Source organism: Cuculus canorus, chromosome 3, assembly GCF_017976375.1.
Source record: "Cuculus canorus isolate bCucCan1 chromosome 3, bCucCan1.pri, whole genome shotgun sequence".
NCBI lineage: Eukaryota > Metazoa > Chordata > Aves > Cuculiformes > Cuculidae > Cuculus > Cuculus canorus.
Genome location: NC_071403.1, coordinates 45466696 through 45610874, shown reverse-complemented (window position 1 = coordinate 45610874; position 144179 = coordinate 45466696). Strand labels below are relative to the sequence as shown.

At 41.3% G+C, this 144179-nt stretch overlaps 3 protein-coding genes and 1 long non-coding RNA gene across 4 annotated transcripts in view; 2 read left to right on the top strand and 2 right to left on the bottom strand.

The window, feature by feature from the left end:
* Nucleotides 1–2358, bottom strand: part of LOC128851772 (uncharacterized) — an 11848-nt gene extending 9490 nt beyond the window's left edge. Inside the window, exon 1 of the long non-coding RNA XR_008449210.1 lies at nt 2247–2358. This is a non-coding gene — a long non-coding RNA (uncharacterized LOC128851772). The remainder of the gene's footprint in view (nt 1–2246) is intronic.
* Nucleotides 2359–46406: 44048 nt separating this feature from the next.
* On the top strand, nt 46407–49325 carry CITED2 (Cbp/p300 interacting transactivator with Glu/Asp rich carboxy-terminal domain 2). Its single transcript, XM_054063153.1, has 2 exons — nt 46407–46601; nt 47247–49325. Exon 2 carries the CDS (start codon nt 47254–47256, stop codon nt 47995–47997), a length of 744 nt encoding a protein of 247 aa, XP_053919128.1. The 5' UTR covers nt 46407–46601; nt 47247–47253; the 3' UTR covers nt 47998–49325.
* Nucleotides 49326–65631: 16306 nt separating this feature from the next.
* Nucleotides 65632–99131, top strand: TXLNB (taxilin beta). The gene is made up of 10 exons (XM_009557488.2): nt 65632–65824; nt 70990–71406; nt 73321–73412; nt 76815–76985; nt 83481–83675; nt 85112–85231; nt 90205–90279; nt 94827–94919; nt 96000–96095; nt 97180–99131. The coding sequence occupies exons 2-10, from the start codon at nt 71004–71006 to the stop codon at nt 97990–97992; spliced, it is 2058 nt and encodes a 685-aa protein (XP_009555783.2). The 5' UTR covers nt 65632–65824; nt 70990–71003; the 3' UTR covers nt 97993–99131.
* Nucleotides 99132–116852: 17721 nt separating this feature from the next.
* HECA (hdc homolog, cell cycle regulator) lies at nt 116853–141182 on the bottom strand. The gene is made up of 4 exons (XM_054063321.1): nt 140798–141182; nt 125029–126069; nt 121795–121949; nt 116853–119112 (listed from the first exon to the last, which is right to left on the bottom strand). Exons 1-4 carry the CDS (start codon nt 141039–141041, stop codon nt 118948–118950), a joined length of 1605 nt encoding a protein of 534 aa, XP_053919296.1. The 5' UTR covers nt 141042–141182; the 3' UTR covers nt 116853–118947.
* Between the last annotated feature and the right edge of the window lie 2997 nt (nt 141183–144179).

Here is a 144179-nt window from a genome sequence, read left to right as displayed (position 1 = left end):
CGATTTCAGTCCACATTTACCATATGTTGTGCTTTCATTTTAATTAAACATTTTAAAAGATTGAAGTTTCAAACAGTGAGTTACTCATTCATTCATCTTTTCACACAGAAATCTAGCAATCACTAAAACATCAATTTCAGACTATTATTTTTAATGAGAAAGGAAATACTTTTCCTGACACTGACAGTAAAATTCATCCACCCATTTTTATTTTTTACAAGATGATACTGCATGTACCACTGCCACATCTCTCACTAAGTGTATGTTTTAGTCTTCTTCCTTTATGTGTCTCTTTGCAAGTTAATGAGCAATCAAAGAATAGCCAAAGTATCCTTTGAGTCCTAAGGGGGTAGGAGAAGAGTTGAGATATCTGGATGCTACTGGTCTACCATTGACCAGATTATGATAATGTCCTTTTTCCTCTTGGGGCACTGGATAGAAAGCTTTTTACTTCTCCATCCCTGTTCTCATCCACCTTGTGTCTGTCATATCCATTGTATCTACAACATTGTGTTTGTAGCACTTCTATCATCAATGTCTGACTCCACTGTGACACAAGCTATGAAAAATAATCTAAGGAATACATATGTCTAGATTACACCTATTCACAAGCATACACGAATGTATATGCTTGCTCTCTGATACAAAAAAGATCAACTTTCTAGTGCTAGTGAATGACCAGTTAGAAAAAGGAATTCAGATAGGGCAGGGAGGCAAGGAACAAAAGCAAAAATCACATTCACATATGAAGGAAAATTATATTCACAGTAAGTCAGCAGTCATCCTGGCTTTCAGCTCTTTTTATGATTTTTCCCCCTTTTATTGCTTACTTTTAGTTCTTTTGCCCAAGACACTGAGTTTTTCACTCTTTTGTTGTCTTCCCTAGAAAAAAAGCACAGGACTTGGGGAAAAGGATCAGGGGAGGGGAAATTCCTATCCTGACATTTATTTCTTCAGTGACCTTGACAAAGTCACTTAATTTATTGTTTCCCTTGCTGTAACAAAATGGACGGGAATGAAAATTAAGCCTTTTTCTAACATTCACAACCGCTTTGTGATCCAACCCTATCTGATCAGTCTCCTTTGAACCCCCAGACTAAGTTAGCACAGATTTGAGTTGTAATTGTTATCAGTAATGCCTTGCCTCTCTTCTAGACACACTTTCTGCAGCAGTCAATACCTGTTCAGCAGCAGACCATGGTGGGAGAATAGCAATCACCAGAATAAATGCTATGCCCTTTCTCCCAAGTCTGTTGCATCTCAATAAACTCCGCAGTGTCTCCAGCAAAGGGGGAATTCAAAAGGGTGGTCCCAAATCAGGACTCTGAAGGGGTTTGTATTCAGAATAAGACACTATGGGAGTATCATGATGACAGCTGCACTTACATCACTGAAAATAATTATTCTGATCCATGAACACAAGCTAAACCATAAGAATGGTCTTGTAAGCAAGGTCTGTTTTAATAGAAACATAAGTATTACGCATTACAGTCTATTATAAATTGGTTGTAATTTTCTCCTGACACTCTGTGAATTAAACTAGTTAGGATACCAAAAAAAATAATAAATGCCACAAAGCAGAAAGCAAGCTCAGTGTCTGAAGGTTAATGATTGCTCATGAAAGCTACAGAAATAAATTATCTGCCTAGGGACACTGTCACATGATCGGCACAAAAGCTGCAACAGCCGAAAATGTTTATGTAGAGAAAAAAACACTGTCAGCATCACAGGGCCCTTCCCCCACCTGGAGTCCCGAGCCAAACAGCTGCTCCTGACTGCTTACATTAAACTAATTTGTGCTGCAACATTGCAGCTGCTTAATTTTTAGACCGAACTTTATCACCAATAAGTGTTACAATAACAAGTGATCCAGCCTTATATCTGAAGAAATAGCAAGTTCCTCAACAAGAAAAGCAGCTCAAGGTGCCAAAATTCAATAAATAAGTACGAAGACTGCATCCGAAACAATATATTAAATCATTATGACCTACTGCTGCCTTCGCTGGGAAAGGATTAAAAGGCGAGCTTGCTCCTAAATTAATTGGGAGTCAAACTGTGCTCCTAAGGTGTATGGGGGCTGCCCCACCCTGACATGGGGAAACAGTGGCTAAGAACCACAGCTTAGGCTGGTGGAGCAAGCTGGAAGGAAGGTGAGGTGCTGGGGCTCCAAGGGCTCTCCCACCCTCCCAGCTGGCCTTCCCTACACCAGTTGTTTTGGGATTGTGCTGCAGAGCCTTGTCACTCACGTCCTTCTCTGTAGCCTTGCCTCTTCCCTTCTCCAGGCTCCCACTGGAATCTGTGACTCCCTGTTTTGGGGTTTCGTGTCCCATAGCACTGCCTGCACATCCTTCTGGTCACAGATTCACTACTGTCTCCTTAAAGCATTTCTTGCACTCGACATTTAAAATGAAGGGTTTTTGTTTTTTTTTTTAAAAAAAAAGGGGGGGGGGAATAGCTCGTTCATATTCTAACAGCTTGAAAGCCCTGACCTCCTCCTCACCCCTCCTTCTGCTTCCCCCCCTGAAAAAAATGTGTTCAAAGGCAGTTGCATGGGAGGAAGTGTTTACAGAGCGGCAGCAGAGTAGTGCTCCTTGGGTAACAGAAGTGCTGCAATTTCAAAATGTCACATGTTGTTCCTCCCATTTTCCTCTGAATTATTTTCCTCTATTATTATGCAGGGCTTCATCTTTTGCTGAAACAGACACTGACCTGAACTGCTGGTGATTCCTGCCAAATATGCAGGCACTGTTTTGCTATATTTTGGAATTTGGTGAAGTCTATGTGTCAGGCATTTGCTTGTGTTCAGGAAACGCCAGTGCACAGACCAAAGACCTCCTCATCCCCTCCCACCCCCAGTGCTTGGAATGCTCAGAAACTTTTCAGTTTTTAATTAGTTTTAATATGATTAATGTTTTTAGCTGCATATCTTGTTACATCCAGTATGCTTGTTAAAAAAAAAAAGGGGGGACCATTTAATGTATTGGTCTTAGTTATTACGAAAACATATTGAGACGTGAAAAAAAAAACCACCGAGAGAGCAATTATACAGTTAAACAAAAAACTGTAGTTACTTGCAGTGGTAACAGGCTTGCAAATAGACTGTTGTTTGCCTATTTTCATGTGTGTACTCCAGGAGGAAGAGAAGCACAAGGAATTGATAAAGGGAAACAAGGGATCCTCCAGCAGTACACCCCACCTTTTCCAGTCTTCTAAAGATCAGCCAGAAGGAGGAGATGCTAAATGAAATGATGGGGTTTTTTTGTTAAATTTAAAAGCATAAAATAAATCCAGAATCCATTGAGGGGGCTTGGCTTTTTTTTTTTTTAAATCAAAATAACATTAGTTCGACTTTTGACCAACAGCAGGACCTGATGGTATCTGGATGCCATTTAATTCCACCCAAAATGTGTAAGAATAGGGGTGACTGGATAAACAGGCCCCAGGGGAATAGGGGTGACTGGATAAACAGGCCCCATGGGCTTCTGACTGCTATCCATAGAGCAAAGCTGCAAAAGGAAAAAAATATTTTAAGAAAAAAGTGGGGTAAAGGAGGGAACAGCAAAGTCCCTGGCACCCTTACCAGATCTTCCTCTCAAGTTTGGCCTTTAAACCTCTAAAACTTTATGGATTTCTTAAAAGAACACCTCTGAAAGAATAATACAAGGGATAAGACCCAGCTAGAAGACTTCAACTCTCATCTGTACAACACAGGAGAGCAGCATGAGGGAATAATTGCAAGCAAGGTGAAAGGAGAAAGAAGGAAAGACTGTGTTAAGGACTGGTTTGAATCAAGAGTTCTAGGGAAAACAAGGGTATTAGAAGAGAAGGCTACTTCAGGTCCAGAGGCCCTACGGCAGAAGACAGAAGTACGAGAAGAAAACTAAAAGAGGAATCAAAAGGAAGAATCACACTCAGGAACATAAGTGCAGACTTATTAAATAGGACTTCTCTTAAGTGAAGGAGTTTAAATATGCAATGGGACCAAAAGCAAATAGGGAGATTCAAAGAAAACTTCCAGGAAATCTGAATTTTTTTTTATCCCTGAAACTTCAGAGTCCCAGAATTTGTTTTTATATTAAAAAAAAAAAAAAAAGGCCGTTTAAAAAAGCCTTCTTTATAAAACTCATGCTGAGTGCAGTCTCCTTGTGTGGTGCCGGCAGGATGGGGAAAGGCATTATCCCAGGTGCAGAAGGGAAGTTCACTCCTGGGGCAAGGTGGGCAGATGGGCAGGTGCCTCTGCACTGTCTTGCCAACATCCACGCCAACTGCTTCGGACAGTGCATGATTCCGGGGGAAAGGTTTTGTTCTTCTGCCACCCAAACTCTCCTAACTCCTGAAAATATTCCTAGCCATCTACAGGTGTCAAACACAAAATATGTGCTATAAAAAGATTTGGTTTCACTGAATCAACATTTTCCAATATTCTTCAAGAAAATCCCGGGCCAGCATAATATTAATGAGAACAATGAATACTCAGTCAGGTCTGCAGAGCCTGAGCACACGTACACATTTATATGATTCAGTTATGATTATACCGACTGACCTCTAATTCATTCCTTTACCCTTTTTTCTCCAGATGCATTTGCACACTGACAAACCATTTTCTTTTTAAATCAATTGGCCAGGAAAAATGTTTCCTCCAGCTGCAGAAATTCCTACACTCACCATCCAATAAATTTACCCAGCTGCCATTGTGGAGTGACATGGTAAAATAGCACATTCAGTAAGAGCCATGTGAGAAATTAACTGTGTAAAAAATAACTTTATCAAGCATCTTTGACCTCTGCATATTAATCCCTCTCTCTGGGACCTAGTTTAATATTTCAGGGTCATAAGAAGTTCCAGAAATCTTTGTTTTTATTCCTCCCCAAATTATTCCTAAGGATAAAGACAGACAAAATCTATCCCAGAGAGATTTTGTATTAATAAAAATCATAACTTAAAGCCTGAAATTTTTCCAGCCTTGTAAAGGAGAAAAGGTAATTGAAAGGAGAAACCCTTCCTTTCCCAATAGGTCTTTGTGCTTGCATCTAGCTCTTAAAACTTCTTGAAATATCAACTTTCAAACTGCCAATATTTTAAAGTTATTTTAAGGATTTTTTTATGGCTCCCTCTGAGGCCTTAGATAGATATACAGGTGAAAAATACCAAAGTTTACGAGCAGAAAGCAAAAGTTTTTTTCCAACACAGTTTTTAAGCTAACTACTTTGAAAATCTTTTCCTCTTTTGGCACAATACATGCGTCATGTGTCATGTACAAAGTGCTTTGTTATAATGGTATATTGATATGGCATGAGATGACCCATGTTATTTTAGTCATTAATTATAAGGCTGTCCCAAGCTCACACTAAAAAAACATTTTATTGTGATATGACATATTCTCTCTATGTATGTCTATACAACTTTACTCTTCACCATCTAAAACCAATAAATTGTTCTTTCCATTTAGGTCTTGCACAAAATGCACCATATTTATTTTTGCTTTTAGCAAGAATATATGCCTTCTTATTTCTAATACATTTTCACATAAGTTGAGACAGTTAATAAGGTATGCAGTAATTTCTGCTTCAGAGCATTAATGCTCACCGTTGCAATAGTGACATTTGTTATTTTATAGAAAGATAAAAGAAGAACTAATGCATATGAAGATCTAACACTGTAAACTTATTTTATACAAAGCTGAACTTCAGCCATAAAATGTGTTCAAGCTATTTCAAAACACTTAGGGATAAGGGGATCCTAGGGTTTTAACCAGCTCTGGGTATTTGTTCTTCCTTTGTCTGTCAAAAGAAAAAAGTATGAAGGAATAAAATTCTCCACATTGACTTGTCAGTTTCAACCCTTTGGAGTTAGATGGAGCCTTTCAGACACAGCTAAGCCTCTCTAGCAGAATCGGATTTGCTTAATAGTCATAAATATTTCCTGGGTCATCTATTCAAGATACAAGTCTGGGGGAAGGATGGCTCATTTTGTTCATTCCATCACTGCCTCTCTACCCTAAGCCAGATCTATTCCCTGAGCAGACCGTATGGGACAACTGGAGGCCTTGCCACCTCATTTACATTACAGTCAAGACATTTAGGTCTAGATTCTTTCCTCTACATTTCTGTACTTCATCTAAGCTTATTTTCACAAGCTCCAAAATTACGTGGCTGTTGTATCTATCCTCTATTGTCAATGGAGAAAGAGTAATTTCTTCAGTGTGCAACCCAGCCGGCATAAACCAGAGTTGCAATACTTTTAGATTTGCCCATTTCTCTCCCTTGACTGCAGAGGGAATCTAATCTTTGCTCTAATCTTTGACAACTTAGTTAAGCACCTAAGTTTAGGCAGATCTAATCTCTGCCTCTACAAAAATTTCAATGGAAACAAACCTTAGATGAAAAATGGAGAAGAATTTTTATGAGACTTTTTGTTGAGATCCAGGTCAGCTCTACTTAAAACCCAAAACTTCATCTTTTAGTTAGAAGCTCTGAGCTCTCAGCAACAGGATGCCATAGGACTTCTCTAAGAAACCACTTCAACTATACAAGCAGCCTTGCTAAGCTTAACTTTGAGGTACTGCTTTATGGAGGAACATTACCATGGACCACTCAAAAGGTAAAAATGACACACCAAGTGTTGCAAGGTGGGCATCTGAAATATATGGGCATATTTGTCTTATCAGCAGGAAAAACACATATGAAGGGACATATGAAGGAACATGTGCCACAGCAGCTTTCTGACTAGACAGAACTGGGTGAGGTGTCTAACAAGGACCCTCCACCACAGACTATAACATCTCCCTAGACCCATTTTATTTTATACATTGGAGTTGAAGGATTTCTAAAGAGATTCTTAAAATTTCCAACAATGCCCTTTAGGATTTTCCAAGAAGGAAGGAATAGCACCTCAGGGCAATCATTTTTACATCTACTATACGCCCAGAGTGGTTCAGCTGGGTGAACCAGGTAGAGTTACACCTGAAACAATCACTGTTGAACAGGCCATTTACCTATACTCTATCAATAACCTCTAGCTGCAAAACTGAAAATGAGACGCGCTTGGACAGCTGGCAAGATTGTCAGAGTTGTGCCATCGATTCTGTAACAACATGAGCCCCCCATCATTGCCTCTGCAGTTAACAAAATACCTCTTCCTAGCAGTTCTTCATAGAGAATTATTAACTGCCTAAGTAATGCAATGAATCAGCAATAGCTTTCACTAGTTAAAAAAGAACAAGGTCCGAAATTACAGTGCCCGTCAAATGGCCCCTATAAGCCCAGAACCTTAGTGACAGCTAATGACCAAAACTGAAGTAGTGATGACACTGGATGTGACTTCTGAGATAGTTATATGTTAATGCTCCTTGCTGTTCTGAATGTAGTAATTGAAAATTACTAATTGCAGAGATGAACTGTCAGATATTTTCAAAGGTTTTTTTCATCACAGAATGCCAAGGCATTCTGAAAGATAACTTAAGACACATGAAAATTTCTTTGCTGAAGACAACTTCTGATTCAAAAAGGAGAGGAAGACTCAGTCTGGGATGAGGGGTGTTTTAAGAAAGGCAGAGAATGTTTCTCATATATGTGCAATCGCAATGCCCTGGAAGATCTCTTTAGAAGAATTTCAAGACAGAAAATCTATTAAAACTCCCATATTTTATATTTAGCACATGAGTGGCTACACGTTGAGGGGGAGCATAGTAAGGTCATGAAGCATAAACAATGAAGCAAATAAGAAAAATAAGGGATCTTCTATCTGTCTAAAAATCTAACAAATCACAATGAATCTTTAAAACAAAGAATACAAAAAGAGGAAATTAATTTCAGAACAGTCTCACACTGAATCTAAATTCTGTTTCACTTAGCTATTAATAAAGGGATAACGAAAATTGTTTTCTACAATATTTCGTGCTAATATTTTTGATCAAGAACTGAAGCTGATGCTCAAAATAACTGTAAAAACAATCTGAAAAAAACAACTATGTTAAACTTTAAGAGGATCCCTTTTTATGCTTATTTAAATTCAAAGGCATATATGTGTCCTAGGACTGGGAGAGGACAAATGGCATTTTTAGTTATATGTGTGTGAAAGTTAAAGTGGTTTAGGAGCTTCCTGGCAGAATGACGTATTTTCAGAAATGTTGACTCATCAAAACTGAAGTTAAGAAACTTTGGTTTGGTTACAAAGAAAGGGAAATGCTGGCAACTTTCCCAACTTGAAGAAGCTATAGAAAAAAAATGATTGAAAATCTCATTCCATATTTTTTAATTGGAAGACATATTTTATTGCTAAAATGACTTTTTATTAGAGATTTTAATTAGCATATATTACTTAAAAGTTCTTAAAATCAAAACTCCATGCTATCAGAATTTCCCTGCTATAGATTTTGGCACAAGCTCATTTATGTACAGGTCTGTCTAGTTCAAGGTATTATGGACACGTGACTTAAAGAGAATTTCAAAATTACATGTCTTCAGAAGATAGTTTGGAAAAAACCGAAGCATAATGAACAGATCTGAGCGCAGACAATGTGAGACGGTGAACAGGATGTAGAGAAAAGAAAGTACATTTCAACCTAGAAAAAAGTCACCTGAGTTTGAAGTCCTGTTTTCCAGCTACGTCCAGTCTCTCTCTTCCTGCCTCATCCTGCACCTGTTTTGCTATGTGCTCATACCTCCCCAAAACATGTATCATGAGAAATGAGCCTGCACACAAGCAACTGGTATCTAGAAACAGGGCATGGGTCTGTGCAGTCTATGGGGACATGGAGTCTACATGTGCCTTACATGACCCTTGCTTATAAAACCATATCAAACTCCCTCAGAAATCATGAGTACTGGCTAGGAAAATGCATTTTAGTACATCAGGCTAGACACTAAGAAAAGCAGAAATAAAAAAAACCCTAAAGCTGTATGATGTATGCTTTGAAAAAAAAAAATTAATGGCTCACTTCATTCAGTTTCTATAATCTCACAACTTTTTAAACAAAGTGTGAAGTGTATTCCAAATGAAGTGTTTTCTCTTTGGGTCATAATTTTTCATAAGCAGCACCTTCAAGAGTAGATTACTGATTTGATACCGCTAGTTGGAAGAAAATATCCTGCTTTGACAGAAACTGGCCTTCGCCATGAATTGCCACCATCACTAATGAAAGTGGCTAGCTGGATGGCTAACGAGACCTCTCATCAGGGAATGTTAATGGAGAGGAATCAACCTTATCCGCAGTAAGTGAACAATCAGGTAATGGAGTCAAGGAACCATATAGGCAAGGTGGAAAATAAATGCCAGGGACTTGAGAAATCTAATCAATGCCTGATTAAGCTAATTGAAGCCTGGCCACTGAAAATTAATGATTCGGAAAATTGCTCCCAGAACAGAAAAAAGCAAAGATTGCTAGATCTCACATATGAGACAGAAGGTTCAAATGTGAAAGCAGTTATCAGGAGATTAATACCTGGTGTACATAAAAGTTTGCTATCTCACCTTTTACCACATTAAGCATATTGTTTCCCTGCTGCTTCTCCAAGCCCGTGTACCCACCAAGACTCTGAAGTCTATTAGTTTGATTTTATTTTTAAAACCGTAAGAATAAAGTAAGCACTAAGACAGGCTGAAAAGAACAGTAATGTTCTAATTACTCCAGAATGTCTTCCTTTTCAACTTCAGTGAAAACAAAGGGCCTGTGTTCAAATTGAAAAACATAAAGTAGGGATGCTAAAAATAGCTATGGCACGAAATGCAAAATACACTTTAGCATGTCCTTGGGTACAATTGTTCTAATCCTAATCACCAAAGTTTTCAACTAAAAGTTCCTTGAAAAATCCTTATTGAAATTGAGGGCTTTTATTTTTTTACCTATCATCTATGGATTCCTGGATCTCCATGGACTACTCATGGGATCTGGAAGTGGTCATTATACAAAAGAGCAAGCCTAATATAAAAAAACTTGCACTTATTACACAGAAGACAACACCTTTCTCAAGAAATTTCTCAAGGTACTACAAATCAAATAAAATTGAAAATTACTAGACAGGCAGACCTTTGGCCGGAGCCCCTGGGTGGGTGGGCAGGCAGCCCAAGTGCAGCTCCAGGCACCAGTAATTCAGGCACTTTGCCGATAATGAGCTTGGGGTTTTAAAACCGTTAAGATGTAAAAATAGTTAAAATTGTACCTTTCAATATGTAGAGCTTTTCTTAGGCCAAGAGATCCCAAACCAAATTCTTGTGGTTTCCATGGAGTTCTGCTAAACCACGAAAAGTAGATCATGGACAGTCCACAGGAGCACATCAAAAAGTACTATAATTCATGCATTAAAAGTCTGATGAGAAGAAAGTGCATCCTTTCACCAGTAGTCATTTCATTCTTATTCTGAAATCTTGTGATTATATCATCTGCACCTTGTTACCTATTTAAGAAGTTCCCTTCATTGCACTTAACATTTTTAAAAGCCACCCATGACAAAATTGAAGGTGTGAGAGTAATCCTTTGGCATAAAATTCTTTAAGGATCAGATCTTTAAGGTAACACTGATTTTAACCCTCCACAGTGAAAACTTTGCTGCCAGCTCTGTTAGTTCCTGCTGAATGTCCACATTTCTTTGACCTTGATTACATGACTTTGGAGCATATTTACAATTTAATACCTCATTGGTCTTCCATTTTCCAAATCATTAATGAACAGACCAACTTCCACACATACGTGGGAACCTGAGATACCCCAATGGTTATTTTTTTTCCCCTGAGGAAAATTAACTTTTTTTTCTTATTCTGTTTTGTACTCCTTTATCCACACAGGATGTTACTTTCTAATAGTATTACTTTGCTCAGAACATCAAAGATACTAAAGTGTTACTATGCCTAATTCAGACATGCCCCAATGCCTAGTGGCATACTTGCATGCAATTAATATGCAGCTACAGAGATTTCCAAAGCTGGCTGAATGTGACACGGCTAAGCAACTCAGCAGTGAAACAGAGGAAATGGGTGGAGTTTAGGCATCAATTCAGCTGAGACAGGCATTCTGCCAGGGACTGTAAATCCTATCAGAACAAAGGGAGTGAAAATTTCACTCCGTAGGATCTTGGAAATCCACTGATTTGAACAGCTATTATTTTGAATACAGAGAATGTCAGATAAAATCTGTCTTCTGCACTGATTCAGAAGGAATACTTGAATCTCAGACTTCTACCTCTTCTTGCCACCTTTTTTGGGAAAGCTACATGCTTTTGTTTCCTCAGCTGCCACTCTAAGAAATATCAGTGATATCAGATATCACAAACATACTTTATCAACTGGTTTTCATTCATCTGCTGTACCATTTATACATTTAAAAAATAAGTGAGATGCAATATCCCTTTACAAAATTTGTGCAGTTTTTCTGAAGAGCTGAAGTAAGGCTTACCAGTCTGTAAGTCTCCAGGTTATTAATGGGGCTTTTTATAAATATAAGTACAACATTTGCTATCTCCCAATATAATCGCTGACTTAAGTAAGAGAATGCATACTTTAATTAGCAGCCACTTTACTCTTAAATTCATTAATATGCCTGCTTATGCTCCATCCAGCTTGTTGCTCTCCTTACCTCATTTCTTTGTTACATTTGGACTGTTCAGCAATTTAGACTGCCACCTTCTCGGCTAGGTAGAAAGAACTTCCAAGTCTCTGTTCCATTAAAGATTAAATTCTTTGACCTGTCAGTTATCAAAATACCATATTTTGAAAGGAGATCTTTTCTCCAGGATCTGCCTTGACTTAGTCTGTCATCTACCACTGGTCTCCTGGTTTGGGCCAATGTTTGTCATGGAAATAGAAACCATACATAGAAATCATGTGGGTAACCCTCACTTGCAGCAGTTTCTGCCATGTCCCTAACATTTTTTTGAACAGAGACTACTGGAGCAATGCTACACCAAAAACAAAGCAGAAGAGAGAATTAAATCAGCCTTCCCTCTATAGTGGGCAAAGTACTGTAATCTGCAGAAGCAGAGCTCACAAGTTGTTGAGGTAGCCTAGAAAGGGCTCTCCCCTCTATTTGCATCTGTTTATTTGCATTCTTCATTTCCCCTAAGTTACAGCCCCGAATCAGGATACCTTCTTTATTACCAGTGCATCAAATTTCTCTTATTTATCCGCCTGACCTTTACTGTTGATTTAAGAAGATACCAGGTCAAAAGCCAACTAAATGTACTGTTTTCAAAGTAAGTAAGAAAATCATTGTATGCTGAGCTGCTATCAATTCCTTCTTCTTCCAGACTGCGCAATCCTCTTTTCCATTCTGCCAAGTGCTGTTGCACAACAAACCCTTTCCTGAAAATATTTGTTATTTCGAGTAGATCAAGCAGATCCACGTCACTTTGTAACATTCCTACGGAAAGCTATCAGTATGGTAGCCTTCCCCAGCTGGTCTAAGGCTACTGAATTTAATCAAGAAAGGCCCTCTTCCAAAACATGTTCCATAGCAACCAGCTCTTTCTAAAGATAAGCATTATCCAATGCCATCACAAGGTTTATTACAAAAGGACCAAAGGAATCTCGCCCTGTTAGTACTATATTAATTGTTTGTTTTCATAAAATCTCCAGTCTGAAATATTCCTGGAATATTCTCAGCATCAAGAGTCAAGTTCCTACGTGTTCGAAAAGAGAAAGTATAAAAGGGCAGCAGACATGATTGAATTAAAATTTCCTCTTGCATTCAAATGAGTGCATACAATTTTTTCTCCATAATCCAGTCAACTCTAGTCAGATTTGACATTGATTTAGCAATCTATAGCAATGCGTATATTGTGTAGATACTTACTGGATGCAGCAGAGTGAGATGCTTATGTGGAATTTTCACATAGCATATGAAAAAAAGCTATCTATTCATTTCTATTCACCACACTCAAAAATCAAACACTGTATTAGAATTAAGCAGTGAATGCATACATAAATGCCATGTCATATAATAAAAGGAACCTTTTGTTGGATTACAATTAATTTCATTTAGTCTTTACCCACAACTACACTGAGTGGACAAGAGCAAGTTGAAGCTGGAGACCAGGAGTTAAAAAAAAATATATTATTATATATCTGTATTTTTATTCCATGCAACAATAGCAAAATGCCACTTATGAATTGCCATCTCGGAGCTCACTGATAAGATCATTTCCTTATCTCCCTTTTAGCTCTTGTTATTCCCCCTTGCCATACCAGTTACAAAAAAATAGGCCAAGAGGGGGTGGGGCTAAGTAATATTAAATAAATCTACTATAAAAAAGGCAAGTGTGTTTATATACATGTTAGAAAAATATATATCAGACTACATTTTTTTGCCTATCTTTGCCAGACATGCAAAAAACAATATCCATGTTTACCTGTAAACAAGTGAGTAGTTAAAATGAGACGGCTTTGCATATGTAAGCAGCCTTGTCAGGGTCCAGTGAGTTCAGCTTTGAGGGAGGGTCGTGTTTTCATGAGCTGGTATATCACATAGACGATGCTTTGGATAAAGAGTTTCAGGGATCTACTGGAACCTACAGAGGAAGTAAAATATAAATATTAAATATAAATATAAATAAGAATGCATTCTACCTGAATCAGTGAAAGATTAGTTTCCAGTCTGAATTCATGTTCTCCCAACAAAGAGACTTTCTGATTCTCTTAACAATTTCACAGTGTATCCCAATATTACCACAAGCCTTGAGAGATAAGGGTTTTCCTCTGTTAAGAAAATCAAGTTATTAAATTGGTCAAAAATGACTCTACCAGAAATGTATTCAAATCTTCTATATTAATTACCATAGGAATATAGTTTGAGAGTCACATATAAAATTTTGCTCACTTTTCAGAGATAAAATATATTATGTACAAAAATTCCTAGGATTTTAATTCAGTAAAACCCCAATAGTACTTAACGGAGCAAGTTATTCTCTGTACAGAGAAGAGCTCTGCAGGACTGATTCATTCTTTTACAGCACATTAGTTTAATCACCTCGGAGATTTCTAACAGATGATGAAATCTAAACAGGAGCAGGAACGTCAGTTATCTTTAGATGAACATATTTAGTTTCACATTCTATCCTAGCAGCAAGCAAAATAAATCAGTCTAAATACACTTTTGTTCCATCCACACAATTTATTTCACTTTTGTTGGATTTAAAGAGGCAGAAACAGATACTGTTTAGTAATATTGCGGTTAAGTTCATGTTCTATTAATAACTCACTTGAAAGTGAAGCCTATATGATTTTTTTTCATTACTATTTTTTGACATACACTAAATGCAATAAGATGGTAAAATTTATTTAAAGTAGACAATTAAGTCAAAGTAACAAGTACAACAAATTATAGAGCAATCTTCTGTTATATGCTATACCTATACTTTTTTTAAATAATTTCTTGCATTGTATAGTGTCCCAATTATCAAGAAATTATTCAGAGAGATACAGTGACAGACTCTTAACAGCTCAAGCAAAAGTGAACTCTAATGAGCAGACAAAATCAACAAATATAAGCACAAAATCATATTTTCACTACTCAAAGAATTTTCTTGCCTGATAAGAAGATACTGGACCAGGCCCAAACTGTATAAAAATAAGAGCAGATCTGGTAATAAAACAGGTATGATAACCCAAGTTAATAAAGGAAAAATGCGTAAAAAGTGAATGAATGTTGAATGTTACCTTCTCTATTCCCACTTTCTCAATGTCTCTAGCAGATGTAAAGGTATTTTGCTCTATAGAACCCCATATTTTAATAAAATATGCCAATGTTTTCATTTAAAAAATGAACCTTTTAAGTTTATTCCCTTATTTTCTTCATCCTTTGTGGTTTTGATTAATAATTGTAGAATTGTTCATTATCAAAGATCTCAGTGGTTAAAAATTATAAACCATGCACTATTTAAGTTATTACCATATATACCATGCACTATTTCTACCTCAGGGTAGAAATATATAAATGGGTAGTAACATGCAGAAGTATACCAAGAGGAGCTAACATGCAAACAAATTCAAATCATAAAAAAATTTTTGTGATATAAAGCTCAGAAAGTTCTTGACCCCTAGTGGAAGTATGTAGCAGCAGATCTATACCTCTTACACCTTCTTTCCAACTCTGCATTATGTTGACGGTGTCAGAAGAAACGCAGTCGAGGGTCTTCCCATCTACACCAGAAGGCCATGCCATGAAGGGATCATGCTTTTCACTGGAGTGAGGGTTTTCTCTGCGCAGAGGCTGGGAGGAAAGGAAAATCCTTTCCTATCTGGCTCCATGAAATGACTCACAAAAGGGATCCGAATCCAGAGAAAACAGGAGTTAAGCTAGTGGTGTGGAAGGTACACATACATTTTGTTGTTTTAATTCCTCGGATCAGTATATTTGGATTAATCATTGTCTACAACTTTGCTAACTTTAATCCAATATTACTTTCCTTGTTGACAAGGAAAGCTTTGCCATCAACTCATTATGTAAATCAACCTGTAACTATTAGTTATAGCGTTAGAGCAGCCCCTTCCCCTTGTAAAATCAAATGATCTATGCATGTAAAATACAAATAGGTCTGATCTACTCTATACTGTTGTTCTTTGTACATTTAAACAACAGCTGTGCATAGAAAAGTTTGAATTAAGGACATAATAGTAGCAACTAATATAGTAAAGAATCAATGGAATATTTATCGAGGTGGTCTGTGAGAAAAACAGGGAAGTCATAACCCTGTTTCAGTATACACATTTCTCAGAAATGTCTTCCAAGGTAACTGAAAAATAAAATGTTTGGTACTGAGTGCTTTCAGAATGGAACCTGCGCATCAGAATAAGAACATCCTGCAGAAAGGGAAGGAAGAACATATACTGCCACACATAATGTAACAGACACACTTCTAGTAAATAAACCTCCATCTGGAACTCCAGGTTTAGTAACCAGACATTGAACTTTGGAGGAATAAATTACATTTACTTTTAAATATTTTCATAGATGATTTTCACAATTAAATGAGAATTATGTAAACAGCTGCTAAAATAAAACATTGGTATTTAGAGTGTAACCTTTCTGTAGTATACACTGTCTTTAACTTTATGGTTGCAGAGCACCGCTGCCATGTACCCTGTCACATGCCTATCTTGTTATCTGTTTCCCCACAGCACTCTGGAAATGGGGATCTCAATGCACAAGCCCTTTAAAATGCTAACATACATTTTAAGAAATTAGACCTGTCAAATAACCTTGCATGCTAATTAAGCATAGCAAAGTGCAAGAGAAATTAAGACTCCCATTGTACAGTCAGAGAACTAATACTCCAGAGGCTAGTTTAATAATTAAGTCAAGGGTTCCTTGATCCTTGTCACAAAACCATTTATCCAAACAGAAATCTACATAAGCTTTGGTATTGTGATTTTCAGTATAAATTTTGATGGGGAACAAAAGATACTCTACTTTACTGCATCTGTAAAAAGTTTCTATTTTAGTTGAAAGGAAGTAATACTCAAAGATGACCACCAGGAAATGAATGCTCAGGCTGACTGGGGTTAGGTCCACAAGTTACCTACATACCTCTTTAGGTTTCTAAGCCCAACATTTAAGGCACCATTTGAATATTCCAGACTTCAAACATTTTCTTCTTCCACTGGTCAAGCCAACAAAGTGCTGTTAAGTAGATACACAACCATCTAAATCATGACCAGCCACAATTTGTGCTTAAAAAAATCACAAAGGTGCTGTACTTCCATCTCAGGAGCCCAGATCAGTAAATCAGAGCACATAAAGAACAATTCTGGCTTCTCTGCTTCAGAGATTTAATTCAACTGTTACATGACCATCATAATTTCCAAACCAAGGAGATCATATCTCCACCCTTCCTGCTGGGGCTTCTCTGTTTTATAAAAAATATGTGAACATTTTTCTGAGCATAAACTGGAATGCCACATTGTCATCTCCCAAGGTGAAGAAAATCCATGACTTGTCTCCCAGTGTTTGGGTTCTCACTTCAAGCGTACCACTGATGCTGAATGAAACAGGACATGTCACAGACGGATATATTTTAGCAGCTTCATTTACATCTAAGTGCCATCTAGAGAACAAGGCATTTGACAGACTCAGGGATGACTTAAAGGACCAAGATGAGGCATGAGGCAGAGAGCTGCCCAGAGACAGCCAAGAGAAAATATCAAGCATGGGAACTTTAGTGGAATTCACACCATTTGAATTTGACTCACAGTCTTTCTGTACCATCCAGCGTCTTTTAAGGCATGCCTGCATCTAGTCAGTACCTCCATAGAAAGCTGTATTGCACTATATGGATACATCAGCTCAGGTCCCAAGACAGTGTAACCAAATTAGTATAGAACACTGATCTAGCTATTAAGTCCTGCCCTTCAGCACGGTAAACATAATATCATATTAGCAGTGTTACACTTTGGGTATAAGACATTAACAGGTTATGTTATTTGGGTATCTCCACATGGCATCTCATTCTGAAATGTGGATGTGCCAACACATATCTGGCTTATTCTTTTAATTTTAATTTTATTTCAATACATCCAACCCTCCAGCAAACACTCACATCACAGCATCTACAGAACTTCAAGAACAAACAGTTTATTTTAAAATCTTGGGGCCCAACTTTAGGAAATTGTCTCAATCCGAATACACTTTGCTGAGTGCAAATTCAAAGCTTGGAGCAAGGCCCATTGGGTAATGAAGCTCAGAGGCTATTAATCCACAACCTACAATTTGTAAATGTGCAGGATACTGACTCAGTAGAAAAAAATAATTTTAAACATCTGTGGTATTCTTTCAATTCCACATTAATTACACTGCTCAGATTGTAATGTTAGCCAGAAATTTCAAGTCTTTCCACTGCTATGCTGAGAATGCTGTATTTTCCTTTGTGTTTATCACTGCTCTGCTAAAGTAGGAGGCTTCCTTCCCAACACAAGCTTACGTTCATTTCTGTGTCCTACATTTATTCCACAGCTCACCTTGACTGCCTTTTCTTTTTCTCTTTGTCTGAAGTCCTTCTGAAACTCTTTGTTACACAGCATTAATTACTATTATTACTTTTAAGACAAAGGCTGTGTACATACCCCCACATCACTCCATCAAAATGGTGATATAAATGAAAATCTAAACAGGCTGTTTAATCCTTTTGAGAAGCTAATAATTATTTTCAATCAGCAAAGACTATTCTGCCATTTAAAAGAATGATTAATGAGAGCAAATGTGTTTGTAATTTATTAGCAGCAGCTTGAGAGGGGGAGAACAACTTAGGAATGGCAGCCATAGCATCAACATCTGATGATGTGAAGGCACTTCTGCTCCATATTATAAAGTCAAACATGAGGCTGTTTTTTGATGATTTATACTCTGTACAGTGATATCAAGTATCTGGGTTTCATTCATGAATGGCTTTGCAGTTATTTTTGTAGAAGTGTCATGGAAAAAAGAAATCCACCAGTACGTCCCTCTTCCACAACAATTACTCACCCATCAGTATTCATCAACATATGCCTCTGTAAAAACAGAACTATATCACAATAAAACAGGAGAGAAAAAGGCAAACAGGCAGTAGGAAAGTAGAGGATTGGCTAGACTGAGGACCATTAAACCTCTCTGTCACAACACCTGGTGAAATAACTTTATAGCCCACATACAACATAGTGTCTGAGAACTCTGCAGACTTGAATATGTAATTTCATCTCCACAACATCCCTGCAAAAAGAGAATATGCCCATGTCACAAACAGAAAGCCAAGGCACAGCAGGGCTAAAAATTCTTTAAATCACATCATGTTCTTATCTATTCTCTTAGTTGCCTAAATACTTCTAAAATTTGGCTCTTAAGGTTGGGACTCACGAAAGAGGACTCTGATGATTAAAATAGGACTTCATGTGCCTAGATACCCCACCTGAAAACTGCCAGACGCAGTTGTCATTTTTTCTTGAAAGTGCACTTTATCTCCAGCACAGAGCTTTCCGCTAGTCTAAGCTGCAATGAAACCTAGAAACTAGAAAGACAATTCCAATGTCTGAATCATCTAAGCATTGCATTTCCCAAACAAATTAAAACATGCAGCATTTCCAAAGGTACCAAAGTCGAGCCTAAGGTATAGCACACAAATTCTACTTGTTATGGGGGCAGCAGACTGTCTGCAATATGGGCAAATATGGAAAAGCCTAAAATCCAAAACAATAACATTTTTGCATGCAAATAGAAATCTGTGGCAATAGTCAACTTGATACTAAATCATCCCTGAATGGATGACTTATCCCTCCCAAACAACTGACTAAGCTGGAACTGACTGAAGCCCCTATCCCTCACCTCCATTCCAAGGGGGACTTTCTTTGATAGCCAAGATCAGTAGCAGCACCATCTGCCCCTTCTTTTGAAGCTGTGTCACTATGCAGAAAGAAAAACAAAACTGAAAGAACCGGAAGGAAAAATTAAGCACAGCATCACAGCATCTCACTCTCATCTCTTTCAGTCCAAGAATCTTGTTTTATTACATTCCTTTTTATGTATTAGTTTATTTCATGTATTAATGTATTAATGTAGAGGGATAAGGGGAAAATCACTCATGACCCATTTTATAAATAAGCAATTATTTCCATCAATTTAGCACTTGAGGGACTCCATATGGAGCATTGCTGTAGTGTAGTCTGGGGCTTCCCAGGGAAAAAGAGACATTTAGAAATTGAAAAGTCCAATCAAGTTGGTGGAGCACATGAAATATGATGAGTTGAGGGAACTGGATTTGCTTAACCCACAGCAAAGGCTAAATGAGTCTAGTTTCTACTTTCAACTTCCTAAAGGGGGTAGAAGAGCCAGAGAGAAAACAGAGACGGCTTCTTCTCAGTAGTCCACAGCATAAGGACAAAAGGCAATCCTCAAACCTTACAGCATGGGAGATTTCAATTACTTATGAAGGGAAAGAGAGTCATAAGAATTGTGGTCAAGCAAAAGAACAGGCTCACAGAAAGGTCATGAAACTTTTGTCCTTGATAACAGTCGAAGTTTTCCTGGATAAGGCTCTGAGCGGTTTGACTGAAGTGCTCTGAGCAGGGAGGGAGAGAGAGGGGAGTTGACCAGGTGATGTCCAAAGATCCACAATAAAGTAGCCCATTCTATGATTCTGCTCAGACTCTCTGTAATATGGTAATCAGGAAGATGCATGTTTTGAACTGATGCAACTGATGCAAAATGGTGAAGGATATGACACACAGGTTGACACCCAACTCTAAATACTCATTTTGAGGAAGTAAATGCCTTAGCTGGTGAGCTGTGTTTTCCAGTTTGAGCAACACTTCCTGTACAAAGGAGAAATGAATGAAATATCATTAAAGAGCAATCAAAAAAATAAGATAAACCATTAGGAAGAAATCCACCTTGCAAACTTAGCAGTTTCTGTTCAAGGGCGACATAACCCATGTAGGCACTGGATTTGGCAGCATTACAGGGATAATATTTTCCTAAGACTTAACTAGTATTGTAGGATTTTGCCTGTATTTTAGATATAGATATGCTTCATTCGTCAACTATCAAGTGGTATGCATGGCTTCTTGTTCGACCTCATTCTTACATAACCAATCTATTTACAGTGAACAACGCAAGCAAAAATCTTTGAGGGGGATTTCTGTGTGGCACACTATGAATCACATTTTTTGGCCCTTCTTTTACATCACAGGTACTGGCCACAGCTGGAAGCAGAACACAGTCCTCCTCAGATCAATGGTCTGCTCTGATATGACAAATTCTGTGTTTTCATTCTGTTCCCTTTGATGTCTCTCACTCTTCTCAAGCCTCATCTTGTTTTTATTCTATACACTGTATTTGGCTAAATTAGACTACAAAGTCTTGCAGAAGACATTGGTTTGAACAAGTCTTCAAAAAATGGCTCAGTACATCTGGATAACTCAAGTTGAGTGACACTTTAATATAACTGGATTTTTACAAAATGACGGACACTTACTCTTTGAAAGTCAGGCCTCTCAATTTTTATGAATATAAGCACCACAGAGGTGATGCACCTGAAACTAATAGACACTTCTGAAAAATCCTGTGCCTTTACTATGATTGATAGAGGGCTGTGTGCATCATTTTAAGAAAGAGCCGTATGTCTGGCTCAAGGGTAACAGCATTGCCAGTTTCATATGCAACAACCACTATAATAATCTCTGCTGAAAAAATGAGAAAAGTGCTAAATTTTTAATGAACAGTGTTTCCTCCTCTCTAAAGATAATGAAAGAATGTAAAGCTGTTCTTAGAACTTTAGAGAAAGCAAGAGTAATTAGAGACTATCAGCACCTATAACCTTGGGCTGATCATACCACCACATTTTGTGCAGAAATGGAGAATTTTTTTTTTAATGAGTCTATTCTTTCTAAAAGAAAATAATCCCTTGCTTTTATTGCTCAGGGGAGCAGAACAAGGGAAAATAAAGCTCTATTCCACAGATCATTCCGTACTCGCACTGTTCCATAAAAATACTGAGGTCCCATGGGCAAGGGACAAGACCTACAAAAACCGTACGTGGGTTCTCACTCGCCTCCCACCTAAGAGAAAGCCTCTGCCAAAAAAAAAAAAAAAAAAGTGACCAGTTCTTGAATGTTCGAGCAATTACCACGTGAACTTCTCCATCTTATAATACAAAGATCTGGAGAGTTTTCTTTACCTCATTGCTGACATGTTGGCAGGGGAATGACAAATGATATTGAAGCAGGAGTCTCACGCCCATGTTGGCAAAATCAGACCATCCTTTACCAAGTCTCGTGTTCTGCCTTATCAGTCAAAACAACTTGTGTGCATTATGGATGAAATGGTATCTCTTTGCTAACAGATGAAGTATAGCATCCATTCTGTGACAGGACACTCAGATGCTCCTCTCATCAAGTCAAAATGGTATCAATTTTCTGTTGTTGGTATTTGAAATGCAATCTCCTACTCCAAGAATGTATGTGTGAACAATGATCATGTAACTCACACCGGATTGTGACACTAGGCTAGTGCAAGTTACATTTATGAGGCAGAATGAGTGTTCATCATCCTGCTGTCTAATGAAATCAAATACATGAATAAATCTCATACTAATGAAGAACACCAAAGTATGGATTATTAAAAAATAGTGTTTCTATTTCACTGAATTTGAGAAAAGAACTATCTGAAGGTGTCCTGAGACTGCTTAAATGATCCCACAGAATTGCTGTAGATGCTGAATTTCCAGGACCTGCTGGCAGCACCAGCACTGATCAGCTTGATGAGGTGCTCTGGTTGCTGGATAGGCCAGGAAGAGCTCCTCACATGTGAAGTAAAAGCAAAGATCTTAATCCACACACTCAAAATGCTTAACTGTGACTACAGTGCAATATTTTCCTAGTAGGGCAATAAAGGTATGAGGGGGCATAATGAATTTAGTTCTACTGATGGCTTAGAGCGGGTTTATCTTGATTTTTAAGAATGCAAGAAAGAACACAAAACACCTTAACACAGACATAAAAATTATGTTATCAAAAAAGAAAATATATTATAAAAAGTGGAACAGTAGTGAAAGAGAAGCGAGAAGACAAAACAGGGGTTACGTAGGGCATGTATAAGAATCACTGAAGACAAAATTTGTAAAGGGCATTGCAGTGCAAAATAATATGATGTAGGAATACTGAAAACTGAACTAGCAGTGAGACCTTGACAGCGGGCATCATAAAAACGTCTAAGGATCTGAATCAGGTTTTTACAAAGGCCAGCATTAAAATAAGTAGATAATGATTATGTCCTAAAATACAGTTTAAGCTTATTGGAGAATAAGAGACAAAGGTGGTGGTACAGTATCTGCTGCCATCAGGTTCAAACAATAGACATAACAGGGTCTAAATGGATAAGTGCTTGGAAAACTGTTGGTCTTAGATGGCTGATACCTGAAAATATTCAATGATCAAGAAAACAAAAGAAACACATGCTATCATAAGGTATGTATCAGAGTATGAAATAATTACTTCCAGTTTTGCCTGACCTGTAAAAAGCAATGATACTGTGAAAACGAGAAAAATCCAAGCAACATGGGGAGATAAATCTTTGGCTGTTGTAAAGAGACATTAAGGGGTTTTTTCCTCTTTTTTTTTTTCCCTTTTTTACAGTATTATAGGCATTCAGTGGTTACACACTGAAAAAAAATCCCTCATGTTTCAGCTGTCAGATTTTAAATATGAAAATTCAAGACACTCCTAGAGAGAAAAGTTATGCATGTTTTAACTGATTCAGAATTAAGTACTCTGCACATCAATCAACTATTCTAATAAATGAGGAATCAGACAAACTATACACAAGCAATTTCTATATACAGAAGTCTGCTTTTTCTGGATACCTATTGTGATGACTGCTCTGGGAAAAACAGAATTGAATATATATTTCACAGGACACTTGAGTTCGACTACATAATTCACCACAATTCGTATTATACAGGACAACTGTGGCAACACTAAGTAGGCATACTATCTTGGTGAAAAAGCAAGTACTACAAGTACAGTTTACTCTGAGGGTTAACTGCCTAGCTCTGTGCAGAACTAGAAGTCCACACTGCAGAGTAAATGTGACTGCAAATATATCAGTTCAAAACTCATTGCAAACAGAGCCTCAGTCAGTCCAAGATAAAACTGTGGATTCTTCCACAAAGGCAAAATGATAGGCAGGTTTATAAATAAAACAAGGACACATTGTTTTACAAAAATATACGATCCTGACTTGAAGAGGGGGATGGAATCAAACTACTACACAAGGAGACTAGAAACGTACACTGCTGTCTTACTAAAGCTTTTGTCAAACTATATTTTTCTTAAGCTTTAGACAAGACACATTACTTTTAAATCACACTAAATAAAATGTCTTAAAACCTAATGGAGAGCTTAGGCTCTACCAGGGTAGCATGGGTTAAAGTTGGTTGACATGCTAACATCACACCTTTAAGACTTTGTCTAGACAAAGCATTAGAATAGATAACTCGTTTGTAGGATGTAGGTATACAGAATTAGATAACAAACTCTTCCAGCAGGAGTAAACAAAAAGTCAATGTGCTGACAATGGATTGCAGAAGACACAGGTAACAAGCTGGGTTCCTTGGGGATGCCTGTCTAGCTCTCTGTTGCTTATTAATGACCTTGAAAGGTACTGTCTGAATGCAGCCAAATATATGTGGTAACTGGAAATATCATGAATGCCTCATATACTTAGCGAATGTTTCAGTTACCCACACTTAAGCTAAAGCAGCCACTCTACAAAACAGCATTCAAGCGCCTTCATTGACAAAGGTAATGCCATCATGTGATGCCTTAGAAGGACTTCTGGGAGCACACCACCTGCACCATGAGCCTGTATTCATCTCACACGTTTTGCACATTTTTCTCCAGTGCTCAGTGGACAACCAGTTTACCTAAGCATCTGTGGGAAAAGGTAGGGGGAGTGTACAAGACCCTGGAAGAATTAAAGGCACTTGGGTGTAGCTGACCTGGAGGGAAGGTCCATTTATAGATTTGATCTTCAGCCTTTCTCAACACTTTTCAACGTACCGAAGAGAATGTACCCCTAAATTAGGTTAACTAACCTTGCCTCGCCAATCCAAGCTTCCAGTCAAGGAAGCCTAAGTTTGGATGTTTTCTTTCCTGGCAACTTTAATGGGCAGAGATGTTCAGTGAAAAGTTGTTCTACGGCAATAAATATATTCTGACAATACGAAATCAATCACTACCCAATTTGCATATAAAAGTCAGTTTATCAATACAAAACCACATAGATATTTTTCTATTGTGAATTCCATCAGATTGCTACTGGTATTTCTACATGTGTAATGTTTTGATTAAAGTGACATCTAAACTCTGCTGCTCATGTCTCAGGCACAGAAACAAACTAATCAACAAGTCTGTCATCAGGAAGATATTTTCCTTGCACAAGGGTCCTGTGCTAACAGTGCAGCAAAAGCTAGACTTGCTTACTTTGCTTGCTTTGATCTCAGAATTGCAGTTTTCCTTTTACTAAAGCTTGTGGGGTTTATTATGCATCTCCTGAATCTTTCCATGTTTCTGCCATTTGGGTCCCAAGTAGTTTAGCCACCCCAAAACACATCAACACATCATAACAACATATTCCCCAGGCTTTCAAACCGTGGTCTGTCACTGTTGTGCAATGTAACAGAGAGGTGTTGACGGAGCCATTGCAGACAATAGGGTGATTACCTGTTAGTTCAGTGTCCTTAGGTCCAGCTGAAACAACACATGAGAGAAGGGATAAATGAATAGTGGAAGTTGATAGTCAGATTCACATCTTTTGTCCCTGGGAAAAAAATAAATGTATATAACCATAACAGATGAATTAATAGGGGCACAGGTACTTTCTCAAAAGCTAAAAGTTGCCTGTAGGATTCTCTGTGGTTATAAGAGCAGCAGGAAGCCAGAAGACTGTTAAAATATAAAGGGAGTTTCCCCCATTACAATCCACACTTGATATCTAGCTTATTAATTGCAGCATGTTTTATTTGATTGCACCTCCCTCTGCTTCTAAAAATAGGACTGTCAAAAGGCATTGCTGTATGAGCCAGTTCCTCTCTGCAAGTTAATCTATTATACAAGAAAAGGACTTTACAAATGGTTACATTAAGGACATCTAATGAAGTCAAAGCAGCTGTTTTTAAACATATTCAAACAAAATCTAGTCAATGAGATCTGGCCTCTCAATTTCATGTTGTACTATTAGGTATGTAAAAATTGAGCTTTTCAGAGGAATGAATTCTTTAAATTAAGTGAAAAGTCAGGCTATTTGAGCACCTCATTATACTCTGTATTGAAGATCTTTCTCATCCATATTATCCTATTAAGGATTGCAGTGATACCCACAACTGTATTCACTGGTGTAATAAAAGGACACACACAGAGCACTGAAACCAGTGCTTTCCATACTTCTGTCATTATTCAAACTCAATTCATATTTATCTCAACAGAAATTTTGTTACAGGATATGGAATTAAGCCATATGTTTTTAACCCAATAATATATTATATCCTGTAAAAATGTAATTTTCTGGGCCTTACAAAATATCAAAGCTTCAGATCATTATTAATTACTTATGCATGCATATTATTCCTCCTTCCTACTGACAGATCTTCTTTGAAGCAGAATGGGTGCATTTCCTTCAGGCTATTCTGCCTTAAAAGGGTCAGCTTGAAAACCACATTTTTGTTACGCCTATCAAATGTGGTATCCACAACAGTAAAAAAAACACTTAAGGCTACAGCAACTGAAAGAAACAGCAGAGAAATAGATATCTGCATCTCTGACATTCGATTATGTGCCCATCCTAAATAAGCTGGTACAGGCATGTTTTGCATGTTCAAGTTTTAATTTCTCCCTTACTCAATGATCTCATGCATTTCATCAGGGAATTAAAAACTTACATAATTTTTTAATAATTCAGAGGATATTAGTTAAGTGCACTTCACCAGAAAGTGTGTATTTCTTACCAGGAAGTTTTAAGGAGGGTCCCTTTAAGTAGCTCAGAATAAAAAAGCATTTACCAAGTTGGCCCTTGGTAAAATTTTACACTGGTATTTTAGAGATAAATGTGGGTATGTATATTCCATTCCCAGCCATGAAAAGGACGCCCATTGCATCGTATAGAAAATGTAATGCTTAGGAAAGCATGGCTTTCACATAGGGGCATAACCCTGCTTTAATTAAATTAATTTGAATGCTGATATTAATGTCAGCAGGACTAAATGCAAACCTTTATTTTGTCAGGAATCAGTTTAATTTGATGTGCTTCAACTAGCAATTCTGACTCCAATCTATCACAAACTACAAGGCTAACTTTGTTAAACCAGAAAATTAATAATGGCCAAAACACATATTTGTTTGTGTTGCAGAAGCAATCAATAATTCCTGGAATACATATACAAAAGTAGCTTTGCCATGATGCATATAAAATAAGCATATGGATATATATAATGGACACTTTTTAAACTGCGAGATACGACATCAATCAACACACTTTTGTTTAATATAGCTCTATGATCTCTTTCCATCACATTCTGCTTTTTCTCTTATACTCCTCCCATTTCCTTTTCCCCCCATTCCCAGCCTCTCATCATGACATTCCCTCCCCCATGTCAACTCTGTTTACCCTGTCCTGCCTCCTATGCGCTGAGCATAAACAGTGTCACCCCAGTACACCAAACATCTCATCCTTCAGCGTGGCCTCCAGAGCCTTTTATTCACTGCTGACTGGTGTCCATACACTGCAGAGAAGCATGTGGGTCCAAATACCAATTTGGTTGTCGGCATGCTGAGTTGGAGAATGTAAACAACCTTCCATGTAACCTCTTGGCAGAGTTATTCACCACCCTAAGTGCCTCGGATTCAGCAATATGGCCAAGTGGATTGCACATACAACCGGGAGCCCAGAAACTCCTGAGCACCAGTAGTAGCTTTAACTAATGATTCTTTCAATGGATACTGACAATTCATTAATCCTCTTTGTCTCAGATTATCTGCAGACTGGTATAATGCTTTGCTTGCCTTCCTCACAGGATTTTGTGAGAAACAGTCCAACATTAAAATTTTATTTTCTCTGTATACGTGCTTGAGTTTCATTTATTTCAATGGGAATTATGCTTTTTCGTCTGAAGGCAGACCTCAGCTCTTCTACATTCAAGATTATGTTGCTCTCTGAAGATGTAAAACTCAAATTCCTTTGTATTTCTATTAAGAGACATAGGCAAAATCAAAAGTTGAAGAGAAGGTTGTTGCTCCCATTAAGAAGAAATATAACATGAAAAAGCAAACAAGGAAAATTAAGAATGGTGTTCCCTTTAAATTAGAACAAATTTGTATCTTGAACAGAAGATGGAGCAAGAAGATGTCTGCTTTCACGGGAAAGTATGTTAAGTGCTGAAGACATTAACTAAATTGTTCAAGAACACTTCATGCCTACTTAATGACTGATTACTCAGTAATGTTCCCAAGGTCAGGAAAACCTTGGGTATCTGTCATCTGAATGCCAGTTCCACACGTTAAATTGACCAAGATTGCAGTAACTTTCATAAATTTGAAGGGCTGTGTCCTTTTGTGATCCTGTTCGTTTATTTAAAGTGTAGTCAAAATACTTATATTCTATCTATTCAAGACAAAGTCCCAACGGACAGCATTCATGTCGAAACACTTGGACCTTCCTACTTCACTCCTCAAAAAACTTTAGGAAAAGCAAATCTTCAAGAAACATGTCTTTTATCCTCTCCTTTCTCCTCCCCAGAGAAGATGTACTGGAAGAGATAGCGTGACCTAAAGGTCAACAGATTCATGCTTTGGTAGTATATGGAGGAAGCAAATTCCATGGTGGTAGATTCCTGACTTAGATGTGCCCAGTATCCAACCCCTCATCAGACTGTTAGCTCAAGCTTCACAGATATCTCCAATTCCATATTATCACACATGGAAAGGAGACGTTCTTTTTGTTAACTACGAAAAACATTTATGGATTTGGGATTTAAAGTTAAGTCTTTATCTTGCAATCCTAAATATACAAAAAGGCAGCACAGATCAGAGAGCAGGAGCATAGCACCCTGGCCTAGGGAACACAAGAGAACATAAACGTTCTGCTCCAGCCAGAGCTTTCAGTGGCCTCTAAGGTGTGGCTCCACGAAGCATTTTGCCATGAGCTAACAATGAGGTTTTAAAAGCATAAATCTACTGAAAGAAAAAGTTACAAATGCCAAGCCACTATTTTTCAGCTTGTTGGACATCTAGAATCATCGTAGGAAGGAATATGCAATAAAAGCTGCACGCGCTCCTTCAGCTGACTATAATTTTAAACAGTTCAGTAAAATGTAACAAGAAAAAAAACTGCTCATACCAAAAATGCTATTCCTAGAATTATATTTGAGTACCATGACTTTAGAATATAAATTATATCCTCACAAGAGTATTAGAAAAAGGGGTAATTAAAAATGCCAATTTCTACATACATGAAACACATTTTATTGCTAAAATTATGTGCTTAATATAGAAACCAATTATTAAGCTATATCACACTTTAGATTTTTATGAACTAAATCTACAAATTACTTGGGTGCGTAACTCCACCTTTAGGTGCCTGAAATGAGCATTTCAGCATTACCATAACCCACAGATCCTCTTCAATTGCTGTTTAAGTTTGAGGGCAAAGCAGATCAACAGGTAGGCACATGCCAGACTGTGAAGCTGCTCATAACGCTACCTCATGCCTAAATTTCTTCTGGAAATCTCACATTCAAAATTTTGGTGAGACGTAAGAGGGAGCAGCAGGGTCAGGGCACACATCTGTCAGGATTAAGGCACATGAATGTGTATTGGGAAACAAATTCTGAAGTCTCCTCTCTGCCTGATTCATTGAAAGAAGTTGAACTCATTCTCCTGTTTCTCTGGGAATGGCCAAATGTCAAAGCCATTCCATGATTTGAAAAGAAATTGTCCCGCTATAGCTTCTCCACTTTGCATAAACATTTGTACATTTTTTGGAACACACACATGAATCTGTCTCTTATCTGACCAGTTTGACTAGCAGGTTAGTCTCATAGGCTTCCTTTCTCAATGAAGCAGGACAGTTTCAATAAGAGATACTTGCTCAAAAATATGCAGTGGCCTTGGATATTGGAAACTTATGCTTGTATGCGTCTCAAATCAGACCAAACACAAAACTGGTCTGAATATTGACCTGCTATTTTGTAAACTCCTTCACAAAATTAAAATTAAAAAAAAAACCACTAAATTAAATTTCTCTATCATAACCTGTGACACGCTGGCTTTCAAGGAATTTCATATTGCTTCATAAGAAATTATATACTGGAGTGAACTCCACTAAATATCCTAGCAGAAAAAGCACATCATCCAAACAGTGTGGAACCACAGTCCCACCAACCCAATCAGGCACTAAACCAGGGCAGTGACTTCTTGGCCTGAGCACCAAAAGGCTGGGAGAAGAACAGGAAAAAGGAGCATTGGTTACATCCAGAGCAAGCTAGGCATGGGCAATTAGTTAGCTCCTCACAAAATGTTAGGCAGTAGTCAGTTCAGGACCCGGGTCAGATATCGACAAATATTCCCTGAGCACACCAACCAACATCCAGAATAATCTTGCTTCCTATCAGCCCCAACTCAGGAAACTCCCGTGATGGTAACCGGAAGAGATTATCCTATGATACATTGAACCATCACAGTCTTGAAAAGCTGCCCACTCAAGAAGTACTCGTCAGCAGCCTTGTACTAGCAATAATTTGGTTGTAAACAAGAAAATTTAACCCAAGCTTGTCCTGAGCAAAATAAGCCATTTCGTGACAAAACATTAGGTCCTGTGTGCTTATCCTTTCCTAAGATTAAGGGTTAGATGCATTTCGTCACATCTTTGGCCAACACAGCAATGCTGGCAAGTGTCTAGTAAAGCATACAAAACCTAATGCTGCACATACCAGGCAGCAGCAGTAAGAGATACTATTTTAGTGATGCACCCCAGTGTTCATGGGACTTGGTATTGTTCACAATGGTGTATGTGTGTGTACCTGGTAATGAAAAATTAAATCATTCTCAAATGTCTATTTGTTCCCTGCAAAAAGCGTTATTACACACATGGAAATGACAGGCAATTACTCATCTGCTCTCAGGTCTTTCTTGTGCAGAGCACCATTCTGTGACCACCCTCACATTAAATTTGGGCTTGTCTACACATGGAGTGGTTCCTGATTAATTGTTCTTGATTAATGTCATGTGTGGCCAGACCATCCACATGTGGCATTAATCAGAAATAGCTTTATGTGTAGACAACCCCTTATTCACAGCAGGAGCTCTAACAAGATCACGAGGAATGACCCATGCCTAGCACCTCTTGGGACAGATACTCCTTATGCAACACAGTGTAAGACATTCTTCAGTTGATGGCTCCAGCCACATAACATCTGCAGAATATACGCCTAAATATACATAAGGCGTACTCCCAGGTACTTTTCTTAGAGCCCATGCTGTGGACTGATGCTAAATTTGGAGTCAACCACGCAAATGTTCTCTACTAATTGCTCTCTCTTCTGATGGACACCCCTGCCCTCACAGAACTGGAGGGCTCATGTGAGTCAGTCCCAAACTTGTTGAAGCTTTGCTGATTTTGATCTGTCAGCAAAGAAAGGAGGTTTGAGCTCACTCAGCTGACTCTGCCTGACGCAGATTAGGGTGCGCTTTCCTCACTATCAGCCCCAAAACTCTCTTCTTCCTTGGTAGCCGCTGAATCTTGCAGACTCGTTCCATCTTTGCCCTGGTTTTAAGCTCTTATTCTCTCACCTTCTTTCTATCCACATATTTCTGATGCATGAAGACATCCTTCTTTCTCAGCAAGTTTGGCTTGTTGGCTTGGTGTTTGTTTTTTTTTTTCCCAAGCCAATTCAATTATATATTGTATTATAGAGAGTCAAACTGTTATTACTCCAAGTGCCACAATTCAGAAGTACTTTCTTGAACAATTATTTACTGTTTTGTTTTTGTTTTGTTTGCTGGGCACCTACACTGGGTTCTGGCAGTGAATAGAATTTAAGGAATAATTCTTAGCAGAAGTTATTAAACCAATGTCATCTGAGCCCTCCAGTTTTCTTATTTATATACACAAAACTGAAGTAGCACTTAAATTTACTAGCCAAGATAAAACATACTTATTTTGATAGAGACCCTATGTGGTGAATTTTTATTTTCCAAATTTATCTTAAAATGCTTCTATTTTTATGATTCAAAAACTGAAAATTTATTTATATAGCCATTGATTTAAAAAAAAAAAGGAACATGCTGTAAATATAAACAGGTGTGCTATCACCTACATTTTCTTAATTTAAAAAAATCTTACTTGAAAAGTTCTGAGCATTTAAGTTTTCTGGTTTCTGGGGAGGGTTGGGTGCAGATGGGGGTTTAACTGCCTGTTTATTTCATAGGGAAAATGATACCTCTGTGTGTTAGATGTGGATTTGGAATTCCCTTTTAACAGTGTATCACTTGTTTTAAACCAGGTGTTGACTGGTCAAATTACAGGAACATGAAGTATAATTTGTACTTGTCACGCAGGCAACCCTTTCTTAAAGGCATTAAGTACTATCTTTTTCACCTGATTCAGTGAAAAGAGATCTAAATGTGTGGTGGGCAGTTACACCCTCTCAATGTGCCTCCACCCGCATCACCCTGTGATGGTGCTTTGTTATCTGAGCACTGGAATCATGCTGGACCCAGCTGGAAAAGAGGCAAAGAAAGCAATGTGGGCGGAGCAGAGCTCTTAGAAACCGTTCCTGGTTTTGTAAATTGGAAAAAGCAATTATAATTCAAGATGATGTAGTTTCCAAGCGATTAAGCCAGAGAGAGATGACTAGTTCTTCCACTGGAATGGGAAGAGGCATAGAGGGAGTCCCTAATGCACATAAGGGTCCCAACTGCCAGAGAGAGGGGCCAAAAATTATATTCCTAAGATTTCATGCTAAGAAGTTTATCATTAGCCAGTAACTTGACATTATAGCCACAGATAAGTCAATCGAAGTTCTTGGTGCTGATGCCCCTATATCTGCAATTCAAGCAATCTGGGGTTACTTCACACTGTGCTTAGTCCAGTCTTCTGAACTGAGGGTATTTTCCCAACTCGATTCAAATTTGTTAAAGGGACTCGTTACAGGCTTGGGACCATCACCAGCTGTCAAAATGGTTTTGGTGTACAAGCAAAGCAAAGTTTCTAGTTTAGTTTCTCTGAAAGGCAACAAAATTTAGTTAGCACATAGCAAAAACACTTTGCAAACTAAACCTGAGCTCAGTAAATGGAGACAATTGGGCAATTAACTTCAAAACTGTATTGCTGCTCCAGCCTGGAACACCATGCACAGCCTCAGGCACCTGCAAAAAGAATCTTGATTTCCAAAGCAGCCAAGTGCCTACAGTACCCACTGACTGTTTAACTTCAGAAACAAAAATACAACATTAAGCTACATAACAACAGACAATTACTTTAAAAAACAAACAAACAAAAAAAAAAACACCAAACACAAAAGAAATATTGAAGCTGCATCTGTTCTTTCTAATGCCTCATATGACAAATTACCAAATTAGAAATCCTAAGCAGTCTTTACAGCAAGGATCTGGAGGCCAAATAGTCAGGCCAAAAGCTACAAAGGTCTGAGGCACCAAGCAGCTGTGTAGATGGCCACCTCACACTGAACTCACTCAAACTCAGTGAGGTACCTAAATACCATAGTGCCTCCTGTCTCCATCTTCATCAAATAAACCATTTCAAAATTTCTGGGGTTAGATTAATAGAGCTCTGCTTAAGCAGTTACATAATACTTTTGCGCTTCATCACTTCAAATGCAAAAAACGACTGAGAGACTTTCAGACTGTAGATAAACTAATAATACACTTCCTTTTTAGTTTGTTATTCAACGGACGTGACATAAAGTTGGTTTGATTTTGCAGCAATTGCACTTGAGCAGCTCCTTTTTGAGGCAATGGGTGCTTGTGTGGGAAAAACTGCTGTGAAAGTGGTCTCCATAATGCAGTTATTGACAAGATTAATCCTCAGTTTTCCTTCAAAGTGATTACAAGCTCCTTCAAAGTGATTACAAGCTGCATCACCACTCCAGTGTTCTTAGGTGGTTTCTGTGCATTTCCCCATATGGTATTAGGAAGACGTTTTTAAAACTTATATGGCAAAAGCTTGATTAAAAAAAAAGAAAATAAACTGGACCATATGTAGGACATTCCTCCTGGTAATCTCCCTGTATTATGGAACAGCTTCCCAATTTAAATAGAAGTCAACCCAATTTACAGAACTGGATTGGACAAAACACTAGAGAACATGTTACAGTGTGGGGAGTCAGCACGCATAGGCAGCACAAGATGCACTGCTGAATGACCCAACTTGTCCATTTGCATCCCTAATTTCTATGATATAATCTTCACTCCAGGCTGCAATTATTAGAAAAAGAAATTAATTTCTTGGTTTCAAGGAAGTTTGGAGAGGAATAGAGGGGTGAAAAGAGGAAATAAACTTTTGCAGAACCATGATACCAAAAATAATTCAGAAAAGAAAAATCCTATATGTGTAAGAGGGGGTAAAAGGTTATGTAAGAGAATTGACATTCAGCATGCAGTTAAAGGAAAAAGTCTGCATTGCTGTAATAGTGGCAACAAAGTCACTCCTCATTTCTATTGTATTCAAAGTGTTTTGTTCTCTTCTGTTATTCTTTGTCATTTGTTTTTATATTTACTGTTCCATATTCAATTAAGAATTCTTATCAAGTCTTCCAAGCAGTAGAAATTTAAATTAGATTACAAAAAGAACCTCAAAAGCAGACTGAGAATTTAAATGCATCACTGAAACCAAATGCAAAATTTCATCAGAAGGGGGGAAGGGTAATGCTTTTTAAGAGTGCCTTAAAATTAATCCACATTGAGTATCACTTATTTTCAGCGTGTCAGATTTGGCAGGTCTACTCTGAGGTTAAAGTGAACGTGAATGTAAAAATATTTTAAGCTTTTAATTCACCAAACTGGAATATCATGAACTGAAAGCTTTGGGTAACTAAGGTGGTATCAACAGTACCACCCACGGTGTATGTATAGTATACAATATATTCTATTATATGGTATATTCTATTGAAGAAACAGAATTGAGGTACAAGGCGCTCACAGTACAAGTATCTATTTCTCTTTCTACTACCTGTAACAGTGAAAAGGTTACTTGAAAGGATTTGTAGTCCTGCCATACAGTTGCTACACATTGTATAAGCAGCAAAATAGAAGATCCAACCTTCTGCACACACTACCAAACTCCCATCTTTGCCTCCTGCCCCATGCTAGTATGATAGTCAAGTCTTGACCAGAACCATAGTTGCACTTGCACATTTAAACCTAATTTTTCCTAGCAGAAGCCAACAAGTAGTGAACAGGATAACTTTCAAAAACTGCAATGTCTCAGCAGCTTTGTCTGCACCAGTGTTTTTTTCTGGAGTATCTCAGGACTGACAGGACCAGTCTAACCCCATCGGTATCAGCAATGCTCCACGCAGCTGAAGATGAAGCTCCCTTGTCATGCATACTTCAAACACTGCCATCGAGACTTCATGGACTAACACTGCAGTGCTGAATTTGCCAGAGACTGTCCTATCTCCACCTTAAAATTCCCTAGGGAAGAAAGGTTGTCCCTTTCCATGAAAGGCCCCTATTTCGGAGCAGCTCTGCTCTCTGTGCTGTGCCACTTCCCACACACCTCACAAGTCTAGCGCTTTGTACTATTATTTTTTGGCACCAGGTGGTACGAACGCACCTTTTCTTTTTTTTCTAAGTAATTTTCTGTTTCCTATACCCATGAAAAAGAGTTTAAAAAAGGTTACCCACCCAAAGCTAAACTGTAAGCCAAGTGACTTCTACATCTGTCAGTTTTGGGCAGTTCCCTGGGTCCAGTCAAGGGACCGACCACACAAGACTACAGTTCTTCATGTCGGCAGGTCCCAGGTCACTGGAACAGCAAGAAATGGCTGTAAAAGCAAGACCTGCCCCAAATGCCCAAAGCCAGAAGCCAGCCCCTTCCCCACCGTTAGGCAACAGCGGGAGAAGCCACAGGTCCAAGCATCTCCTCTCCCCTGCCCTGCCTGGCGGAAGGTTGGGAGCCACACAGGGCCATGTGCCCCCATGGCAGCCACAGCAAAGGGCACTGGACCCAGGCACCGACTGGGTGGAAGCTCCAGCCTAAGGCCTGGGATGAAAAGAGGGACCAGGGATGAGCGAGGCTGGACCAAGGCAGCTGTGGATTGGCAGGGAGAGAGGAGCCCTCAAGGGGAAGGGAAGTATGGACTGTCTCGGCTGACAAGGTTAGTGTCTGAGAGAAGCCTGTCCTGCAAGCAAAACAAAAACGTGAGAAATTCTCATGGGGTAGAAGCTGCTGACCAGCTTGTACCAAATTTAGGCACACAGAAACACTGGACACCAGAGTCAAAAGTGAACCCTCAGTCAGCCCTAAACTGAGATGTGGGTACCTGGATGTGTCCTTCCTGAGAAAGTATGATTTCTCAATTTTATTTTACTTCTGAAGCTCTCAAGTGGCTGAAAGAACTGCTTCTGAAGAGACTGTGACTCGTATAAAAGCCATCTGCCCACTGGATGGATTTCACTTATAAAGCAGCTCCGTCGCACAGCAGCACTGCTTGAAAACAGGTGTGAAGTTAACCTGCCTGGATGGGACACTGAAATAACAACACTACTGGCAACAAAAACTTCTGGGTCAACAAACAAAAGCTATGAAAAGAAAGAAGGCTTTGATGTCAGATCTTTGGATTTTGAGCAATTTTGTGAAGGGATAGCAAAATGCAGAGTAACGGGGAAGCAGAGCAAGTTATATGAACAGTCAAAGGGCTTTGAATAAAGATGGTTCACAAAGGGCTACTAAGGAAAGTCAGTTGCCAGAAGGAGAAGAGGTGGTAACATCCTGCCAGTCGTGGATGCAAATCCAGTTAGCAGAGAGCATGCAGGCGCAGAGCAGAAGTAATTACTCAATTCTCGTGGCAGCATTTAAGTAGTGGGGTGCCTCAAGGATCAGTACAAACAGCAGCATTGTTTAATATACTTATTGAGGACCTACTAGAAAGGATGGATACGTTAGAGTGGCAGGCAAGACAGTCTGGTGGATCACAAGGCACCTCGGTAAGCTTTGACAAGTAACTGAGTAATGCAGCAGCAGAGGGAATGAGGTGTTGATAAGTGCACAGTAATGCGCCTTGGAAGACATGATTTAAACTACTTGTATACACACATGGGTTCTGTAATTGTAACCTTTCAACAAAAAAATTGGAGCATCAGTGTGGACAGTTTAATGAAGATGTCTGCTCAGTGTGCTACAGTGGTCAAACCCAGAAAATAAGCTGTAATCAAAAAATGGATAACAGAAAATATTATAATATGATTGTATAAGACACTGATAGAAAGTTTCAGTTAGGCAGCCTTAGAGGAATGCAGAAAAGAAACGCGTGCCTACAGAATAAACTAGATGACCTTGTAGAGGTCAGTCCTGATAAGTGCTGAGTTTTCTCCCCTGTTACTGACTACAGCGCACCCTGAGCGGCTCTCAGCACCTTAACTGAGCAGAATGATGGCTTTTAAAGAAACAGTACAGGAAAGTTTGCACAATAAAGGATGGACCAGCCATGGCCTGTGGCATCCTTATGTACCTTGTTCAGTAATAAGGAAACATACAAAAGGACATAGCTTATCAATGCAGCATATAACTACTCTGTAGAAATCCTGTCATAAATTGTTACTCTGGTAAATAGCTTAGTTTACCACCAAAACAGAGGAGACCTAAACATAGAATTAGGAAAAAAAAAAAAGGAAACCCAGTCTTTCAGCTCATGTAAATACAGTCAGTCCATTAACCGCTCTAATCAGTAGAACTGATTATACAAGCCAGGAAGGTACCATTTCATCAGCTGTTGTACAGAAAATAAAAATGATGAAAGCCTTCAAGCAATGTTCAAGACCTGGCAGTGCTAAGAGATAAATCCCTCAGATTTATGTCTCCATCAGTGATGGTATGACTGGCAAGTAAGTTGTTTTGCATTAGAAGTTTGTCTTCTCAGTTGTACGGCCACGAGGGAGTCCTTCCCCACATACAGTGTTGTTGAATGCCTGATGCATTACGAGTTCTTTAGAAGACAGTAGTGTTGGCACTGCTAGTAGGCAGATACTGAACTTAGTGTACCAGCAGCTTTTTCTGTGCTATGAATACCTATCTTCAGGCAAAATAAGTGTGACTGAATTTCAGATATTCTTTTAGCTATTTTTTCTTTCTGAAATCAAGTTCCCTTGTGGTGTGCCAACAAAAATTGAGCCAGGGATAGCTAGCCATAATACATGAGCAGCAATGAACCTTATATTACAGTTAAAAATAGCATTATTCAGAGCTATACACTGAATTTAAGCCAGTATTAGTCACAGAGCTGTTTGTTTTATTCTGGAAGCACCATAAATATACTTGAGCAATCAACTAGCCTTGAGAATTTATAGACAAAAGACAATGAGTGAGATTTTCATGAGTGAAATGTTCATAAAATATTGCAAACTGCAAACGAGTTAATGAAAATGCAGAGTAGTAGGTATTACTCATCCTCTTGGAGGAGTAAAAGCTGCATGCACATGCCTATTAGTAGTAATAATCCTCTTCCTCCCCTGACATGGGACTAATAGGTGGAAGTGGAAAAGCATGCAGCCCCAGGAGGTAGAAGGGTAGGTTGGCCTCACACTTGGAGGGAATATTTTACTAAAGATCTTGAAGACAACTTCAGATGGATGTAAGAACCCTAACACACATTCTTGCTATTGCTGAACACCTTCCGTACCAGACTAAACTATAGGGTATTTGTTTTATTGTGCATGGGCATTACAGTAAGGAAAGCTGTTGGATTTAATATTTTCTGCGTGAATGGAAACTGGTTTATGAGGTGCCAGAGTCTGGAGGGAAGAAAGAAGTTTTGGATGCATTTATGCAAAGAAGTTGTTGTCGAAGAACATAATTCACTGTGATGGATAATAGGCTGTTGGATTCTCACCCAGTGAGAGATTTGGTGCAGGTGTTGCACGTAGCTGCAGGAAATGGGCTATCTGAAAGTAAAATTGCAGTGATGATCTTCCGGGACAAGAGCCTATGAGTTCGCAGGGATAATTCATCCTGGAGTAGAAAGGAAGCAAAAGCCTCCAAAGAGTCTTGCAGAGGTAATTGGTAAGAGGCACTGGGAATGGAGTATTTAGGACACAGGGAAGGCAGAGAAAAAAGAGGAGCATTTCATCATGTTGCTTTTGTGGAAGCTTGGCTCGTGCAAGGAGCAACTGCCAGAGGATTATTGGAAGGGACCTTTTGTGCCAGATTAAAAGTGTCAGGATGGATCTTGCCTCCACTGAAGTCTATGATAACAATAATGACTCTTCCTACTGACGCTGAGGTGGCCAGCGTCCCACTCGTGATCTGAAATAAAAGCAGAAAACTAGTATAGCTTTAAAATCTATTTGACATCAAACACCTATGGCCACAGTAAAGATGCTTAGACATTCACCCAAAAATATATCTGCTAGATGTTTTCTGGACTATTAGGGTTTTTTTTTTTCCATTTTACAGAAAGAGAAACTGAGTTCTGTGCGAGACTTTCACAAGGAGAAAGGAATTTGGGTGCCTAAGTCTGATTCTCATTACATTTCTGGAATTGGGAGAGGGGAGAGAACAAATACCTTGGCTTCTGGCCTGTTGATGAGACCACTACTTAGGCTGTTAAAGGACTTGTTTTCCTTTTCGATTACATATCCCCATCTAAACCCATCAGCTTCTCCTTTAAAAGGAAAAGAGTGGATGTTCAATTCTAGAGTAATTAGGTAATGTTGGTATTATGCTCTGAAGCTGTAAAGCGCTAATTTATGTAGAAGGCAAGTAGTAGCATTATTAGTGCTTGAGTATGATATCATCAGGCTGACACACAAGAACAGCGAAGTGTGAAAAATCACATACTTTTGCTGTGCCTTCCTAAAAACAACTTAAACTGAAATTAATCAATTGAAAAAATCAGTGTATCATAATTTTGCAGCACTCAAAAAGATATGCCCGATAAGATAACAGGGTTTATGTTCATGTTTCCAAATAAGGGGCTAAAAAACTTGAGTTTTAGCTAGTTTTAGGAAATACAAACTATTTTGAACTATTTACATTTACTTTGTTTGCATTTCATTATTTTTCAAAGGTCCGACTGACTTACGGTACACATTTCAGAGCTAAACTTCAAACATACTGAAATTGAGCCGTTGCTTCCAAATCCTGTGGCCTACAAAACAGCTACTTACACAAGTCGAAACAGCACTTGGCTGGTGCCAAACAAAATGAAAGGCTGAGGGAAAACAGGAAGATCTTGAGAGGGATAGCAGCAAGCCTCCTCTGCAGCAGCATTCAGGAAGGGGGAAGTACAGATAGGCATCTTCTACACTGAGAATGGTCTGTCTGAGCAAGATTAACCCTTGTCACAGAGAACAAACATAACATTGGTGTTCCGGAGAAAGACAGTGTAAAGTACTGGATTGAGATGATAGCCAACTCGAAATGTAAAGCCTCAAAACAAAGGTTTGCAGTAAAAAAGGTTACAGGTTCTCAACCAAATAAATGCAGCGAAGATCCACTGAAAAGATGAGTGAGACTGGAATGATTCCCAGATCCTTCATTCTTGTAAGAGGAAACCACACTGGATAAGGTGTATGTGAAGTAAGTTGCCTAAAATGCTGAAGAAGATGAGAAGGTTCATTGCTTGCAAATTCTCTTGAACCCACAGCATATTTGTGAAGGCCTGGAATGAATGCTGCTGCCATACCACACAGTACACACATCATAATTATTTAATTTACGAGAAAACCATAATCAAATCAAAGGAGAAAATATTAACTGAAACTGCAACTGTCTGCTGACAATGTGTGACACATGACCAACACCACAGCTGCTTGTAACCCTTTATCATCATGAGGAGGATTAAACTACTTCCCCATTTATTTAGATAAAGTTCAGAGTGACAAGGATGCTGGAGAAGCCTTAATGACCACAGTGATTACACTGAGGAACTACTTTCCTACATACTACAACACTGTTTTGGCACACACTTGTGTGCTGTACAGTGAACTCTCGTAGAGTCCCATGGAAGTCAGTATTTCTCATGTGATTTAGAAAGATTCTGCTGCACATGACACCATAAGGACCAATAAGTATGCCCAAAGTATGTGCTTACCCAAATCTAAAAGGATGTTCAGCACAGCAACAGAACATTTCTCTTAAATAACCACTACGTTAATATTACTAACATTTTCTTCATGTCAGAAATATTGGAACCACAAATAAAAAATGTGGACTTAATCAATGGAATAATAAAATTACATTTCAGATTGAGTATTTTTAAATTCCAGGCCAGACACTCACACTGATCAGTGTCTCAAGTGGACTGTTTTGCTGTAAAGATGCGACCACCTGGAAATTCAGTCCCAAGTGCAGACCACTGTGAGATTTAAGTTGTGTCAATTTTATCAGCTGGTGGTTTGAGAAGTTAAGATTTTGTCAACCTTACTCATACTGAGAAGTATCTTACTTCCTGCTAGCCTCACTGATTTAAAATAGAATATTTGTGTGCAGATACTACAAACTAGAGTACCATATGAAATGATCTGCCTGAAAAATGTGACTGTTAATTGAGCATATAAATGTATCCTGCATTGGAGCCTCTATTTGTAATCATAAATCTTTCACTTTTGGAGCATTCCAATTCATTCTAATAATAAGCTTCAATTATTCGGTGGACTTCAAATAAATTACTTGTCAACTACCAGCTCAATTAATTACAGAATATATACAATGAACACTTCGGGTGTAATCATCCAGGTCTAATACATACTTAGAAGTATGTACTCTGCTTTCTAATAATTTTGAATTAAATAAAACATTTCATTCTACCTGAATTTTTTACAAAGTCTTTGTTGACCCAAAACAGTATTATTATTGTTTGGTTTGATCCCTAAATGGAATAAAAATTTGTTCATGGAGCCTAGCTAGTGTCCGCTTTCCATCTGTGTGCTCAATTTGAATCTGCTTTTATTTGTTTTACTACAGAAGCTACTACCACTTTCTCAAAGGCACCTTCACGTTTTCCTTTTGCTATTTCTGGTTCCTGCTGATACCCAAAAGTGAAGAGTAGTGATAAGGTCCATCTATGCCAGAATACAAATGCAATGATAACTGATTAATGATTTACATATGTATGTGTTTACTTTTCTATATTTACGCCCTCTTAAATCTCTTCAAGAAATAATGTTCTTAGTAAGTATTCCCATTTTTACAGGGTTACTTTTCAAAAGAAAATGCCTTGCAGTGAAATTACACTAAAGGAAGATTCTCAGTTGTGATCCCACAGGCCTGAAGCACTGCGCTGAGAGGGAGAGGGTGTAACGGTAAGACAGTGGAGTTTGTCACTCTCCCCAAAACACTCTCACACAAATAAGATAATGCAGATGAAGGGTGCAAAGCCACATTCATTATTACCAATATAAAATATACCAGCATATTACTATCTTGAGCCATCTAAACACACAGGAAAAGGTGGGTGGGGAGACAGTAACACAATTTGCATGGCCCATGTTCCTTCATTTAGAACTGCACTTTGATGGGTACATTTTTGGTTCCTGGCACACCAACAAAAGTTGCAAACACATGAAACCCTCTAACATACCTCCTAAATGCTTCAGGAAGCTCCTTGCTCTGGGTAACTCTTTGCTTTCCATAAAGATTTGTTGCTAACAAATACTCTGGTAACTCCTGTTCTCAGCAAAGTAACCACTTCCAATGAATACTCAGATCAATTACCTTGTGAAACCTGGCAAAGAAAAAATGAGTCCTGTGCTGATTAGCGAAGACAGTGTATGCTCTGTCTCTCTCTGCATTTCCACCCACACTCCCACCCTAGCCAGCTGTGAAGAACACAGTACAAATTTGCTTCAACATGACTCCAGTAACTCCTTGTAACATATACCACCACTGAAAGAAATCCTGAGTACGTCATGTCTTCTGCACCTGGACTGACTGCCTGTATGTCAGGTGCACTACCTCACTGAACAGTGGTCTTCCCCAGCAGAGAAGACTGCTGAGATGGGAGGGCAGATGCTCAGCTCTGGGGAATGCCTGGCTGGTGTTTAGACTAGCAGAGAGGAGTTGAGATGGCCTTAGGAAGCTTGTGCCTAGTATTAAATTAAGTGAACTTAGTTAATCCTGTGTTTTCTGCCGTAGTCTGGACTTTGGTGCTGTTCAAACAGTCAAATTTGCCAAGGTAATGCTTTCCTACCTGGACACTCAGAGGATCTCATGCCCAGACCCATGGATAATATTTTGTCTACTCTCCCTCCTCCCATCATAGAAGAAGAATAGGTCTCAGTAAAGCGTATCAGAAAATGGAACTCCCTCCAGGTCGAAAACCCTGTGTTTCCATCCCACAGGCACAAAAACCTTACTGTATTTCTCACGAAGGGAATTCCAGGGGAAAAAAAGTGCATGTTGAGAGATCAAAACAGATTTCTCTGCTTCCTGGGTTCCCATCTGGAACAAACTTGTCATGTTCATTGTTTTTCCTCGGGGTGGGCAGTGAAACCAGCGGCAGCCATCCAGCTCAGTGCTGGTAAAGCAAAGAGCTGGGAAACTCCTGAGCCGCAGTTCCTTCTTCCCTTCCAAGGGCAAGGTGCCCTGGGGAAGGGTGGGATTCAAGGAAGCCGGGAGGAGGTTAAAAGCCAGAAAATCATGGCTTGTCTTCTCAATAGCAGAGCTTAATAATTTCTACAGAAAGGGCATTTCTTCCAGGATATCATTATAATATAAAATTTCCTATCAGATAACCTTAGCAGATGTCCTGAATTGGGTTTTCCTGACTGCTTTGTGTCCGCATGGGAGGGAACGCATACAAACTCACCTCTGCAGTGATCTGGGACAGACAAGTCACAGACAATTAGGGATTGTATTTTCAGAGTTGCAAAAAAATGACTTACACATCCAAGTCCCCCCGAAATCCATTGTCCCGTCTGTCTTGTTCAGGTAATATATCCCTGGAACTGCAAGTATTCAGCCAGTTTGAACATTTCCAGTAAATACCTGGAAAAACACCACATGGGATTTTCTTTTTTTATTTTCCTTTCCTTCCCTTCCTTTCACTGCACTCTGCAGACGTTCCCATATGGAAGAAGTGAGGAGAACACATCTGCATCCTAACTTCAGTGCCTGCTTGACCTTCCAATCCAAAATGTTAACATTCAACTGATGATCCATCTTTTCCCTTCTTTTCCATCGTTGTGTTTGATATTTCTCAGTGATTCTTCCTAGATGGGCATAGCACTCACATTCTGCTTTCAACTGTAGTCGGATTCTTCACTGAGGAGCAACTCTGTGAACACTGCTGCTTTCATTCCTGTCCCTGACCATCTCTGGCATTCTCCCGACACACAGTGTCCTGCTTTCTTGCTGTTTAACTGAAGAACCAACTCGGGTATGCAGAAGACTTTGAACAATATGAGTAAAAAGATTTCTTTAAATAACCATGGCTTCGATCAGGAGAGGCAAACAGATGAGATTTGGAGCTTCCTGCTAGCTCAGTGGTAATGGGCTCATGCTTTGTCCTGCATTCTCCTAGCTGCCCCTGACCAGTCTTCCAGCCATTTCCTGGAAAGCAACCAACTAATTGTGTTCCCACTTTGTGATGGACATGAACAATGACGAACTTGGCTTGTCTGGCACCACTCTGCTGAGCTTTATCTGGACCCCACTGCAACCCCTGACAAAGAAAGCTCTGTCCTGCCCAATTCTTTGCATGTGGGCTGTAAATACCTGAAGATACATTTTGTATGAGTGAGGTGCCACAGAGGCTGTGACTTCCCTACTATTGCTTCTGGCAGTCTCATGCCAATTCTCCATAACTCACTTCGGCAAGCTGGCCAGCATCTGAAAGCTGAAAATAGGAAAGGGTGTTTGCAGGACAGTGATATGATGTGTGCTTAGCTTTAAAAAGGATCACAAACTTACGGCAATGGAAAGCAAAAAGGCATACCAGTTTCACCATGGATATGTGACATTAAACAAACCACTTGTCATGATACACAGCTGCCTAGCTGCCAAACGGAACAAGATCTTACTATTATTCATTGTTTTGCCCTGCAAAATCTGAACAATCACAAGAAGGAAAAAAATCCAGAAAGGTACTGTCACTTTTCTGACCATCCCTGGCTGTGCTGGAGGTACTAGTTCAACAGCAACCCCCAGATGTCCCCCTACTAAGACCCAAAAGTGAAATCCTGGTGGACACCCTACTTAATTGCTGTCAGAATGGGAGCTGTAGAATGAGGTCACTTCCTCGAGGTAACTCCGACACTTGTAAAGTTTCCTGTCCTCCCAAGGCTTTGATTTCACCCCTGCTGTCCCTCACAGCTGGGGTGTTGGCCAAGTATTTTTCTGGTATCTCCTGTGTGCCTACCCACTGCCACCTGTCTATATGGCTTTGCTAAGGATTGCACCAGCCCCGCAGGGAATTACTCTTTGCCTCTCATCTGCCACACCTCACTACACCTGGGTACCCAGCTCCACCTCCACCCCAGAAGGAGACAAGTTAGACCTAACTCTGCTTTTGGTTTCACCTTCATAGTTCACTGTGGCCAGATAAAGAGCCTAATCTACCCAAAAGGGGGCAAGAGAGCTGCAGCATGGACAGTATCTTGAAGCATCCCATTTGCCCTCACCTGTGCCTCCCCAGGGAGGACCTCCTGCACCGCTGTGTCCTTGCGGAGGGCGTGGTGGATCACAAACCCTAGCTCAGCCTATGTGGTACCTGCTTTGACCTCAAAAGAGGAGCACACAATTCCTTCTGTCAAGGGAGGGTGTCCTGCCTACCGCTGCCTTCTCGGCGTGCCTTTGGGCCAGGATAAAAGCAGAATTTAAAACAGGCCACCATCCAGCGCTTCCCTGCAGTAAGCCTCTCCCTGCTACTTCAGCACACTGCCCTTCAGAGAGGAGCTGGGGGATCTGCAGCAAGAGAACCGAGCACCGGGCTCAGAGGAGGGGTATGGTGGGGCTGGTGCCCACGCGTGGGCTGCCGGGCTGGTGGGCAGCCATAGGTGCCCATCACCTTCGCAAAGCACCTACCCACCCTTGCTCTTCATGTTCTGTTTTGCTTTGCCATTCCAAGACAACCATCATAAATCGGGCTAATAAAGCCCACCAAACCGGCCAAGAGCACGACCGAGTGGGCACACTCGCTGCGGCCGTGGGGCAAACACAAGGAGTGGGAAGGAGGGTTAAGAAAGTGTGTTTGCCGGCATCCCCCTCCGCCCCCCCTTTACGCCCGTGTCTGTGGAAAAAGGTGGATGTCGGCTCCGGGCAAGGGGCCGCCGCCGAGGGCTCCCACGCGGGTGCGGAGGCCCCACGCCGGGCACCTGCAGCTACGGGGCGGGCAGCGAGCGCCACGCGTGCCCGCAGCGACACGGGCGACACGGAGCCCGGCGGTGCCGAGCGCGGCGGCGGGGGACGCGCAGCCCCGCTTTGTTCCCGCGGAGCGGGGCGCAAGCGGCCCCCGGGCACGCGCCTGGCCCGGCCGGCGGGGAGCGGGATGCTCGGCTGCCTTCCAGCTCCGCGCGGCCCCTTCCCGCGTGTCTCCCAGCGCGCGTGTGCCCCTGTGCGTGTGCGCGCTGGGGTGGCCTTTTTCTCTCTTTCCTTTTTTTTTTTTTTTCCTTTTTTTTTTTTCTTCCCCTTGCTTGCTCCAGGTTTTACTTCTGGTTGCCTGTAAGGGTTTTGCTCCTCCCTTCTGAAATCCTATATTAGCTGTGGCCAAAGCTGGGTAAGAAACACAGCTCATTGTTGGCAAGTGCCGATGAGCCTCGCAGAGGAGTGAAAAACAGCTCCGGGGCTGCGGCAGCGATCACAGCACCGTCACGTACGCGCCGAGGAGAGAGAGAGACGGGGAAGCCCTCTCTATGCTGGGTGACTTTTACTGACTGATTTCACCGCCACCTTTGAAGCACAAGAAAAAAGGAGCCGGGAGGTGAGTGCGGCGGTTCTCGTAGCTGGTGCCGGGTGTCCCTTTTGTGTGCAACAGCAAAAATGGGACTCTAAAAACACACGAGGAAAGGTGTTTCTCGGCTGCTTGGCTGTACCTCCTTATTCTGTGCCTTATTGTATTTTTTTCTAATTTTTTTTTTTTTTTTGCCAAAAGAATTGGGAGTTAATTCCAAAAGTTGCTGACAGCGGCTAGGTGGGACTTGCCAATTCTTTGCTCGTACCCCGCAAGTTAGCGACAGCGCCGTGGAAACCCGCTGCCTTCCCCGGCGAACCCGGGGGGTTCGGGCGCGTTTCGAACGTGCCGGAGGAGGCGGCTGTTGCCGTATGCAACACTTTCCGCTGATAGGTATGCACAACTTGGAGTGGGAAGGCGTGTTGCTCGCCGGATTAGCGGAGGGCACTGGGATTTTCGTATCGCAGGCTCCTCTTTTATTTTTCCCTTTGTACTCCACGGTGGAGCCGCGGTAGGAGATCTTTTTTTTTTTATTTTTTTTTTTCTTTCCTCCCGTGAAAGAGAGGACGGCGGGTCCGGCGAAATCGTTTCTCCCAGGGCGAGGCAGCTGCAGAGAGCGGCTGGATGTCCGAGGATGTGTTTTATTCCTAATATATTGACGCGCTAACTTTCCAGGTGGGAGATGGCAGAGCACATGATGGCCATGAACCACGGGCGATTCCCCGACGGCTCCGGCGGGCTCCACCACCACCCCGCGCATCGGATGGGCATGGGGCAGTTTCCCACCACCCCCCACCACCACCACCAGCAGCAGCAGCAGCAGGCGCAGCAGCAGCAGCAGCAGCAGCACGCCTTCAGCGCCCTGATGGGCGACCATATACATTACGGAGCCGGGAATATGAACGCGAGCGGCGGGGTGAGGCACGGCATGGGGCCGGGCGGCGTGAGCGCGGGGCACCCCGCGGGCAGCATGCCGCCCCCCGCCCGCTTCAGCGGCTCCCAGTTCATGCCCTCCCCCGTCGCCAGCCCGGCGGGGCAGCTGAGCGCCAGCATGCAGCTCCAGAAGCTCAACAACCAGTACTTCAGCCACCACCCCTACCCCCACAGCCACTACATGCCGGATTTGCACCCCGGCAGCCACCAGCTGAACGGCAGCAGCCAGCAGCAGCATTTCAGGGACTGCAACCCCAAGCACGGCGGCGGGGGCAGCGGTTTGCCGCCCGCCGTCCCCCACGTCCCCGCGGCGATGCTGCCGCCCAATGTCATAGACACTGACTTCATCGACGAGGAGGTCCTCATGTCCTTAGTCATCGAAATGGGGCTGGATCGCATCAAGGAGCTTCCCGAGCTGTGGTTGGGACAGAACGAGTTTGACTTCATGACAGACTTCGTTTGCAAACAGCAGCCCAGCAGGGTGAGCTGCTGATTCATTTAAAACAAACAAAGGACTTTCTATCGGTGCGAATGAAAACATTCCCCTAGACACGGTGTCTCACTTTTCAGGGCTTGAAAAGGTGAGAATCTGGAAAGCGAGAGTCAACTATGCGCTTGTATAAATTTTTGGTTTGGTTTTTTTTTTTTGGTTTTTAACCCCTTAAATCGCTGCTACTTTTTTTGTAGCTTCGACATTCACGTCCCCTCCCATAGTAATAATAATTTCTAGGGAACTACTCTGCCTCTTTATTTTGGTCACCTTCCTCGTCCCCTCCTGGCTCTCTCAGTTTCCTCTCAGTAACGCGCCCATCATTCCCACAGTGCTGAACTGTTAGATATTAATCTTGGCAAATTGCTTAATCTTGTGGATTTTGTAAACGATGATTTCCAGTGACTTGAACTGCATTCAAATTCTGAGTGAACAGGGGAAAAAAAAAATTGCATTAGTTGGTTGCATGAACTTTGAAGGGCAGATACTACTGCACAAATGCTGCCATCTTGCTTAATTTTTAACTATGCATTGCAGTGCAGACTAATTTTTTCTTTCTTTTCTTTTTTTTCTTTTTTTTTTTTTTAATACGCTAAACTGGAAGCTTAACAAATGTGGGCCAAACCTTTCCAGATCAGGAAAAGTAATACTGTTACTTAAAAAGTCTGCTACCCATTCCCCCTCCCCCATATGTACAGACAATAATATGGTGTGGATGGAATGTTGACTAGTGGCAAACATTTCACTTTTTTCTTTTTTTTTTTAAATTTTGTTTCTGTCTTCAACATTTTGACACTGTGCTAATATAGTTTATTCAGTACATGAAAAGATACTACTGTGTTGAAAGCTTTTCAGGAAATTTTGACAGTATTTTTGTACAAAACATTTTTTTGAGAAAATATTGTTAATTTATTCTATTTTAATTTGCCAATGTCAATAAAAAGTTAAGAAATGCTTTAGTTTTTCTAGAAGTCATTTACCAGTATTTTTCTTCAAAACTCTTTCCCACTGTCCCTGGTAAGTAGGACATCTATCTGTACAACCGTGTTGGTGTGCAAAAAGACATTCCAAAATAGAAGGTACACTACACCCATATATATGTCATGGTGAACTCGGTAGGTGAGCGGGATTTGAACATACTTACAGCATAAAGCCTCATACGTAACATTGTAATATGCCTGTCAGTGTGGTTTTATGAAAAATAAAGTTGCCAAGGTGCAACTTTTTTTGTGACTTGCCAACATACTTGCTTTAAATGTAGTTGTCCAGAATTATGATGCATAAAGTATTTATTATATTTATCTATTAAACTTGTAATTTTATAAATCTGCTTTCATTTATATAGTAGACTTTGTTCTTTTGTATATTTATTATCTCGCCTGGAAGAGCTATGTAGCAAGACCAAGCACTTAACATGCAAGTTATTTGTAACTTGGGAAGGGAGGGTGGTGGGTGTCGTCCTGTCTCTCCTCATTAACACAGGGGATTGCTGCATCAATCCAAACCTCCATCGAACTGATCCATGTTTCATTTGCAGTGACTTAGGAGAAAGGGCATATATCCTTAAACTATTCCGTCATGGGACATCTCTCACCCCTCTGTCTCGGAAAGTGCTACCAACTAAAGCTACTGAGACAAGTTCATACAGGTCTACTTTAAATACTATTGGGGAAAATGCCCATTATTATAAGGCAATTGACATCTTGCTCCTTTAGTGCCAACTGTTGCAGCCTTCTGCCCCCACTCGGCCTTTGGCAAAGCTCCTGCACAAGTTACTATTTCGGTGAGGACTGTGGGATCAGGATCCTAATAATACATGTAATTCTGCTTAGCCATGCTTCCCAAGTTTGATACAAGAGTGATACCACCACGCTTTCTTTTTGCTTACTTTTTCAGCCACGTCTTCTTAATTTATTGGCAAGGAAAGCAGCATGGTGGATGTAGTTAAATTTTAAACCTGGGCACGTCAACAGAGGAGGATATTGCCACATAAAGGGAGTGTAAATAGTTTCTTTGAATCGAGATGGGAAATTAAACTGATTACTATTGCTAAAATTACCCCAGGTGGTGAGAAAAGTGATACTTGGCCCTTTTTTGTCTTAAGAGACATGAAGCAACTAATATGTTTTATGAATGCAAATAAATAATAGTATTAAAGTATTAGCACAAGTGGAAAGTAGGGATTGTATACTTATGGGAAAACCTGACAACAAAACTCTCTGCAGGCTCTAACAGCCTGTTCTTAGACAGCTCTCAGCACCTAAGAATTTAAAGAAAACAACCTGGTTTCAGCTAGTGATTGCTAATGTTTTGTGACAGTAAATTTAACATCAAATGGCAGTGAATCATAACTTATCAACTCACCAATAGTGTAAAAGAGTGTTTAGAGGAATACAGCTGCAGTTTTAAGAGCCATCGCCCAACTTACCACTACATAAATTCTTTTTTAAGGCTGTTTGGTTTGCACACATTGCATTGCCCTCCTCTGCTGGAGTTTAGGAGGGGGATTTTTCTGATTCTAACCAACAACTTATAAAACAGACCATCAAATTTTGTGCATACCAAATTGCATAGATGTTTAAAGCCTCCACGATCTCCTAAAACAAAAGGGAGTTCTCTCGCTTTAATGATAAGCACTTTTGCTTCATAAAGTTGTTTAAAAAACAGATTCTTCACAGCTGAGACATCACTACTTAAGTCTGTCAACATTAAATCCTTCCATATAAGCTTTTCCAAGAATAGGCAGTTTCACGGGCATGCTGGTAGAGTCTATTTGCATATGACTCCTTACAAAACTCCTGAGAGCTGCTGCCTCTGATCAACAGCAGCTACTGAAAGCACTGGCTTTGGGCAAGGCATCATCAAGGAGTTTTACAATTTCTTAAAAGCAGACCCATGGGAAATTTGCAAAGCAATCCTGTTGCCTACCTTGTCCCCTTAATTTCTGATGAAGCATCAGACCCTAGTGGATACCCCAACAATGTATTTTCTTGTTCATAATATCATCCATCAAGCAATATCGGGGGCCTGGCCCTCATCTTCCTGACGTGAACCCCTCGACAACACTCCCACTGGTTGAAGCGGTAACAGGCCTTCAAGCTCTTTAGAAATACGCTGCGGGAATTGATTATTTGAACACAGCGATTAGTGAAAAATGCACAGTGACAGATCAGACTGGGTATCAGGAAAAAGTTTTTCACAGCAAGGGTCATCATGCACTGGCAGAGGCTGCCCGGGGAGGGGGTGGAGTCACCATCCCTGGAGGTGTTTAAAAGACAGGTGGATGAAGTGCTCAGGGACATGGTTTAGTGGCAGATAGGAATGGTTGGACTCGATGATCCAAGAGGTCTTTTCCAACCTGGTGATTCCATGATTCTGTGACACAGTTTTCCATCTACTGCCAGATCCTCACGAAGGACGTTGCCATCTACGCGTCCCATTAAAGTCGCTTTCGGCACAGGAAACTTGACCTCTGGACTCTGGCTGTTTTTCAAGAACTTGGGTACACGCGATCTGCTCCTCTCTAAGCCGCGGCCAGAAATAGACGCGCTGCTTTATTTGGACGGGAGATCAGCCCTAAGCCACGCAAGACGCGCTCGGCAGAAAATTAGGTGCCGATTAACGCAATCCTCCGCCTGTTTCCCCGGGAATAACGAACCCACGGGCGGGCGCTGGAGCGGGGCAGCTGCCCCTCTCCCCGCCGGGGCTCCGCACGCCTGGAGCGGGGGGCGCTGCGGCTGGGCAGGGCGGCGACACGGCGCCCCCGTGTGGGCACCCGCGCTCCCTGCTGGGCGCCGGGGGGGATGGGAGGGATGGAGGGAGGGCGAGGGGAGCGGCGGTGGCGAAGAGCCGCCCCCGAGCCTCGGAGCTCCCGCCCCGCCGCGGGATGCGGCACGGCCGGGGCACGCTCGGCAGTGGCCCTGTGGTCGCCTCAGCCCTGCGGTGCCCTCAGCTCCGCCCGAGCCGCCTCGGGAGCCCGCACGGAGCAGGGGGTGCGGGTCCTCCCCGCCTGTCTCGGCGTGGGCTTAGAGGAGCAGCAAATAAATATGAGCTGAAAAGATGCCTGCTTGTCTCAGGTTATTTAAAAAAAAAAAAAGTTATATAAACAGGATTATCCCCTGCTTATCTTGTCTTGCTAGGGAGATTGGAAAATTCCAACATCTGGATTTGCAGAGTTCCGTTTATTTCTTTCTTGTTTGGTTTTTTTTTTTTTTTTTACTTTCTTTTTTTACTCCCTTGTTTGGTTGGTTGGTTTTTACTTACTTCCTTTTCTTTACTTACTTTCTTATTTTTACTCTCTTTCTTTTACTTACTTGCTGGTTTTTACTCATTTGCTTTTCTTTTTTTTTTAAAATCTTACTTGCTGTTTTTTACTTGCTTTTTTAACTTCCTTTTTTTACTTTACTTTCTTTTTACTTAATTGCTTTTTTTACTTTTTTTTTTACTTTACTTTACTTTACTTTACTTTACTTTACTTTACTTTCTTTCTTTTTGCTTACTTGCTTTTTTTGTTTTTACTTACTTTCTTTTTTTACTTACTACCCCCCCCCCCTCCAGGAGGTGTTTGCCACACTCCAGAGAAGTTGGATGCAAAGCCGCATGGATCACCGGTGTTGGGCCAAAGGCTATGGCATGTGTCTGTGGAGCCACAACGTGATACTTATTCAGGGCATAGGTGGCTTCTGCGTCAATGTCTTGCTGTAGAAGCTGCTCTGTTCCTCCTCTCCTCTGATTCCATTCCGTCCCGGCTGTTCAGCACAGCAGGGCTTAATGTGGGAGCTGGTACCCAAAGGAGCAATACCCCATCGTATTAGTAATCTCAGCGAAATTGAGGTGGGCATAGGCATGAAGAGGAGGGAAATGAAGTCACAGAAAGTAGTTCTTGTCCCTGATCCTACAGCTATCCTTTTTGAAGCCTTCATATCCTCTGAAATATACACACTGCGGGGCTGCTGCAGGCAGGAATAAGACATGCTGCTGTCACAGATCTGGGCTACACACACCAACCTTCACCTGAGCTATTTCTGTATCATCTCTCATAGGGATAGCAATGTGAACAAGGACTAAGCAACATTGACAGGAGCTGTTTAAGTGATAAAGACAAAGTATTTCTTAAATGGTCAGGTAAATGTATTTGTCATATAACTATATTTGTCATATAACTGCATGTGTGATAAAATGAAGAATCAAAGGAATTTGGAACCCAAGGCAGCAGCATTTTCTCTGGGTTTCATGTATTCTAAGTGCATCATTTTGTCAGTACAGAGGAGGTGTTTTACATATTTTCTGAAAATATATTTACACATTTCAATACGGTGCCACTATTGTGCTCACACACAAGATAAACCTGAGGCTCAGTAACTGCAACGATAATGAGATACATCAAATGACTGAACAGATGAGCCGCTGTTATGATCGGTTCTCCGTTGTTCTCTTTGCCTCATTTAAAAAAAAAATTTGCAACACCAGGTTTTTAATAGAGATGGTTCAGGTATTGCAGTCCCTCTCCATCTGCTGTGCCCTTCCCCTTCTTAAAAATTTACAGAGGGACAATTTGATCGCAAGCCTGAAACAGATTTTGAAAGGCACATTTTTGCCATATTAAAAATAAAGAAAATATTTTTCAGCTTATCAGGTTTTGTAAACTGCGGACCACTCTTCTCAACTTTTTCTTTCAGTGGGCCATTTTGTTATCTTTATCTATTGGCATTTTCATTTGGCAACGTGTTCTGTATTTTATCAGCAAAAAAGTAAAATAAAAAAAAACTTTCAGAACTGTCAAGCTCCTACAAGTTACTAGTGTGAGTACACAGCATTTCTTAAGCTCAAAGGCTAAATATTTAGCAGGTGCTCCTCCCAGTAAGATGATAAGAGGTGGGTGCACTTTTGCCCAAGAGCCGGCGGGATGAATTGCAAGGTATGAACACAGATATGGAGGTGAATGTAAAGACTTTCTAAGTAGTAGGCACAAAAGGAATTAATTATTATCATCACTAAGAAGGTTGCAGGGGATATGTCTGAAAACCAGCCAGCCCTAACCCACGAACTATAAAGAGGAGCCCCTCTGTGGAGGGATGGGGACAGCTTGGTTTTGCTTGTCGTGTCTCATGGGGCACAACATTGTATGCTGGAGAAGCAGAAAATTCAAGAAAGTGTGACAACTTTCTTCACAGACCATTATTTACAATTTAAACCTGGATTTGCTCTGACAGTGGTGAGTGAGCAAAGCTGCTGATGGATGAAGCCTGCAGTCCTGTGTGCTGGCTACTCTTCTCTTGAGCATGGACACAGGATCCGTGTACTTGCTTCTGGAAGACCAGCAGGGAGCACTCACTTTCCTAATCAGCCCACAAGATGGAAATCATTGTACCCAAAACATGAACTTGAGGCCTGTCTCAGTCCTGCTTCTAAAAACCTCCTTCTTTCTTTTAAAATCCCCTGTAATACAGTGCCTCAGCCTCATCTGGCAGGTTTCTTTATGGTGGCCAGGAAGCACCACAGGCCCTGTGCTTTCTTTTGCCCACACTTCAGTTTAATCAGAGTGTAAATAAGCTCTTGAAAGCGTGTTGAGCTGGTGTGTGTGTTTGCTTTGGGATGCACAGTCAGCCAGTGCGAAGGTTTGTTGCAGCCATGCCCTAGGATGGTAGGGGAGGGCGACAGCTGCTCTGTCACAAGTCACCTTGTGTGTGACTTTGCCCTATAAGGACAACAGCAACCTCTGACCAGTGTCGTGCTCCGTCCCAGGCTTCACATATAGGGACCTGCTGCAGGGCAGCCCTCTGTCCTATCCTGTGACTTCTTTTACACCTTCTTAGCTCTAACCTTTTGGGATTGGGTCGTCTTGCCCAACCTTTTAACCAAGCACTTTACGTGAAAGACAGCAGTGCAGAGATAATCACACAGATTTTTGAAAGGAGCTGTTTAAATTGTTGATACTTACCTGGAGGTGCTTAGTTTCAGTTCACAGTGTTTATATTGAAACAGAGCAGGAGTCATTTAACGTGACAGATAAAACCACTTTATCCGGGTGGCTGCAGGAAGGCTGCAGTACTCTGAGCTCGTCCACTAGGTGTAGCTAAAGCCCTGCCTTTGTTATTGATTAAAGTCCTTAAAAGAGCAGCCTTTTAATTTGATTTATTGTATACATTTTACCTAAATTAAATGTAGTCAGAGTGAATAGCGATAGATGCTTATGGAGCAGGGCCTTTACCTACTGCAAGAGGTACATCCTGGCAATTCCTCAATGCCGTCACACAAAAAAAAGGTTACTATGCAAAGGGACTCTTTAGTCTGGTTCCTCTAGTCCAGGAGTCTTCTTGACATGGTTCATTTTACAAGTAAATATCACAAGCAATTAGGTCCTCTATTAGAGGACCTGGGTTTGGTCATGGTTTTCCCTCTGGCTCTGTTACCAAGGGCTGTGTTTAAAAGGGGAGGTTGGCTTTACAGAAACCAGTGAAGCAGAGCACTTCTAAATTCCGAAGTTGAACTCTAGGTTAGTACTTTGGCCTGAGGAAGAAAGGGAGAATACTTAACTTCCTTACCTCTCCTTCAGATTTCTCTGCCTTTTGCTGTACATAGCCTCATTGCCTTGAATAGTATCCTCATAACTTTGAAGATGAGGTAAACCAAGAAAAGACTTGGTGCCTAAGTCAAGTTCAGCCAAGTCCATACCCCATGTTTTATGGTTAGCTTTCAAAAGACAGTGTTCTTAATTTATGAATTGTGAAGATTAACAGGAATGAATATTATGTTTCACCTGTCATTTTTCCAGATAAGCTACATCACCAAAACTAAGATCAGTGATACTTTGGGTCTAGTTCTGACCTAGGTAATGTCAGAACTAAACCAGTGGTGTCCAAGTCAAAAATCAAGGCTTGACTGATGTCTTTACCCAGTGTAGCCATACACTTGGCTTACTTCTGGAGTGCAGGCAATACTTTATGCTGAAACTGTGTTGTGTATCCTATCCTATCCTATCTGAGGCAGTTATTTCTATTTCCCCTGAGTCACTCCACCAGTGTCAGTAGGCCTAAAGATGCCCTGAACACAGTATTCATTTTAATAGGACTACTTCTTGCTTAGCCAGAGTACTCCACAGTGGTGTAAATCATGCTTATGTCTTCCGAGTCCTTCTTAAGATGCTGGAGTGGTGTTGCTGAAGTCTCTGTTTGGCCAAGTTAAAGCATTGGCTGAGCATGGCACTGTAGGTGCAGACATCAACCGTCCTCCATTACTTCAACACTTCATGTTATGATGATTTCTGATTGCATTGAGTCAGGATTCACAATCACTGTGATGACCAGGAGCCTGTCTGAGCTCCTTATTAATTTAATTCAAGTATGCCCACCTATTTGAGTATATTCTTAGTGTGGTGTTTAGGCCAGGGATGGATTAGGGCATTTTTTGATCCATATTTTCCTCTGGCATTAGCTTATTGTTACTGTTATAATAATTCTAATAATTATTTAGTGGGACTTTCTGATGACTTTTTAACCTCAGTAGAAGGTGAAATAACCTGAAAATGTCTTCTTTCTTAATTTGTGGGAATTTTTTTTTCATTACCCTGGTAGCGGGTGGCCTGGTAACAGGCATGACTCTCGTAGCAGATTAACTACTGAAAAGGAAAGGAAGGTAGATGGAAAACTAAGTTAGATGTTTTCTGCTACATCTGATTGAATAACATTTTCTTATTATTTTTTTCCTCTCCCACAAAAATGAAAAGCTCCGAACTGCTTTTGGGCAGTGGCTTCTGCCAGTCTCTTTCATTGTGAGGAAATTGTATGTTACTTTTTAAGGAAACCTAAGTAGACACATGCTGGGTTCTTCACTTTCATGTATGTCACATCTTAGGGTTATAGACACTACACTTTTCTCTTTCTGGTTGTTCTCCTAAACCAGTGAAGAAATAGATGTATATAACATTTAATAACCCAATCAATTCAGATTACCACTAATGCAACCATTGTTATTAGGGGGTTTTCGTACTTGCCTTTAGAAAGACAAGTTGCCAACTAATACCTGCTTGTGCCAGCAGTTACTGAGTTCATTATTCCTCAGCGTTTGTTGCCCGAGATGGATGATCATGCTGAAGTGATGCATTTCTCTCTTCTTCAGCTCTTGCTCAAGGTTTCCTGGAAGATTGATGACCCGAGGGTATCCTCAACACCTGACAGTGTAGGAAGGAAGAGGATGACAGAACAGCATTTTGAAATTGATTGAAGCATCCAGCTAGTCAATCATTATTTGGTGACATAAAAAGAAAAAGAAGACAGCAAGTCAGACTTAAAGGAAATGTATCTTCTCATTTGCTGTTGGTTGGCACATAGGAGGTTTCTGGGGACATACTCTTCAGTGAGCCCTCCAGTAGCTTTTCTTTTGTGACTGGCAAATAAGCAAGAAAGAATAGGACTAAAGACTATACTTCTTGTCTGCTCCGCCAGCTGAATTTTTAGTGAGAAAATATTATGGCACAGAAGCTAACACTAAAGAGCTTGGAGGTGTAACCAGAGAGCAGGAACCTGCTGTGCCAGGAGAGTACAAGCGTGCAACACAAAAGTTACTCAGGGGGACTTATCCACTGACCATCTTGCCAGACAGGGAAGGAAGGTGGGAGACCAAATTATGAGAAAAAATGAAAACAAACTGAGAGAAGCTAATATTTTAGTTATTAGAATAACAATATGACAGCCCTGGGATTTTATTTACATTGTTCCATGTGGGTTGTTGTGGTCACAACCTTAGAAACAGGTCAGAGATCTCACAGTTGTCTTATGAATTTAATGAAAATCAGAATTTCAGTTTTCCATGGTCATGTGAAGTACAGTTCCTTTGTATAGGGAAGATTCCAGTCCTATAATTTACGTAACTTAACCCTCCGTTGTGCAAAGCATTGTGCTTTTTAGACCATCTTTATTCAAGCTGACTAGACAGGTCCTATGAATTTCACAAACCAGTAAACCCTTTGCAGAAAGTGAAGATACTTTAGAGCACTTAAATACACTGAACATTTTTGTGAGGTGAACCTCCCCTTCACTCTAAGCATGCAACTCTGGTCCTCATGTATAAACCACGCCACAATTAAAGTAGAAAAGAATCTGAGCACATCTTGTTCCCATCTGCATGACCTTGGGCAAGGCATTATTTATTGTGTATTAACATGTAGCACTTTATGGTTCAGTTTATCCTTTCAAACAATGAGTACAATGTGGGTTTTTGCAGTTCATTACTGCTTGATGTTGAACTTGCTTAACAGATAGATCCTTGCATGCAAGCTACTACATGAAATGAAATCTGGAAATCACTGCCACAGAAATTTGTTCCTACATCCTTAATTCTAAAACTTTGATTTAAATATTTTAACCACAGATAAACATGATTTGTGATACAATACATTTTGGGCTCAAAAAACCGGAACTAATAGCTAAAGAATAAAAATTAGTAAGGTAAACAGTAGCTAGTGATGTATCTCATAATGAGACAAGAATACAGACAATACTACAGATTGGATTATGATTTCAGAGTATGCAAGTGAACTAGAATTGTTCTCTCATTCCAAGATGAGGAGGGAGCTAAAAAGTTGATTTTTCTCAGATTCAGCAATTCCCTATACTCCAACTGGTTTGGGAGTCTCCAAATTACATAATTGCTCTGACACTATTGTGAAGCAGTGTGATCTAATCCCATTTTGGAGTGCCATTAGAAGAAAAGCACTTATAAAATTCATGTTAATAGTAGTAGAGTTTTAAAGACACATCTGAAGATACCTAAGACTAAATATTATGCATGTATCTATCCATATGCTCCATATTCAAGTCCAAGCTCTAAATTAGAGACCAACTGGCCTTTCACAACAAAAACAACTTGCATAGGCTTTTTATGTACAGAAAATGAAGATTTGCTATATTTTAACAAATTGGTGTCACCTTTTGTATTTTTCTTTCAGCTTAGTAAAATATGGAAGTCACTCTCACCTGATCTTTTCTCTATTCATCCCTTCATCTCTTGGGTTTTATTTTCTTCTTTAAGAAGAACATAATCAGTTAGAAAACCCTTATAAAAAATCCTATTAACACCTTTTCACAGTTTTGATCTCTTAATGTCAATATACGTTTTGCACCCTTTTGAGTTTTCATCTAGTGATTCTCTTTCCACATGTCTTAAAATAGGTCATTGGTGTTTACATCAGCAGAGGGTTTAGACATCACAAAGTAATGCTGCCAGGTCTGCAGGTTGCTGCATGGTTCCTTTGGAACTAACGTTTCATCAGGCACCATTATCCTATAAAATAAGATCCTCACTAAGACTTATTTCACTATCACTGTCTCTGTTATTTTCCCCGCTTCTTTCTACATGTCTTTGTCTTTCAGCAGGAATGTTCCCCTCATTTCCAAGTGCTGTTTAAGTGTTATCTCAGTCTGTGTCTTTCTCATTGTGTCAGTTCTTATTCTGTCTTCCTGTTGTCTTAGACAGGTTAGTCACAACCTCAGTGTTGCTCAGTCCCCCACCCTCCTCAGCTTATTTATGACTGTCAGCAGAATTTGGACCTTCTTCTTTCCAGAGGAAGATGTTTGGCTACGATTATGAGATGCTTTACTACCCATGCACAGCTGAGAGAACTAGCCTTCAATTTCTAATTTGCTTTATTCTCTATGCTGCTCACCAGCAGGTGCTGCTTGGGAAATCAATGATAATTCCACATGCAGAGCAGCTGCAGGACTGAGTGTTTAACAAGTCTTTTCCATTTCTAATTTTTACAAGCCAGCTCTTGCAGCAAACTAAAAACAGAAAAGTTGCGTATTGATATTGAAACAAATGTAAATGAACATTACTAGCAAAGGGGCTACAAAAAGGAAGGAAAGACAAAAAGCTACCTCATACAAAGCAAGTCAGTTTAAATTATCCTACTAGAATGGATAATTTCTTCTCTACAACTCACCTTTGACCAAGGTACCGCTGGCATTTAAAAGACTTCCAAATGATGCCCGATATACGACTTACAGTGTGATCACATCTGAATTGGGCCCAGAGATTTCCCCTGGAAGGCTCACAAAATGTCCAAGCTTGACTTGGCCCAACTCTGTTCCCGTGGTCTGTTGATAGAAGGTCGTTTCTAGCTACAGGGGCATAATTTTAAAATTAAATTAGATAAAAACTAGACAGTTTCAGGACTCAGTACTCTTTTGAAGTTTCATACTAGAATACATGTTAGCTTATAATGATGTAAATCAGCACTAACTTCACTGCAGTACAACAGTAACTGGAAACAGCTAATACCACTACTCTTTTTCTCAATACATTACCTGTATATATTGGAAAGGAGTTGTTTCCAAACTGCAGAAATGCATTCAGATGTGACTGCATGCCTCACCTGAGGGATTCTTTTACCTTATACATGAATTTTCAAGTGAAGCTCTTCTCCACTTTGCTGAATTCTTCAAATAGCACATAACATAAAGTATTGATGGAGAGTCTGTCTCTTGGGCAACCTGAAGCAGTTGAAATTGCCTGGAGAAAATTGAAACCCTGATAATTGATTTTGCTTGCTCTTAAGGTTTCAAAAGACTTAAATCTTTCCAAGAATAAATCAAAAACTGTTCAGTAGCAAACCATGGGGAATTCCTCCAGATTCTTAGAGTGGTTTCCTTGCTAAATTTCAGAATTTATATTCTTACTGATGTAGATTAAGAATTAAATTATTTGCTTAAAATAGTTAAGTCTCTCACCTACTGGGATTTTCTGTGTCAGCTGATTTGGCTGTTCTATTAACTGCCAGGATCTTTGAGCTGTAGAAGAAAAAACTTGGCAAACCTTACGTATATGACAAAGCCTTCAGGCCATAAAACCTTATTAGAAGGCAAATCATAATCTCCCAACCCTTTTGAGGTTGATTTGGAGCTAGTAAATCTGTAGAAAATTGATGCAGTGTAGAACACCTGCTTTGTGTATGCAAATAAATGCAAATATGGGGGTTTTTTTCTTTCTTTTTAAATTGACACAAGATTAAGAAAGAGAGAAATGATTCCCAAGAGTTCACCATGCACAATGTCTAGATGTTTATGACATTTATATAGAAGTAAATCAAACCTGGTGGAGATGAGTCTTGACAGACTTTGCATTGAGACCTCATAGGACTCTCCCAACACTGATTCAGTTGTAGCTGCCCACAGCAGGGAAACACTATCAGTCTCAGCAGGTTTCTGACTTCTAGACCACTGCTCACATATCACTGTGCTTCTGTGTCTCAATATCTTTATGAGGTCTCTTTCTAAACTCTAATTATATATTGCACGTTATAGGCATTTCTAAATCCTTTATACATGATATACTTTCATTATGTATCTTACTCGCCTGTTTGTTAATATACATTATCATGTTATAAGTATATTATATAATTATGTAATGTCATGAATGTATTATAGTACGTATTTAAACAAAATGGATCAATTTTGTTTCCAATATAATTAACTGAAGTAGTGGTATTACACAAATTGTTTCTTCCCAGGTACAGTATTATCTGAAAGACTTGTATCTTTAAAAAAATAAACAAAAAACTGTTCAGGAAAGCTGTGAAGAATTCCTCTAACGGAGTTGCCTTACTAGAGTCCAAAAATTATGCTCTCAATGATACAGATTTGGTTCTGAAGTGGTAGGCCATGGAAGTCCACTGCAGTCTGCATCCCTCTGGTATGTGACGTGATCGAGAATGTTTTCTTCACGGAATCACAGATTCATTTAGGTTGGAAAAGACCTTTAAGATCATCAAGTTCAACTATAAACCTAACGCTGCCAAGCTCACCACTAAACCATGTCCCTAAGCACCACATCTTTCTCGTGCTGCAGGTAAGTGGGATCTTATGGAGCAGAGAAGCTACCATTTGCAGAGAGGTGCAGACAGTTCTTTCCTGGCCAGTGCAGAAGGCAGATGACCCTCCCCAGCCTCTTCACCTTCTGTCAAGAGGCTGGCGTGCGGGCCAAATCAGTCTGTATGGCTTCTGTAGAAATTAAACTTTCTTTTAGGTGGAAAAAGAAATAAAGGTTTGCCATTGCAACAAACAAAACTTTTCTTTAAGTGTCTTCAGACAGAGTATGCAGGTTTTAAATTCCTTGAACTTTTAGAGGGAGACTCTAGATTTGAACTATTCGTCTTTCACCTAAACCTTCCCATGGCACACGAAAAGAATACATAAAACCCCCCAAATAACTTTTTTTAGTGCCACTGACATTAGCACTGGAGGGAGGAGAGCATCAGCAGGTGAAATATGAATGTTGCAGTTGAGAAAAATGCCCTGGGGAAAGAAAGGAAAAGATATGAAGAAAACCCTAAAGTTTCAATAGCATTGACTTAATGATAAATTTGTCCTTCATTTGGTAAGGCTGAATGCATAGACTATCATACAGAGCAAATGATAAAAATAGGTAGTAATTTACTATTTAGAGATTTTTTTTTTTCCCTGGGAAGCCTATGTCTTCAGTAGATTTATGTGATGATGATTATGTTTAATCCAGAAACAGCAATTAATGTGTAACATTACCATTACATCAGTGGAAATTCCACTGCACAACAAAGAGAATGCAAGGTTATGGATATGCAATCCATCTCACAACTGAACATAGCTGAAAAAGAAATTCAGTCTTGTTACAGCAAATTCTGAAGGAGGGGTCTAGCATTCATGTGGGCAAGGTACATTTCTCCTCTTTCTCATGGATTAGAGACAGCCTTTCTTTCTCTTCCCCTAAACAGAGACATGAAATGCCCAAAGCGTTGCAAAAGCAGAAAGCTCAGCAGCAGTGCAGGTTTCACAGAGAGGGTTTTCAGCCAGCTCTCACCCCAGCTCTCCAGATGCAACTCTCCCATCACACAGAATCTGTATGCTGATCATCCTCCGCATGTTAATTGCCTACATGGCAGTTTCAACACACTCCTCTAAATTCCTCTGTCTGAGTTTTCCTTTCTGTTCTTAAGGTGGTTGTGTCAACTCAAGCCAAAATGCAGCAGACCCCCTTTAATTTTCTGCAGCTACACACACATACTCTACATACACTTAGGAACACTGATTTTATCTGCCCCTTTCTATTCCCTCACTGTACCAGAGACTGTTTTCTTTACTTGCATGTTTAGGGACAAATCAGAACATGTAGCTTTGGATTTCTTGTAGCTAATTTTTATAATGATGACACCAACTAATTTCCTGTTATCCGTATGCTCTGATATCTTAAGGACATGACCAAATTCCCACCACCCTGTGAATCCTTGCATGCCATTTGAGCTGTGATAAGGGTCTGTGGGCATGCTGACAGGCTGTTCCAAAATGAGCTACAACATAATAGCTTTAACCCCAGTGAAAGAAAGTGAAGCTGAACATGTCTTGCCTTGTGTTTGCCAAGGAGTGAGGATATGCCAGAGTAACTTTGTGCAGCTCAGCTGTTGCTTAGCTCCTTGGTAGCATTTTGTTGTTGTGCATTTTGATCTCAGAAACCCTGGAGCTGATTTTATTTCAAAAGAAAAATGAGCAGGGAACTGGAATAAGAGAAATCTCCAGTTGAAACAGAAGGAGCACAGGGAGCCTGCACAAACACTCTTATCTTCACTGGTATTCTGCTCACTGCCACTGCCCTGTCACAAACAATCCCAGAGCTTTATCTTCTCTCAAAACATGCCCAGCTGGTTTCCAACTCCCTCTGAAAGATTTGCAGCAGAAGTCCCCGACCTTTCATTGTCCTTGAATCTAGGTCTTCCTTAGGAGCCCTACCAAGCCATCACCAGTGTCTGAAGAAGATTTGAAGAACTGATTCTGCCTTAAGCCATAATGCCCACGCATTCACAGATAATATGAGCTGCAGATAAATAAGACTAATGAGAAAACCACCCTAATTATGTTCTTTCCATCCGAAAGACAATGTCTCCACAAATATAGCAAGACCTTTAGTCCTCTCCAGTGAAAGTCTGAGAAGCTTGTGGACTAATTCTATCAATGACTATGAACTAAAGAGGGGATGATTTAGACTAGACATAAGGAGGAAATTCTTCACAATGTGGGTGGTGAGGAACTGGAACAGGTTGCCCAGGAAAGTTATGGATGCCCCATTCCTGGAAGTGTTCAAGACCAGGTTGGATGAGGCCTTGAGCAGCCTGATCTAGGGGAGTTGGAACTAGATGGTCTTTAAGGTCCCTTCCAACCCAAACTATTCTATGATTCTATGATTCTATGACTCTATGATTCTATGATTCTGTGATTTCTGAGCCAGTACTTCTTGATGCTGAGCTGCCCCGTACTATTTTCTCTTATACCCCTCGTAAATCAAGTGCAAAAGGTTTCTGGTTTTGTTTGAAGAATGACTCCAAACCACTGTGGCACATGTGGTTTTCCTCCTGTTGTTGTTCTGAGCTTTATTATTTTTCACTGGAGCCAAAGTCCCATCTCTCCTCTCATAGCCCTAGTGGCCACTTCCAGTACCAGCCTACCACTTCTCAGTTGTTTGCATATTTGTGCATTAAGCTGACCTACATCTCTCTCTAGGGAGTGGGCAGCAGATGGTCCTCAGGCCATCTGGCATCTCGAGATGCTGCCTGAATGGCTTGTGGGTCACCGAAGTGGGAGATGCTGGTTGCTAAATAAATAGCACGCAGCTGAGCTCCCTGGGGAGCGCTCTGCTTGTTTGTATAAACAACTTTGGGCCAGCGTGAGCCAGTAGGGCAACACGTAGAAAGTAGGTCAGGCAGGTTAACTTGGCAGCAACAAGAACATTTGGGAACTACTGAGATCAGGGGACAGCTATACCAGCCATCTCTATTAGCACTCATGCCCCAATGGGAGAAGCTGGTCGATTCACTGGAGGGGAACCTCAGTGGCTGGGCCTGGAGCACTTGTCCCATCAGGACAGGCTGAGGGAAGTGGGATGTTCAGCCTGAAGAAGAGACAGCTTTGAGGCGCCAGAAGTGCAGCCCCACAGTTCTTGTGAAGAGACCATCCAGAAGACAGAGACAGGTTCTTCATAGGAGTGGGAGGTGGGAGGACAAGAGGCAATGAGCACAAGCTGAAACAAAGGAAATTCAGGCTAGGTATAAGGAGAACTTTCTATGCCACAAAGACAGTCAAGCAGGAGAACAGGCTTCCCAGAGAGGTCATGCATTCTCCATCCTCACAGACTTTTAAGACTATCATAAAGCCCTGAGAGACCTGATCTAAACTCACAGCTGAGCTCGTTTTGAGCAAGAGGTTGAACTAAAGACCTCCTGTAGTCTCTTCCAGCCAGTGAATCTATGATTAAGAATCAGTCTGGTTTTTTTACAAATCCTGCCCAAATCCCAGGTTGCAAAGGGCAGTCACAGCTCTGAGATCACATCATAGAAAGCCGTTCTGGTCTTTCTGGTGCAGACAGAAGATTTTGACCAATCCATAGTTAATACAGACAAATTTCACGCAGCGTAACATGTCAAGTCATTGAAGGATTAAGAAATAATTTTCAAGGATAGCAGCTGAGTATGTACCCTTTGTTTATTTTCTTTTTCTGAGAGCCCAAGTCTCTAATCGTCTCTCATTCTGTGTCAGAGCCGGGAATAGCCAACATAGCTGGTTTACACTGCCAGCTAGCAGGCAGCCTCCCTGCTTGCCTATCAGAGCCAGTCCCCTGCAAAGCACGCATTCAATCTCCACAGTGTTTGCTCCTGCTGTGTCATTCTGTCCATCCCCCCTTGCCTAGTCCTCCCGTCCCTCGTCCCTCTTCTTTCAGTGGCAGTATTACAGTACCAGTGTCCAGCTGCTGGCATGCCCTTGTCTGAGCTTTCTGCCTGACTTTTTTCCTCCACTGAACTCTTCTCTTTGCTCTGGTAAGTCTGATGAACAGTTTCGCTGCTGTCAGTACTTGGTGGCATGGTGCAAAGGGTTTAATCTAAGTACTTCTCTTTGGGACTGTTAGCCCATGTTTTCTAGGAATAACCTTAAAATCTGTGCACTATGTGATGTGTGAGGAAAACAGGCAGGGCTGTTTGTGAAAATAAGAAATGTTTCTCTAAGAATGATCAAAAAAATTTAAGCTTAACTTATGTTGGTAGAACTTGTCTTTAAGAGACATGAGGCCGTGGCTGGTTTGCCACAACAAGTGAGTGATCAAGAATCAGGTGCCACATGAGACTTCAGAAAGCCTCTTTCCATGCTGGTATGGAAATCTGCTATGAAGCCTCCAAACTTTTGTTCATTTTTTTACTAGAAGATTGGGCATAAATCATAAAGCTATTCAAATGTACCGTGTAGTTGTTAAAGGTGGTTTTATCACCACTTTCTGAAGTAAAACATAGGACAGTGTCTAGGCTATATCAAAGCACTTGTATTCTTCTGGAGGGTAATTTGAACTACAGTAGTGTGGGCCATTCCAGAGTTTAATATGTGCTGCTTTGAGGTGTTACTGTAGTTCAGTTTGGTGTTATGTTGAGGTAAAAATTCAGATTTTATCAGCATATACTGGCTGGTGTAATTATATGGAACACGCTGTTTTAGAGAATTGTGTGTGTGTGTGAATTTTGAGTATAAAGTGCTAAATATCATTACCCATTTTAGCAGTGCTTAAAATAACTCCTGGCTGCGTAGCAGGTGCCATATGTCCTTCTGCTGGATACATGGGGAGGCAAGAGCTAAATATAGACCAGTTTGCAAACTTTCCAGAAGTTCAATCTGCAAGAAGGGAAGGAGGAAGAAATTCCCATGAGAAGCAAGGGGAAGCACTCTGTTTAAGAAAGATAAGCAAAACTCTGCAACAGTATGAAAGGCAGTCTGCAAGAGAAACTAAGAAGAGGACGTCTATTTTGTGCTTTGTTAGTGCCAGGTTGGTTCCTCGGCAGCAGTGGCTGCTCCAGCAGGACTAGAGGCAGGCTGATGCCATCTGGCATAGGGGACAGAGGGATGAGTACTGCAGGTCCACTAAATCAGGCACTGACTCTTGCCGACTGACCTTTTAATTCAGAAATACTGGTTGATTTTTAAGCACAGAGAAGGATAGATAACTGTGAAATGTTAAGGGATATGTCCAGAGACAAACAAACCAGACTGAACTTAGCAGCACAACTTTTCCTGTATTAAACAGAAGAGAGAGGAGGATGGAGAAGAGGGTCTTCCATCGTGGGGAGGCAGGAGCAGTCTCTGGCTCTCAGGGGCATTTCTTGCTGGAGGAGCAGAGGACCATCTCTGGAATCAGGTCCCAGCCATGTGCTGGGGCATCCAAGAGCTGAGACACAGGTCATAGCAGCATCCAAACCACCTCTCAACATGACTTGCAGTTCCTCTGTCCCCACACAGACTCCAGCCTGGTTTGCTCTAATGTTGCTGGTGACAGGAACAGGCTTGGAGTTTAAACATGCTGGGAATCAAGGTGTAATGAACACCTAGGATCTGGGCTCGAAATTTGGTCTGTCCCTAAAGCAGCCCAAAACTCTGAGGCTGATGTAGGAACAAGGCATTGTATGGCCATATTAACTGCACTTTCCTGTTAAAATGAAACCACATTAACCCTCTAGAGTGACTGTATGGAAGCAGCAACCACAAATGTCTGAGATCAAGATTCCATCCAAAACACCAAGGCCATGAAAGACACTGATCTCAGGACTGTGGAACAGGTCCAGGATTTGAGAGTGCAGGAAGAAAAGAGTAAACAAGATCCAATGCTTAGACTCAGTCAGACAACTGGTCGCTCTTCCTCCTCACCATAAAACAACATAAGGCCCTGTTGGAAATTCAGGTGTCTGGAGGCATCAGTAATGGTAGAAAGAATTGCAAAACTCAAGAGGCGGTAGTCTAAAATCAGGCAAGTGTAAAATTCCTGAAGGAACCAAGATATTTCCTTGCTAGGCTCCACCACCCAATTTTCCGACATTATTGTCTTTAAGATAGGGTACAATGTAAACACTTTGGATCTTGCTGACAATGGCACCGTAAGTCTTTTATGGCATGATAAGGAAGAATTCCTGATGCACATCAAGGTTAAAAAGGCCAGAGCACAGGGAAGACTGGGGCCAACTGCAGTAAAATCTTCCAACATCAAAGGCTGTAAGTGGGCTGTTGTCGGCAGATAAGAGCTGTCCTGTCTCCCTAAATATAAACTCCATGATGCTATGGAAGCTGTAACACAAAATAAGGTACAGCAATCTTAAAAGGCATTATGTTTGTCGTTGAAAATCAGATCTCTGGTTTAGCCTGAAGAAGAATAGAATAAAACATTAAAATATTTATGTATGTGTGTGAATACAATGCCCAGTATAACCTGGCAGGTGGACACCCTTTGGTCAAAGATTCATCACTGGATATTTCTGTCATTCCAGCCTGCTTACTGCTCCAGGTTGGTGGCCTGAACCTCAGCAAATGTGAATTGTGGTTTCAGAGACTTATTATAACTAATCCCTTTCTAGCCAGGAATGTATCTTCGGGAAGATTTCTTGTGAGGCCAGCTTTTAAAAATCTTGAGTCCTTCATTCTGAACATCCAGTTTCTCTTTCATTCACCTGTGTTTTTCCCTTATTCCTGAGAAACATCATGCATAAATTGATTGCTACTGTTGATTTAAAGCCTGCTGTGTTTGCAGGTGCACTTCATGTTTGATTTAGGAGGAAAGCTTTAGCTGGACAGTGCTGCTCCACCAGTGATGCAGCTGGGAGCTGGGAGGTAGCCAAGGGAGAGAGTTGGGGTGCAGTGAGAACAACGTCAACTTTTGCTTTCTTACAAAGACAGGCAGATAGGCAAAAGAGAAATTAATATTTGGTAATGGAGTATTTAGTGATCCTGTTCTTCTCTAATGTATGTATTACAAAACCAGCTTGTTGAAATTGAGGGTGAACTTTATGAGACGCGTGTTCCATCTAGACAAGTCCTGGTGATCCTGGGTTTCCTAGCTGATTGATTGCCAATTGCCCATCAGCTAAAATTAACGGATGTAATCATAAACACAAGTCTGAACATGTCAGAAATAAACACAGATTTTGTGGAGCTTCTAGCTTAATATTTACAATAATCTTACTGACCTTGAATTAATTGGCAGTCAATTATCTCTAGTTAAAACAAGACTACAAACTATAGTCTAACCTTCATGCTATCTGGAATTATATACCTAAATTGCCTAATTTTTCAGTGTAAATTAAACTCAATTTGAAATCAAATCAGACAGATATCATTTTACAATCGCTTTGCAGAGGCATAATGACCATACTGCAAGCAGGATGGAAAGAATGGTATGCATCTGTCTGACAGGGTCTTTGGGACCAGGTCCAACCATCTTCCCAAGCCATTCCAGCTGGTGAGTTGTACCTGTGGGAGGACTGCAGGGGCATGGATTTGTAGCTAACAGTTTTCAAGCACATCCTGAGCCCCACTCAGAGCTTTCAATTATAGGCCCACAATTAATTGCTCGAAAGATGATAAATCATGATATTTGACTCCCTTCGCTGTAGGCCCAGTCAAATAGCTAGACAATCAAATCTTGAAAAGTGTTGCCTTGAAGATAGCCATCACTGCACTTTCAAACATCACTTTGACTAGGGAGAGTTTAATAATAAATAGTAAGTCATGTATTACAGTAAATTACATCTTTCTTAACATGTACTGCCTTTGGCCAAGTTTATGATTTTGAAAGCAGTAGAAATTTAGACACCATAGAAGATACATGTTACCGCCAACTGAACAGGGAACAAAATGTTTCTCAGTTAGCTCCCTGTTTTCAAAGCAAGTTGTCTTTTAAAAAATAAGAAAGCAGCCACTTCAGATGCTGGAACAGAACTGAGAAAGCAATCTTCTTCCTCTTTTCATGCCCCACTGGCAAAACTGTAAATCATATAATTAGAGGGAAGAACAAAAGTCAGCCTTAAAGAGAGGAAAGACTCATAGCTATGAAGAGTACAGTCTGTAGTCAAGCAGAAGCAGGGGCTAGTTGCAGGGTGAGACCCAGCTGGGCACCCCACACCTCCACGCTACCTACTGAAGTCAATGCAGCAGTTACAGCACTTCTGTCAGCACTCTGAGAAGGAAGCAGCCCCTGCTAAACTGAGTTTTCCAGCCACGTACAGTCAAAGATGCTGTTTCTGCTGGCCCATACCTTGCAGGAGTTGAGGAACAGGTGCCTGGAACGTTCTTGCTGACACCTGCATTGCCAGATCTGGGTGATTTGAAGCAGCCTCCAGAGGAACATAGGCACGTTGAGGGCTCTGGTGCCACCTGACTAGTGTAGCTGATGAAAAACATGGTAAAACAAAAGTGTCCTTTTGCAAATTTGGAACAAATTACATGAAATTTGCCCCAGAAAACATCGTGCTCTATCAACCCATGTTATGCCTCATCGTTTTTTACCTCACCGTGATTTATTCTGTATTTGTATTTTGTCAAACAAGCTGTCAGCAGTATGCAGCAAGTACAAGAGAAAAGCAATTTATCTTGTTCTTTGCTGTTATTGTCATAGTACCAAGCCAAGCCACTCATAGATTAAGCACCATGCTGGACTCGTCAAGAGCATGACACCATTTTTGATGCACCACTTTAATTTAAAATATTCCTTTTTTTTTCTGATTATTGACTTAATATGTGACCACAGGGGAGAAATAGAAAATGGAACTGATATGGCTTTCATGTGAATCTGCCCATATCGGTAGCCAGCATTGCAGGTAAACAGATCAAGAAAAGTAAACATGTGGCAAAGAGTATGTTCAGGGGTGGAAATGGTATAAATGACTAGGGTGTTATTTCACGTGTTACTGCTGGCAACAGTAATAAATGGTTTTGGTTTAAGTATTAGGTTTGGGCAGGCCTTTCCTCTTGGAAAGTATATAATTTGTTTTTCTCTCTGCAGGCAAATCACCTTGGTTGTTCATTTAAGTGCAACGTATTTATGAAGCCAGAGCCAACAGATGAGCTGCCATCCCAAATTTCACACAAAATCATTCACATGGTAGCCAGGCTTTGAGAACAATTAGAAAACTAATTTCACGTGCTTTAAATTAACCCTACATTTGTTTGTTGTCAGGTACTGCACTAAGCATGGACAATGACCAGACTCACGCCTCACCTGGGCAGGACACCCAGGGACAGAGCGGGGACAAACCTGCCCCCAGCTCACAGCCCCCTGCTCCGGCCCCCCAAGAGCAGACAAGTGTCCAGTCTGAGGCAGCCGTGTGCGACATCTCAGAGGAGCTAAGCCGGCAGCTGGAGGACATTATTAAAACCTACGGGTCTGCCGCAAGCCTGATGGAGAAGGAAAGCACTCCTCCTGGCATCGACAGGCCTGAAAAGGGAGAGCCAGGCAGTGTGGAGGATGCAGAGTATGAAGATGCAAATGAGGAGGGTGAGAAAGAGAAGCTGGCTCCTGGGGATGCTTCCAGAGCAAAGGAGCCCAGTGGCAGCAAGGAGCAAAAGCTGGAGAAAAAAATCCTGAAAGGACTAGGCAAGTACTTGCATACTTATGCAGCCCTCTGCAAACAGAACTAAAATCTCCCTGGTTCTTGCTCTTTCCCATGTTAAGCCTCTGCAGTGGATGACACTGGTTGCTACTGAAAATTACAATATCGCTTTTCTCTGACTGATAATTGTTTTCCACAATTACCCAACAGATACATGTAGGTTGTTCCTACTGTATTTTAAAAAGACAAAAGCTTAGTATTCTATCACACAATTCTGATGTACTATTGGGCCACACCAACTGGGTAGCCACAACTGTGAGTCTGAGAACACACTGCAGAAAGTTGTTTCTTAGACAAAGGAACACCTGGCCTCTCATGTGTGCTTCAGTAAACTTTTCTTCCCCTGCTTCCGCAGGTATGACTACTCACCAGTCATAACAGTGCTAATGGTGATACTCTGTGACATGGAAATCTGTAGAACAAATTCGCTGTCATGGCATTTATTTTTCATCAAGCAAACCTCCAGACTTATCACGAACTCTATTGAATAAGCCAATATGCTTATCCTCTCTAGGCACAGTGCTTAGAGAGCACCTTGGCCATGGCAGGGTTCTGTTAGCTGAGCTAGAAAGAAGCCTCAGCTAGTTTTTGTGAAGTATGCCCTTTCTGCTGGGCAGCCACTAGAGAGCAATGTAGTTACATCCCGATCTAACAAAAGCATGATTTATTTCCCTTCCTACGTTTAACACCCACCAATCTTCAAGCCTTTCTTCTGCGTGAAAATCCACACTGCAGATTGAGTCTATAGAAAAATCACTGCAGGACTTCCTTATAGACAAGGGACTGAGCACAGTACAGAGCGTGGATTTTTTTTTTCCCTACTTCCTTGAGTGACCAGGAGAAAGGATGTTCCTCAGTTTCTATTGCCTTGGCTTTGGAGCAGTTACTGGTACCTCTCCAAGGTCAGTGAAAACAATACCAAAGCACAATTCTCCAGCTGTGTTTGCAGCGATTTCATTCAAGGATTTGATTTTAGCTCTCTTCAGCTTATTTATGCTGTGCTGTAGAAAGAGCTTAGTGAGAAATACTGGATTTTCTCCACAGGCAGTAATCCTGGACTGCACTAGACTTGAAGTAGAACGCTTCCAGCCTAAAGCAGAAAGCCAGTTTGCTCTCACAACCTCAGGAAGAGGAACATTTGGAAAAGCACAACCAAAGCTTTGGCATCATGGTCATCCTTATCTCCAGGGTTACCAGGGACATTTTGTATTTGATAAACAAGTAATGTTCAAGCTCCAGTTCATACTCAGGGCTGAAATGAATACCAAGAGGTATCAGAAGAGAAGCAATACATAAATGGCTACACAGTGATTTAGTTATGCATGCCCAGATAGTTATTAGACTGTCTCTGATATCCATACTGTCTTCACCAAGTCAGGGAACTGATTTACACCACTATCATGTAGCCCAGACCTGACTAGCAATACCCGCTGCTTGTTTCCATCCACACCATAGTCTCTGTACTTAATCTTATGTCTTGGATGGGTGAGCAGCCCAGGGACTGAGCTTTGATCAGTTTTTGCCTGCAAAGAGATCTGGTTTCTGAGCCTTCAGGGCCCAGGCCCTTTCTATCCTGTGCCATGTATGTGACCCAGTCACATTGCAAATACATTAAATGAACAATAAGATTATACAGGACAAAACAATTTTGTAGCTGATGTTTCTTCTAGAAGATGGTACATTATTGAGGTCTGAAATGGAGGAATATTCAAGCACGTTTCTTTTTATGGGTAGAAGAAAAACCCATAAATTCATAGCAATAATTACTTTCTTCCTTCCAAATGCCTCATTTCTCCCTCAGTTTTTAAAGACTGTGCATCAAACAATCAATTTTGTAACAGTGCATCCACTACAAACTACCTCTACCTCTAAAACTTTGCGTCTTTTTTTTTTTTAAGGGAAGGAAGCTACCCTACTGATGCAATGTCTGAACAAGCTGAATACTCCAGAGGAGAAGCTGGATCTGTTATTTAAGAAATATGCTGAGCTGGTTAGTACAGCATTGGTTCTTTTCTATGAAAACTGTCTATATAGGAAGGTATGAAAAAACCCAAAAACATGCAGCATGATATCAAGTAGTAGTGGTGTCTGTCCTGTTAAGTGAATCCCAGAATAATTGTCAATGCTAAATAATCCAATATAGCTGAGAAAGAGAAAAAGAAAGCTAAAAAGTGAGGAAAACAACCTGGAGTTTAGGTTAAAGAGTTGATAAGGTAGAATATTTATACTTAAAGGCAAATCTAACAAACTGACCCACACCGGAGACTAGTGTTAAGGCTCCTACCTTCACCTTCTTTGGACACTTCTGTATGCAGATATTGCTTTAAATTACATCTCAGTGATTTAATCAAATGAAAATCATACAGGGCTTATTATAAAATGTTAGGAAGCAGAAAACAATAACAGAACAGAGGCTAATCATGAAAGAAACCACAATACACTGAAGAGTCAAAGCCTTTGCCACCATAATGTCAGCCCTGTAACAATGACACCTATCTGACTCTGTTCTTCCCACACTTACTTACAGTTATTTTCAGATCAAGTATTTTCTTCTAAGTAGTTAAGTACTTTATGGCTATAAGCTGTGGAAATCTTACAAATGAAAAGGCTGCAGCATTTTACAGTTTGTGGAGTACTAAAAAAAGTGCCAAGTAGAATGTTGACTTTATAATTGGTTTCATGCACAGATGTGTCCATGCCTCATCATAATGTGAAGTTCAGCATTTCCTTTTTGCAAAATTCTCTGCAAAGTGTAGGCTCCAGCATCAAGGGAAGAATAACCCTGTGCACCAGTATGTGCTAGGGAGTAACCTGCTGGAAAGCAGCTCTGTGGAGAAAGGCTTGGGAGTTCTGGTGGACAAGCTAACCATGAGCCAGCAATGGGCTGTTATGGCGAAGGTGGCCAATGGTATCCTGGGGTGCATTAAGAAGAGTGTAGCAAGCAAGTTGAGGGAGGCTATCCTCCCCCTCTCTCTGACCTAGTAAGGCTTCATCTGGAGTATTGTGTCCAGTTCTCAGCTCCTCAGTTCAAGAAAGACAAGGAACTACTAGAGAGAGTTCAGCAGAGGGCCGCAAAGATGATTGGGGACTGGAGGATCTCTCTTTATCAGAAGAGGCTGAGTGAGCTCTGTTTGTTTAGCCTGGAGAAGAGAAGACTGTGAGGGGGTCTTATCAATGCTTATATATATATCTAAGGGGCAAGTGTCAAGAGGATGGGACCAGACTCTTCTGAACGGTGCCTGGCAACAGGACAAGGGGCAGCAGACACAAAATGGAATGTAGGAAGTTCCACCCCAACATGAGGAAAAACTCCTTGACTGTGCCGGTGGCAAAGCATGGAAACAGGCTGCCCAGGGGCGTTGTGGAGTCTCTTTCACTGGAGGTATTCAAAATCTGCCTGGATGCATTCCTGTGCAACCTGCTTTAGGTGAACCTACTTTATCAGGGGAGTTGGACTATGTGACCTCCAGAGGTCCTTTCCAGTCTCTACCATTCTGTGATTCTGTGACTTTAATTATTCTTAAAAATTTATCATTCGTAGCCCTCTTGTCACTTCTACTTCTCAGTAAATTCCCTTCTTCAGTGCAGAAGTAACACCATGTCTTAGATATTTCTGAGAACTTTGAAACACATGTTTCTAGCACAAGTCCTTTTTTATGGAAAAAAAAGACAGAAAAAAGTACTTGGAAAATTTCTCATATCACAATTAAGACCTATTTATTCCAAGCCCCCTATATCAAGCACAGCTTGTGTGAGTCATCTAAAATTTGGATAAATCATTACCCGCTGAGCACAGGCAAAATATAATGCAAAAAAGAACCTTTATTGTGTTTTTAAAAGACAAGGAGAAGGGACCAAAATCAAGCTTATAAAGAAAACCAAATCTCAGCCTTAATTACGGAGAGGCTATTTTTCCCCCTACAATGCTAGAAAAATTATTTCAGCTACTGCAGCTTGATAGGATGCAAAAGCCCCTATTCTGATCTACTAGGGTAAAACCAAGCTGAAAACAAGCTGAAAGTGGAGCATAAACTGTAAATATATTCCAAGCTGATGATTGCATTGTTTTGTGGTATGCCTAGCTGTGATTTGATTGATAATACGCAGCAGAATTATAATAAATTACGGAACATCTGCAAAAAAAAGAACCTCAGACAGAGAAAGTGTAAAATATGATGCCTGTAGATAGTCTTGTTTGTGCTGCTCATCATTGCACTGCAGTCGCAGACTTTCCCAGTCATAGTGGCATTAATAATTAATACTAGTAGTACCATATTATTAGATAATGTAATCTTAATAACAGCTATTATTATTAAGGTTTGCACATAGCAGCTCATGTGCTGCTGTTTTTTAACCAAAAACATCTGGACTACAGAAATGTCTTACAACGTATGCATGCTTATAATACAGCGAGGAGGGCTGCTGTGCATTGGAAGAGAAGAAATCTTTAAAAGCTTCAGAGGTGAAGTGCTTCTTTGACATGTCTGTTATGGTGTTGATTTGTGGTGCATGAACATTTTTTTTCAAGACAGACAGTAATAGGTACATGTCAGAAGAAATGACCAGTCTATGCAGAAACTGCTATTAGCAATTCTGCTGCTGCCCCTCAACCCCTCCAAATACACCTTCATCCCTACCAGCCCTATAGGAAAGGCAGGAGCCACACACCCACAGGAACAGCAGGCTCCCGAGTGAACATCAGTAATTATATGGAACTGAACAGCCCAGAAGAGGTTTGATTCACCATAACCCTCCCCTGCTGATGACAAGGCCTCCAGAAAGACAACTGACAGAAGGTCCCATGTGGTCCCAAGAGCAAGAGGGGCCTGGCAAGAAAAGGTGTTCACATGTCATTTTGGGGAACTCTTCCCTGAAGAGCATTCTTGTCCATCAGCAGCAAAGCCCCGACTAGTCTCCAGCACCTCTTTTGTTGTTGTGTTTTCCAGAAGGTTCCTGGGTATCTAGGAAGCTGCTTCTTTTTCAGGAAGCCATAAAACAGAATGAACAACTGTTGTGTTATCTCATGATCTGGAGAAATTCCACAACATACAGTGCTACCAGTTGCTTCTGTTCCTAAAGTTGAAAAAAAAAAAAAACTTCACAGCTGCCCGTTAAAGAAATTCAAATCAAAGAAGGGAAGGATGAAATGCTGCGACAAGAGTGTTAAAAATTATGTTCACTCACCCACGCTACAGCATACTTGAGACTGTTGCAGTGAGCAGACTTGGGACTCACTCCAGATTGGTCACTGCTCTTCCATTAGTGATGATAAACACAAAACATTTCCTAAGAGGTTATGAAATTGTGAAGAATTTCACAAACCCAAAATAACTCATTTTGTTTCCTTTCTTTTTTCCTCCTAATTTCATTTTAATTCCTGCTTCCTGCCCAGCTTGAAGAGCATCGCGCTGAGCAGAAAAAGCTCAAGTACCTGCAGAAGAGGCAAGCCCAAATCACCAAGGAGAAGGACCAACTGCAGAGTGAGCACAGCCGAGCCATCCTTGCCCGCAGCAAGCTCGAGAGCCTGTGCCGGGAGCTCCAGAGGCACAACAAAAACCTCAAGGTGAGTGATGGCCTTAACAAAGTACCCAGCAGTGGCCAGGGGAAGAAGATGCTGATGCCTTCCTATATATGTATAGGAATAAATAAATAAATAAAAATAAATAAATATATGTGCTCTAGTCTACAGGTCCAGTTATACCAGGACTCTTTTATTCTTTCTTTGGAAATATCCCAGTGCTTTTGGACATTGAGTTTTCCCAAACTAGCTGTAAGAACTATCAGGGAGCTCAGGTAGAGAAAATCAGGGGTACTAAAAGACCAGGTCTCTGAGAATGAGATGTAAACGTGTGTGCATGGACAGAATAATAGGAGCACCAGCTTTGCTCCAGGGGTCTCACAGAAGGCTGGCAGGTGTTTTCATGTAATTTGAGTACTTGGGCATCTTCAGGTGGTCTGTGAGTGTTAGACAATCAGGACATTTGCCTCAAGACATCAAGCCTTAAGACACAAAAGATGCCAACACATTGGAAGTCATTTGAATTACAAGCATCAGCTCAAAAAGGAAGTCAAAATGCTGGGATCCATATGCCGTGTTTGCCTATTGCTTGGTGCATCATGCCATTTAAATGTGAAATTTATAATATGATTATGCTTCTTGAAAAATGTTAGGTTCAAGAAGTGTATTTCTGTTTTGATCTTCCTTTTTTTCCAAGTACATGTTAGTGGTGGTGGTGGTATTATTATGCAAAAAGCATCTGCTTTGATCTATTCAAAAACCTTCTTCATGGGGATATGGTTATATATAGAATTACATGTATGAATTCTCAGCAGCAAGAATTTCACCTGATATAACCTCTATTAACTGTAACAGATTTTCATTCTTTTCCACCAGCTTATGAACAGGTTTTCAGGGTCCAGCTCTGACTCTCATTGTGTGTTGGTAAGAACATAGCTGGGAAGGGCTATGTGTACGCTCAAACTGTTCACTAGTAGAAGGAAAAAAACAATTTAGTTAGGAAAACTAGAAGCAAATCTTTTTGTGGTCAGTTATACTAATGCAAAAGTGAAAGCGCCAATTAAATTTGTGTCTGTAATTTGTACCAGACCTGAGCTATACCCTGATACTGATATACCAGAACATCTTTGGGCAAAATCTTTCAACAGAAATACAAACCAATTTTAAAGTGATTTAAGAGTACAGTGTACTACAGTGTACAGTGCTATGCGTAGACTTAACTGAGGTTTCTGAAAAAAATAAATTATGTCAGTGGAACAAATCAGTGAAAGCTGGGACATAGTGAAAAAGTAATCCTAGTTGGAAAACATATTCAGAACTGATTTTTTTTAATTCCTCACACAATTTCCCAGCTATCATATGCTTGTTAATATCACTACCAGAGAGCATGATTTTTCCTTTCTCTTTATATATAAATACTTCATTACACACTTCATCTTCATACTTAGGAAAGTCTTTCTCCAACATCTTTCCACTTGTTGGATTGTTTTACTTTGTAACTAGGTCCCCTAAATAAACCTATAAATGTCAGACACGGTTCTGATTTTTATCCTGTATCTATACCAAGTGAATCAGGAAAGGTAGATGAGCTGATCTGGTAGTAGGAAGAAGTGTTCAGATTTCGACTACTTCTTTTTAAGAATTTGGAGACCTTTTAAAAAACTCAGAATACTAGCTTTCCTTTGCTCCTGTGATTTCAGTGTAAAAACAACAATGTTAAATAAGACAGTAAGAAAAAATATACTTGCAGAATGAATGAGGATTAGATTAATAAAAAAAGGCATTCAATATCTTTATCCAGTTTTGTCTGCCTAAGAATTTTAACATAGTTCTTGGAACATTTGCCTTTAAACTCCTGGAAACCTGTGAACATCCAGAATCTCATCTTCTGGATGAGATTTTAAGTGAGTTTATTTTAAGTTTATTTTAAGTGAGTACAACTTTCTTTCACTTATGACTCTACTGAGAGGGCCTAAACCAAGAGAATCCATCAAAAGTTATTTTTAAAATCTTGTGCTTAAGTCATTTTTATTTTGGTTTTGGCAGGACAGAGAAGCCAATTCATAATTTTCTAGCACTTGGGATTAGCACTTCTGGTTATGTTCCAAAGCATGGAAAATAAAAACTGTGGGAGATTGTGTCATTTCAATAGCAAAGGAGAATCCAGGCCTGTCCAGATTGTGAACCAACTCTGACTTGCCATGTGGTGCATTATATGCACATCACTTCATGTAAATGACATCTTCGCTCATCTGGTGTGTGGAATTCCCATTAACTGGAGAACGCTGCAGCCAAGTGGTGATGAATATGCAGTGTGGAGCTGTGTTGAAAATCCGTAATGCAGAGCAGAGAAGAAAAATTTCTGGTTAGTATTGGATACTGGCCTCAAAATCTGACTGATTTACAGTCCAGCTATTCAAATTATTTCGTTGCAGTTACACTTCACAGCAGAAAACAGATGTTTAACCCTCCCTCCAAGAAAAACAAAATAAATGTTCGTGAAACAGCAGAATGCATTCCTATGGCAATGGAGTAGCTTTGCTGAGACAAACAACCTCTCATTTCTCTGCATTGTGTTTGTATTTTGCTAGTTATCTAACAGTCCAGTGGCTACTTAGCATCTTGTAGTGACATGAACATCTCAGGTCCCTTGTCCTTCCTCCTATCGGGCATTAAGCAATGACTGTCATACAAATGTCACAATAGTCAACAGCTTCAATTATGGGCTCATCTCCAAGCTAACTCAGACTGTGGCATCTGGGAATGAAGAGAACAGTTCATTGAAAATGAGCAGTCCACATTCCTATTGTCTCTGCTTATATGAGTTCAGCAGCACAACAGTCTTCTGGAGTTGCCCCAGAGAGAGATGAGGACCAGAGACAATCCTGCCCTTCCATTTTCAAATTATCTCACATTCCAGTGATAAATCGCAAGCTTCAAAATATCCTTGTCTTAATTTTACAAGGGTTTATTCAATATATTCTTTCACTTTTAGCAGTAAAAGATGAGAGCAATAGTAGTATTGCAGTAGGACACAAGAATGCATCTTTTATAGGGTAGATATGGAGCACAAAGATTAAGAAAGGACAGAGGAAATGGAAAAATAGTTTATGGCTGGATTTTAGTCTTCTACCACTGGTAATCTAAAAAGAATTTACAATTCTTTCTTTTCCTCACTAAAACCGAGCAGTTAATTTAAGTCTATTAAAAGAATAAGCAGAGTGAAGCAGCTGACAAGGCCAAGTATGGTTTACATGTCATGAATTCACCATGACAATGGTGTGAAGTCACCACCCCAAACACCTTCTGCTCTGCTCCTTGCAACGAAGCAAGCCAAGAGCTTCGGATTCCACAGGTACTTCAGCTGCAACAACAGTAATGCAAAACAGAAGCCAGTCTTCAAGCCTCCAGTTTGGGGGAAAACTTAAGGGTCTCACTTTACACTGTGAGGTCTTGAAATGGGAAGGACCAAGGAAACTGTTGGGGAAAACTACATTCTCTCAGGTTACTGCAACCAAAGAGTAGGCAGAGAGTTAGGGTTTTAGCCTTGTGATAATAATGCCTTGGTGATACCAATGATTTAGAATTTGCCAGACTTTCTGCCTGCCCAGACAGGGTGGATGAAGGGGAACTGACCCCACAGCCCTGGAGCAGAGGTGGCAGGGAAGCAGGGCTCTGCTGGTGGCACCAGCCCTCTCCCTGGCTCTAGTGCTCATGCAGCCTTAGCTGTAGGCTTTTACAGAGAGTGAAGGCTGAGGTTTAATGCAGACACCTCCAACGATGCATCAGTACTCCCATGGCAGTATCAGCAGCACTTAAGAAATAGAAATTGTATTACCATAGGGACTGGGCATCAGCCCGCAATAGGCTGTGGACTGGCAGCATCATGGCCAGCTTCACAGCATGGCAGAGCACTGAGGCATGAAGGAGTTGATTCCTTGATGCGAGGAAGAGGCAATGCCTGCAGGTCTCTGCACACTGCCATAATCACAAAGTCGCCTATCCGTTAGGCCAATTCCTCTCACCCACATCAACCCTTAACCTGTAGCTGAGATGTCAAGGATTTACAAATTCACTTCCATTTTATGATGGACTCTGAGGAGATCTCTGGGACACACCTCAGACCTCTCCCATCCCAAGCAAATATCCTCCACAAATATCTTTTCCTCCAAAGGAGGAGAGGTCAAGAGAAACACTGTGCCCTGCAACTAAACGCTTCTTGGCTAAGTGTCTTTAGCCATGACTGTATTGTCTCTGTGTTCTGTGTAATTATTTGACCTCGGAATAGAGGATTAGCAGGAAATAAGATCCTCAGGGTAACACGTGCACTTTTTTGTTTTACATTTGCATGATTGCTGCTCTTAGGATGTCTCATTTCACCTTGCAACAGAACTGTGCAGCGTGACTTACGCACAATCCACCAGCTTTTTGTTTTATATTCAGCTGGATTTATTACTCCAGAGAGCTTTAAATCACAGCAGTGATGTGTTCTAATACCATTTGGTCTACTAAAACAATAAAGTATTTTTGAAGAAGGATGTTTTGAAGCCATAGAACTAGGACTCCAGTCATGCAAGTTCAATTTCTCACTCTGCCTTTGACATCTTGAAGTGAAAGCACCTGATCACTCTTCTCCCCGCTCAGGACTGCACCTATCAACAGAGAGCAAAGAGGCGTAAGCAGATTTTTGTATGGTGTATTAGAGGTAATGTGGAATCCTGACTTGACCACAGCTATCTACAAATTCAACTTAAATTTGCCAGAATTTCAAACAAAAATAAAAAGATGGCATTGTTTGTGAACATCTTCTTTCAAAAGAAAATGAAATGTTCCATTTTGGGAATGCTAAAGAGTTGATTTAAAAGACCTTCTGAATAGCATTTCTAACTGTAATTTGGAATAGCATTTCTGTTTCAAAATTGTCCTAAAGAGAGTTAAATAAAAAAGTGACAAAAAAGAAAACACAGCTCAATTTCTGGTCAAGCAAAACATTTCAGGTTAACTCAAAATCATTCTCACCAATTAATAAAAAAAAAAAATAAATTGAGAGCTTCTCTTTCATCTTACTACAAATTTTTCATGCATCCAATTTCCAGCACAGGTACTGAACCAGAAGACCCTGCAAGGTATTTGCCCAGCTTCATCTGTGATTCTTGCTTCCTCTTAAGAGTGAGAGTCCTTCTGGGCTCACAGTTCATTTTACCGTTTTTGTGAGTACACAGTAAACTGCAGAGCACAGCAGAGCTTCATGGTGATTTCCATGCACTACAGTGTTTTTGGCAATAAGAGCTCCAGTGCTTTCCTCCCATTATCCAAGGTATTGTCACCTCTATCATTCCCCGGTCAGCAAAAGGACAAACATCCTCTACTTTGAACGGCAGTTGTCAAAGATCGGGCTTGTGTTTTGCATGCTAAGTAGAAATTGGGTCATTTGGTATTCATCTTATTTTAAGTGTAGGGCCTGAATCGACACCTTTAATGTCACATTTGTGATATAAGTTATATTTCATTAGAGTGAGCTAAGGCTTTATTCAAGTATATTTGTAGTATATTTGTAGTAAATATCCATATGCAATGTTATCAAATATTTTTATGTAAATGACTAGGCAAGTTGAAACCTTATTATGTCATTTGCATGCTGTGGAGTGGCTTCTTAATGTGCTTGTGGTGTGATTTGTAACTGCAGCAAATATGGTCCTAGCCACTGTACATCAGGATTACATTCCCCAGAAGAGCAGACTGCCCTGGAAGCAAATGAGTAAGGAATAAAAGTAATCCACGTTTCTGGATCCAAAGAAATGAATGCAGATTCTTTCTGCATTGTCTTTTATATAAATAAATCCAAACCAGAATTTCAGTAGTTGCTAAAAAAAAAAAAAAGAAATCCATCTATCTTTCTCCGGGTGAAATCCTGATTCTCTGCTTTGATTCTGCAAGAAAGAGCCCACAAGCTTTCCTTGATTGCACCACCTAAAAATTAGTGCAAATGTTGGTGTCAGTTAAAAAGTTAGGGAAGGAAAATTGAAGGATTGGGAGGGATTCTACAGAAACTCATGGATTTCTCTTAAAATGAAAATCTCAAAGACCATACGCTTGACATTAGTATTCCTAGTTAAAAGGAGGCATCTTAAAGGGTGATTTTTTTAACTCAATAAAAAAGAAATTTGATAAAAGAGCTTTTGACTGCTTTCAATAAATATTTTCTTCCAAAGCAAAAGTGGTGCTGCAATATCATGAATCAAGACATGCATGAATGTCCCCTTTCCCAGGCTCACTTTGATCTGAAACGCTGCTCTACATCCATCTTTATAAATGCAAATTCTTAGTTCCCTAATTTTTTCAAGGCCACTGTATAATTTGCTCTGTAAATTTAGAATCATGCCTAATGCTGGAGCAGATGAAAGCAAGAAAATCTCCAAAGAGAAATGCGAACATGTATAATCCTTCAAAGGGAAGCCTTGTGCTACTCTGAAACAGTATCTTTCTGGAATCACTTATTACATGCCTTACATGATTGTGTTCTCTTCCATTTAACAACAGGAGGAAACAATTCAGCGGGCACGGGAGGAAGATGAGAAGAGGAAAGAAATAACAAATCATTTCCAGGGCACGTTGAGTGAAATCCAGGCTCAGATCGAGCAGCAAAGCGAGAGGAACATGAAGCTCTGCCAGGAGAACACGGAGCTGGCAGAGAAGCTGAAAAGCATCATTGACCAGTACGAGCTGCGGGAGGAGGTGAGAGCAACACTCTGGCTACCCACGGGAATCAGCAGCAAATTTATCTCCCTTGAGGGAAAACAGAAAGCAATGTCAGCCTGTCCTCCCTGCTGGCTATCATTTGAGCGTCTTGTGGGGGTGCTGAGGGTAGCATCCACTGTGCTTTGTTGTCTGAGCATGACTATGCATGCAGCGAGCCCACTGGACTCTGCAAAGCAAATTTTGCAGGGAAGGAGTTGTGTGACACTGCTGTGGGGAGAGGACCCGAGGCACCCAAGCAGCAAGACGTGCCAGCTGCCCACTAAGCTGCCTACCGTCCCACTCACATCTCTCTTAAGTCCCCAAGGAGCCCCTCAGCACCCCTTTCCTGCTTCCCCCACTGAGGCCCCTATAAGCACCTCCCAGCTCTCACCTTTTTGGACAGCCTGTTCTGCTGGTCACACCAAATATACTTTTGTTCCCTCCAGACACAGGATGCTGAAAAGGGCTCTGAGGTAAATGCTTTGACCCTTCCCCAGAAGCAGAAAATTAAGACGACAGATAAAGGAGGCCCTTTGCATTGAAATAGATTCTTCTTTGAAGGCACAATGTTCACCCTAAGATCTAGCGGATAATAGACAGATGGGAAATTATTCTTCCTGTAAACATTAGAGCTGATCAGAAAATTTTGATACAAAAAAACCCCAGTAAAATCCTGAACGACTATTTTTTTCAGTTTTATGACAAATGCTAACTAATACCAAAATGGGTCTTTTTATTGTTTCTAAATACGTTTACTTTGAGTCTCAGTGCAAGCAGATAACATTATCATACAGAATAAAACATAAGTAATCTGTTCTTACAATGTGGAATACCCAATACAATACATGCATTTCCAAATCTGTTGCATCATGCATGAAGTCTTAGGCTGTGCATGAAGGAAATGCACATTCCTGTTTTGTGGTTTCTGTGAGAAGAAAATGTAAAGCAGAGGCATGCACTCGGGATATTTAGTCTTATGAAATTTGTCTAAATGAATCCAGAGTGAAAATAGCTATCAGCATTTACCTCCTGAATGTCACCATGGACCCACATATTTTACAGGCCAGAGGCGATGTCTGGTTCATCTGGTCTGATGTCCTTCACATTCCTACTCACGTACTTTCGCCCAAGCTCTCCAAGCCCACACGGTTCATGTGCAGCCAGAGCAGAGGGGATGTATGGGGAATTGTATTTACAGAGGGAATGCATGACAAAGATGTTATTTTAAAGAGGCTTCCCTTCCCATGCAAATTCTCTCACAGTTTGTTCTGATCAGCACTGTAGTTTTTCACTAATTGCAACAAGTTGGGCATCTTCCTGTTTTGCAATAGTTTTTCTTATGAGTGTTCCAGCAGACAGCTGTACATGCACGAGCATGAAGGCCTGTGTACACAGTTAAACCTGTGCATTCAGCAGACTTTATTTTCTTACAGCACCTTGATAAAATATTTAAGCACAGAGAACTTCAACAGAAACTGGTGGATGCCAAGTTGGAGCAGTCTCAGGAAATGATGAAGGAAGCCGAACAGCGACATCAGAAAGAAAAGGAATATGTACCTATCCTTCTAATCTGTCTGTGTTTTATCTAACTTTAGGCCAAAATTAGTCTTGCATGCTTTATTTCACTAATATATTGTCTCTTCAGGTCTGAGCTCAGATTCAGTAGCAAAGACTTTTATACTGCCGCTGTCAATGCTTAATGTAAAGGAACAGCCTCCAAAAGGCTGTTTTCATTGGCATTTACAGTTCTTGAGGCAAACTGCAGAGCAGTAGGCTAGAGCACAGACCCCTCTAGGTAACTCGCCATTACTACACAGTTGATTCATAGTGACATTGGGTCAGGTGACACCATTAAGGTTTTTAACAGCTCTGATATTTGATACTCCATCTCCTCACAGGATAAATGAGCACATTTAAACAGTCAGAGAGGAAAACATGAACATGGGATTAAGGTGAGACGGCTAAAGGCCTCTATCCCGCAGGCTCAGAGCCTTCCCAGATGTTCTTCTGTGGGTCCGGTTTTGCTGGTGGATGAGGCCACAGAAGCTGCTTGCTGTGACAGAGTCTCCCCTTCTCTTTTGCAGAGTTTTCCCTCCCCAAATTGGTCTGCCAGTGCTTATTTCAGATAGGAAGGGTGGTGCTCTTTAGCAGCCTCATCTGCTGTTCCTCCCTACCTGGCAGATAGGACATCTCTCGCAAGAGGACAGCAGAGAGTGGGAGAGATGTCCCATGCAGGCACAGCTGGGTTGGGAGGAGGGCACTCCTCCCTGGTCTCACACATTTTGCAACTCAATCAAAATTAATTTTCTCAGGCTGACTGGTATTTTCACAACAATCCCAACATCTACAAAGGATCAGAGTTCAACACTGACACCTAGTCACTCTTCTCAGTGGTGGCGGCATCTGAGATTGCTGCAGGGGAGCGACAGGCTCTCATCACCTGGAAGACAGATTTGGATTTCATGGATCCTCCAGCTAACTCAGGAGCAGATCTCTAAAGAGAGACTATTTATCCCTTCCCCCTATCTGGAAACAGATTCATTAGCACAAGCACGGCCAAAGTATCATCAAATATGGGTGATACAGTGCTCTAAGGCCCATGGATAGAGCACAAGGGAAACAGAGCAAATATCTCTTACAAAAAGTTGAGAGAATTTACCCTCTTTCTCTGCACTGATCTTGCAGCTGGGACACCCACTCCCACTCAGCTTTACTCCCAGCTAAAGATTAAGGGGGAAGAGGAGCTGGGACTTGTCCATGTGCACATCTGCATGTCACTGCATGACAATTTGTGGTCCAGCTGAGTTATTCCCTTTCACTGTGAGGCTTATTTAAAGACAAAACCCAAAATTTAATTCATGACAGTTTATCCTTGGCAAATTCAAACCTCAGGAAACATTTCCTAGGAATCTCTTATAAAGACAAAGCAAATTTGGGCTTTCTTTACTTAGTCACTGTGAATTTTGGTACCTAGTACCAGGTTTCAGAAACTGGGGGCAGAGGGGAGAAGATGTTAAAGGTAGGTCATTGGCTCTGTGGAAAATTACATATGCAGCCTTATATCAATGACCTTTCTTGCTGTGCATCACAGAACATGAGGTTTGGATCTGCCTGTTGCCTGTGTCTGGCTGTGTTTCTAGCCAGACCTTCTTTGTGTATTTTATCGAGGACTAATTTGCACAGGTTTATTATTTTCATTTCTTTTAAAGCAGTGGAAGTCATCACCATCTACATTTGGGTGCGGGAGATTTTCTTTGTGGCTTAGTGGTGTTTAAAACTAGCACCTATGAAATAACAGGTCCAAAAACAAGCTACAAAGCCTTTAAGTAGTGGGTGTATAATGATAAGCACCATGTGCAAGGAACATTTTTTACACTGTCCACATAATGCTTAATAACCCTGCCTTTGAGGTAGGCTGGTGAAGTATTGCTTACATCACCTCAGAGCAAGGTAGATTTAGCTGCAGGACTTAAAAGACCAGCTAAAAGCCGTGCAATGAGTCAAAGTACGATTAGCATGACAAGTAGCCCTGCACCCAGAGAGCTGGCCTGCACTTGTCTTCCACGTCAATCATATTGTTGAGCACTTAATCTCACCCATCCAGCTATCATCCTAGTGTTTGTGTGAGTAATGTATTTATATATATGCATGTATGAAATCAAAGTGGTTTTGATGGAGTCCTCTCCTTTAGCTGTACTTCTCTCCAGCTCAGTAATGTGCAAAGCAGAGCCTTACTGCACTTCAGCATCCCGTCATTTGAGGGAAAAGCTTTCAGAACTATACTTCAGTTCTCTCCATACCATTTTTACATCCCGTTTTTACATCATTTTGCATGACTCCTTCTGCAGGATTTTGAGAAAGTCTTTAATTTTTTTTTAATTATTATTATTCTTTATCTATGTGATTACTACTTGAAGGCTCACTTTGATGTCTTCTTATGAAGTTCTTCCATGTAGGAATCTTTGTCCCTATGCAAAACTTCTTTACCTCAGACAAGGAGTGATGTCCCCTCCTGCAGCCTGTGTATATCACATCACGATAAGCAGGTCATCTCATTGCTTGCACAGTTCCCTCTACATGTGCGAGTAACAATGTGATTCCTCATATAAGGAACGAGGGTTCATACTGTGTAGCCTTCCCAAAGGGTCAATTTTACCTAAGGATACAATTTTACTGTCATCCAGTAACTGGTCAGTGCTATTTGGACTTCCAATACAACACATTTTTAGCACTTGTAACACAGACTTTGATGTGCAATTAATTGCAGTTTAAAGCCTCTGTGGCTTTCAAGTATGTGACTGAAAGTTATTGATCAGATTTCTACATGATTGGAATTTGCAGCATCTGGCAGCAAAAAGGGAAGCTTAATTTCCATTAAAACAGTCCCTAGATCCATGTCATTGAATGGGAATGTGTGTTCTTGGAGACTGGCTTTTTTTAGTACAGTATGATGTGACTGTCTTGGCCTGCAGCAGCTATCACAGTTCTAATAATATAGTATAACATCACCACACTTCACTGAAGTGCTGCTTTGTAAACACCATATGCAATATTTATTAATTTCTTTATATTTCATCTTCCTTGTTGCCACTTCATAGCGCATTAATGAAAGTATCAGTTCTTCGGATTCCTTTCCTCCCAGCTTGGTGTTTGCAGATGACCTCAGGCTGCATAAGAGCACTTGCTAATTTGAGCAAGCCTCAAATGTGGCTTGCTTCCATTACAAAAGAGTTTATCAACTCTTGGATTTTTACTGGCTGCAGAAACTATATTTGTCAATAGGAGAGAAAGATTTTATTAACAGGCAAAAGAAGCAACATTTCTTTGCCATCTCTGTCCATCTGATGTGATGTGACAGAAGATATGGTATGAGAGGTAGGACATTTTCATTATTTCAGGGTTCTGACTGGCATAGAGACTGAGTAGCTCTGAGGGTCTTCAAAACACTTCTCATTAAATCATTCAAACCAGACACCCTGATATCAAAGAAACCTGAAATGTAAAAATCAAAATTTCATCCAAACACACACTTTCCATAGAAAGCCAATGCATGAACTGAGGCTCATTTAACTGAGGCCTACTCATACCACCTCTTTTTACTGGCTATGAAACAACCTATTTGAAATGTTAGTCAACAAGACCTAAACTCAAGAGTTTTACTTCAACCATTGAATGAAACACCAAATAAAATTCCCAAAATAAATATTAAGAGTTGTGCCAGAGGAGGTTTAAACTGGATATTAGGAAATCTGACTTCTCTGAAAGGGTTGTCAAGCATTGGAACAGACTGCCCGGGGAAGTAGTGGAGTTGCCATCCCTGAAGGTATTTAAAAGACATATTGATGTGGCAGTTAGAGAAATAGTTTAGTGGTGGAGTTGGCAGTATTAAGTTGATGGTTGGATCCAATGCTCTTAAAGGTCTTCTCCAACCTAATTATTCTGTGATTCTGAGAGCATGATCTATTGGCTTACACAGTACATTTTTTATCAATATATTTTCAGAGCCCAACCGTGCTATTTTAAACAGTACCATTTAATTCAACAGGAAAAAATCCTGTGGTGAACTAACTTGTTTATATCTCATTTCTCAAGCTATCATTAACATTATTTTTTTAAAAAATTCATTTGGCCTAATCAAATAAAATGTTTTATAAATTTTTGGTAGGTAACAGTCACATTTCTTTAAGGCTTCAGTAAATGTTTCCTGCTTTCAGCTTAAGCCAGTTTCTAGAGTAATACCAAACACTTTGAAAGTGCTGACTCAGAACTGCAGCCTGGAAAAGTCTCTGTACATCTCATTCCTATAATTCGTTCACCCTCAACCAACCCTCCCACCTGGAGTCTGCATGTCAGAATATCATTTTGCTGAATAACTTGAAGGCAGGAGTCATTTCTGCTCAGGAGCAGCCAAGGATGAATCTGCATTCAAGCTCTTCCTGGGCTGCCTCCTTGATCTAAGTGAGGCATCACACCAAGCGGGAATTCTGTGCTGATAAAATGTCAAAGCAAACGGAACCCAAAGATAACAGGCACCAGTAACGTATGACATTTAATACACATTCACTTTCTGAAAGCTTGCATATTTTTTGAGGCACATCTGACTGTGACCATGCTTATATGCAAAGTCTTGATCATTAATGCAAAAGATAGTTCGCCATTCATTGGAGAGTAGGAATTTGGCTGGAGCTATGCTGAAATGAAAGTGCCAGAAAGTACTATAACCACTCTCTAGAAGTCTAGTGAATATATAGCTAAATACCACACTTTTTAGAGCCCACTGCACTGCACACTTCATTCTGAGTAGGTTTTGAACTCCTATGCCAATATACCTTTGCAAACCAAGTTCCCTGTATCATATCTCTGGATAATAGTGAATATTCTGTCTTGCCTAATTCCTGGCAACTTTCATCTGAAAGTTAGATCATTCTTTACCAACGTAGCAGTGGCAGAAGGATAAATAGCTGGAAGATGAAGATTTGTAAGTGCTAAGTTGCTAACAACTTTCTCTCTGTTGCCCAAAACACAGCTCCTGAACCAAGCTGCAGAATGGAAGCTCCAGGCCAAAATGTTAAAGGAGCAAGAGACTGTCCTGCAGGCACAGGTGACGTAGGAGAGGTGATTGCATGGTGTGCCTTTGTTTCCCAGTTTTTAACCCATGAGGCACATTACAGGTAAAGTATCCAAACTACTTTCTGTGTATTCCTTCTGGCCTCATTCTACATCCCATATGATATCAAAAAGGAAGTAGGGTATTTTCAAGCCAACTGCAAGGTAATTTAGGGAGTAGATTTAGGTTAGATACAAGGAAGAAATTTTTTACTGTGAGAGTTGCAAGGCACTGGAACAGGTTGCCCAGAGAAGATGTGGATGCCTCATCCCTGGAGGTGTTTGTGGTCAGCTTGGATGGGGCTTTGAGCAACCTGATCTAGTGAAAGATGTCCCTGCCTATGGCAAGAGGTTTGGACTAGATGATCTTTAAAGGTTTCTTCTGACCGAAACCATTCTATCAGGCTGTCCGTCATGAGTGTTTACAATATTCAACCACAGAACGACATAAGTGCCGTGGCTTGATTATTCACCATAATTGCTTTTCAGGCAGCTTTCTAACCCAGCAAAGAACTGGAGTACACACACATTGTGTAACATTTTTACCAAACTGGAGCTGATGTGCTCACACACTTTTCTGGACTGGAATGTGAAGGCAGAGTTTTCATTAACTTCAGCAGGAATTCTGCCTACTAAGGGACTATACAAAGGGGCCTCTAGGATTTCAGTATTCAGTTAGAATTTGAAACATTCAATAACATTAAATCACTTGCCAAAATTATACAAAGACTCAAGCTGAAGTGGAAGGCAGTGGAAACAAGAAACTGGCACTAAACTTTGAGAGCAATGCAATAGTCAACCTTGAATATGAGTGATAACACTAGATCACATACTGGACTTTCACATCAACAAGAGGCAGCATCAATAGTTTTTCCTAAATTTATGCAAACAGTCTCACAGTTTTATCTTCTTTCCTTGGGAATGGTTCTCCCTAGCAGAGATTGGCTGGGGCCAGTCCTACAGCCCCTATGTAGCTGCCTAACTCCTCACCCAGCAGTAGGCCCCTTCCTTGCTCACTGCTGTTCAGCTCTGTCCTTGTAGATAGTCTAATTCCCATCTGTTGAGACATCAAAAAAAGGCTAATGTTAAACTGACAATCTGGAAACATGCGAAGAGGGGTTTGATCATTTACATGTTTTTTCAAAGGTTAAGGTAAGCAGATAGAACAGCAAAGATTATCACAGAAACTGCTGCTGACACCGGTTTGACAGGTTCTGCAATCAAACCTCAAAGGCCTCCAGCTGAGTCTGTCCCAATTGCAAACCTGCTCCCAATTTTCTCAGAGTGATTTTAATTAAACTTTTACGTTCTACCAGAAAGAGTTTTATATGCAGGCAGACCTCTGCAGCCAGTTTAATGGAACTGAAGGTATTGATAAAAGCCAGAATTTATTAAGGATACATTTGAAACGGTAAAATTGGTTTTAGAAAAATACAGTATGCAAAGGCATTGATAATAAATGTGCCTCTTGCAGACTTGCACAGATGAAAATTAAGTGATACACTTGTTAAAATGAAACATGCAGTTAGGTGTTCTGCTCAAGTGTGAAAGCTCTGTCACTTACACAGCAGCCTCCATTTATAATTACTGGGAATAATGACATTACTGTCATTACTACTATTACTACTATTATTATTAATAATGTTATTAATATTATTTCCAGTGTGGTAGCACTGAAGGGCCTCCGTCAGGCACTAGATGCCATTGTGCAATGCATTGTGCAAGTGCAAAACAGAAAAGCTTAAAAAGCTCCTTGATGCAAGCAGCACAAAAAAACCAAATAGATATTAACAGAGGAACAACTGCATGGAAATTAGGAGAAGACATTGGCCAACAAGATAAGGAGAAGCCATAAGGTAGCCCTCGCTGCCTGCTGTAGCAAGTGAGATACCACTCCGTTTTGGAGGAGGTGATGAACACCTAGTGCGTCCTTGAGGTGGAAGGAACCAGGGAACATCAGCTCCTGAAACAGCCAAATCCAGCCCTCCAAATCATGACAGGGATCTGGCACCAGCTCAGGGAATACACCCAAAATGCAGTGGTGCTTGCCAGGATGCTGCATGCCCTCCCCAAGCCCATTGCTGAGGCAGACTGTTTAGCTTTGTGCTTTGAAACAAAGCAAGAAGACAAAAGTCAGCCAAGGCCTTTAATTTTTGGTAGCTGGTGTAGTGCAATCACTGGGCTGTGGTAACTAAGAGAAGTGTAGCAGGGCTGAAGGAGTATGCTCACAACAGGACGATGCTGAGGTGTTTCCACGTCCCAAAGCCTTGCACTTACAAGTTCTCAGCTGGCAGCAGAGCTACCTCCACTTTCCTTGCCCACACTGTCTGGGGAGGTGGCGGGGGAGCTGGGCAGCTGCAAAGGGCTCCTCATCTCCTTAATTGAGGTGCACAAGTGCACACTCCTAATGAGATAGCTCTCACAGCCTGTTCCCTGCCACTATGAAAACATTCATTTATTATACAAATATAAATTGCAGAAGCTATTCTTGGTGCTATGGAAATGCCTAGGGCCCCATCTGAGATCAGAGTTTGCCCTGTACAAACCAGAAAGGTTTTTAATTTAATTAAACAGTAGGCAAAAGTTGGGAGGGAAGAGCAGAGACAGAGAATTGAAGTGAGTTGTTTTAAGACAACTGCTCTGAGCTAAGCGCCCCAGTTTGCTGACTCCTATCCTTGCTCCCTCAGCTGTCTTCAGGATGCTCAGGCATTTCTCCTTAGAGCCTTGATGTCTATTCCAAATGTTCCACTTGGTATCAATATTGCACTTATGCTGTGGCACTAGTGCTGCTAGAACAAATCCCTCTGTGTTTCTGTCTGTGGATAACTCACAGCTCTGCCTAGAGCCTAATGTAAATACACACATGCAAGCTCCATGTCAACTAGCTCAGATATTGCCACCAGAGAGCTCTGCATGGATTAACCTCCCATTTTTTCACCGAGCTCAGTGGGGAAGGGCTACAACAAGTGCCACATCCACAGACAACAGGACCCTAACTACCTAATTTAGGCTGAGCTCAGGCACAGCCGCATTACACTGCAGTTATAGTCATGACATTTTCCAAGGTGCACCATAACGACTAACCAGAATGAACATGAATTATAGCATAACCATATTAAACCCACCTCACTATTAACCACCTTTTCTAAATCTTCTTTTCCGCAGTAACTGAAGAGCAGTATCAGGGGAGTATGTGTGTTGGCTGTCAGCACACAATAAAGCTCCTAGCTAATCATTTAGTCAGCCCCTTGCCTGTGCAGAGAGAGCAGCCATCCCCCAGCCAGAATGAATACTGAATACAGCCAACCTGAATACCACAGGCTGCTCTTGAAACTCCCATTGCATTGCTTTTTAGCTTACAAGAGCTGTCAGGCTGAACAGATGAAATGTCTGGTCTCCCAAACACTGCTGGGTTAACTCTGGCACCGAAATGGAGTGGCTGAGTTGGAGCTCATCTTCTTTTCCAAAGAGCAGATAATGATGCTTTATCTATGTAGCATCCTGGAAGATCTTGGAACTCTAAAAGTTCTTTTCCAACCCAGAAAACAACAGAAAAAGCAGACACCAAGATGCTATTACAGAAAAACTAGTGTTGGAACTTTAGAACATTTTTTTTCAAAAACGTCCATGGATTTTAGATATAAAACTATGTCTTACATCCGTGTAGCCAAGGTAGCATCCAGATCCCAGCCTGGCTTGCTGGGTAATCAAGAAGACAGATAAACAACTGGGCAGCCAGGCTATACCGAGTTCCTCTGTTAAAGTCTGTCAGGGCTTATGTCCTCGGGTTAAAACTGGAGTTTGGTGATGTCTACATGGCAAAGCAAGGCTTAGAGCTCAAGCACAGCTCTGATCATGCTGGCTCTCACTTTGACTTAATCTCCCTGCTGGTACTGCACAGCATCAGTGGTCAGACCAGCTCATGTTAGTCCCTGCCCATGGAGAAAGCCCAGGGATCACATCATCATCATCATCATCACCATCATCATCATCATCATCATCATCATCATCATCATCATCATCATCATCATCATCATCATCATCATCATTTTCCATTCAGATCCTAGGAGTCCTTTCCTGTAGTTGTCAACCACAATGGTGTATACAGGGCTTGTGAGGAAAGGCAGGGACTAGAAATCTTTGTAGTCTTTAATGCTGCCCTCTTGAAGTCACCCCTGAGTTATGTAGGGAAATGTTTTCAGAAGTCCCCACTCCTAGGGAATTCCTTTGCTTCTGGGCACCCTGTGTAGACACACCATAGATGCAACATTCAAGGGAATATGGCACTCACAATTCCTAGGTATTTTTAAAATAACTGGCCTATTCTTTCTTAGTTCATCTTTCTGCAATAGAGGAATAACAACAGTTTGCAGCCTTAAAAAGATGCAGAGAGTTTCAATTCCCTGATGTTTGTGCTTCATGATCTGCAAAGAGAAGCTAATTTCCATGTCCAAACAGAATACTTATTATCTTCTATCAAAGTAGAAATTCACCATTCTGGAGACTGAAATTACTGTGGTTATTTTCTCTCTTTTAATGCAGATCACACTCTACTCTGAAAGGTTTGAAGAATTTCAGAAAACATTGACAAAAAGCAATGAAGTGTTTGCCACATTCAAACAGGAGATGGAGAAAGTGAGTAGCAGTTCACACCTGAACTCTGTGCTTTACACTCTCTTTTTAAATTTTGATATCTCTCACCGCTATAATTTTATCTGGGATGCGATAATTTCTGCACATTTTCAAGAACAAACTCATCAACATCCAGATAAAATCTGGGGCACACTCAGCCACAACTGACAGCATCTTAAACTTCAGGACTGCAGGCTGAACATTTTACTCTCACTTTCAGCTAAAACTGAAACTGCATTAAAGAATAAACATCTTACCTAAAACCTGATGTGCTGCTTGGTTACAGACCCCTCGGAGACACCAAAGGGGGAGTGTGGAGCTGTGTTTGTCAGCCCATGTCTCCAGGAATGCCTAGATCCTCCTAGGTAACTGACATTGGCACAGAAAGGTTGACACAGGCTACATGTCTTTCCACTGGAGTATGTGGGTAGAGCTGAAGTCCAACAATGCCTTCCCACCATTAAGCTTAAATGACTGTTTCCTTGGAGGTGGTGTACTTACTTCCTATAATGAATGGGAGTCAAAAACCAAACACACCTTCTTTCATAATCAAAAATGCTCTGCTCTGGCAACAGGGCCCAAAATCCTGCTGCACTGACCCAGATCACCTCTAATGGTCACCACAGAGTTCAGCTTACAGAAAACCAAAGGGAAAGATGGTGCTATATAGCTAGTGGGGTGTGTTGGAGGTTGTATAGAGAGGGCTTCCTTAACAATGTTGGCTCAGAAGATACAAAACCTTCTTCAACTTACTAGTGATGTAACATTTCAGTCTTTCTAGGGATAAACAGAAAAATGTCACCTTTTTTTTTGTTTATTGTTTGTACTCTGGGAACTGGCTATACTTTTGCAGACATAATCAACTACTCCTACTTTAGGATTGCAGACTGGAGGCTGAAAGTTATATGGCAGCCGCTTAAAAGTAAATCCATCTGTTAACATAAATTATTACTTAGCCCAACCACTACAGCTGCTGGTTGCAGCGCTATGAGTACAGTCAAAGACTTAAATAAAAGGGCTGCCCTAATTCAATCAGCGGCATGGAATTCCTGTTGTGATTCAGTTTTCCTCCTGCTTCTACAGATGACAAAGAAAATGAAGAAGTTGGAAAAGGATACTGCTACATGGAAATCCAGGTTTGAGAACTGTAATAGAGCATTACTGGACATGATTGAAGAGGTGAGGGGTCTTTTTGTCTCAGGATGCACCTCTTCCCCTATATAATGCTTAACTAGGAGATGAGATTACCTAAAGCCACCAAAAGTCAATGGAAAATTTGTTCTTGAATCTGAAGTTCTTTCTTTCAAGCTACCTTGATAATTAGATGTCTTTATAAAAAGACAAGAATGCCAGCTAGTGGGGCTTTTAGATTGTGCAGAGACATTCATTCTGTCCACAAGAAACTGAATTATGTAACTGAATTTTAAGTGCTCTAAAAATGTGTGATTGTTAATGCTCTCACAAAGAAGCAAATTGGCATTAGTTCACTTCATGCTATTTTCTCTCTGCATATGAGCATCCACTCAGGGAATTAATGTGCTCTAGCTAATGAACTTTAAATTCATGCCTTTCGTTTACTCCCTGTGTAGGCACACTCTAAGAGCCAAAAGCAAGTACTGTGGCTCACCATAGTTTTAAACATGCTGTCACAGTGGCATTGCAGAGGAAATTCATAAGCATCTTGGAACTCATTCAAATAAGGTTAGAAGCCGCTTGAAATTTCACCCCAAACTTACATTGAACTTGGACCAGGTCTTTCTGGCAAGCTTTGTAGGTCTGTGTTATTTCTATTTCTACAGGTATCTCTTGTTTCTGAGAAGCATGAAAATGTTCCATTTCAGGCTGCTCTCACAGAACTTAGAAGCAAATTAATAAAAAAATACAGTGCAGTTTGTTTTCCCCGAAGTTCACACCCACATCCACCAGAAGTCCATGTAGGCTTTTGGATGCCTATCTGTACAGACCTCCACTATGTTCTCGATCTCTACAGATCATCAACAGACGGTATTGCAAATATTTTTGAGTGAGATTGGTCTGAATCTTACAGAGAATGCTAATACACTCCAGTAATGGAGTGAATTTCCTCTTAAAGCTTCAGTAAATAGACCATAGTTATTGTAGAGCAGTTTGTGAAACACAGCTACCTGGCAAAGTCCCATGAGGTCTGCCTAGATCTCAAAATGTTTCCTAATTGCCAGTTCCACCAATGAATTGTGTGCACCCAAACTCAGTTCACACCTTTGTCTGATGTCTTTGACCACAGAAAGCCATGAGGTCCAAGGAATATGAGTGCTTCGTGCTGAAAATCCAGAGGCTAGAGAACCTTTGCCGGGCTCTGCAGGAAGAGAGGAATGAGTTGTACAAAAAAATAAAGCAAGCACAGTTCCCTGAAGAGGTGAATGGAAATGGCATCTTAGAAGAAGAAGAAGAAGATGATAATAATGATACGAGCCCTTCCTCTTCCAATCAGGCGAGCATTGAGCTGCGTGCTACTGATGAAAGTGTGCTGAAGGAGCTGGCTGAAGCTTTCAGGGTGTCCCACACAGCAGAACAGTCCCTCTCAAGCAACAACAGCAATCCAGAGACCCATGACACTCAAACATGTAGTGCTGTCCTGGTGCCAGAGCACCCTTCTCCTCTCACCCCACAGTCAGAGGCCGGGAATCACTGTGAGCAGCCCAGCACGACCACACCAACACCCATTGAACAGATGCCAGCACCCACTGGGAGCACACCAACGCCCACTGAAAATATGACAACACCCACTGAAAATGTGTCGAAGCCCACCGAAACCACATCCACTCTCCCTGAAAGAGTGCCAATGCCCACAGAAAATGCACCAATACTTCCCATGAGTGTGTCAGTGCCCACTGCAAATATACCAAAATCTATTGAAAGCATGTCAGCAACCCCTGAAAATGTGCCAGTGCCGGCACAAAACATGCTCACTCCCCTTGAGAATGTGCCAGTACCCACAAAAAGCGCACCAAAAGCTGAAGAATGTGTGGATGGCCCATCTGTCCATGGTGAGTCCCTGGAGACAACAGGGGACACAGACATGGAAGCAGTGGATTGAAGACACTGGTGTGTCCAGGCTTGTCTTCTACAAACCACAGCTCTAGTTTGTTCTCTAAATTGATACCTTTTTTTCTTTTTTTAAGAGAAACAAAAAGTGAGTGCTAGAACACACTTGCATATCTGTAGGCAAATGTAATGCACTTCTCTTTGCTACCACTATCCAATAATTATGGGTCTGCAAATTTTGCTGTCCTTCATTGGCTTGAAGCATAATATTTTCTTAAGGACAGGAAAACACAACTAAATTACAGGAACTTTTTTCCAGGCATAATGAGTCATCTTCAATGAAATAAATTCAAAGTGTTGAAGTTTCATGCTTCAAAAATCATGGCAATTCACATAAATAAATTTAAAGTTTCATAATTAATTTAATCTATTTCTTATAACATTGCATAGAAGATGGCCTACTGGAACACATAATGATTTTAATAAATGAGATTAAAAGAATCTGTAATTACACAGCAAAATAATGAAATCGTTGATGTGGTCAGCCATATCCATGGAGAGGTGCAGTAACAAAAGTTGAATTTTTGTATGAGTAAACTACCACTCACCATTATATGGACTGAATACCCACAAGCTCCCAGCTTTATCCTGAATTTGCCTTTTCAGCTTACTGCTCTAACAGACCTTCTGCTTTCAACAGAACTACAGGGGAGCAGACAAGATCTTTCCTAAATTCTTTCTAAAATGACTGAAAACTACTGCAGTTTACCAACTCGTGGCAATTCCCAAGGTAGGGGTCACAACCCTCATTCTGCATCTAACAGAAACCTAGTAGTTTGTCATACTATTTGGGATCACAAGTCCAACAAAGGGTCTCATGGCTGTTTCCAGCCCACAAATGAGCTCAGAAGTTTAGAAGTTGGGTGCAGATCCCAGCTTCTAGGCCAGGAGCAGAAAGCAAAGTGGAGCTACACTAGAAAGTACCAGGATGTGTTACAGAAGATGCCCTGAGGTCATGCTTCCAGATCATCCCATCTCTTTCCAACACAGCCACACGAACCTCTTCAGCACAGCTTCCTCCTGGCCCAACTACAAGTGCTCATGCTCCCAGGAGAAGGGTGAGCACAATTGCCTGTCACCACGTTCACTGGAGTAGATAAGAAATAAATAGCCCAGAAAAAAATAGGTACAAATAGGAAAACAGAACTCCCTCTCAGACACCTTCGGGGAATGGCTACATTCTCATCCCCTCTTTTCTCTAATTCTTTTCCCACGTGCCTGCCAACAAATTACTGTTTAATATAATGTAGCCACCTTTTCAGAAACTGGTTGATTCTAGCACCAAGAAAAAAGCTGAAGAAGGAAGAGAGCAAGAAGGTACCTACCTGGACAGCTGTACAGTCTCATGCAAGAAGACTAAGAAGGCTTTATGGAAGAAGGTCTAAAAAATTCTGTTAGCACATTTCTTGTTTCTGATCCCCTTCCTCTGAATTCAGTCTAGGCCTTTTGGAATCTGAGATGGAGAGCCTAAGAATTTGAAAAGTTTAATTAAACAAGATGTCCAGAGGCTGGAAAGGGAAATGTTACAATCAAACAAATCCATGTTTATAGACAAATCCCAAGAAGCCCCAGAAGACAAAGTGACTCATTCAAGCCAAAGCTGAAATATAGGTGAAACAAGAGGAAAGATGCCATCTTTGGCAGACCATGGGAAACTGTGGTCACAGAGCCCTCCTGAACCAGTCTCCAAAAGCGAGGTTAGACTCTTTGTTTAGTGCCAAAATGGTCCACACCCTGGTTGCCTATGTCCACGTCTGCACTGCTTTGTCCAGCCTTTTTGAGATTTAGCCACTGGAGTATACAGAGCGTGATTTGCAACGGTTCTTATAAGTAGCTATTATGGCTGCAGTTTTCAAACATGGATGCCTTATGTTACATGCCAAGACTGATGAGATTGATTTCATGTCTTCAATCACCTGAAAGTAGGTCATCCAGGTCTTAGTCACTTTATTTACCTTAAGCTTCTTTTAGAAGCAGTGGAGAAGAATAGGCATCTTTTGATCACAACAAGTCATCTCATGGTAAAAGATGGCATCTAAGATGGAAGAAATTACTTTCTCACTGAAGAAACTTTACAGATTCTAGACCTAGCCTAAGACAACTTGCTTAAATTTAAAATGTATATTAGCAGATGTCTAAATCAGGCAAGATTAATCCTATCAGATGTTCAGATTCGAAGCCCTATGCGAATGGTCATCTCTGAAAACCAAGCCAGTTACGTGCCTGGGAAAATGTTAAACTATAACTAATCCTTAGCCTAAAATGAAAAGTTATGCACACCTGATTGTTTGTTTGTTTGTTTGTTTTCATTTACTTAAGTCTGTAGAAATCTAGTTCCCATTGTAAGTTTCCAAAAAAAAGTTTTGTTTGTTGTTGGGGTGACTCTTAAAATTAATGTGATTTATATATCCATTAATGTTTTTTCTCTTTCTTGGTCTTATTTGATTCTGTTGCCATTGTAGTAATTGTCTGCATGTAACCAGCTTCTTTTTCTTCAAGTAAGCCCTTAGAATGCCTTTAATTGTTGAAGTTTTCTTATACATTCAAATATTCAATTATGTAATAATTATGACCATCATGGCCTTGCAATTTTAACTTGCTTCCATGTTGTATAATCATGGTGTCACCTTCGATTACATAATTGTTGCCTCATTCCTTCCAACTTCAGCAAGCAGGGAGATGACGATCCTGTAGGAAAAATCTTCCTACATAGTCATAACTGATTCTTACAACATCATCCCTCATGAATAATTACACAGCCTTCTGGGAAAATCACTCCCACTCTATTCCCCCTTCCTTATTTTCACCCTTTTAATTCTTAAATAGAAAACTGCACTCACGTACTTGCGATTTCTATTATTCTGTGAGTTTCTACCCACATACCTGTTGGCTGTCTTCTTCCACACCATCTACCAACTCCATTTTATCCCAGCAGTTTCCCCCTCATTCTCAGAGCAGACATACAACACAAAAAGCACAGGAAAGCAGCCCTCTCAGCTTTTGGTTCCAGGATTTGGCCTCTCATGTTTGCAAGAGATGGGAGAAAAAATTGTAGGGAAAATTCAGGCTGATCCCAGGCTGGATGGAGTATGTATAGTCAGATTGTGGGCATGGTTTACGTGTAATCTCATAGCCTATAGAAATGTGGGAGACTGGTGTACCATTGGTAGAGGTTGAAAATCTATACCATGCATTTGTTCACTGTCCAACATCTACAGCTACCTGAAAGGAAGTTGTGGAGAGGAGGGAGCTGGCCTTTTCTCCCAAGTGACAGGGGACAGGACAAGGGGGAATGGCCTCAAGCTCTGCCAGGGGAGGTTCAGAAAACATCTGAACCTGGACATCAGGAAAAAAATTTTCACGGAAAGGGTCATTGGGCACTGGAACAGACCACCCAGGAAGGGGGTTGAGTCACCTTCCCTGGAGGTTTTTAAGGGACAGGTGGACGGGGTGCTGAGGAGCATGGTTTAGGGAGTGTTAAGAATGGTTGGACTCGATGACCCAGTGGGTCCCTTACAGCCTAGTGATTCCATGATTCTATGATTCTATGACTGGCAGTTTAAATTGCCATCATCAACACAGATTTCTGTGTGTTAACCCACTTTCTTTCTTTTTCAACATTAATTGCCAGCTTCCTCTTGCTCTTTTCTTGTACTGGCACTCAGTACAAAAGCTGCCACTTGCATGGCAGCAGTGCCCTCGTGAAAAGCCTTTGGAATTGCAGTCTGCACATGCAGTGAGACACACATCTGTTGTTCATTGTGATCATTCTCCTGCTGATACTGCCAGTCTCATCAATCCTGGTGTGTGTCGTGGTTGCCTCTTTTAGTCTTGATTTTATTTCACACAGTTATTCCCATACTACCAAGCACAGACCTGGAGGGCGGAGAGTGGTTGTAGCTATGTCCTCCTTGCTAAAACCACTCATTGCTGCACTGCCTCCAAACCAGCAACAGCCTTTATTTGCAAACACTGCAAGGAAAGAACAAAATTTTTTTCCTTTCTGCATGCTTGACTTTGTTACCTCAAAAATTTAACAGCTCCCCTGTTTGAATGTGTAAAACACAACATTTTTCAATCACCCAGAGTTTATCCAAATGTGAGGGGATTTTCATGATGACAGTTAAAAACACATCTATGATGCTAAAACAACCTTCTCAGCTAATTTCTGATCCCTGTGGCAGACCACAGTAACGATAAATCTTGTTGACGAAAGGTTATAAAGAAACTGCTGACCTGTTTCAGCTTAACTTTTCCCACAAAACCGAACAGAAGTTGACGCAGGAATAGAATATACAATCCAGATGACAGAACTGCAGCAATAGTGCAAGCAACCCAAAACCAGGAATGTATAATAAAATACAGTGAAACTTTCATTATAGGCTTCACTACTACTGTCATCTTTAAATTCACTTTGCCAATCAGATTGCAATCACCTACATACGCAGTTTTCTCTGGATTCACACCGCCCCTCTCTCTTTGCATCGAACATCATTGCATTTATTAGTATTGAATTTAGACTCTTCTTTTTACTTTATAAGGAAATGGCAGCAGGACTTAACCCTCTCCTGAGCCTACACTCTAGCCTTGTATTGCCATTCATACTAACTTAGAACCATGGCCTTGCTTAGCCAAGGTTCAAGCATAAGGAACAGAGACAAGCCTGTCGATAAGTCAATTTGCATGGCTGAGGCACTGCAAGACAGCATCTGCCAGATGAATGAGGGACTTGGGAGGACAGGGAAGGGCAGACATGGAAAATGAACGTTTACTGCAATGGTGAGCTCCCCTTCCCTTAAATTTTTTAGGCCAACATGACTCACTACTGTGTAACACTGTTTTTTTCTACTTAGAATTGCATCCCTTTCAAAGATGCAGGAGGAGACAGTGGTTGTGGGTATGGCAGGACCGTGCTTGGCCTATGCTCAAACCCTGGGGAAACCCAGAAACGTCAACATCCACAGTCCCCACTGGCTCACAGGTTCACATGGCTGACAGCTCAGGTCTGCCCTGTAGCCACAGCCACTCATCACTTTTTGACCCAATACAGTGAGTCAAGTGGTACTTTTTCATGGGCCACAGATTGCTGAACAGACCAAGGTTCAGCTCCCTCCCCACAGGCATGGTGAGGAGCAGCAGAGCATCTTACACTTTAGCCCCAACCATGGGAGAAGGGTGACAAAGAAAGATACTAGGGTATATGACATTTGTGAGCCATTTTCTACATCAGCAAAGTAGCTTCCATAGCCCTCCCTATATTTGGAGATGGTCTGAAAGGAAGGATGTATGAAAAGCCAAGAGAGGTAATGGTTGAGAAATAAGCCCAGCATAGTGTATTATAAAATATCTACATTACATGTGTATAAACAAGCATCTAAAGGGAATGCTTTTTGCTCTGTGACCCTACTCAAGGGAGACATATAATGTAAGCGTGCCCAGAGCCCAGGAAGAGCAACCAAAGTAATGTGCCTGTGTTAGGGCAGTCTTGTATTTTCCCTGAGGATGCAAGAAAGGCACATACATGCACCCATTCGTATTGCCTAATGAGGCGTGTTCTCTGCGTCCCTTAAGGATGTCCTGTAAGGAGGTAACAGCCACATCATCCTCCTCCTCATCACAGCTGCATGTGACTGACAGACTGGAAAAGGCTTTACATTTCCCTGTATTTGAATCCTTTTTTTTTTTACTCCATGAATCTCTGATTTGAGGTTACTTTCTCTCTTTATGCCATCGAAAGTATTTTTTATTCTTGGAAGAAAAAGAAGGAGAGGCTTGACTACAAGTCTGTCTCTGTCAGTTAGTAGCATTCAGCTCTGAGAGGCAGATGAAACACCTGCAATCCAGCCTGAAAAGCAGCCTTAGCAAAACACTCTGTGTTCAGCACAAAAAAAAAAATATTCTAAAGTTGGGCTAAGATGTTGCACTTTGTGGCCATAAGCCATGAGATAAAGAAGAGATGAAGAAATTATCTGATGATCGCTGATCAAGAAAACAAGTTCTGTATTAGTAGAATATTCCTTTGGGGAGGTGGGGGGAAGGGGGAAAAAAAGCATGAAAAGGATGTTCAGTGAACTCTTTTATTTGCATGAATCAGTTTATAACTGATTATAAAACTGCACCACAGAGAGTGCCTTCAGAGGAACCTAACATGCTTTTCAAGCTGTAAACACTAAGGAATGACTTCACTTTGGTCCAAGGGCCACCTGCTCTGTGTTGTAACACAACGCACTGCAGAAATACAGAGAGTTAGGACAGAGGCTTTCACTAGGTACAAACTTTCAGAGCAGAATCCGACCACTATCTGGTATTGGAAAGAAACCTTGTCAGTGACCAGGTATAAATCAGAGTAGCTCCTTTGGAGCCAGCTGAGCTCCACACATTGACATCCAATGAAAATCCTGTCCAAGAGGCTGAATTACTGGGCCATTAGCAAGTCCTCTGTTCCTACATTAGTGAACATTTTACCCAACTGATACTTCAGGGCCCTGAGAGAGACAGAATGGATTTACTCAATTAGAATTTGGCCAACTTATTGCATTTAATGGAGCTACTTCTAGGGAAAGTGCCAAAAAAGCAATCTTTATTGACCACAAGTGGCCACGGCCTCTGCTTTGCAGCTCATCCAAACACCCATTGCTGCAGTGCTCCAGCTCACATCTTCTTCTCAGAAAGGATGAAAGGCATGAGCACCATTTCTTCAATCACCTCACCCACTCCCTGCAGCTCTTCGCTCTTTCTCACACTTCACCCACCCAATGACGAGTCTAAATCTATTCTGCTTGCTGCAGCTTTCTGGATAGACCTTGTTAAAAATAGAACAAAATATTATTAGATTCAGGTTTCATTTCACATGAGATTTAGGTCAGGACTGACAATACCATCTGAGCTGCTGCAACAGCTCTCTGTCTCCAGAAAGCGGGAGGTCTTGTTCCTCTCACCAGCTTACAGCTCTGCAGACCCTCCTTCTGGGCTGGCTTCAGCAATTGTCAGGCTCTCCAATTAACTGATCTAACTCACTAGCCCAGCAGAAAAGTATCCAACTAAGGAAAAAAGGATTATTTTCTAGCATCTTAGTGTGCTAAAAATAAATAAAGTATAAAAAAGTATAAAAAGGACAAAGTGTGAATAGTCCATCTGGAAGCAGCAAGCTACCAGGTCAGCTCAGGCATACCAAACTCCTGCTCAATTACTACTTAGTGGCAGTGCTATCTGAAGGGTGATCTTCCTTTTGGCACAGACAGAGAACACGGGACCAGACAGGTGACTGTTGTGAGCAGCAGGGTAATTTTTATGCTTTGAGAAACTAGCTACCACTGAAGGAGTCCTCCTCCCTCCACTTGCATTGGGCATCATGGCCTTGCCTCCTGTTTGGGTGCTGGCACCCCTCTGACACAGCTGTGAGTTGGTTTGGGCACAGCTGTGAGTTGGTTTGGGGTTTAACTGGGAGGAAAACGAACCCTGCAAAAGAAGGAAAAATAATTTTTTGCCAGTGCATCTCTTAAAACTGGCTTACTGTGGGGTTGGGGTGCTAGAGCTTCACTCAGAGCAGAAGCTGAGATGAGCTGAGGACATTTGAGCACCTGTGTGCCCCCACATATCAAGTAACACAGGCCACGGAGAGCTCTTCTGGCAGATCACTGTTATTTCACATTGCTTCCAGTTTGCAAAGGTGGGCAGTTTTCTAAGCCCAAAAAGTTTCCTTGGATGGCAGGCTGTGGCAGCATCTGCTTTTGCAGCCCATAAGGCAAAGGGGCACTATACAATACTGTGGACCCCTTAAAGAAAGGATTGTGGTCTAGGAACCTGGGGACTAGAGAGGTCTCTGAAGTCCCATCACCATGTGCCAGTTCAGCAAGGCACGCTGTGGAGACAGGCCCGGGCGTGTTACCAAGATAAGAACAGGGCTCAGAGAGCTGGCTTTGTGACCTGGGCTCACAGACCATGCCAGGCTTCACCCAGACAGAGAACATTTCCAGGTCCCTCCTAGCTTTACTGTTCCATGATTTGCAAGGTGTCAACAACATTAAAGCTGGGCACTGTGGTGCTCAGTCTGCTTCGATCCATCCCTTTGGAGGGTATTACCAAAAACAACAAGAAAAAAGCAATAGTTGTTTTAAAATTGGCATTTGATAAGACTTACCAGTTTTATGGAATTTATGCTTTTTTACTTTAGGTGGTTCTGGTGCTTTATGGCCAACACCAGAATGCTTCAGCCTACAGAGTGCCAGGTAGCTCAGTTTCTGAAAAACAAAGTTGCAAGCTGAACACCTCCAGGGTCACAGCAATTCTACACAGAAAAAAACCCTTAAGCTAAGTCCCAAGGGGAGAGTCAAATTGTGCTAGTCATCATGTTACTCAGCTATCGCTTCCTGGATGTTTCCACCAGTTTCCATAGAATTAAAAATAAAATGCTGTCTCTAGCAGTAACACAGCTTATAGCTTCTTCCCCTCTCCCCGTGTTCGAGGTATCGCTCCCACCCGCTGCCCTCACCAGTGTGCTCTGCATGAACCGGGTCGCTTAAATGATCCAGATTAAAAATATCCACCGCTACTAAGAAGAGCCAATTTTAACTTGGATTTTTTGGGTTGGGTTTTTCTGTGACAGCATTTTGTGAAACTATGACCTGAATTCTGGTCACAATAACTGCCAATTGAACTTCCTTTGGCCATAAAGAATCTACAGAGCAGAGAGACAAATACAGCAGCATGATGAGAACCCATTTATTTTACTGGGATGTTAACTGTGGAGCATAATACTGTTCTCAGAGTTAATGGGAGTCCTTCCATTGACTATTTTAGCAGGAAACTCCTGGCCTGAAATAAAAAAATTGTATTTTAGATCTCAGTCTGACCCTCTACACAAAAGACAGGGGAGACACAATACTCAACATACAATGATAACCAGATGCAGCATTTGGAACTGTGCATTGTATCCTCTGCTCACAAAGAAAATAAAAGCTCTGGCACTTCCATACAGGCACTACGCATTCTCTAACACGAGAGCAGGTCCTGTGCCAAGCAGCAAGGTGATTGTTCAAACTTCAAGGATCATTTCTATTCTCTCAGTCATTCTGGTAGATCCTAATTGGCAAATTCCCTCAGCAATATGCATGTACTAAGTTTCTTTCTTTCTTTGCTTGTTGCACTACAAAATGTTATTAAGTCAATGTCTATAGACTGCAGCGTCCCAGAACACAAAAGACTCATCTTTCTGTTACATCAGAGGCTGAATGTGATGCAAAGAAAATGAGGTATTTGTTTCAAAGAAAAGGAAAAAGATCAGTAGGATCCATATCAATTTCCTTAGAAGAAGCTTTTTTTTAGGGGGGGCAGGGGTGTTTCCTCCTGAAATTCAGGGTCACATCTGAATTAAATCAACTGGAGACAGCTTTAGTTTCAAGTTTGTGCTTCTAGACCGTTGCTAGACTACCAGATCACTGCACAAAACCACCCATTTGACTGGTACTATTCTGTACAGCTGTAAAGTATGTTCAGAAAAGTCTTTAAGTGATATAGAGTCAGGAAGAGCTGGATCTGCTACCACGAGAGATGCCTTACTCAGCAGCAGTTCTCTGCATTTGCCTAGGTCAACCCATTCCTCTTCACCTATCATTTTTTTGCATCATTAAATAAACCCACAGCGCTTTAAAATATAATATAAAATAAAAGAACTGCAATTTACAAGCATGGTACACAACAGTATGATATGTTCAGTTGGCTCTCCAGACAGGAGATTGAACTTCTGCTTCTATAAAAGATCACATATGCCTTCTGTGTGCAGAACGGTGGCCACCCAGGCCTTTCACATCTTCAGTTTATTGAGTTTGCTATTGGCTGTTTCTGTATCTCTATTATACACAGCCCAATGGAGACTTGATGGAATACAGCTTCGTTCCCAGTTACTGGTGAATCCACGTATACCATACTAACATCTTAATTATATATTAATGTAACATACCATATGATTTAGTATGTTCTATTATAGCTATGAAGCACATAGACCTGCAAATGACAGGAGGAGACATACTATGCAGACACCAGGTTGTGCACCTGAAACTCCTGCAATTTTTGCATTATAATCCCTGGTTTTGGAATCCTACGTCTCAGATAAATTAATTATCTTCCTGCCTCGTCTTCTTGCATGTAAAATTGAGATAATGAATGTGGTTGCGTGTTATTTTGAGGGCAATCTTGCAAGTCAATGTTTATTTCTCAGTAAGATTAATTGCTTTCATCTAATTTAAAATGCCATAAAAAAAATTTAATCATAGAATATTTTATGTTGGTAGGGACCTCTAGAGGGTCCCTACCCTCTAGAGGGAAGCAGAGCCAAATTTTTTTAAGGGAAGCAGAGCCAAATTTGAAGTCACTTCATGTTGCTCAGGTCCTGTCAGTTTTGAATGTTTCCAAGGACAGAGATTGCTCATCTCTGGGTACTTCTGCCCATGTTCAACTACCTTCACAGTGAAATATTCTTCCTTCTAGCTAACATTCTCCAGTGCAGCCCGTGTCCTTGGCCTCTCACCTTGCCACTGTGCATCACTTTCTTCTTCATAGCCTCCCATCATTAGTTGAGGATGACAGTTTATTCCCTTCAACCCTTCTTCAGGTGAACAAATGCAGCTCCCTCACCTCATCTTTTGTTGAGATGACATGGGACACCCTTATTTCCTGACAAGAGAGCCCACATACTCTTAACTACAGCAGTTAGTTCCCTGCCTGCTCAAGCTGTTGGTATTTGAGTGAAGCAGCTACCACTCCCCATTCATCTCCCAGTCTTCCCAGTACCTCACCATGAACTCCATCATAGTTTAACCCCTCACAGATTTTACCAGTCTATTAGCTGGTGCAATGATTTCCTAACCCAGTCTGGTGAAAACACATCGGGCAGCTTTGGATTCAGTCAGGAAAATTCCCAAGCAAACCACACCATTTTGAACTGGCTTTGCTCGGGGATGATTATGTAGGCGGCTGTGCCAGGTGAGTAAAGGAGCAACTTTTGGCAAACAGGTATGTTCATCCCGGTCAACTGGGAATGCAAAATCCTCACCCCCTGCAGCTGCAGCTCCACTGGGATGTGTGATGCAGCATCAGTTATTTGGGCCGTAACTCCCATAAGCTCTGGTTCCTATGTTTGATAAAGCTCTCCTGAGGCTTCTGCAAATCTTTCCAAGTCCTCAGCACAGTAGTAATTGCTAACAATAAGACTTACACAGGTGTATGTACTTTTTGCATGTTGCCTTCCTATTTGCAAGGCAAAATATTACAAGGATTAAGAAGAAAAGCACAGTGTCATGTCAACTTGGCTAAAACACACCCATGCGCGTTACATTCAACCAGAGAAAACAAAATAAAACAAAACAAGCAGAAGTAGTTTCTGATTCTTAAAGTTAAGAAGGTTAAGTCAGTCTCGTAGAGACATTTTGTCTTGTCAGATATGCCAACCACTGCAATGCCACTTCAGGAAATGGACTCTACTGGGCATCTGCTAGGGGTACTGCAACTACCAGAGTCTGAACAATAAATGCAGGATGACCATTTTCAAGCCTGTTGGATGCGTACTTGTTTTAAACGTTTCTGCTGAAACATCTTAATTAAGAGTCACAGTCACAGCTGATGGTTAACTATTTAACTGCTAAGACTTGTGAAGTGTCTACTACTTGGTCCTAAAAGCCACGGGCAAGAATCAGACACTATGATTAAATTCATATAATTTGTGCCCTCCCACCACTGACTCCAGGATTCAAAAGCCTGTCTGAAGTATCTTCCACTGTGCCAGTGCACTGTGCGCTTACAGCAGTCAGAGAGAGCAACACTACTATGGAGGAAAGTTGGGCTATTTTAGGATCCTCGCTACCACACTACAGGTTTTAAAAAGCGTGATATAGATAGTTCTGGGTTTTGTTAATGCCTATTTTCAAATGCATGCAGTTAAGCCAGAGCAAGTTCTTGCATGCATGTTTATCATGTCCTAACCTCTGTCAAAACAATCAAAAGAAAATCAGAGTTCACAGTTACACAATATTTTTTATGGAGATTATTTACACCTACTTTACAACTTGGCCCACTCTGTCTGGCTTGGCTCACAAAACTGTTTTTACTAATCAGCAGCTGAGCACAGGGAGGAGAGAAGATTCAATAAAAATCTGGCCTTGAAATTCCAGCTGCTTTAGGTATGTGCTTGCACAGAGGTGGCAGCTGAGCTGAGAAGGTACAAGAGAGCAGCCGTGCTTTCAGCGCAGGAGCACAATGGGGTTGGGCTTTCCAGCACTCCTCTCCTGACAGCACATTTTCGTTAGAGAAGGTCATACTTGGACCATACCAAAACGTACACAAGTAACAAAACTTCAGTGAGGCTACGACAACACAGCAATTCCCATGGAGGAGAGTGTCGGCATGCAGCCAGCCAACTGGCAAAAGCCAATTACAACACACAGACTCCCCTGTCAGGGCGTTCTCACACTGGGCTGTGCACGGTGCTACAGGTGTTAACTCCTATCAACGTAATGATAAAAAAGAGAGACCAAAGTAATCCCTCTGTCCTTGACAACAGTTTCTGCTAAACCAAATTTTATATTGCAAATAAACTAAGATAGTCATCAAATACCTTGATTGAAGATCTCCCTGTCTTCACCAAAATGCTAATTCTGCCTTTCTCCTATTCTGTTGTGTCAGGACACTCCTCGCTCCAGCTGTGCACTGCTGTATGCTCTCCAGGGGGGAAGTGAAATGCTAATTCTTCCATTACTTCTTTCATGCCTTCAGCCAAATGTCCTCACCTTACTGTACAAGTCAGATTCCTGATCATTTCCTATGAAAGGTATTTAGAGGGCAATTCCTCATTAATAAGAATATTATAATTCTTCTTCAGAATTCCTTCTTAACGAGAGATCTGCCAGAGAAATGACTAGACTAATTTATAGTGTTTATATTGCTTATACAGCAATACCTGTACTCTGACTTTCTGATGTCCAGCTGTTAACAAACCGAAGCACTAGTACAAATCCTCTCCTGGCATAAACAGGCCCAGCACAATTTCTGTGGCTTTCAAGAGACAGAGGACAGCTACAATGCCAAAATCCCGGTTTGGCTTCCAGGGTTCTGCTGTGAACGACTCCTTTCTTATTTGCTCCAGCCACAAATCAGCAGCTCCTGAAACCTACTTAGGATCTTCCCAAAGAGGAGAATGATGCCTGCGGAATCCTTCTCCACCTGCCATGTTCTGCCTCCACGGGCACAGTGTCTCACACCAAGCAGTCACATCAGGGCAGTAACAATATGCTCCTACCTACCTCCTTCCAGCACATAAGTAACAGAGCAAAGAACCCCCATAAGATCCCCGCATTGCGCAGGTAACTTGAGCGAGCTCACAAAGGTTCATGTTTCCCTGGGCAACAGATATTATACCAATAATACTTCAAGAGGGGCAGTTAAGCATCGTTCCTTTCTTCCTTTGTTTTCCATGCAAACCTTTGAGACAAATTATGTTCGGAGCAGGTCACAAGCATATTACAGAAGAGGAAGGCAGAACACGGAGGCAAAATAATTGATCTCAGTCATACTCTCCAGGGCTGGCTTCAGCCTCTCTGCGTTGCATCTTTTACCTGCAAGCACCGAGGTGCAGAGACAGCTTCGTGGGTCTGAAAGGAGCCAAGTCCATGTACCCCTGGTGGTAAGCACACCTTCAGCCCCCAGCACAGGTGGGAGGGAAGAAGTGAAGAGACAGAACAGGGACTTTTCCAGCCAGAGTCACAGGAAGTTAAATTCAACAAAGTACAAGCATAGCCAATTTTTAAGTGAAAAGCCTAAGAAAAGTAGCTTTCGGGAGCTGCCTGTCTGTGGCTGGAATGAAAACATTAGGAAAAACTGTCATAAACCTTTTGACAGGAAACATCCCTTACTCTACACTTGCACTCCAACCTGGCTGCCACACCACCTTCAGCAGTGAATTACAGTTTATGCAGAATTTTGCTACGAACCATTCAGTTCCCATGCCATCCCCAGCAGTATGCCAAGGTCCCTTTCCACCATCAGCCTGGCCAGTGCACTGCACGGAAACATTGCCCAATGGTGAAGAAAGACTCCCACACAGTTCAATATATACTTTGGCAGACAACTTAGATTAAAAAGCCAGCTAAACTCAACTACTATTTGTGTAACTGGAGTAACCTGGTTACATAGCTTGTAACCATAGCAATCATTTAAACAAAGCTTTAAAGAAAATCCTCGTTTTTAAGATGTTGATCCTTTATTCTGATGGAGTTGCTTGATCTTTCGCATGTCTCAGGGGTGCTGTCTGCCTCCATGTCCTACAGAAAACATGGGAAAGGAAGAGCTCACCTCAGAGCTGCCAAGTGTTCTCAGCTAGTAGTTGTGCCTTGCGTCAACAGAATGATGCTTCCTACATATACAGATACGAAAGGATAAATTTTTCATGCAGGGACTCAGAGTTCTGCAAACATTATATGTGTAATAGGCTAGCAGGCGTGTTTCTTAGAACAAGTCCCAGGCAACTAAACTGAGCCTACTATTAATGACATTCCAAGCAAGATATTAATTAGGTTGGAGCCAAATTCATTTAAAAGTTCAAGCAGTGAAAAAAAAAAAAAAAAAATCAGAGGGGAAAAAAGGGTGGAAGTATTTGGTAATTTCTATCACTATTAACATCTCATTGATATTATGACTGGATTACCTTTTATCTCCAAAGACTCCATTCCACAGTTATGACTCTATTAGTAAGAGTCATGCAGGGATCACACAAAGACAGCCTTGATTTGTTATTCAGTAACACTATCTGGATAACCAGAGATTTTTATTTTGAAGATATCTTGCCAGGGCTTTTTGTATTTTTTTTTTTTTTTCCGAATGCTCATTAAATCATTATGTAGCATGAAAATGGGACACAGAAGCAGTAAGATGGATATGATCTGCACGCGTTTTTCTCACAAGAAAACAAGTGCAGTGCATGTTATACAAAAGGGAGTAGCTTCAGGGTTACATTATATAATAGATCTAGAATATAAACTCTCAAATGTACAGCACTCCCGGCAGGTAAATTAGAAAAAAGAAACCTTTTTCTTCATGAGTAAAAGGAGCAAATTTCTTCTTGGAATATGGCTTGAGAGCTACTCCTGAATGCCACCACAGCTGATTCAACCCTGCAAGCTCTGCTTACATGAGCATCACATCAGGCAGTCTGTGGGACGAGGAGATATACCAGCAGCTGCAGTTTCTCTGCACATCCCATTGATACTGGTTGCACATCACTGAATGATAAGCAAACATGCAGGAAACTCAGTGACTAATAAATGTATTTAAGGGCAAAAAATACTGATGTACCACGTCAGTGACAAAGCACAGTAGCTGCAGCGTTAATAGGAAAGCAGGGTTTGTTTTATATAGCTAGGTTTTACTAGCATCAGAATGAACAGAAGTTGTTTCACAGAATACTGTCAGAATAGAAATCAAATATGAATATAGCTGTGTGAAACCTGGACATGTATTTCTAGGTGCACACACCCACACACATATGCAGCCTGAGTAGCTCATTCTCCTCCTCTGAATAAATCAGGATACCTTCAACAGAAACATGAGCCCAGGCATGCTCCTAACCAATTTGCCTGTGCCACCCCTGTTTTAACTATATACTATATCATGTTACAGCTTGAAAAGTCTTTTTTCAGTTACTTTCTTTCTTCCATGTTCTCACACTGCTGTTCAGTTTCCTCTAGCAACACAGTAATTACCACAGCATATCAAACCTGTAGTTCTGCAGCTTAGTGCTCAGTACCAAAAGCAGTAAGCACTGCAGTAACTGAGCTACGGGAACAGTCTCTCCAAAACGTTAGTTCTCATTTTGTTTTCCCACACAGGCTTAAATCATGACCTAAGATCACTTCAGCAAAATATTGATATGGAACCACTGGCATTCACTTGCAAATTACTTGACTGTAGCTTGTTTACATTTCCACCTCACAATCAGATCTTGGTATTTTAAGAGGCACCTATCCAGACAGCTTCTCACAATTAAACAGAACACGTTTTTCAGCTTGAAGGTTATTCCAGCCAGAAGTATCTGCTTCTAAAATTAAACCTGAACAGCTACGGCTGGCTCTTCAGAGTGTTTCAAGTCTCCAAATCACACCTTAAATCTCTTCTCAAGCTGTGGCCCTCCTTCCCCTCACTTTACCTTTTGTACATCCAGATTGCCTCGATCGTTTACATCCTTCCTGAACTGATCCGTAGAATATCCAAAGGCTGAAAAAACATGGTGAAAGCATATGGGACAAGGTTTGCTAAAATGCATAATTAAACGATTAGTCAGACTGCTTACACAGGAAGCAAGGATCTGAGGCTCCCTCCCCTGCAATGGTGTTTCAGAAATGAAGTGTTCAGTTGCAACATGGGAAAGTCTTTTGTCTAGTTCTATGGCATTGCATCTTCCTCTACAGAAGCCCTTCTGATAATTCTCAGGCACCAGAGGGCATACTTTCAGCCAAAAGCAAAGGATTTAGCACTCCCTCTTCTACCCACCTCCACTGGTAACGCGTGGTGCACGGAGGGTTCCTGAAATGGCTCCCACAGGACACCCTACACTGGAGGAGCAGCATTTCCAATTTCAACAAAATTAACAGGACTTCTGTTTTGCGAGGGGACACATCACATCCCACAACTCCTTTTGGTATATAAAGCACTCTTCAAAGTGACTACATGAAAACTTCATTTTAATTGACACTGAAAACTTGTTTTCAATGTGCCTTTTATTATTTAAGATGACTAAAGCAAGTCCCTCTATAAAAAGCAGGGAAGAAACCCGCTAAGAGAAGGTGGAAAGAAGAACCCACACTGTTAGCTGTCTGGTATTTATTACTTTTTAATACAGAGAAGTCACAACAAAATATTCTCTAACAACACACGCAAATTATATCATAACCAATTATTTTAATTTCATCAACATTCATTTACTATGTACATATTCTTCCATCTGCAAAAGTGCAATCCAAGAATGTCACAACATGAAAACTTTATGGACAAGTATATTTTTGAGGGGTTCTCTCACCAGTGGCCTTGCAACAACATGTTTGTCCTCAGTTACCTGCTACAGCAAATGAAGAGTACATGGGGAAAAAAAAAAAAAAAAGAAAATGTATTAGATGCCTTCCTTGTAGGAATATTCCCTATTCTCCCAACTAAATTAATTATGAATGCACCACTTACTACCAGAAATGTTAATGCAAATAGACTTAGGATAGTCTATAGATTGGCTATAGAATACTATAGTTTTAATGACTCTGCACCGTTAGACAGAACAAGATTTTCAAGCTGTTCACTTTGGTAGATCAGCATGTAAAAGATGTCACTTGTGTTAGTTACAGTTATCAAAATTTACTTTTAAACATCCTACTGATGGATGAAATAATTTTTATACATCCAAAATATTAAGTCTATCTAAATGCAAGCCTCTCCCATGGAAAACAGAATTAACTACTGGGAAGAAAAGCATCTGCACATGCAACTCCTATTACTACCACAAGGAGCATCGTGCACTTAAAAACAGAATGAACCTCCAAATGCAGAGGACTGTATTCTTGCTTACAAAACATATTTTAGGCACAATTTAATCTGACCACAGGCCAGATTAAAAAGAACACACAGCATCAGAAAAATGAAAGGTAAGGAACAGCAAACTTTAGCCAAACAACCAAAGCAAGTAACTCCCTAGCTAGGCAAATTATCACCTTTTTCGACACATTTAAAAGCTTATGACTACTTCCAGTACTTGTCAAGATGGGACAGAAAACAAACTGCAGTCTATAGTTCAACCTCTTAAGTAGCCATTAAGTCCCAAGGAAATTACCTCTGCCTTTCTAATTATGCAAAGCCCAGCTGAAGCTCTCATGGCCAAAGCGTGGGCCTGACTGCTTGACTGGAATCTGATGCATGTTACAAAAATACAACATTTTGCAGCAACCCAACACAGGTTTTCAGTACAAGCAAGAAGCGGGGAAAGCATTCTCTACAAATTAGGTACAATTTACTTTGGAGTGATAGTTCAGAGGAATCTTTCTGTAGCTCAGCTGGTTTCCACTGAGGATCATTTTTACAGTGCTACACGTGCTGCTAGCCTCCAGTTGAGAGATGCGTTTTGCAAGAAAACAGACATTTCCTCAAGCAGTAGATAAGACCTGCTTAACAGCAAAATTAAAAGGAAAAGCTGATGGAAAACTAAGTTGTTTTCTTGCATAGATTCGCATTTAACTCCTTGTCACTGTTAAGACTTGCCCCTTCCCAGTTTCTCAGTCTGATACATTCTTGCTTTTGACTTGAATATTCTGTACAACCATTCATATGCTTATGTTTTTAAAGCTGCCCAAATTCCCTTTTCCCATGTCTACTCATTGTCGATTGTCACACATACATGTCTGGAGAGGCACCTAAGTACTTAAAGAACAGAATTATAAATAAAAATATTCTAAGGAAAGCAAATGAACAAGGATTTAGGACTCCAGATCCCACTTCTCCACTACCATGTGCATTGTACAGCAACACCTCCCCTCACCGAGCACGTGAAAAAGTGGGTACACAACACCACGTAGCCTATGTGGGAATTAACACCCTAGACTCACGGCATGAGTGACTAGTACTTAAGGCCAAATACTACAGTTCCAGATGTACCCTTTTATTTTTCTCATTACAGAAGCTTTCTTTGTGAAGTGATTTCAGGCCACCGGACAGCCTAGGCATTGTCTATCTGGTCTGGTTCTCCCAGGCAATGCAACTCCAAATATTGTTAGCCACCCTAACTCCATCAGGTTGGTCAACACACCATCTAAAAGAGTATGAACTAAGGCGCTCATCCTCCTTAAGGAGTTAACTCAAATTCTAATTTGATTATTCTCCATTAGGGAAGTCTACACTGGACAGCTAACGAGGTTTTATCTGCTAGACATCACCTACCAATACAGGTATGCCCAGGCCAGCTCCTGCTGCCGTGGACAATGGTTACAGTGCCGGTCCAACTACAGCTGAGCTCAGTGTAACTTTTGTGCTAGCCATACCAGACCAATACTAGAAGTCTCCTATGCTCCCTCCTGCAATTGTTTTTTAAAAAGAAACAGGTTTTCCCAGAACTGTCACGAACAGGGAACAAATGCACAATACCCCAGGATGTGCTCCCGACCCAAAGCCAAGCACAAGAGCGAGTATAGAAGGAGAGGAGTGCCAATGTCAAAGGCTACCACAGCCTTCAGGCCAGCAGCGGATCACCAGTGTAACTGTACAAGATAGACAGTCCAGATCGGAAAACTATTAACATGAGCTGGCTGGCTTCTAAGGACATGACCACTCAAGTTATCCGTGTCAACATAAGCCCTCAGTGCAGCTTGAGTACTACTCAAATGGTAGCTAATGCTAAAAGGAGCTAATTCTACAGTGAAGACAGTCAGGAAATAAAACTGTGAACTTTGCATTGTTAAGCACACAGAAACAAGGATATTCAGTTTGAGTTTTATGCGCAGAAAGCATAATTCTCAGACCAGCATGTGAAACACTTTTTTGGGCTTCTGACTTTTATGTTTTCTTAACCGGGGTGGCAGATAGTCAGGGCTGCTTTCAAGATAATGATTTCAACACTCTTTAAAAAAAGACTCTTAAATTTGGGAAAACAAAAAAACTTCAGAAGAAAAAAAAAATAATCCTGTCTCAGAAACAGACACAAAACCCCACACCTCTTGAATGGGTAAACACTCCATAAATACACTATGGAGAAAAAGAAAAAAAATAAACCAAAACAAAACCAAAAAACCCTCCTTTAAATCTCAACTGGCTTGAGAAACTAAGCAAAAAATTAATGACCTATTTAAAAAAATTTATTTAAGCAAGGGAGAAACATGAACCAAGAAGCAACAACTGCAGAGTCTAAAGGGCCAAGCCCTGATAGAAATTCAGTGCCTAATGCATAGTCTATTATGTACAGCACAGAAGCACATAGGAAGTAAATATTATGTTTGCCTCCTCAAAAAGGTTCAAAGTTCTTAGACCCTGCACTTAATGCAATTTTAAAAGACAAAGGTGCAGAAATTAATTGTTTTAAAAAATGACGCCATGTTTTGTACTCAGTACCTCTCAGCTCTTATAGGTCTGTTGGTCCAGATCCCCCTTCATGGTTCTCCTTCCACACCAGTCACAGACCAGTCACACCAGCCCACAACAGGCAGCAAAGCCTCAGGCCCAGCAGACACATACAAACACATCTCCATTCAGCTCAGTCTGTTCCTTCCCTAAAATATCTGTGAAGAAACACCTTTAAATAAAGCACTTCAAGATCTCCAGCTTGTTTTGGTATGAACAGATGACCTGGCTGGGCACATGAAAGCCCCAGTGAAGCAGCACTGTTGCTGCATGGTCCATCAGTAGGGGCAAATGCACATCAAACGCACATGGCAGGAAGACACTATGCCAAAAAAAGGAATTAAAGATTGCATTTTCTGGCATACGTTTACATTCACTTGTCACGATACCTTAGTTTACTCCACCTTTCCAAGGATTTCTGATTTCCACCAAGATGGAGGAACAACAACCCTACACAATTACCCACTTTCCAACTGGACATATTTCTCTGCCCTGTGTGTCTCCCACACCCTTCCCATAAACCGTATTACAATTATACAAAAAATAAAACCAAATAATTTTTAGCTGAACTTTACCCCACGCTCGGGATATATACAAAGGCCATTAAATTGGCTTGTCTCCAACCTTCACAGAGATCTTGTCAGGAGGATTCTGGTTTTAACAACATGTATATATACATATTAATATGTACACAGACAAAGCTGTTGCTCTTTGAGTTAGAAAAGAAACTAAATTTCATCACAGAATGAATCCTATAAAAGATATGTAATAAAGTTTAAATACCCATAAAATAGCTATTACTAAAGCAAAGCTTTCGTCAATAAGCCTCCAAAACTTTAAATGAAGAAAATGGCTTCACGAAGTGGTAGTCTAGATTTCCACAGTGAGGACACTGCTGGACGTTGCTGTATTCAGAGAAATATTGCATGCCAATCCGTACATCTATTACTGGCTTCCCACAGTGTTTACAGTTCAGTCGAGCCTGTAAAAAACAAAGAAACAAAACAAAATTCCTTTTGAAATAACCAAATTCACCTCCGTTTCTCACCTCTGAAAAAGAGAGCATCACACACAGCTCCCAGCCTTGCCCTCCCCAGCAAGAGAAAAGCCAAGTCAGGAAACCGGCAGTCATGGGATCCGATGGTAAGAACATTCCTCACCTGGACTGTTAACTCACATACACAAGGGTTTTCACACGTAGTATTACCACCAAATTCTGAGGGTAGGGTACCTCCCACTCTGACTGACAGGAGGGAGAGAATCTTAAAGTTCATATATGCAAATGATTGTTTTGTGATGCCTAATCTCTAAAGCAGTTCCTCAATCCCCAGCACAAGAAGTGCTGTCTCAATAAATCATTAATGAAGCCCCAAAGCAAAGACAGAAATTTTACATTTTACATTTGTGTCATGCAATTCAACCACTTAAGTCGATATCTGAACATAATACGTCTCTGAAATATATCAGCATTTGAATCTTTTGGCTTAACAAATCTAGAATGCCATCTACTTTATTGGCATGGCACGGTATTGTATCACTTTAAGTATCTATTTAAACATTTATAATACATATCAGGTTATAAAAACTAAACATCACCTCCAGCATACAAACTATTCTACAAAATCCAATTGAGAAAGGACCAACATTAACTAGGTGGATATGAGAAATAATTATGAAGGTCAAGAGAGAGCTATTATTGTTCAGCAGTAACTAAAAAAAGTAGATCTTCAGAAGAAATCTATCTGAGAAACCCAGACCATTTGATGTAAAGAAAGCAACAGGCACTGTGAAAGCTCAGCAGGCTGTTTGAAATAATCAAGAGAAGCAGAGGGGATTTGAGACTGTAAAGGAGTTTAAGAATAAAGGTGGCAAATGAGCAGCGAGGGCCTGAGCTGTACTGTAGCTTAACCTCACAGCCCAATACACTAACGAAAGTTTCAGCTTGCCACTGAAAAGAACAAAAAATGATTTTCTGAGGCAATCTTGATTTAAGGAATTTTCCCAGGATGAGAGAAGAAATCATTGAAGTACTATTACTATCGAGGCAAGACTCAAAAGACAACAAACGATCAGATTCACGGCCATCTGCTCTGCTTAAAAAGCTGAAATTCTAGGAAATACAATCTAGCAGGACTTGTATGATTTTCTTAACTAAAGTGTTGTCTTCCCTCTTGCTACTGTGCAGCACGTCAGCTGCCTGCTAGTAACCAGACAGCGCCTGCAGTTCATTAACATGCACATTTGCGACACATATATAAATACTTTGAAATAAGGTATGAAATAATTCAAACTAGAAATTATTACGGCAATTCAGAGTTAAACGATACACTGTATTTAAATGTCATTCCTCTATATGCACACAATCATCTGTAACACTCACAGTGAAACAATAATGCTTATGACCTGGCAATTACAGTTGCTGCAGCTAATGATTTCATAGTCAGTTCTATTACTTACCATGTACTGTCACACTGTCCATTAATCATATAATTAAAGCTCTTGTATAATGAGATCTTAATTCTTCTCTTTGCACATTCAACAGAACCAATTCAGATTTAAATTTGCCAGCTTTTACAGAGATAGCAAGTGATCATCAGTGTTTTATCTTAACAAGACACTATTTTTTCTAAAAGGGTACAATCTCAACAGGCTCTAAATCTGGAGGTAATATCTCCGATTTCAGTTATAATTGTTATCAATGTCATTTTATCCAGTAGCAGCAACACCACTTGTCTTTTCAGCAACACATTTTGGTAAACATGTTAAATTTAAAATTAAATGACATGTCACATATTGACAAAATGATATTTTAGATTGCTCTTAAGCACGCACAAGACCATGAAGTGATTGTATTTTGAATGAATGTGTTTCTGTCAGGCTCCTGTTCGCACCCTGTAACACCACCTGCCTGTCTGAAGCCCCAGACAAATGCTTTTTCCATGGTTGTCTACCCCTACGTACACAACAAAAGCGTTCTGCCCATCACATGGACAATTCTCTTGGATGCTGACAACCCTGCTTGCTTCAGGCATGTGTCTACTCTGGAGTTACCTCAGGCCCTGGATCTTTCTCACCTAAGGCATAGATGAGGTGAGCTTTTAATGAAACAAAGCTGCTTCAGGCTGTGGTGGAGTAACATCATCAGAATCAGATGCAGCAAAGGTGAAGGAGAGCTGGCTGGGTAACCTCCAAGCACAAAAGCTCTTTAGAACTTTCCATTCCCTTGGCTTTTTTCCTACAACAATCTTACAATAAAGCACAATTCAAGCATCGAGAAGCATGCTGAATACACGTAACACCTGCTAAAAATGTGCAACTGTTATTAAAATACTACTGGAATTATATCTGACGCTAAAGATACTTGCTAGGGATCACCCCAAGTATCATGATTTAGTTGTGGATGCATTTAAAGGGGCTTTATTTAAAAATATAAGTAATAACCACTGACCATTGCATTGCTTTTTTGTCTAGATACCAGCCTTTGTGCATCATAAGTTAAGACAAAGGGATAGGGACTCAGTCAGCTTTCTTGTGTTGCACTCATATGTACAGGATGAAAAAGAAGGATGGAAGAAGAGTAGGGAGAAAAAACCCACAAATCTTGGCTTGATTTACCATCAGTTAGAATTTTACCTTATGAGTGTTATTTACGTACAGTACTAACCTGACAACAGGGAGATGCTGCCAGAATATCGTAGGTATACATAGTTCCCAGTTGATGCCAGCTTCCATCCCATCGGGACTTGCACTTAATGCAGATAATTTTGTGAACCCCTTCTAAGCAGTCTACGCAAACAGCATAGAGGTGCATAAGCCTTCCTGTGGACAGGAAAGACACTTCTTAATGAGACTAGAACAGAAGATTAAAACAGACATTTCCTGACACGTGTTATGTGCCCTTCAGTGATACCAATCCCATCTTACTGAAATTTTTTTTCTCTAATAAGGGTGAATGATAAAGTAAAAAAATGTTTCTCTATAAGGAACACAAAGGGCTGGGCTGAAGCTATTTTCCACAGCTATAAAACTCAGGAATTAGTCATCACTCTGCCCACCCCCCCATCCTCCATTTGCCAGCAGAACTTAGCAAAATATTTTATAAAAGGAATTGCTTAAGCTCTAAGAACAGATGCCAGGTTATGCTATACGATCAGCTGCAGTTTTTCCAAAACTAAGACTGTGCCCCAGCTTCATCCCCACCTGACAGAAGAAGTGGAGAAGTGTTGAAGCTTATTAGATAGCTGGGTACAGTTTCATTTAATAGTTTGCCAAAATCTTCTAGTAAGGAGGAAACCAAGGACCTAATATTACTCATGAAAACAAGCAACAGCAAGAATAGCAATCTTCTTTCGTGTACTTTTTCCTGACCATTCATTAACAGTAAGTATGTTTAAAAACATTGTACGTTACGCACACATGGACTTCAACATGACATTCATAACTTTGACTCTATCAAGCTCTATCGTGACCTTAGGCTCTTTATGCACAGAGGCCTTCAAAACCTGAGTTATATTGACTTCCATAAAAATCAAGGAGTTCAGACCTGAAAATTAAATATTTTCTCTACATAAACGTGACTAAACTCACTAATGCAAAATCCAAGATGTAAATTCCACACAGAACAAAAAGCCCTACCAAATTACAAAGATTTGACACCTAGATTAAGCCTGATTTGTAGTTACTGAATATATTTGTACTTTAGTAGTTGGCTATTAAAACCTGGCTGATAGAGAGCACTGATTCAGTAATATACCATATTTTGAATTGCTATACAAGAAAAAGTTAAGGAGTATCGCAGTTACAGATCAGCTACAAAACAGGACTTCATTTGATATGTTTATCTTGGATTGCAACTTGTGCTCTTCAGTATCCAAGTACTGAACACACGGCAACCTTTGATTTAAAGGAACACATGCATCTTTTCCAGACAAAAAGGAACAAATTATTAACTATTTGTGGTTAGCCCACACCAGAAACTTTGAAACTAATGGTCTGGTTTTTAACTTGCTTTGGGTTTTAAACCAACTGTTTTAGAAAAATGAGAGATAAATCAGATTCTTCGTAAAAGATATATACAAAACAAGCTTGCTAGAATGAGCTGATAAAAATTGAGTGATTCCACATTGGAGTGTTCAGCCCTAGAAAAATGTGACGTGTTGAAACTGAAGTGTAAATATAATAAACTCTGTTCCTACAGTCACCACTCGAGATTGAAGACTTTCAAATAATTCCATGCACAGAAGTTTTGTCTTGTGCAGTAAGATAAAATAATTTTCCTTATCTGCATTGCTCTCGCATATTAAAATACATTCTCGCACCACTTAATTTTCAGGATTCTTGTTACATAGGAAATGAAGCACCTGATACCTTAAATATGCCTGAAATAAAAGAAGTTCTTTTCTGTACTGAAGAGAAAATAACACCCTGGAACTGCACTTTGCAAGCTTAATTTCATTTCAAAGCATGCTTCCCATAATAAACCATTTCACCCAGGACAAGGAGGTAAAAATTTTAACAATTAATTATCCACAGCATCTTGTCTGAGCATCCAATGAGTAAGAAGCAATTAATTAAAAAAAAAAAAAATCATTCTGCAGTTTCATTCTTAGTGGCAAACACTTTAACCAGTGATGAGCTTCACTATTATTAAACCGGCTATTGGTATTGATAAAATCAGAAGCACATAGTGCATGCCTCCCAACCAAAGCAAATAAGCATTATTATCTCATATACGTATATGCTATGTATCCTGGAGCTCTTTTAGTTTGTGTATTTGCCTATCACTTTTTCTCCTTGAAGTACATTATGCAAGAAAGAAACAATAATGTTAGCGTGAATACAGTTTAGTGACTTAGTACACAGTGATTTAAAGAAAGAAAAAGTACAAAGTTTTTGAGCAAAGGAAGTTTACATAACATGTATTATGACTATGCATGGGATATAACAAATTTTCTTGAAAGGAGAGAAATTTAAGTGTTAAAATACCTCTCATTAATGCTTTCTCAACATTCTTCAACATTCTTTTCAACATAATTCTATGTTTTTGAACACCAAACTACAAATACTTTCCTCTGATTTACTGTAGCCATGCTGGCTGCCAGCAAGCTGCAGGACAGGCTTATTTAGCTGTGTATCACCCTGGTCACCTAGTTTGGGACACAGCTTTCAAGAAGAGCTGAAGCTCATCCTAGCCCACATCTGTTTGTTTCTCTAGAACGAGCAAAGCAATACATGCCTTGGTTTCAACTCAGCTAGGAGCTGGGACACGATCCAGATACAGTCCAAACACACAGGAGTTTGGAAATAAGTCTAAATCCTGCACTACGCCTTTGCTGCTTCAATCCACCATAATAAAAGCTTATTTTCACTATGACCAACATCTCTTGCCTGGTGTTAGCATAGGCCAAACTAGTCTTCCACATAAGAAAAACCAGTTTTCTATAAAATAAAACTGATATTCTCTAGTCTGAAAGCAGGTAAGAGGCATCTCATCTCACCGGTGGTACAAACAGGACTTTCACTCATGCTGAAGCACAGTATGCTTAAATTTAAAAGGCTGATGTATATCTTGGAGTAAAGCTCACAACAGACAAATCAGCACACACACGCTGCAGAACAGAGTGGGTGGAAAACCTTCCCGTGGTCTACCTAGAAACCAGATGAGACATCTCTTAGTTGAAAGCCCAAACACAAGTCATAGATCTTTCTACATGGCATTTGCTTTTTGTAACTCCTTCTAAGGGTTTCAGTCGGATCCACGGCATTTGATGCAACTTCAAGCTTTATAGAACTGCTTAAAAATGCACAATCAGGATGAAAATCTATAATGGGGGGACAGGGCACAGAAGGCAGGTCCATCATTTAATGAAACCTAGCATGACTGACAGACAACCTGTACCTTGAAGGTGACAGGGAACATCATATTCAATCTCATCGTGTCTCGATGGGCTAAGGAACAGGGTCCCGTCCACCAGCGGAAACTGTTCAAACACTGGCAGTGCCCTGTGGCATAGTGCACAGTTTACAACGTTCCTGTGGCTGGCACTAAGAGCAGCAAGGATAAACTTCCGAAGGTCCTCCCCTTGGCCCACCTGGGCATCATCTTCCATCCGCACGTGGAAAGTATTCAATTTATGCCTGGGTATGTGAGTAAGGAGCTCAGATAGATCAAGCCTTCTCAAAAACTGCACAGGGGCATCGAAGTGCCCTGATCTATGTGCTTGCAAACCAGCTGTCCCATAATCAAAATGTGCATTCCTGAACATGCCCCCACCAGCCACATTCTTCTTATGGGGCTCCAGGTGAATAGCGTTCTTCAAAAACTCTCCTAAGTATCGCGAGGAGCGAGGGCCGCTGAAATGTGTGGGGGCAAGAATAGAGTAGCCGGTGGGTGGGGACTGGCCAGGGGAGACACAAGGCGAACGAACGGTATAGCTGCCACCCATGACACCCTTCTCCTGGGAGTTCTGCCTGTCCATTGAGTGCCTTCGTTGGAGGTCATGACTCAAGCCTTTCTGGGGCTTGTTGGCCGGCCTGCCCTTTTTGGCCTCTTCCGCTGACTCTGCCATTGACCGTCCTGTGCTCTTCTCCAACACTGACTTTTTCTTCTTATCATCCTGCATTCGCTTCACCTGGTACCAGTCAGTGTCCTTCTTCAGATGACCCTGCCCACACCGACAGGAGCAAAAGCGAAAAGCCAGGTCATATCCCTTCTTTGTCCACATGTTTTGGCGACACTGCTTTTCATTCCAGCTCCTGGCTCTGCCAATGCAATTGAACTGGACAAGAATGCTGCTTTCCCACTCATAGAAGCACTGAAGGTGCATCCAGGTGCTGTACGGACAATGCTCGTTGTTGCATATAACCTTCTGGTAGTCATCCTTCTCCAGGTCCACTGGTCTTCCAAAGCTACAGATCAGTGGTGTAGCACAAGGAGCTTCTGTGGAAGACAAATCAGATACGTTAATAACGTAGGGACCCACTTACTGCAATACTACTTAAAAAAACATGCCAAATACTCATATGAATTCTTATTCATGATCTGCATTATCAAAGGGCCCCACAAGCAATAGCTCTGGTTGAGGGCAAAAGCAATCTTTGACAAAAGAAGTTAAGTATGTGAAAGGAGATAAGGAAACAAAGGAAAAAAATAAAATGACATTACAGTTTGTTTAATATTCAAAGCCAAAGCACCTCGGGAGTATTAGCCCTCCTCAAGGGTTTGTGGATACCATTGCAAAGACTTTAAGAAGTAAGAATAAAGCTTTGTGGATGTTTCTGGAGGGTTGCTTTGAAGCCGGAGAGGCAACATGCGGAGAATACACAGAGATGCTTGTTTGAAAAACAAGCAGGCAATACAGCCTGGCTTTATGATCACAGAGAGGCAGGAATTGATCTTTTCTTTGGAACTAAGCAAGAGACAACAGCTAGGGAGGGAAGGAAGAAGCAGAAGACTTTGAAAAGCAAGACTAACAGCTTAGTACAGAAAGGAGGGCCTCTGTTACACTGCTCAGATCAATACAGACTATACCACCACCAATGACCTACTGGATTAGCTAAATTTCACAAACCAAATAGTTCTGCCACACTGACAGGTTAAAAAAACCAAATGCCATGCAGTCTTTTATCGGCAAAGTAGCTGTCTTCGCTATATCCTGGAACAAAAGCCAGTTTATTTAAATTATCTCCCTGCAAAAATATCAGCTTCTACAGACAAGCGTTCTACAAAAAAATGTTCATTTATGGGCCAATGACATTTTCACCTCCCTTACCGAAGTACCACAGACTACAAACAACTCCCATTTCCGCCTGCTCAGTTGCAGCTGGGAGGCACAGAAAGGACAGGAAATTTTCAGTTGGCGTTTCTACTGGCTTTTAAGAGTTTCTAATTATGAAGTTTTCAGATGCTTACTCAAGTATTACAAATATTTCTCCTCTGTATTTCTCACTTTCTACTTCCTCCACTTCACCAAAGAATGCTGCTCCAACAGGGCTGGCAGGCTGCCTTTTAACCTCTGTACAGCTGCATTTAAATACTAGCAGGCTTCTTCAGGGTTTTCCATGATCAAGCGCTGTCTCACCCCATACAAAACAGAGCAAACTTATCCCTGCAGTTCCCTGGTCTCAGTCAGAGCTCTGGGACTTGCAAAAGAGGTACACCAAGCCTCATGGAGAGAGGCCGAGTGATCCAGGGTTTTCTTCCTTTGGACTCGCAAATTTCTAGCTGATAAGCAAGGGAAAAACTGCCACTTGGTTGTATTGCTTTTTATACTATTCTTGTCACTAGTAGCACAAAAAATACAACATTATTTGCAGTGGGAAGATAGGTTTTACGCCACTACATTCACTTTTACTCAGACTTTCAGTAATGGACAAAGTACCCATCCTCACCTATCTTACAGCAGCAATACACAAACTAGATGTTTTACAACAATAGATCTTTGCCACACTGGTGGTTTTCCCCCTTCCCAACAGGTTGTTGTTAAAATGCTATAAACAAACAAACAAACAAAATCTTCAAGGCTACCCTCAGTAAACTTAAGATTACATAATTCTTAAGACTTATTTACCTAGAAGAGACGGACAGATAGAGTACAAGATAATTTTCCCAACCCATTTCCCAGAAGATGCCACATCCCACACCTCATTTGTCTGCCTCCATTTCTAACGCCAGAAGCAGTACAGTTGCAAGGAGAATTTCCTTCGGGGACTAGACTGTAAAATGCAACCAAGGTACATTCCTGAAAACGTTCTCTTAAAGCAAAAGGATCATTTCAAAATACAGACTAAAGAGAGATTATAAAGACAGAGGTAAGACAGGCATTCCCTCAAGGCTCTATGGAAGTTCCTTTTATACATGTGACACTTACATTCTTACTAGTCGCCCTAGGTCTCTGAAAAGCCCACTAAGAACATGCAGGTTTTGAGATCTTTGACAAGCACGGATTTTACTGACTACCAATGCTGGATTTTTCTCCACCTTTTTTTTTACTGTGTTATTTTACTGTGCCATTGAGTACTAGTCACGGGCCATAAGCAAAAGTGAATGATAGTGTATCTGCTCTGAAATAAAACATCAATTTACGAGTTGTCTTCCCACCCATTCTCCCAGACTTTCATTCAAGTCACACTATGCCATACCAAGCATCTCTGCAAAGCTTTTCTTCACTGTCAGTCACTCTTCCATTACATTTAGGGTCTGAAAGCATAGTTCACAATTATAGCATCCTTAAGAAGTTTATCTCAGAGAAATGAGATAAACTGAAACCACTAAAAGGAAATCATCAGAAGTCAGATGTGCAGCAAGGTACCAGAGGTACTAATATGAAGGAGTTCTCACTTATGCATTTCCTGCATTCATCTATTTTGGTACATATATGCCTTTCCATCACTGCCACAAAGCAGGAAGAAAGAACATGCCAAAAATCCACTTACGCTCCCCCCGGAGTTTTGGAGTGTAAATGTTCTAACAGTCACAGGTATAATTATAGCTGACAGTCAAGAAAGTTAGTACGCAGACAAGTCTAGAGATCTCCACTTTAGAATAAAGACTCCACACTTGTTCATCCATACTGGTACAGTTAACTGTACCAGTTGAAAAAGGGAGGTGCTTCCTTGATTAGTCTTTGAATATATTTTTGGGTTTGGATGCAAAAACATATGGTCTCTAGCCCCTTGGGAAGTTTACAGCCTCTTCACTATGCACACAAAAAATGAAATAAATAGAATAGAGTGGCTGAAATACAGAAAACAACACCACAGCCCGTGTATTCCACAGAAAGTGTCCACAGGCTATACAGTTGACTTTCAACAGATTTCCCCGCCGCCTTCCGCCTTTTCCCTCGTTGGTCAATTGAAGGAACGTGGAATGCGATCTTCTCAAGTTTCTCCTTGAGAACTTACAGATGCCAGCTTACCTGAGGAACTTCCCACACAGCATAACTACTAGCAAGAAAAAGCTTCAGGTTTTGGACAGTGATGTTTTTTTCAACATGTACATTAACCAGATGCCTACAAAGTTTTCAGATGTTCTCTCATCTGACCGTCTGTCTATTCAGTGGCTAGTCACACAATCACCATAGCAAAAGCAGGTCTAGAGCAGCTGGAAGAAAGCAATGGAGTGAACAAGAGTCTTGTCATGTAAAAGACTCCACTGAATTGTTAAATGGTGGTACTGAGATCACTTTGGAAAACATCCCTGCTAACAGTAGAAGCTCTTATCTCTTTTGGGGACTCACCCCACACTTCACTACTGTCACTGCAGCAGCACAGGAAATACTAGGAAACCAATAGGTGTCTCTGCCACGTTGCTACGTTCCACATCAAGGTTAATGCCATATTACTCAGAGCACTTGCTTTCACTGATACAGGTTTGTTATTATCAAGTCTGCTGATTTGGGGAAATTCTTCATAAAACCACTGCAGTATTTCCACAACAGAAACTGAAGAGCCCACCATGGCTAATCACAGCATCATAGAATCACCAGGTTGGAAAGGACCCACTGGATCATCGAGTCCAACCATTCCTAACACTCCCTTAAGCCATGTCCCTAAGCACTTCATCAACCCATTCCTTGAACACCTCCAGGGAAGGTGACTCGACCACCTCCCTGGGCAGCCTGTTCCAGTGCCCGATGACTCTTTCTGTGAAGAATTTTTTTCTGATATCCAGCCTGAACCTCCCCTGGCGGAGCTTCAGGCCATTCCCCCTTGTCCTGTCCTCAGTCACTTGAGAGAAGAGGCCAGCTCCCTCCTCTCCACAACCTCCTTTCAGGTAGTTGTAGAGAGCAATAAGGTCTCCCCTCAGTCTAAACAACTTCAGGCTAAAGTTGTTTCTCCAGGCTAAACAACCCCAGCTCTCTCAGCCACTCCTCATAAGACTTGTTCTCCAGCCCCTTCATCAGCTTCGTTGCTCTTCTCTGGACATGCTCCAGAGCCTCAACATCCTTCTTGTGGTGAGGGGCCCAGAACTGAACACAGTACTCAAGGTGTGGTCTCACCAGTGCCAAGTACAGAGGGAGAATAACCTCCCTGGATCTGCTGGTCACACCATTTCTGATACAAGCCAAGATGCCATTGGCCTTCTTGGCCACCTGGACACTCAATAACAAAAGTTATCTCAACAGAAAGTTCTACTACTTCTGTAGTATTTCCCTATATATATAAGAAAGCAGAGAACTCCACTATCTGAAGAGCATGTGGAAATCTCAAGCTAACATTTGGTTCTGCCTAACATTTCAAATTCCAGCAGGTCTATCCGTACAAAACAGACTGTGAAAGACTGAAGAGCCCTTGCAGACTTATGTCCGTTCACATCTCCTGCCAAACGATCATGCCACATGTTCCTACATAAAGAATAAATGAGAAAAGGAAAACAAAGTAAATTTTTTGCTCAACTTTCCCAGTTATGCCTCAGGAGTGAAAGAGACAGCATTAAGGTCACTTAGTATGGGAGCCACATTAGCAAATGTGAAGAGCTCTTCCCATCAATTCACACCCTTGAAAGTGCTCTGAGTTATTTAATCATCATTTTATAAATGAGACAGAGCACTTATTACAGAACTACAAAACTTAAAAAAAATTCTTGTCATCAAGCTCTTCTAGTTTTTATTAATTAGAAATGCATTTTGAGATTATTCTTCAGAAAAACAGAGTTTGAATCATCTTAATGTTTTATGATAACATTACAATTACTGTCAAGAGAGACAATAAAAGGGAGTAAATAGAAATACACATGGTCCAACTGTCCACCTGCAGTCCCAAGCTGATCCATCACCTAAATATGACTTGCTTCCAAGCAGCTAATAGTTCAACAGATTTCTCATTTGCAAAGTTATGAAATTGAACTTAAGGAAAAAAAAATCAAGGATTACCAGGTATCAGAGCAACATTCATTCTCCCAGCAGACTCTCCTGAAAGAATGCCTAAATGACCATAAAAGCACCTTTATTTGACCTCACAGTTTCAAGATGGTTTTCACAATCTAAGAGAACAAAACAAGACAGCATGCACTTTTGTGTAGAAGAACAGCTTCAATATTTAGACACAGGCTTGTGGCTGTAAGAGAAACGCTGCCAAGTCTCAACTACAACTGCATGCTGCTTCTTTCAAGAAGTCATGTCACCACATTAAAAAATGTACTCTCATATTCCACTACAGTGATTTTGATCAGTAACTTTGAAAACAGTTACAATGGGCAACACATAAATGTCATCTAAAACAGAAATAACATATAGCATTCAAAAAATCCCCATACGTTTGAGAAAAGACAGCTTGTTGTTTAACCGAGGCTATGTTTTATTTCTCACAGTAGTACCACAAAATTAACCTTTCTTTCAAAAATGAGAACATCAGAGAGGACTGCAAGGAAACTGGTTTGGGTGTTTGGCTTTTTCCATTCAGGTTTGTAAACATCAATAAAAGCAAGGAAAAGACAGACAGATTAGATAAATCTCCTTGAACTCCACATTAACAGGCTTCTATAGCTTAATAAAAAAAAGAGTATATGAACACCATCCTTCCCACTTTATGACCCAAACAAAAGCAGCAGAACAACGGCTTCCTGAGGAACTTCCCTCTGGTGAAGTAAATGGAGGAGAATGTTGTTTACTTCTGTTTACACATTCATCATAAAACCAAAGACGCACCCAGCAAGCCAAATGCAATGACTCCACAGCTTCAGTTTCCTGACTCTCTCATTTGTTCCAGGTCCTCAATGTGGATGCCGACAGCAAAATTCACTCTTCACACATACACATTCCCACATTATCCACTGTGTTAAGTACCAGAGCTTCGGTCAGTGGACAGAAACTGATAATTATTTTCCTGTATTCTTCAGAGTAGGTTTCAGCTCACCGCACAGACTTGCAATCACTAGTAAAGCTCAATGGAGGCATTAAATGCGTGAGGCTGGGGGCAGAGGAGATAGAAGCACAGTGGCTTTTGTAAGAGTCAGCCCTACTGTCATCTTAAACCAACTGTCAGGCAACAGTAGGTTGTTATGGATCTGGAAAAGAAATTATTAAAAAAAAAATAAAAAATGTAAGGTCTTGGCACTGGATCGTCTGTAAGACACTTTCTATGGATTGCTTTTGGTCTACCATCGTTCTAGCATCTCACCATCTATGCCAAGGATGCTATACATGCCAGCACATTACTTAGGCCAGCAGGGTACCTGTCAGACACATATTTTGCAAATCAAGTACTTTAACCCTCTACCACCACTTTCCCATGAATAGTGTTTCCTTCACAGCCCTAGACAGCTAGGAATTGTCCAGTTTGCCAGCCTGAACCAGAGCCGAGACATTTCTGTGGAAGGCTACTCCCTACAAACCATCTGCATGAATCTTCTGAATTATTTTAATTGAAGTCATACAAAATTATTGAGCTAATATTGTAACGCAGCTGCAGAAAATAAACTACCACCACAACCACAAAACAGACTGAACACAAAACTTGTATGAATTGTCCAATGTGCTTGCTTTGGTGAACCCTGGAGTGCAATCTAATATACAAAAGATTGCCAAGGGTGATAAAATGGTATTGACATTTGCATAACTGGTTAAACAGTGCAAATACTAGAGCAACATGGAAATGATCAGCCCCCCTCCTAGGAGCCTGAACGCATCAGGAAGAACGCCAATGGGAAAAAAATGTTTCACCAGTGGATCCAAAAGGCAGGCTTGGATCTTCAGTGCAGCAACAACAACATGTAACAAGTAATTGACAAATACTAAGAGAAGTCTTTCAAAATGGTACTGCTCATGGCTTGTATTGATAACACTCACTGACGATGACTGATGTCTCTCCAACAATTCTTGAGCAATCATTGAAGACTGATCAAGATGGAAGTTTCAAAACATTCTCTGAGAAGGAGAGGATAAAACAAGACAGCAGTAGCTGGTGAGCCACCTAAAACATAGGCTTTCTTCCCTGTCACAAGACTCCCTTTTACATTCTTGGAAAGGGAAGCCAGCGCCAGCGGTCCATCTCCAGTGATCAATAGACGGAGAGTTCAGACTAGCATGACATCCAGTGCAGACTCACCTGAATCACCTTTGGAGAATCACTGACTCCAGACAAACCCTCATTGCAATGGGAGTCGGACTGATAGTTTTCCATAGGTAAGCACCTTCACATTGACATGTAACAATACGGAGCGCGATTCTACTGCCATGGACCAAGTAGCTGCAGTCAATATTTATGCTCAGAAGGGACTTAAAGAGGATAAAGCCACAAGCAGCCCAGCCCTACTCAGCACATTTAGCCCATGTGCAAGATGTCACTACTTCTACTTGGTTAGTGTTGCATGAAGGGATCAACTTCCCTTAGAAAAGATTTCAGGTTAATTTTGGAGCTACTGAACCCTGGTTCACCTGGAAGTTCAGGTGATGGGACTCCTGGAGTGCTCAGTAGGTGCTAGAACCATCTCCATGCACTCCACTTATGCTGACTTCACGCTTGGCCTCTAAGGGAGTCTCTTCACAAGAAAAATAAAATAAAATGAGAAAGGCCTAGCAACAACACAGCAGTGAGAAGATGCCATGGAAATCATGAAGGTTTAACTTATATCTGCCACGTTAACACCTTCTAACCTAAAGGACAGTCAGACCTAGTGCCCATTTATGAAAACAGCAATTAGCACATTATACAAAGTCAGTTATCTGTGGCTTTTACTCAAGCACTCGCAGCCATTGTCTCACCCAAGTATATCAGAAAGTCCAGAGCAGAACTGTACAAACTATGGAGGACAGGCACTCACATGGGCACACTAGTCTTGCAGCTTGCTTACACAGCCATCTGCGCTCTAAGCTGGACCAACTGCCTACACTAGTGAAAACCATTCCGAGAATCCACACTGTCTTGTAGAAGTCACCACAATCTGCACAGTTATCATCTAGCCAATCTTTCCAACTTCCTTCCATTTCATACCTGTTGTCCAAACACAGAGAACTACTCTGTGGGTGGATTTTTCTGGTGACGATCGTGGTGAATGCAGAGATTGGTGAGTATCTCAAGATTGGTGGGCAGGAACGTGTTTTGAACCTTGCCTGTTGCTTTGTCCACACATGAATCGCCCTCACAGGAAAGCATTTCACCATTAAATTCTCTCACGGTATCCTTTCAATAGCTTTTAATACCCTGAAATGTTACAGGAAACTAACCACAGTTCCCTAAAAAACAGACATCCAGATTACTAAAGCAGATTCCAAAGCACCTGCCCTAACAAGTTTCTAGTGGCAACTTCCAACTCATGCTGGAATAAACAGTAACTGTGGTAAGCAGTTTATGCCCTATTACCAAGCACAGATGTAAACACTAGGCTGGACCAGTTCAAAAAGACTAGCCATCGACCCCAGTCCAAAAGCACAAGATGGGAAGTGAAAAAGGAGAAAGGGATGGTATTAGCATCTCTTTTCATTTCAAGTCTAGGGATGCTTGTCTCATTGGTCTATCATTCCCAAGTTTCAATATGACAGAAAGTATTTTTATCGCCCATGCCGAAGGCTAAAGAAGCTGGTAAAAACTCAGTGGGAAACAGGAGATGCAGTCACCCTAGCTGCAGTACCTAGCGTTTCTGCAGGACAGCAGCTCCTGAGCGTGGAGCTGTCGATCCCAATAGATATCTCCGTTGTGACGCTGTGCTGGCTCCCAGCCTTGCTCGTGTACCACCTTTGGCACCTGTGCATACACGGAGACCTCAGCTGTATGCTGTTCACAAAATGGGTATTGGCAGCACAGAAGTGGAGACAGGTAGTGCCAGGCAGACTCAATAGCCAGGCTCTGACTGAAGCTACCTCCTCCCCTAGCAGACATTCAAGACAGGAACAGCAGCAATATCCCTCTCAAGCCCTGGAAGGAGGACTGACAGACTCTACTACTGCAGGAAAGACAAAGAGATAAAGGTTAAAGTGAATGGTCTCAAGATAAACGTCACTGAAGTCTACCGAGAAATACCAGTGCTCTACTCAAAACCCCATATGCCTTCAAAACATCATTACCCAGTCCAGCGACTAGATTACTGCTTCAAGAGGCCTCTCTGAAACTATTTGAATTCCTATCAAAACCGTTTAAAGAAAGCCCATGCCCTAGTAATGCTGTTGTAATATTGACAGCTTGAAGATTATCTGGAGTATTTCACTCTGAGCTGGATGCAAAGTTTACCTCTATATTTTTTTTCCCTTGCATACACTGCAGGAAGAAAAGCAGAGAAGGATGGATGCCTGCCAGTCAGCACAGTAATTTAATATAAAAGGATGTCTCAATATGCAAGGCTATAAGCGAGGCTGAAGAAAACTTTAAGTTAGAAGTGTCTCCAATGACTAGAAATTGTTTTGTCACTACTTGTAAGATCACTGGGAAGAAGATAGGAGATAAGCACAGACAAAGCAAAGTAATCAGTTCAAAAGCTGTATTTCCTCATATGAAACCTAACAAAGCCTAACCCTTACTCATGCGAGCACCACACTTGAGCAAAGGACTAATCACATGAACACAGAATGCCATCACGGCACTGATAACCATTTTGATAGCAAATAACTGCTAAAAAAAATTAAATGGGTGTGTGCTTGCCTGCAAGAAAGGACAGTGTTTATTTTATTCAGTAATACCACAGACATGATTCCATTTGCAAAGATTTTCAGACCATGAATTGTATTTGCTACAAAAGCATGTAATTGCATAGTTTTAAAAATTCTAAAACTAATGTGAAAGCCATTTCAAACCCGATTTGCATTGATAGAGACAATGAAATTGGCATTCAATCGATTTCTGCAGTTAGAAGAACTCAATGGAATCATGAAGCAAAATGGTTTTCCTTTAGAAAATTAATAGGTATTAAATTTTGTAGTCACTGCAACAGAATAGAAACTTAATTTTCTAGGTGGTCTCACTGATATCAATGGGACTCTCTCAAGCTAAGTAATAAGAAGATGCCAATACTGAACATCACTAGAGTGCCAAACTGGAACTGGATGTTTCACACAGCAGGGAACATTTGATGGCAAATATTAATCCACGCTTAAATACTACAGCAATTCATGCTCTAAAAACACATTTTTAAATTAAATATTGTGCTGACAAATTTTCTGGCCCTCTTTTAACAATCCCACCTCCAGGATATAATCTTTGCTTGCTGTAAATTTGTGAATTGCTGCCCAGTCACAGTTTTTAGTATGTTAGTCGCTGCTGATTGATTTTCTTTCCACCCCTGGGAAATCCTGCTTCCGTGAGACCTACATCTACCAACTCCACCAGCTGCCCCACAGCCCTTTTTCCCTCCCCGAAGGAACTCTCATGCCCTGTATAAATCCAACCTCTGGCAATTCCACCTAAAAACCCACCAACTCACCAGGTCTGCCGTTCAAGGGCTCACCTATGACAGGGGGGAAAAAGTATGGTCTTAAAACAGGTGGCCAATACACCACAGGACAGCAATTTAGACACAACTATGTCTTTTTCTTTTTTTTTTTACTTTAGGTATTTATAATGAACCCCATGTTAAGGGGGAAAAGCACAGATACAGAAAGAGATTAGTGTGACAAGGACAAGGCCATGAAGCAGTAAGACGCTAAGACAGTGACCATCGAAAGGACGAAGAGAAATTGGGTCTACTGGACAACAAGACCAAGAATGGAAGCAAGGCACAGAAAATGGATGGGAGAAAGAATTTTGGGGTTAGAAACAACTATATATGGAGACTGGAACAAGAAGGTTATAGGATGAAGGGATAAAACAATGGTAGCTGATGGCATAGAAGTGCTCAGGCCCAGCAAGGCAGAAACAGAGAATGAATATGCCACTCGGAGCTCACAGATCTGAAGTAAACCCTGTGGATTTTCCTTTTCTTCTGCTCAGGGCAAAATATTCACAAAACATCTTGCCCCCCACGGCTGCTTACACATGCAGATGAAGATAACCAACTATTGCCATTGGAAAAGCTGGTAATCCACAAGGCTGGAGTCAAGAGGGTAAAAGCACAGTCCCATGGAGCCGCTAGTATAATTTTAGATAAGACAGATCATGTTTTCCAGTTTGGTTTAGAAAAGTAACCCATGGAATTAGCTAGAAAACTAAAAAATTAAGAGGACTATCATTCAATCAGTCTAAAGACAATCTAAGAGGTGAACCTTCCTGTGACAGCAAATTTCAGTTTCCCTGTGCATCACAATACTGTTAGTCTGTTGTCCCCTGTACCCATAACCTGTGCCCCATTCAATGCAGAAAATGGATGTCACTTTGGCCAAGAGAGAATAATAATCTATCATATACAGAACTTCTGCTTGGTCTGATGGAAGAGACAGAAAAGGAAGGCACAGCTACAGAACATTAATCCTCCTTGTAGGCACCATCCCAATACCACCTGAAAAGCTATAATGCCAAGTAGAGAAAAGCAATCACATCTTGTCAGTAGTTAGGCTCTCTACCTTCCTGATTCCCACAGACAGACTTGGGAGCTGAGAACTCTGCGATCACAGTTTTGAGCTCTGAACATGCACATGTTAAAACACCATAAAAAAAGTCATAAACAGATGTTCTCTTGGGGCAGGGGAAATATCAGCCTACATTCCTCAATCATGTCAAACAGTGAAACTAACTTTGTCAAAATGTAAAAGGGAACAGTATCTTTCCACTGTAAAGGGGTACTATAACAGCAGTTCCATGTTAAATGGTCAGAGCTGCACAGAGAAGCCCAGAGGAAATTAAAAACTCTGTTTCATTATGGCACACGGATGGGGCAGAAACAATACATGAAACACAAACAATACATGAAACACATAATGAACTGTGAAGACTTCAAAAAAAAACATCTGAACCACTATCCCTTCCCTGAGTGAAGCATGGTCCTGATGGTACTGTGTAATTAGACTGTCATACTGATATCATGATGCAAACCAGAGGTCTGCACAGCTCATCTTAATTTTACAGTTATTAAATCTGCTCCTTTCATCTCTGCATACTTCCGTCTTGACACACTAACGAAAGAAAGCAGGGTATGTTATTATGTTCATCTACCACTTTTCCAGGGTAAAGAGGGTAGGAAAGAGATAATACCAGACACTTGCAAATTATCCTATAACAACATACGGTGATGATGCAGAAGGAAGGCTGAGTCCCGAGACGAGGGGCCCACAGGACCAGTGAACCTCGGCAGCACGAGCCACAGCATGCAGCTGCACAGTCCAAAAGCAGCACAGCGAGGAGCTCCTCTGCACCCAGAACACTTAATCCGCAACCCAGATAATCTCCCATGAATAATCAAGAGTTGACTGTGTACAGCAGTACTCTATTAACCTCACAACTCACTGCAGCAGGCCACGTTCTCCATAAACTGCTTAGTGATCAATTAACCATAAGCGCACAGCCTCTGTTACAAACATCTTGAGTCTAGTAATGGGATACTTGCCTCCAGGGCCCCGGCTATACTACATAGCTGCATTTCAGATTCATCAGTTTTGGAGACTTGGGGGAATACACCATCATCATCTAATCTCTTCCCTTCACATCAGAGCCGGATTCCCAGCTCAGTAACACGACAGCAGCAGTGCCTCTTTTCATCTACTGAACCAAAACTGTTGAAAGCTTAGCAGTTATCAGTAAGAATACAATTTACAAAACTTCCAGCTCAGGATTACCTGATGGGCAGTAGCCAATGTAAAATCAAGCTAGCAACCATATCTACTTCTCCAGCCTTTATGATTATCTGAAATGAAAGATATGACTAGACGCAATGATCCTGTCAAGGCAAAGATCAGGTGTGCTGAACAGGCACTTAGTGCAAACACCAAAGCCAAAGTTGTACCTATGTTGTGAGAGCAGGTAAAAGGGGGATTTGATAAAAGATTCGAGGATGTTTCTGGGCTCTGCAGTCATACGGAAGGAAGGAGAGAAAGAATAAAAGAGCATCTCAGGTTAGCTCTCGGAAAGGCATCCTCAGCTTCTGAGGAAGGTGGCCAGCACAGAGGAAGATACGTAAGGTACCTTGGGGGAGACAGTCTTACAGTTTAAGAGCACTGACAACCTGTCCAGCCAGCAAGCTGTACCGCTACCGGTGTTCACCTGGCTGTCATCACCTTCAATGGCGTCTGCACAAGGAATAACACTTCATTATCCCCATGCAAAACAGCCACACCAGAAATGCACTTCTGCTTTTACTTGTGCTTCAGCAAAAAAATTTGGAAACACCTTTTTTTCCCTGCCTCAAAACCTAAACAGGAGCCTGCAAATGTTACATCACTGAAGTGAAGTAATGAGAAAAATGTTCTGGAAATTCTCTAACTCCTGCTAATGTTACCCCCCCCCCCTCCTTATTCACCTACTCTAATTCACCTGCTAATGTCCCTTTCCCCATTCCTTACTCAGAACAAATAGATACAAAAAGAAAAGAAAACAACACGACCAAAAAAAACCTCACAACCCCAAACACAGAAATTCTAAGCATTCTCCATGAATCTGAAGTAATACTCTTACAAAAAGCAGACCAGCAAAGACCTTGTGAGATAAAGTGATTCACAATTAATTGCTAATATTTCTAAGGAAAAGTTTCCATTAAAAAATACAGGGCAATCTTGAAAACCGAATTAAGATTCCTGGAACTACCTCTGGCTAACAGCAGCCTGGCAAAACTACCACCACAGAGCATAAAACCAGTTGGAGCTGCACTCCCACTTTTTCCAAAGAAAGTAAAAAGCTGATGTCCAACTTGGGAGGGGGAAGAAGTCAGGAGTAAGGACTCTGTGCCTCTGTTTGTAAATCCAGCAGCAGAGCTAAGAGGTGAGGGGGGTTTTGGCTTAGCAAAAAGTGTAATAAAATCCTAGCCTAACTTTAGGTTTAGCCTGAAGCATCATTTTGCAGCAAGACTATCTCCAAACACGGACAGCAAAATAAGTTTCTCCAAGGAAACACCTTGCCAAAACCGCTTTGAACCCAAAACCCACCCAAAAGGCAGCATAAAATGGTTGAAAACAGAGCGTATTACCCCGACAGACCCAACTACTGTAAAACGACAAATAAAACGCGTTGAGAAGCGGGACTCCATTTTTAAGTTCGCTGAAACAAAATTCGGCGTTTTTGTTGTTTTCTTTTTTTTTTTTTTTCAACTCGGCACTGAGCAATCCGAGATGCGGACGGAGCTACCGCGCAGCCTTCCCCCCCCACCGCGTTTCGGGGAGGTCCCGGCCGCCCCCCCGCAACCCTTCTCGCCGTGCATCCCCCACCCTGAACCCCATGTTTCGAGGAGGTGCCGGCTGCCCCCCGTGTCTCCTCTCTCCGCGCATCCCCCACCCCGCACCGTGTTTCGGGGAGGTCCCGACCCCCGGGCATTCCCTCTCGCAACGCACCCCCGCACCCCGCGTTCCGGGGAGGTCCCGGGCCCCCCCACCCCGCGCATCCCCCGTCTCCAGGAGGTCCCGCCCGGCCCCACCCTCCGCATCCCGCGTATCCCCCGCATCGCGTTTCAGGGATGTCACGGCCGCGCCGCGCATCCCTTCTCCCTATGGATCGCTACCCCGCACCGTGTTTCAGGGAGGCCCCGGCCGCCCCCACCCCGCGCATCCCCTTCCCGCACCGCGTTTCGAGGAGGTCCCGCCCCCCCCCCCGCTCCCCATGCCCCGCGCATCCCCTCTCCCCGCGCATCCCCTGCGCCCCCGCGGCCCGTGCGCGCCTCTCACCGTTCTTGGCGTCTCCGGCAGCTGCGCCGCCCGCCGCCGCCCCGCCGCCCGCTCCGCCGCCCGCCCCGCCGCTCCCCGCCGCTCCGGGGCCGCCGCCCGCCGCTCCGCCGCCGCCTCCTCCTCCTCCTGCCGCCGTTCCCGCCGCCGCGGCTCCGCCGCCCGCCGCCGCGCCGTTCTCCTGCTCGTCGCCGCTGCTGTTGGCGCGCTTGTTCTTCTTGCCCTTGCCGCCCTTCTGGTTCGGCATCGCGGGGCGGGCGGCGGCGGCGGAGAAAGCGCCGCTACCTCCGGCTCATGGTGGCGGCGGGGCCCGGGACGGAGCGGGCGAAAGGCGTGTCCCCCGCTCGGGCGCCGCCGCCCCGCTTCCTCCCGGAGCAGGCGCGGGGGCGGCGGGAGGGGCTTAGCGGCAGGGCGGAAAGCGGAGAGGCAGTGGGGGGGGCCGCGCCGGTGGCGGCGGGGAATGGAGCGCGTTCCGCCGCCGGGAGCCGCCCCTTCTCACGGGAGATGGAATCCGTGTGCGCTTCTCGCCGAGCTCCCGGCTTCTCATCCCAGCCGGTGTGAATGTTCCAGCAGCGGGGAACGGCTGGGAGGTGTCCCTGTAGGTGCGGGAATAAAAGAGAGGGGGGCGAGGAACGTGAAAATAATGCAGTGTAGTGTTGGAGGGGCGCGGGGTAGGAAGCAAAAGCCTGAGCACGTTCCAGTCCTGACCTGAGGTTTTTCATCTACTGTAGTTGCCGGTAGGGGAAGCTTCATGGGTGATGGATAGCGGGGGTGAACCTTTGGGATAGGAGCTAGATCACAGAATCACAGAATCACAGAACAGGTTGGAAGGGACCTCAAAGCCCATCCAGTTCCAACCCCCTGCCATGGGCAGGGAGACCTCCCACTGGATCAGGCTGCCCAAGGCCCATCCAACCTGGCCTTGAACACCTCCAGGGATGGGGCAGCCACAACCTCCCTGGGCAGCCTGTGACAGTGCCTCATCAACCTCATCATTAAGAAATTCTTCCTAATGTTCAGTCTAAATCTGCCCTCTCCAGTTTATACCCATTCCCCCTCGTCCTGTCACCACAAGCCTTTATGAATAGCCCCTCCCCAGCTTTCTTGTAGCCCCTTCAGGTACTGGAAGGTCGCTATAAGGTCTCCTCTGAGCCTTCTCTTCTCCAGGCTGAACAAGCCCAACTCTCTCAGCCTGTGCTGGTATGGGAGGTGCTCCAGCCCTCTGATCATCTTTGTAGCCCTGCTCTGGACCACTTCCAACAGCTTCATACCCTTCTTATGTTGAGGATTCCAGAACTGGACACAATACTCCAGATGAGGTCTCATGTTGGTGCCTACCAGCTTACCCAGCCTGACAATAAAGAATACAACCTGTCCTATCAACAGCACGCCAAATCCCAGGCTGAGCAGTTATTCTGAGACTGGCAAGCTTTTCCTTGCACATAAATTAACTTTTTTTCCTTTCTGACCCAGATCTTGGAGATCAGGTTTCCATTATTTCTTTACAGAAGAAGTACACAGGCGTGCAAAGAATGTGCCTTTGTAGTTACAATTAGTGGTCTGTGACTGACCCAGGATGGGAGGACAAGAGCAGGGGTTGTCTGTGCTCTAGACATCCAGTCAACATGGACAGGACAAAGCCTGTACTCTGTGAGGTCTGTCGGATGGGAAGGTGCCACATTTTGTAACATACAAATTTTAGTGACTGACCAAACTGTTCTGGAACAGTTCCCAGGTGTCTTCGTATTGGAAATCAGACATACATCCTGGATTGTCTTGTGTCTGTAGCGAGGACCTTAGTTTTCCAAGAAAATTAGCCACTGTGTTTTCACATACTCTTTGAAGCAGCTGTCACAAGAAGTTTTGAGTCACGTGGCCTAATTTCTTTGCCTGCAGACATCAGCATTTTTAAGGGATTTTAAACTGGTTTCTTGTGTTGGCGGAAACCTGAAATGACGTGCTTCTCAGTATCTTGCACTCCTATAGCTAAATGTCCTGCCTACCTCAGTTCACAGCTTTGAAGCTTCTAAATTATGTTTCTTTCTAGAAGCCAGAAGAACAGAGAAAGTGTGGCCAGTTTCTGAGGCCACAAGTCTGGGTAAATCCTGATTCCAGACACCTCAATTGCAGATTTTCCATTTGTTTTGGCAAGAGCAGATTTTACCCCTAGCTTTACAGTTTTCCAAACCCAAAAATAATTATCCTTCCCACTACCATGCTCACAGCCAGACACGCTTGCCTGCAGTAACAGGAGGACAGGCCTCCAAGAAAATCTTTTCAAGTCGTCATGTTCCTATAAAACTGTGAGAACCTCATGGATGCAAAATAGAGGCCTGATTCTCACATCTAGAATAGGTGTGGAGTATTGGTCCAATTTGAGACAAGAAAGCAGCTCCTTACCAGGCATCAGAGCAGCTGGAGGAGTAACTGCTGAAATGCTGGGTTACACGAGACTGTAACATCTGGAACATTAGTTTTACAAAATTTAAGCTTCCTGGTTTGCAAGCCTTGGTGTTGTCCAGTCAGTCTTTACGCTCTGCAAGAGTTGTGCCATGTGTGGGTGAGACCTTCTCAGGGTGAAATTGTAGAATACGTGCAGAGATCAAATAATTCATGGCAGCTTCAGTAGTCGTGGACATATGCCTTAAAGTTCTGGGGGTGAAAAAGTCTTCCTCAAGTGTGGCAAGTACCTGCTGGCTCACACAGAGGAGGTGTCTACCTCTCTGGCTTTTCTTGTTCACATTTACTTAATGAAGCAGTGACAAGCCCTCTAGGGGTACAAAGTGCCGTTACTAAAGGCATATCCGAATGAAAGGCCTCTTGTTAACATGGCTGAGGACAGGTTTGTAGCTATGTGACAAAACTTACTGAACCGAAGACCTATTTCAGTTAACAAAGAGCAGAAGGACTTTGAGTAGCAGCAGGGGGGGTCGTAAGTAATCGCAGCACGGTGTCATTTCTTCTCTGAAATGGTATGATGTCTCTAAGCTGAGTTGGTAAAGACAAACCAACTTTGTGATATGTTGATGGTCAGCACCAGAAGACTCATATGGCTGAGGAAAGGGAGTAGCACGGATCTTTGTCTAGACCATTCAGGAATTCCCACGGCTCTTAACCAGCCATGCGGCATGTGACCTGGGACTGGTGTTTGACAGAGCAGTGAGTAGGAACCAGCACGTCAGGCAGAAGGAGGCTCAAGGTACATAATAATTTTAGACAGGGAAACTCTTCTCAGCTGTCTCGGTGCTACGTGTATGCTGCCTAATTTCTCTTCCTTAGTCTGGCAGAGGAACTAGACTGCCACAGCCCCCTGGTACATGCCCTTCCCTACTTAGACTCGTGGTTGATTGTGGGGTCATGAGGATCCGACTGTGTGAGGGATCTC

Bases quoted from the DNA above. Each gene is read 5' to 3' on its own strand.
- CITED2 (XM_054063153.1), top strand. From the start codon at position 47,254: ATGGCAGAGCACATGATGGCCATGAACCACGGGCGATTCCCCGACGGC.
- TXLNB (XM_009557488.2), top strand. From the start codon at position 71,004: ATGGACAATGACCAGACTCACGCCTCACCTGGGCAGGACACCCAGGGA. The intron at 83,676-85,111 runs GTGAGAGCAACA...ATTTTCTTACAG, and splicing joins AGTACGAGCTGCGGGAGGAG to CACCTTGATAAAATATTTAA. The intron at 96,096-97,179 runs GTGAGGGGTCTT...CTTTGACCACAG, and splicing joins TACTGGACATGATTGAAGAG to AAAGCCATGAGGTCCAAGGA.
- HECA (XM_054063321.1), bottom strand. From the start codon at position 141,041: ATGCCGAACCAGAAGGGCGGCAAGGGCAAGAAGAACAAGCGCGCCAAC. The intron at 126,070-140,797 runs GTGAGAGGCGCG...TGTCTTCCACAG, and splicing joins TGCCGGAGACGCCAAGAACG to AAGCTCCTTGTGCTACACCA. The intron at 121,950-125,028 runs GTACAGGTTGTC...TCCTGTCCACAG, and splicing joins TGTTCCCTGTCACCTTCAAG to GAAGGCTTATGCACCTCTAT.